The 121,896-nt window shown below is 52.8% G+C and overlaps 1 protein-coding gene across 1 annotated transcript; it reads right to left on the bottom strand.

Annotated features, from left to right (window-relative positions):
- Positions 1–376: 376 nt before the first annotated feature.
- CDH4 (cadherin 4) lies at positions 377–83,538 on the bottom strand. The gene is made up of 16 exons (XM_049776340.1): positions 83,449–83,538; positions 82,085–82,196; positions 28,467–28,696; positions 21,579–21,755; positions 16,505–16,660; positions 16,155–16,299; positions 12,010–12,182; positions 11,212–11,349; positions 8,834–9,019; positions 8,175–8,428; positions 7,906–8,048; positions 6,194–6,427; positions 4,963–5,196; positions 4,088–4,227; positions 2,777–2,941; positions 377–2,346 (listed from the first exon to the last, which is right to left on the bottom strand). The coding sequence occupies exons 1-16, from the start codon at positions 83,518–83,520 to the stop codon at positions 2,143–2,145; spliced, it is 2,763 nt and encodes a 920-aa protein (XP_049632297.1). The 5' UTR covers positions 83,521–83,538; the 3' UTR covers positions 377–2,142.
- Positions 83,539–121,896: the final 38,358 nt, after the last annotated feature.

The following is a 121,896-nucleotide window of genomic DNA, read 5'->3' as shown; positions in this document are numbered from 1 at the left end:
GTGGGGACTGGTGACCTGCCCTCGGGGTCTGGGGTGCAAATGCAGACTTGATCCCCAGAACCTGGGTCCTCAGCCCTAAGCAGTGCCGGTTGTGGGACTCCAAACCCCACCAGGAGTGACCCCTGAGTCCTGAGCACCGCCAGATGTGGGTCCCCAACAGCCCCTTGAGAAACCCATGCGGCCCCTCGTCTGGCAGCGCAGAGCAGAGGGGTCTGGGCCAGATGGTCTGGGCTCACTTAGGGGGCTGCGCTGTGGTCCTGTGCTGAGGCCCAACCATGGACCCCAATGCCCCCCAGTGCAAAGGAGCAAACCCAGTGCCACACCCAGATCCCCTCCAGCATGCCTGGCAGCCTCCAGATGGGGCAGAAAGAAGCAGTTGGATTCGAATGGGGACCTTTATTTAGGCCGAGTTGGGTGCTCGCTCTGAGCCGCTCCCGCCAGGACCAATTGGGCACCGAGGACGTGCGGACACTGTTGCCTGCTTTGCCCTTTTTTTTTCTTTTTTTCTTTTTTTTGATACAAAATGATACAAACAACAATACAAAATAGTTGTGCTGTTGACGATTACAAAAAAGGTGGGACCGTGTGTGTGCGTGTGGCTGCGTGGCAGCACAAATGCATCATTTTCCAGAACCATCCCAGGACAACCACGTACATGCGAGCTGCCACAGCGTGTCCAGTTCCAAACAGACATGCAGAAATGAACTCAGCGAACGACAACAGGAGGGAAGAAACCGGTGTTGCTCGTACCCGGGCCTGAACACCACAGTGATTCTGGACTGGGCGCCCGGCCCTTTCCTTGGAGAGACTTAATTCATTGGGTCCAGGCTTGGAGACCCACTAGGGTATGATGGGGACTTGTGGGGGCTGCAGGGCATGGAGCTCCTGGTACCATCCAGCACTGACCCAGCCCCTAAACGTGGGCACGTCCAGGGGGAGGCTTAGTATTGCCCACAACTGCCCAGGATGGAGACTGAGGCAGGCCCAGGCTCCATGGGATATCCTTTTTCTGTGCCTTCTGGGGGTTCCCTGGGTACCCACCCTAATGGCAGCCCTGGGGGGGCAAGGCCAGGCAGGGACATGGAGTAGGCAGGCCTAGGGAACACCAGAGTTCAGGCCTGGGCAGGTTTGACCTTCTTCAGGGGACCCAGTGAGAGGAACTGGGGGGGTCCCATGGGATCTGCCTCAACTGTCCACCTGATTCGCTGAAACTTATAGGAAGAGCTCTGCGGCAGAAGTGAGTGTGCTCCCCATCCCACACTCCTGCGCCCCTCACTCTGGTGCCCACATGGGCTAAGCTGGGCCATCTCTAGCCCAAGGGCGGAGATGGGGGTCAGAGTTCCCCTGATGCACAGCTATGTTAGAGCTTCAGAGAACAGAGGACCGGTCCCATCCTCTACAGACCTCACTCGCCCCATCCCCCTGGGACCCATCCCACCCGCCTCTCCTGAAGCCATGGTGGTCATGGGTGCCTAGCAACAGCTGTCAGTCTTGGGGTGCTGGGACACAGCTCCTGTGAGAGCTTCTTTGTCTGACCCTGATCACACCAATGTTGCCCCTACAAGGGGCAGGAGGGAGCAGAGGAAGACCTGGGGTCCCAGGGAGGCAGTGCCAGAGGAAGACTTGGGCCGCTCTCCCAGCACCCAGCTGGAGAGAGCAGGGGTCCTGTGTCTCAGTCTGGGGAGCAATTTGGCCCTATTGGGGGGGCTCTGTGGGGACAGTCTGTGCTAGAGGCTTCAGGCCTGCCCTGGGGAGCTGGGCTGGGCTGGGGTGGCCATGGCGGAGGGGGGAGGACCAGAGAGCCCTGAGGGTCCCTCGTCTACCATTAGCAGCGCAGACCCTGGCCACCATTTCTTCTGGGCATAGTCAAGACCCCCCACTTTCTCCTGGCCTGAGAGCCCCGAGACGTGTGTGCCCTGACCTGCCTCGCCCTGCCTGCCCTCAGCTGGCTCAAGGGGGGCATGGGCTGGGCCCCCCAGCAGTCTCTCCTGAGTTTGAGGGTCGGACGCGTGCGCCAAAGGCACTTTCGTTGCTCAGAGACGGCGCTTGGGCTCTGGGATCTGGGTCAGGCCGCGCCTCGTGCTCCAGGCAGCGCGGCCCAAGTTGCCCGTCCGTCGGTCCATCTGGCCGGCGCTTGAGCGTCTAGTCCTCGCCGCCCCCGTACATGTCTGCCAGCTTCTTGAAGCGAGGCCCCCACTCGCTCAGGTAGTCGTAGTCCTGGTCCCCAGAGCTGGACGAGTCCAGAGAGCTGACAGAGCCGGCAGTGGAGCCGCTGCCTTCGTAGTCGAACACCAGCAGCGAGTCGTAGGGAGGCGCCGTCGGGTCGTTGTCAGCTGCCCGCAGGCCCTGGGTGGCACAAGCGCGTCAGTCAGACGGATGGGGCCCGGGACAGCTCAGGGCTGATACTCTCGGGTCTCACCAACAGTGCTCCCAACTCACTGACAGTGCTCTGGACACATGCAGTGTCAGTGTTCCTGATATCTCATTGACAGGGGATCCAGCTCTCTTCTCACTGATAGAATTCACTGACAATGCTCCTGGGACTCATTAACAGTGCTCCTGACACAGAGTGCTCCTAACTCTCACTGACAGTGCTCCTGGCTCTCATTGTGACCTGGGGGGACACAGGGCAGCCTGGAGGATCCACCTTGCTGATGCAGGGGACACGGGAAAGTCAGGGGCACCCACTTCACTGATGAAGGGGACATGGGGAAGATCTGGGGGGACCCACCTTGCTGTGACTTAGAGGACATGGAGCAATTGGGGGGGTACCCACCTCACTGATGAAGTCTCCGATGTCTCCTGGATGGGGCACCACAGGCCGGGCAGGGTACTGAGGCTCTGCGCCCACTGGCCTCTCGTCCACGCGCCGCACCCCGGGGCCCTTGCTCAGTACATGCTCCACGGCCTCCGGCTGCTGTAGTTGGCTGAGGTCATAGTCCTGGGCAAGGAGGGGGCATGGTGGGCATATGGGCAGGTGCTAGAAGCTACTGGGCATGTTCTGGGTCAGAGAAGACTGGACTGGCTCAGCTGGCTGCAACCTTCTCTGACCTTGTGCACATGGCCTGTCCTATCCCCTGTGCACACTGCTTTCCCTTGCACTGCCTCAGCGATAGGGTCTGGGCAGACCCCACATGCCCCCGGTGCTCCAAAGGACAGGCCTAAGCCTCTCACACCCACATACATCCATGGAGTTTACTTAGGACTCCACGCTCAGAACCCTTCCCTCACTCCTCAGGGTGACTAAGGGCTGCTCCACTGTTCCTCTATCTGATGTGGCCTCTGAGGTCTCTTGGCAGGGCTCTTGCTTCAGACCCATCACTCAATGGTGGACGTGGGGTCCTGGGGGTATCCCCTCCCAAACTTCCTGGTTACCCACCTGGATGGTCAGACCCACCCACACTTGGGAAGGGTCTGAGGTTTGGAATAAAAGTGACCTGGGGGGGCCTGGAGAGATAGCACAGCGGCTTTTGCCTTGCAAGCAGCCAATCCAGGACCAAAGGTGGTTGGTTCGAATCCTGGTGTCCCATAGGGTCCCCCGTGCCTGCCAGGAGCTATTTCTGAGCAGACAGCCAGGAGTAACCCCTGAGCACCGCCGGGTGTGACACAAAAACCAAAAAAAAAAAAAAAAAAAAAAAATTATGACCTGGGGGAGGGGAAGGGGAGGCAGACAAAGGAACAAGGGATCATGGAGGGCAGCAGGAAAGAGGCTGCATGAAAAAAATTAGCTTAGAAGCCATGTGGAGAAATGCACATGGTGGTTAGGGTTGTGTAATAAAGCTGGCTGTCTCCGGAAACTTCATCTGACTGCTTTGGGAGTCTCTCCGCCATTATCCTGCAACCTTCAGACTCACCGGCCAAGGGATTACAGGTGTCATGCCGAGAAGGCCTCACCCCAACTCTAGGACTTTATATTTTAAATACAACAGGGTCCCACCAATGTGGCCCCCGAGTGTACCTGCTTGGTACTTGCCAGTCTCTGGGTGTTCCAGACCCTCTGCAAACACTCAGCCAGGTGCTGGGGCAGAGTCGTCGCATAGGCCAGTCTGGGTGGGCAGGGAGAGCAAGTTGGGTGCCCGAGGCTCACCTGGTCCTCTTCGCCGCCGCCCTCCTCATCATACTTGAGGATGTTGTCACGCACGTCGTCCTCGGGGTCGATGAGCAGCTGCTTCGTGTGACGCTCCTTCTCCCGTCGCTTTATCCAGGCCACGAACATTAGCACCAGGACTAGGGACAGGACCAGTGTGAGCTCAGTGCCAGTGTGGCTGCACAGACATGAGCATGCGTCCCTGTACAGGAGTCATAGCCACACAGACGTAGGACCACACACACACAGGAGCCATGGTCTTGAGCACAGCCCTTATCGCACAGACACGGGAGCCCTGTCCAAGTGCAGAAGCTGCTGCAGTCTGTGCACACCCCATTTACAGCTGTGAGCATATGACTTGGGACCGTGTTTCTTCCAGCAAGTATTCATGTATACATTCATGTGTTCATTGGCATGTGTGTGCCCACATGCTTATTTGAATGTGTGTGAACCCACATGTGCCATGTATACCACATATGCCCCACCTGCATATGCATCCGCGTATGAGCCCATTCCAGGCACAGATATCTGCCTGCGTGCCCCTCTGTGTCTGTGCCTCACATGACCAAGGTTGAAGCTGAAGTGTTGGAGTGTGGCCCGGAGGAGGGTCTGGGGAGTCCCCCAGCTGTGGGGTAGCTGGCCAGGACACATCAGGGGAGGAGAAAATATGAGGGGCAGGAGAGCAGCATTTCCCCACTGGTGGGTTCCCAGACATGCAAGCAAGCAGGCGGCACTGCTGGGGCCTCTGTGGGGTGAAAGCACTGGAAGTGGGCAGGCAGAGCTGAGCTAGTGTCTGCCTAACCCGGGGTCCCGGGGTCACCACACCAGGCAGCAGCTCCTGGCCTGGCAGGTTCTGGGAAAGTTCCGGCACTCACCGAGCAGGATGACGATGCACAGGAGGATGGCCACGATGGCCCCGGTGCCCAGCCCTGCCGCGGCCACGGCCCCCGCCGACGTGCAGTCCCCATTGTCGTCGCATGGGCACACCTTGACCTTGATGACGGACGTGTTGGACAGTGGGGGGTTCCCGGAGTCAGTGACAGCGATGGGCACGTCGTACACGCCAGCCTCCAGGAAGAGTGCGCGCAGGCGCAGCTGGGCTGAGTCACCTGGGCAGGCCGGGCCGTGGGTCCCGCCAGTGCCACCAAGATGCCCGGCCCGTCCTCTGCCCACACGTTTGCGCACAACACACACACGTGCAGCCATACACACATATACAGATCACACATATAACCACACACTAGACACACACAGGTATACAACCATGCATGTTTGTGCATGCCACACACAATACCATATGCATGTAACAAACAATGCGTGCATACGCACACATGAAACAGGTACACGCCACACACCTGTGCACCTCATAACATGCCACGCACAATTCATACCACACACACACATGAACAAAATGCATGTGTTTGTACACACAAGGCTGCAGAAGGCGCACACCTGCATGCGACATAGATACACAATCCACGGACACCCAATACAGGCTGAGTTCAAACCACACAGCGCACAGACGCAATGTCTGAGCACACACGCAAACACATGTATGCGCACAATGCGTAGGTGCAGACATATCACAAGCACAGTGACAGAGCCCAAACCCAAGGTACACTTGGCGCACAAAACATACAGCATAGGACTAGTCAAAAGCGCATGTGTCCACACAGGACACACAATCAACACATGCCTCTGTATTTACATTACAATAACACACTTGCACCTCGGCATACATGGAGCATTCACAAGCTCATAGCACACACACACATCAGCTAACAGGTGCCCAGAAAATCACATGCCACCAGGCACAGGTGCCCGCCCGTGCCCCCCAGCATTAGACATGGGTGGCTTAAGGGGACAATTTCGGGCCACGTTGGCCGGCACGAGTTTCCTATTAGAGCAGTTGGAACCTTAATGGCCTTGCAGGCATGCCAGGACAACCAAATCACAGGGAAGGGCCCTGGGCCATAGGGACAGGTCATACCCTTCAGCACCACCCTTGGTGAAGCTCGAACCATCCAAACCAGCACCCACAGGTGCTACCAGCTGCCCCATGCAGGGTCTTTCCCTGGACAGCCCCTGGGTTGCCCACATACTAACCGTTCAGGCGGGTGACGGTCCAGTTCCTGCGCACGGTGGCCGGGACAAAGGGCAGCTCGAAAACGTAGGGCCCGACGTTGGGGTCCATGTCAGCGTCGGCCGCGGTGATGTTGACGGAGCTCAGGCCTGGCTTCTCACACACCTGGGCCTCCTTGGGCAGCAGCTCTGGGGCATTGTCATTGATGTCGATGAGATAGATTTGGAGGGTCCCGGTGCCACTGGCCGGGGGGACTCCTGCGGGGCACGGGGGGTGGTGGACATGGATATCACCCCATGTTCACAGGCACCACTGAGGACAGCAACGAGGACAGACCGCCCACAGGAGAGACCTCAGACCATAGGACAGACCACAGGAGAGATCTCAGACCATGGGAGCGTCCCCCAGGAAAGACCCCAGACCTCAGGACAGATGACAGGAGAAGCAACAGGAGAGACTGAAGACCTCAGGACAGACCACAGACCACAGGAGAGACTAGAGGAGACCACAGCCCACAGGACAGCCCCTATACAACTGTTGCCTACACTCTGAATGCATCTATAAACTCCACATCCCTGTGCACACACAAGACACTCACGCATATACGCACATGCACACACTGTGGGGTCTCCCTGTGCACCCCAACACACACTTCTACACCCCCTGCACGCACGCTCACATCTGCACACACTGCTGCACACCTGCACAGAACCACCCAACACGGCCTAGGCTAGAGCTAGGCTCAGAGCTGCCCCAGAGACCCCTCGGTGTCTGAGACAGAGCCAGGGGTTCTCTCACGGCCTTATGGGGTGGAGACACCTGAGCCCCTTCCCCTCGAACCTGAGGAGGAGTGGGACCTTTGACGTGCTTTCTCCTCCTGTGGCGGGCCCACCTCCCCATCACCCCAGGACCCTCAGAGACAGTAGCCAGGCCGTCATCACCTTCATTCCCTCTTGTTCTCTTCTATCTCATCTCCCTCCCAGGAACATTGGGCTTTGATGGGTCACCCCCATCCCTCCCAAACTGGGAACTGGCTGTTTGTCTGCATAGTGGGGCTGCTGCCTCTCCCGGCTCTGCAACATCAGCATGTGTCTGCCCGGCCAAGACTGGGCCTTCCTGAGCTCTCCCAGGCCTTAGAAGGCAGATGGGCCCTGGCACTCCTCAGCCTTATTTGCTGGAATATGGCTGTGAGAGCCAGAACTCAGGCTATTACGTTTTTTTTTTTTTTTTTTTTTTGCTGATGTTGTTGTTTTTGGGCCACACCTGGTGGCGCTCAGGGGCTACTCCCAGTTCTGCACTCAGAAATTGCTCCTTGCAGACTTGGGGGACCTTATAGGATGCCGGGAATCAAACTTGGGTCCATCCTGGGTCTGCAGCGTACAAGACAAACGACCTACTGCTGTGCTATCACTCCAGCCCACCAGCTGGTGTTCTGGAACTTGCTCTGGCTCACCAAGGGCAGGAAGCTGGAAGTAGAAGCCCCCGTGCCAGCACAGGAAGCTCAAGGCCGTGGGACTGGGGACTGAGGACTGGGGACTAGGGGACTGGGGACGAGTTGTGGGGTCCAGTTTCCGATGACACAGCCCGGCAGGAATATGCTTGATTACCATCAGCCCAGGTGTGTGTGTGAGTGTTCGATACATGTATGTATGCATGTGTCTGTGTGCATGTGTATTTGAATGTGTGTGCATTACACTTGGAGGCATCAAACCCCCAAACTTGGGAGGGCCCGCACCGTTGTCAGCTGCGAGGAAAGTGGCTTCGTAGACGTTGTCTGTGACGTAGAGGGACTCGCGGTCCAGGATGGAGGCCGTGGTCACCTGCCCATTGGTCGTGTTGATGTGCAGCCAGCCGGCTGGGTCCGACAGTTTGGAGTACCTGTGGGGAGTGGGGGAATTGAGGCGCCGGAGATGGACAGGTCTAGGCAGCAGGGTCTGCGGGGCTGTGGGCCAAGCTGGGCCAACCCTCACGGTGATCTGGGTGTGAGCTATGCTCCCAACCCACCTTACGGCCTGCTGCAGGAAGCGGTCAGGGTCCACGGCAGAGAAGGTGGTGAGCACCGTGCCCGGGCGTGCGCCCTCCTCCAGGCGGACCAGCTTGTGGTTGGATGGGAATGACGGCGCCTCGTTGATGTCCAGCACAGAGATGGTGACTCCCGCTGTGGACTGGAAGGACATCTGGATGCCGCTGGCTAGGGGCGCCTGATTGGACACCATCACTGTCAGCATGAACGCACGGTTCAGCTCATAGTCCACAGCCTGAGAGAGAGAGGGAGAGAGAGAGGTGGAAAAGGAAGAGAGAGAGGAGAAAGAGCGAGAGAGGAGAGAGGGAGGGAAGAAGATGAGGGAGAGAGAGGGAGAGAAGAAGAGAGAAAGGGAGAGACAATGAGAGGGAGAGGAAGGGAGGGAAAGGAGAGAGAAGACGGAGAGAGAGGGGGAAAGAGAGAAGAGAGGAGAAGTCACTTCTGCTCACATGCAACCATCCACGTCAGCAGGCAGCCCCAGGGGCCCAAACTCAAATGCCCCAGCCCTGCTCAGTGTGTTGTGAGAGTGAGTTTCTGCAAGCTGCCTGCAGATTGGCTTGCCCTGGGGGTGCGCCCATGAGCTCACTTGTGCTCATTGTGCTGTGGGGCACATGGCAGGTTGGCGCATGGCGGCACCCACCTTCGCCACGGTGACCAAGCCCTCATTGGTGACGGGGTCGGTGCGGACGCTGAAGTGGCCGGCGGGATCCCCACTGATGATGCGGTACACGGCGTTCCAGTTGGGTGAGTGCGGCTGGTCCCGGTCCATCACGGTCAGGTTGGCCACTATAGTCTCCACGCGGTTCTCGGGGACTTCTCCAGCATACTGTGGGGTGGTCAGGAGACAGGGCATTGGCTGGTGCCCTGGCGCCACTATGGGGGGGCACTGACAAGATTTCCAGGGCCTTCCACGGAGCCCTAGCAACAGGCTTGTCTCTGTTCACAGACCTCGAGGTCAATCTCATCCCCCCTGGGCATGAACACGCCACGCACATAGCACTCACACACACACATGCACACAAATACTTACACACATGCATGAAACATACAACCCACCATCCATGTATTTACACACACATGGTCGCACAAACACCACCACACACCAGACTATATCCCCCATATGTGCTCCCATACAGTGTAGATACTAGGCATCACATGTACACACATCATATACACCACACAGTATTGATTACATGTGAACAACATGCAAACACAATACACACATGTCAACAGCATGCACACACACGTGTGAATATAACAACGCACACCCATGTACATAGCACAATGTACACATAACACACTCATGCGCCATATATACTTCATACATAATACACATCAGGGGCTATGCAAACAAATACACAGTCACTTGCACACACAAGGGCACACACCACACACATACATACAAAATACACACACTACATGCATGTAAAGTCCTGCACACATCATACACACACTCTCTGGCTTTCCCCTCAATTTCCTCAGGCACTCCCAGGTCTGGCAGCTGAGATGGATGGAGCAGCCCACCTGAGGGTGTCTTGCGGGTGGGCACTGAGAAAGTGGCCTAGGGCTGGGCTCAATGGCTCTGGGCAGGGGCAGGACGATGGGCATCGCCTCCCAGAGTTTCCAGGGCTCAGACCAGGCATCAGGTGGGCTGGCTGGGGCATCCACTACCCCTGCCTGGCACAATGCCAGCTACTGGGGCTCATTACCCAGCACAACCATACCTGGGCATGCAAAGCTGGGCCTGCCCTACCTGCCTCTCTCATGGCCCTGGGAGAAGCGATGGAGCCTGTTGAATGCTCTAAAGAAGGGTCTGGGGCTGGTTAGGATCCGCCCTGGGATGAGTTTTTAATCTTATTGATCCAGCCTCAGGTGCTTCACCTAGTTCTTTTGTTTGTTTGATTTTGGGTCACACCCAGCAGCACTCAGGGGTTACTTCTGGCTCTATGCTCAGAAATCGCTCCTTGCAGGCTGGGGGGGGGGCATATGGGACGCCGGGATTCGAACCACCGTCCTTCTGCATGCAAGGCAAACCCCCTACCTCCATGCTATCTCTCCGGCCTCAGTTTCACCCAGTTTTACCCCTGCCCTGAGGCTGCATATTTGGGAAAGGAGGAAGATGTGCTGCTGGGTGTTGTCCCCCCATTATTATTTTTATATATATATTATTTATTTATTTTTATTTTGTTTATTTATTATTTTATTTATTTATTTATTTATTTATTTATTTATTTATTATTTAGCCACACTCAGGGATGTCCAGGGGTTACTCCTTGCTCTGCACTCAGGAATCACTCCCGGTGGTGCTCGGGGGATCCTATGGAATGCTGAGGACTCAACATGAATTGGCCATGTGCAAGGCAAGTGCCTTCTTTTCAGGAGGACTGAAAGTGGCTGATCAGCAGCCTTGCCTGACGGGCAGGGCTGGTGCTCTCCTCAGCAGCCTCTCTTCTATCAAGGCCAGGCAGCACCATCTGGACCCACAGCCCCTGCACAAGTCGCCAGCTCATTCCTGAAGGGAAAGGGCACCTGTGACTCCACCCTCTGCTCCCCCATTCAGTCCTGCTGGCTTTATCCCCAGTGTTATCTTTGATCATATCCCCACTCCCAATACCCAGGTCCCCCCAACCAACCTAAACTTCACCCAAACCATCCAGGTCCCACCCCAACTACCAGACTCCAGACTCCACTCCAAACATATAAGGCCTGTCCTCAAACAACAAAATTCACCCTGGCATCTCATTACCCTGAGCCTGCCAGGAGCGATTTCTGAGCACAGAGCCAGGAGTAACCCCTGAGTGCCCCTGGGTATGACTCAAACATTCAAAAGTCACCTTCAACCATCCCAGGCTCGCCTTGAATACCTGGGCCCCACCCTCAACCACCAGGCCCTGTCCTTAAACACCAGGCCCGCCCCCAACTATCCTAGGCCTTGCCCAGTCCTTCCCTGAGCCACAGAAGCCCACGAGGGCTCCTGTGACCATGCCCATTGGTGCCACCCTGCTGCTGGGCACTCACCGTGCTGGCTGTGAACTCGGGCGGGTTGTCGTTGACGTCGGTCACGGAGATGATGGCCGTGGCGGTGTTGGAGAGACCGTAGTTCAGGTTTCCCTCCATGTCTGTGGCCTGGATGACGACTGTGTACTGCTGAACTTTCTAGAAGGGACGTGGGGGGTGTGTGTCAGATTGTCAGCTGGGATGCACCTACAGTCTCCTTCCTTCCTCCAGCTGGGCAGAGGCCTCTAAGGTGCAGCTGCCCTTCCCTCTCGAGCTCTGGTCACAACCCTCATGGGCTCAGATGGTCCCAGCTCTGGATGGAGTGACGGAAGGTGAGGGACGGAGGGATGGAGGGTGAGGGGTGATGGGCACTGGTGGTCCCAGGGTGGTCACTGCACCCCAGATGTGCAGCTGTAAGTTAATTCTTTTTTTTTGGTTTTTGGGCCACACCCGGCGGTGCTCAGGGGTTACTCCTGGTTGTCTGCTCAGAAATAGCTCCTGTCAGGCACGGGGGACCATATGGGACACTGGGATTCGAACCAACCACCTTAGGTCCTGGATTGGCTGCTTGCAAGGTAAACGCCGTTGTGCTATCTCTCCGGGCCCTATAAGTTAGTTCTGAGGGCCTCCTGACATGCATCCTCAGCTGCACTGTGGTGGGGAGGAGCCTGAGGAGCCAAGTAAGCTGCTAGTCTGTGGTACTAGGGCCCTGTGTGTCCTTCTCCACTCACTGGGTTCCTCAGGTACCCCACGCTGCTCACCGGATCCTCACATACCCCACATTGCTCACGGGGCCCCAGGATGCCCCTCAGCACTCACCTCGCGGTCCAGGCCGGCGGCCACGGTCACAATGTCCCCGGTCTCACTGTTGATGGTGAACATGTTCTGGGACGGGCTCTGCGGGCTCTGGGTCACGATGCGGTACCGCACCATCCCGTTGGCTGTGGTCGCGTCGTCTGCATCGTTGGCCGTGACTGTCATCACGTAGGTGCCTGTGGAGACACTTGCTCAGGGGCTTCCTGCACGGGACCCATACATGCTGCATATGTGTATATCTACACATAAAACATACAACATATGTACACACTGCACACTAACAAACCACAAATGTGCGCAGCAACACAAACACTATACACGCCACACAGCTGACATATACAACACACATGACATACATTGCAACAGACATATGGCATATATAATGTTGCAGAGACACACTACAGGCATGCACATGCCAGGCACAATTGGTCCCCCAAGCCCAGCACTGACACCCTAGTAGGGAGGCACCTGAAGGACAGAGGCAGGTGGGCAGGGAGGCTGCATAGTCTCAGAGCCAAGCCATGCCCCCCGAGTGCCTGTTTCCCCATCCACAATGGGCTGCCACAGGTCTCAGTGGCTTCTCTATGAGGAACAGACGTGTAGCTGGACAGACATAGGATGGTTGGGGGAGGGGGAATGACGGGGTGAGGCCATGGTCAGTCAGTAGGGACCCCCAGCACCTTGGACACAACTGAACTGGGTGAGTCCATGGGTGTCTTCCCAGAGCACAGGCTTACACGGTGGACCCTGGGGTGCCCATGGCCATCTGCCCCCATATCTGCCTGGCAGCCGTGGGGTGTGGGTAGGAGCCCCAGTAACCCTGTCTTGCGCACAGAGAAAAAGTGGAGCTTGTACTGGGAGGAGACAGTCCCTCAGGGTCTATGGAGTGTGGGGTGTGGCCATGACTGCAGGTTTCAGGGCCTGGGAGGGTGCAAGAAACTTGCCCTTTCCATGCCACCCTCCAAGGAGATGTCACACACTCATGTCGCTTTTTGGGGCGCCTGGGAAATATCCAGACAAAAGGGAACTTCTGTGCTCTCAGAAACCCTCAGCTTCATGTCCTGCTTGCCAGAAAGTCTGATCCCTCAAGCCCTCAGTGTCTCAGAATAGCAGGAGAGGCTGACACTGACACAATGTGGTTTGGAGCTGAGGAGGCGGGAAGATAGGAGTGAGCCCTGAGTGCATAGCCAGGAAATGGCCCAAGCCTCCATCCTCCCCAAAAGAAATAAAACGTTTTGGGTTCTGTTTTTGGGCCACACTCAGTGGTGCTCAGGGGTTATTCCTGGCTCTTCATTCAGAATTTACTCCTTTGGGGCCAAAGAGATAGTATGGAAGTAGGGTGTTTGCCTTACATACAGAAGAATGGTGGTTCAAATCCCGGCATCCCATATGGTCTCCTGAGCCTGCCAGGGGCGATTTCTCAGCATAGAGCCAGGAGTAATGCCTAAGCACTGCCGGGTATGACCAATATAAATAAATAAATAAATAAAAATAAAATCAGAAATTACTCCTGGCAGTGATCAGCAAACCATATGGGATGCTGAGGATTGAACCTGGGTTGTGACATGCAAGGCAAGCGCCCTTCCCACTACGCTCTAGCCCCCGGGCTCACTATATGAGCTTTTATCCACACCTCCCCAGTACCCCTGAGCATTCCTGGATGTTGGGGAGGTGGTAGCATATTTTGAAAGAACAAGCAACAGCTCCTGAGGGTGGATGGACCATACGCCTGGGCATCACAGAGGAGGTAGGAATGCCTGCTGGGTGCACAGCCCTTTGCCAGCCCTGGGGACCCCCAGGAAAAGACACATAGAGAACAAGAAGGATTCTGGGAATCTAGCAAGTGATCCCATCTGTGTAACAGAACCAGAGGGGGCGCTGCTGGGTTGGGGTGTGTGGAGAATGCACCCCTGTCTTGCTTGGACTGGGGTCCTTCTCTGCTCGCCTTTCTGAGCTTTGGAAGGCCCCTTCTCCAAACCCTTGGGCTCCAGGGCATGTGGCCAACAACCTCCTGCAGACCCAGAAATCCTGACCATGAACCCAGAAAATGCCCTGGAGGCATAGGTGATGTGGAAGCTAAAGAAACTCCAAAGATGCATAGATGATGGGGCCAGAGTGATAGCACAGCTGTAGGGCGCTTGCCTTGCATGAGCCAGGGGTAACCCCTGAGCACTGCTGGGCGTGGCCCCCAAACCAACAACAAACAAATAAAACAGGTGTGGAGACAAGGAAAGGGTCTTTGGAAGGCCCCTCAACCCCTAGAGAAGGGAGATAGGGTTTTCCCAGCAACCAAAACCATGCTTGGGACTTCCTTTGTCCAGTTCAGCTGCTGTGGGTGACATGCCTTCATGCCCCAGAGGGGACTCTGCACTGCACCCCTCTTGGCTGCACAACAGGTGAAAGGGAGCAAGGTGGAGCTGGGCAGGATTTGTGTCCACACGTGGCCCAGTGGGCGCCTTCCAGGATTAATTTCACAAGCCTTAAATTGCAGCTTAACTTGAAAACTAATTCAGCCCCATAATTGGCTTTCTGCGCTAGTCACTGAGGCTAAAGATTTAAATTCTTAATATTCAGAGGACGCCCGAGTATCTGGCGCCATCTGTGCATTAGTCCTCAACATTAATCTGGGGGCGCCTCAGCCAGCACCCAGATAAAATAAATAAATACATGGGCCCACTAATAGAATAATTCGCTTCAGCAAAAACGCGGCGCACAGATGGTCTTTTGGACTTCATGTGCAGCTTGGAGATGTTTCCACTGTGAAAGTGATGCCCGCACAGGGAGTTGCGGAACTCAACATGGTCTACACCAGAAGCCTTTGTCGGGAGCCTGGGGCTGTTCTTCCCCTTGGGTGGGAGTTTGTGCTTGGAACCCTGTGAGTCTGCAGGGGAGTTCACTGCCACCACGGGGCTGAGCCACCCCTGCACCAGTCTAGGAGACAATGCCTAAAAGCCTGAGCCCCTTCATTCCACAGGAGGTCCAGGGGTCACTCAGGGACAGGGTAGGCCCAGCCTCAAGGGTTCCTATGCCCTCCCAGCTGCCCAGGGACTGAAGCTCCATGCAGCAGGGCCAGGTCTGGCTGCGGTGTAGACCGTTTGCCCACAGCGGCCATGAGATCGGTTAGGGCCTCAGCATGGAAGGACAGACATGAAATATGCATGTATGCATGTGGGCAGCTGCTCCGTGCCCACCAGCCAGTGAAATTGTCACCTATGTGCCCAGCTGGGCAAGCGATGTCACAACACTCATGTGCCTCACTGACAGAGTGATATCACAGTCACCCATTGAGTGATGTGGCCTGTCTGGAACAAGGCTTCCCTCCTGTGCTCTGGAGTTTTCGGGGCATGTTCCCAGTGGGCCCCACTTTTCAGCATCCCTGAATTTAAGGGCTCTGTTCCTGCCCATCTACTCCCCGGAGATGAGACTCTCCTGCACCTTAATTTTTTATTTTTTTTTAAAACTTTATTTATTGATTGATTGGTTGTCGGGCCACACCCAGTGGTGCTCAGAGGTTACTCCTGGCTCTTCACTCAAAACTCACCCCTGGCAGACTGGGGGACCATATGGGATGCTGGGAATCGAACCTGGTCCTTCCTGGGTCGGCTACATGTAAGGCAAATGCCCTAACACTGTGCTATCTCTCTGGCCCCTTTATTTTATTTTTTCGGGTCATACCTGCTGCACTCAGAGGTTACTCCTGGCTCTGCCCTCAGAAATCACTCCTGGAAGGCTTGGGGGACTACACGGGAAGCTGGGAATCGAACCACCATCTATCTATACTGGGTCAGCCATGTGCAAGGCAAACACCCTACTGCCATACTATCTTTCCAGCCCTCCCCTGCACCTTTAGAGGACAGTGTGGTGGGCAAAAGGCCTGTTTCCCTGTCCGAGCCCTAGGGGATCGACTTCTTGTTTTTCCGATACGTTCCTGGGGGTCTCAGCCTGGGAGCCCTCAACACAACATGGGATGTCAGAGGAGAGTCTCCTCCAGGCCAGGCAGGATGTGGAGGGTAAAAATGCAGAGGTCAGACATCACCTGCTTGGGGTGGGTGGGTCACAGCATGCACTTGGCAGTAGTGAGACAACTAATGACATCAGAGTGGGTGGCAGTGGGAGGAGGCCCGTACACACAGCTACAGCCCGCTCACCTGGCTTGGAGCCCTCATTCACGGAACCATTGTAGACGGGGCTGAGGAAGTCTGGCCGGTTGTCGTTCATGTCAATGACGTAGATATAGAGGTCAATGGGGTTCTCCACCTTGTTACCGTTCATGTCCACCGCATGGGCTCTGAGCTGGAAAGGCCCATGCCTGTCAGCGTTGGTGGGGTCCTCACACACCCGGGGGCAGGGAAAGCAGATAGCAGGGGAGCTGCAGCCTGGGTGGCCCCTCTCCTGCCCTCCAGGCAGCCTGAGCAGGCCCAGCAGCTATCAGAACCCAAGTTCCCAGGGTGGCTTCCTTTCCCGGGGATCCCACCTTCCCCTGGGCCCTGCGACTCACATGGTAGGATGCACGCTCCTCGCGGTCCATGGGCCTTGTCACATACATGCGGCCAGACATGGAGTCGATACTAAAGACCTCCATGGGTGGCTGGTCGGCGCCCACACCTGTGACACTGTAGCGGATGGGGATGTCGTTGTCCTTGTCTGACCGGATCTGAAAAGTGGGGAGCAGGCCAGGTCGCTGGAAGTCACCTATCATCCTGCTTCTCCTGCCCCATCTGCCCTTGGCCAATTGGGTCTCTGCCGGGCAGCTGGGGTGGGAGAATGTCTGCAGGTGACTGTGGGGAGTGGACACAGCAGCACCCCATCTGCTTTCCAACCGAGGGCCCTACAGTGGCTGATGTGGTGAGTGGGACACCCTCCTCCCTCTGGAGGACCCACGTAAGGTCTTCATGGGGAGCAGGGAATGGGGTGGGCAGACAGGCACTGATGTGTGAAGGGGAAAGGGAAGCCCCTGCTGATGGACCCAGGAAGAGGGAGAGGTGGGAATAGAAGGGCCATTTTTTGGGGGGGTCACATCCAGCAGCACTCAGGGGTTACTCCTGGCTCTATGCTCAGAAATCACTCCTGGCAGGCTTGGAGGACAATCTGGGATGCCGGGATTCGAACCACTGTCCTTCTGCATGCAAGACAAATGTCCTACCTCATGCTATCTCTCCAGCCCCTATTTTTATTTATTTTAATATTATTATTATTTTTGTTTTTGGGTCACACCCAGTAGTGCTCAGGGGTTACTCCTGGCTCTACACTCAGAAACCGCTCCTTGTAGGCTCGGGGGACCATACAGGATGTCAGGATTCGAACCACCATCCTTCTGCATGCAAGGCAAATGCCCTACCTCCATGCTATCTCTCCAGCCCCTAGAAGGGTCATTATAAAAAAACCAAACTAGAAGGAAGCCCAAGGCAGACGGTGACCTAGTTGTGCCTCGAGGGACAAGAAGGAAGGCTTGGATCAAGAGCAGGTCCTCTAGGGAGCTGGCCTGGGGTCCCATGGCCTCGGACACTCTCTGACTAAACTGGGGAACCTAGTTTAGCAGTCACCCCAATTTCAGAGGGAAGTCAGACCCCAATGCTGCTGGGAAGCAGCTACCTGGCATCAATGTGTTTTTTGTCTTTGCAAAGAGATAGATGCGTTTGCCCACAGCCACACCAGCCGGGTTCTGTGCTGTCTGCAATCTGTGCTCCCAGACAGCAAAGCAGGCCCCCAGTTTATCGTATCCATAAGAAAATACTGTGAGGAGGAGCCCCTGCCCAGGGGCTGGCTGTCCCCTTGATTTGTGTGTGTGGAGGGGCCATGCAGTCGAGTCCCCTCAGGAGCATGCCTTTGCATTAGTTATTAAAGGACAGAACAGATGGCAGAAGGTTGGTTCTAAACGATGCTGCATTAAAAGGACTTGCAGTGCCCATGGCAGGTACCTGTACTTGGGAAGATGGGAGAGAACTGGGGTGTGGGGAGTTCCCAAGAGGCAGCTCTGTCTTGTATCGTGTGAACTTGAGATGGGAGAATGGAAAGCATTTTGTTGTGGACATGCCCCTGGCTCGGACCCGTCTGAATCAGTGCTGGGGACCCCTAACCAGGTCACTCTCATACACTTGCACCCGAAATCTCAGAGGCAGCTGGGGCCAGCCAGGCTCTTGACATTCCTATAGCCCCCCAAGTCATTTTTTGCTGTCGGAATAGGGGGATAGTGCTTTGATCATCCATGACAACCAACAGTGGGGCCACTCCTGAAAGCAGGGAGGAGCCGTGGGGGTGCAGAGGCAGTGAGAGCTCAGGTCCCAGGGTCCAGGGTGGGCTCAGGGCTTTGGGATGTGTGTGCAAACTGGGAATGGGGTCCTGTGGGACCTCCTGGCAGAGGAGGGAGCAACGAGGCTCTCAGCCCACTCAGCCCAAGCCTTGCACAGCCTTCAGGCCAGATGGGTTCAAGGGATGCAGAGTGAGATTCGGGAGTTCCCTACAGTCCACCTACCCTGCAGCAGTCACACCAGCGAGGGGAGGAGAGGGGAACTCTGCCCATGCACTCCCACCACCCCTCGGTGGCTGACTGGTGCCATGGTTGGAGGGAGTGTGTGGTGCCCGTGGGTGCAGGTAGAGATGGAGGTGGATGTGGAAGTGGGGTTCAGGGCGACACATCCTTGGGAAGGGCTAGCAGGTCGAGCTCCCCTTGTGTCCCTGTCCCACCTTCCTCTCTCTTGCCTACCAGGCAACCTTTTCAGCAACTCAGGATTTGGATTCATTGGAGAGGAATAAAGATAAAGTCTCACAGCTCTGCTGCTCATTGAGAGGGAAGCCGAGGGGACACAGGGCCAGCCCAGAGGTGGGCAGAGGCTGCTATGACTTTCTGCTCGGGGCGGGTCCTGCTCCAGGAGTGGGAAAGTGTGTGTTGGCCTTCATGGGTCCTTCCTTGCTTCTCGGCACTTCACTAACAAGAGCCTGTGGACTCTCCCATGGGAGCTCAACTGCTGTGGGGAGCCAGAGCCCCCGAACTTGGAACCCCTCACAAGTCCCTAACTCAGTCATCGGGCTTTTTTTTGTTTGTTTGTCTTTGGGTCACACTCAGTGGTTCTCAGGGGTTACTCCTGGTTCTGCACTTAGAAATCATTCCTGTCAGGCTTGGAGGACCATATGGGATGCTGGGAATCGAACTTGGGTTTGTCCCGGGTCAGCTGTATATGCTATCTCTCCAGCCCCTCACAGGGCTTCTCAGGAAGGACACTGTGTTTACTTCTGCCTCTCATTCACTCATTTTCTTTCTTTTTTTTTTTCTTTTTTGGTTTTGGGGTCTCACTCAGCAATGCTTAGGTGTTACTCCTGGCTCTGTGCTCAGAAATTACTCCTGGTAGGCTTGGGGGACCATATGGGTGCTGGAGATCAAACCTGGGTCTGCCACATGCAAGGCAAATGCCCTCCCTGCTGTGCTATCAGTCCAGCCCACATTTCACTCATTTCTGAGTCAAACGCCTTCCTGAGCAGAGAGCCCCACTGCACCTGAGACTCAAAACTCACAGACGCTCCTGGATTTCCTGTGGCTAGAAACATGCCCTGCAGTCCTGGGCAGAGAGTCAGCCAAGGGGATCTATGTGGGCATGTGTGTGTGTGTGTGTGTGTGTGTAACAGTGCAGTCATACATGTGTATTTACAGTGCAGTGTCATACAGTTCAGTCATATACGTGTATTTACAGTGCAATTCATGCCCACACATGTCTGTGCTATGCACACAGAAGAACGTGCCCATGTGTGCTCATTCATGCATGGAGAGGGAGTCTTATGCATGTACAGGTGGGTTAATCTGTGTGTATGATGTGCTCATAGGCATTATTACACATATACATAGGAGGGCTGCATCTGTGTACAAAGACACGTCTTCACAGGAGGTTGGGCGATCCACTCACAACCCAGCTCCTTGTGGGGTTCAGGATTCACCCATCATCATCTGAGAACTGGGGCAGTGGGTGATGGTGGGCACAGCATCATGTCCCGCTGGGCAGCTGCTTTGGTTTGGATAGGACAGCCGGTGGGTCCTGCCCACGTGGTCCTAGGGGCCGACGGCAGGGGCAAGGAGCCAATGCCTGGAACAGGCAAGGCCAGAGTCTGGCTGGCAGAGGGCTAGGCCACAGGCCAGAAGGGGCACCCAGAGGCCCTGCTCAAAGCCTTCGCCACAAACCACACACAATGCTGCTCCCTCCTGGAGGCGAGGTGTGGACCCTGAGATGGGGGCTTGTTGCATCGCCAACACTTGAGCCCCTCTTGCCATACCCTACCACCTCCCAGTCTGCTCCTTCCTGTGGCTTCCTGAACACTTTGGGGTACCAAGAAAGCAGGTTATAAGTTTGCTTCCCATCACAGGGAAGCTGCCGGCTGGAGACCACCCCTACATTCTGTCACTGCTGGGCATTGGCGTGTCCCAGTGTTCAGGGCATGGCCCTGGCTTTCATCCCTGGGCTCTCCTGTTCTGAGGAATGTGAATGTGTGTGTGTGTGTGTGTGTGTGTGTGTGTGTTTGTGTGTGTGTGTGTGTGTGTGAGACAGGACATGCAGCACATCTCCACCAGATCATGTGCAGCCTTTGACATCAGGGTACAGGCCACAAGCTGGCCTTAAGATCTCCTTCGGGATGTTTGCACCAGCCCAGCCTATGCTGTCAGGGACCAGGACGCTGGGAATAGATCCAGGACCCTGGGAGTTCAGACAGGTGCAGATCCAGGACCCTATGGGAGCAGGACCCTGCGACTCAGGTGTTCCCCAGAAGACGCTCAGGTAAGTGCCCCATTATTATGCCTATGACCCTTGGACACAGAGCAGTGAAGAGCCGTGTGTCCATCCTGGATTGATAGCCAGCAGAGAGCACCAGCACTTAGTACCCAAGCACCACAGTACTTAGTAACCTGGCACAGAGGAATTTATACAGTGTTCAACACTAGTGCATCACAGGATCTAGCACTCAGCACTCAGCACAGAGGACCTAGCATTCAGTACCCAACAGAAGACCTAGCATTCAGCAGCTAGCCATGCACCAGCAGAGCACCTGTGTGATCACATGGCACTCAGACTCCCTCCCGGGTCTGTCCCGTACTCTGGGTGACTCGGGGTCCTGAGGCTGGCCCCTCTTCTCTCTGCAGGGCTGACACCCCACTCTGTGTAGGGTTGCAGAGTGTGTGGGTCCTGGGAACAGGAAGACAGACAGCGGCTCTGGGCGATGGCTGTGGGTGCTGAGATGGCAGTGGTGCTGGGTAATGGTCGTGGGTGTGGGGGGTGCCGGGTAGGGGCTGCCTGGGCATAGGAAACACTTGGGAGACTTTCACCCCTTAAGAGAGGCCCCAGCAGTCTTCTCAGTGGGGCCCCAGCAGGAAGAAGAGGGGCTGAGCTCCTCTCACCTCCTCTCCAGACCCTACTCCAGCAGGACCACAGAGGTTCCATGCAACCACCAGACAGGAGGTTAAAGTTCACAACCTGCGTGCCCCCACCCATGCCTTGATATGTTTGGAAGTGCATGGCAGCCCCCATCACCTGGACCCTGAAGTCCCAACCCTCCTCAATACCCCAGGGCTGGCGTATGGGGGTGACACTTACCCGCACCAACTGTTGAGGGAAGGGTCCCCGTGAATTCTCGGGCACGTTGATGGGGGGGATGACCCAGTCCCGCTTCTGTCGCCGGAGTCCACTGGGGCTGTGTTGGGGGGGCCAGGGCAGCAGAGTGTCCCCAGGCGGCTGGGCGACACCAGCTGGCAGCTTCTTTGCTCTTGGGGACTGCGTGGGAACAGATAAGAGGGGACAGTGGGGCCCAGCTGGCGAAGGGAAGGGGTGTCTGTCCATCTGCCCGGCCCGGCCCGGCCCGGGTACAGGCTGCAGAAACAGCCCATGCATGTCAAGGGAAGCCACATAAGGGAGGGAGAGAGGGCTGTGGGGCCCAAGGTCAGTGCAGCAGGGAGGCCTGACTATGCAGGACCCAAGGTACAAGCAAATCAGTCCAAAAGGACCTGCCAGGGGTGGGGGATGGAGTGATATCACATCAGTAGAGTGTTTGCCTTGCACATGGCTGACTCAGGTTCAATTCCCGGCATCTCATATGGCTCCCTGAGCCTGCCAGGAGCGATTTCTGAGTGCAGAGCCAGTAGTAACCCCTATGTGCCGCTGGGTGTGGCCCAGAAACCAAAACCAAAACCAAACCAAACCAAAACAAAAGGACCTGCTGGGGGCCTTCTATGAACACTGGGGACTGTAGCAAGCCAGCCTGTATTCCTGTGGGGGGGGGGCAGTGGCTTCTCAGTTCAGGCCATGGGGGCCAGCTAGCCTATCTCTCAAGTCCCACCTCGAGTGTCCAGGGGCCCTAGGGTCAGCAAAGCTGGAGTCTGTCCCCCTCACACCAGTTGCTCTGGAGATGTGTTTCATCTGGCTGTGTGGTCCTTGAAAGAAATCGCACAGTTGACAGTTGCTGCTGTTCTCAAGCTAGGACACAGATGTGTGTGTGTGTGTGTGTGTGTGTGTGTGTGTGTGTGTGTGTGTGTGTGTGTGTGTAGTTTTTCAGGGCTGCAAGGTGGCACAGTGGTCAGGGTGACAGCCACACTTGGGAAGTTCCCCCTGAGATGCCCCTCACTGCCTCGAGGCCAGCCTCGGCATCCTGGGCACTGGGCTGGAAGCACCCTGCCAGCTCCGTATGAGTCCTCAGTTCAGGTTACTGCCTGCTGCCATCCCCCATATCTGCCCTGGGCCCACCCACACGTGTTTCCTTCATGCCTCCCTGCACCCCCGGTAGGAACCCCTGAGGAACATGAGAGGCAACCTCTGACCCTTTTGGCTTGATTTATCCTTTCCTTTCCTTTTTGTTTTGTTTTGTTTTGGGGCCACATCTGATGGTGCTCACAGATTTCTCCTGGCTCTGTGCTCAGAAATCATTCTTGGAGGCTCGGGGGACCATATGGGATGCTGGGAATCGAACTGACCACTTGCAAGGTAAACATCCTTCCCCCCTGTACTATCATTCCGGCCCTCAAGGCTTATTTTTTTTTTTTTTTTTTGGTTTTTGGGTCACACCCTGTGACGCTCAGGGGTTACTCCTGGCTATGCACTCAGAAGTTGCTCCTGGCTTCTTGGGGGACCATATGGGACGCCGGGGGATCGAACCGCGGTCCATCCTAGGCTAGCGCAGGCAAGGCAGGCACCTTACCTCCAGCGCCACCGCCCGGCCCCAACTTATTTTTTTCTTAAAGGCTACATACAGGTTGGGGCCAGAGAGAGCACAGTGGTAGGGCATTTGCTGTTCATGAGCCCAACCCAAGAGGACTCGGTTTGATTCCTGGCATTCCATATGGTCCCCCGAGCCTGCCAGGGGCGATTTCTGAGTCCAGAGCCAGGAGTAACCCCTGAGCACCATTGGGTGTGGCTCAAAAACCAATCAATCAATCAATAAAGTTTACGGAAAAAAAGGCTACAGGGGTGCGCCTGGCTTCCTCACCAGACAGGCCTAAATCTAGCCTAGTGGTGACCCACCTTGGTGCTCTCTCAGCTGCTTTGCCGAATACAGTCCACCTTGGCCCCCATTTTCCTTAGCATGTGGCCCCATAGTGTGGGGTTTCCACCAGAAGCCAGTAGGATTAAGTCCCCCCAGTGCTAGACATGAGTCCAGTGGGGATCAGGAGCTCTCCTCAAAATCTCCAAACGGTAGATCTGGTGCAAGCTACAAGGGAGGGCCTTGGCTGCCACTCTTTTCCAATGGCTGCAGCCAGGGCAGAGGGTGCTGCCTGCACATATCCTGAAGAGCTAGCTATACACACATCTTGAGCAGCCACGCAGACACCTTGAACATCTGTGCACACATCTTGAACAGGCATATACGCATGTAAAATAGTCACACACACCTCAAACATTCATGCATACACTTCGAACAGCTTCTCACACACCTTGAGCAGCTGCACACGCACACCTTGCAAAGTCATGTACAAATCTCCAACAGCTATATACACCCCTCAGACAGGGCTGCACACACATTTTAAGCAGCCACACACACACCTCAAATATTGGTGCACACACCTCAAATATCTTCACATATCTTGAACAGCCACACACACACACACACACACACACACACACACACACACCTTGAACAATGAACACACCAAAAAACCTGTGCATACATCTTGAACAGCCAAGTACACACCTGGAACAGTCATGTACACACTTTGAAAATCTGTGCACACACCTGAAACAGAACCCATCAGCGAGCTCATAGGGTTGGTTCTAAGATGCACTTCGTGGGCATGGCTTGTGCCCGAATCACACCCCGTTGTGGGCTTCCTACTTCTGATCTCTCCAGAGAGCGGGGCACCTCTTGGAACTTCCCTAGAAACCTCACAAGGGACACCAGGGCCAGGCAGGGAGAGTGGGGCTGGGGGCTGAGTTGGGACTGACCCTTGGAAGGGATCCACCCTGCCCCATCCCCACCAACTACCAGGAAAACGGGACTCAGAGTTGCTCAGGCAGTGCTTGGGTCACCTCTTCTTGTTGTTTGTTGTGGTGCTCAGGGATCACACCTGGCAGGCTCTAGGATCTAAATGGGATGCTAGGAATTGAACCTGGGTTGGCTGTGTGCAAGGCCAGCACCCCACCCACTGTCTCTGCCCATCCTATGATCATTTCTTGGGGAAGACTTGGGGAGAGGCTTTCTGACACCCCTAATAGTGCCAGGCTCAGTTTCTCGGTGAATAAATTTTTTTATTTGGGTCACACCCGGCAGCGCTCAGGGGTTACTCCTGGCTCTATGCTCAGAAATCGCTCCTGACAGGCTCGGGGGACCAGGGGATCATATGAGATGCCACCGTCCTTCTGCGTCTAAGGCAAACGCCTTACTGATGTGCTATCTCTCCAGCCCCAATGCATGCATATTCATGGGTCTCCACATGTGGTTCCATGTGCATGTTTGCACATGTATGTTTGTGTGTTGCATGTATATCCACGTGCCTCTCTGTGCGTGCGTGTACTTCGTGGGCGTGACTTGTGCCTGTGTGTCAGTGTAATGAATACGCACCCATGTGTTTTGGCATGTATGCGTATGCCTATCCATGTATATTCATGTGTCTATGTGTACATGCATATCCCTGTATTTGCATGCATGCATACTTATGTGTCTGTGTGCATTTTTTTTTGTTGTTGTTTTGTTTTAGGGTCAAACCCTTCAGTACTGAAGGGTTACTCCTGGCTGTGTGCTCAGAAATTGCACCTGGCAGGTTCGGGGAACTATGTGGGATGCTGGAACTCAAACCCAGGTCTGTCCTGGTTGGCCCACATGCAAGGCAAATGCCCTGCCACTGTGCTATTTCTTCGATCCCATCTGTCTGGGTGCATATAAACATGTCTGTGCATGGATTCTCATGTCTATTGTGTATGTGTATACGGCTCTGCATACACGCATTCATGTGTCTCTGTGTACAATGTATAGCCATGTATCTCAGTGTGCATTCATATTTTGTGCATATGTGTATATTTATGTGCCTCTGCATTCACTTGTGTCTGTGTACACGTGTGTCTGCGTGTACATGTTTCACCACTCACCAAACATATAGCTAGCTAGTGGCTCACCTTCCTTACCTCCCAGTGCACTGAAGACCACTACACCACTAGCTTTACATGTGGCTTTGGTTTAGGGCCTGGCACTGCCATTTGGGGGGGGTCAGTATCTGGGGAGGGCTCTGTGAACAGCCCCTACTGCTTCCCCCAACCCGGAGCACCCAGCCCCGATGCAGGCAGCCCCTGATATCTCCCAGAACTCTCCAAGTACCCTGATTTAGAAGTTTCTCTAGAGAATCCAGAATTATGTTTAGTTAAGAATATCTTAAAACAAAATCACCCTGCGGTTTTTAGGGAAAAATACAACCACAGTTAAAAAAATAAAATAAACTTAGCAAGTCGGGCTCAAACGTGATTTTTTTCCAGGAGCCGTTAGCAGAGGCATGGAGTGGGGCTCCTCATGGGAAAGGATCATAGGTACTGTGGTGCCAGGGGCAGGGAGGGTCAGCCAGTCAACTGTGACCATGCTGTGGCCAAGACACACTACAGGGCCAAGCTGTTTGATGAGACGTGAATCATTCTCAGAGGTTGGTGTCTGGTCTCTGCAGTCGCTGCTGACTCCCAGTACTGTGCCAAGACCACACATGGCAGTTCTCTTGGCCCGGTGGATGCCACTAAGCCAGCTACCAATGCTGCCACTCCACATAACCCCGCAATGCGTCGGCTGGATTTTCGGGTCCCTGCTCTGTGCCTTACATGGAGGGCGAGAATCTGGCTGGTGTTGGAGGTCAGGGACCCTGGCAGGGTAGTCGGATACCAGAGAGAAGCGTTGCCCTTTCTGGGCCTGATGTGCTGAATATTTCAGTCTCCGATCAAGTGTGGGTTTTAACAGATGGTCCTGTGATTTCTGTCCTTTATTCTGTGCTGAATTACATAGTTAACCTCCCAGCCTTTAGCCAATCCTGCATTCTTAGAACAAACCAAACTGGCCTCGGTTGATTCTGTGCAAACACAGCGGGATTCTGGTTTTGAATGCTTTGCTGAGGGCAGTAAAAACCTGTGATAGGGAGAGGTAGCCAGCCCGGTCACTGCCTCGCTCTGTGTCCTTCTACGCTGCCATTTCTGTAGAGCAGGGCTGGCACGGAGGATCTCTGCCCTCTGGCACGGCACCTGCGGGGCTGTTTCCAGCAACTTTACTGGATGGAAAATGCTGCTAGTGGCCAAGGATGGACGGGGGGGGGGGGGGGTAGGCATGTGTTGAGGACTCTGATCAGCGCCTTTTTGTAGTCACAGCACAGTCCACACTGAGTCCCATTCCTGGAGGGAAACTGCATATTGCAGAATGTTGTCTGCTTACATGACAATTCACGTGATTGGGGTCCCTAGTTTCCTGGAGCCCGTGACACTGACCACTTTGTGACCCTACCCTCTGGCCCTCATGGGCACATTGGCACTTTTTCTCCTCAGGAGGAAGCATTTGTTTCTGCCAGGCCTGAGTTCTCTGCCTGGCTCTGCTTCCTCCTCCCTGCTCTGTGTCCTTGCTTTTGCAATTTCCAGAGATGTGTCTGGGCATGGACCCCCGAGCTACCCTCAGGCACCCATGTGAAGCCCAATGTCCCGCTCAGCATCAACTTTGACTTAAGTGTGATTTTTTCCACCTTTGGGTTGTAAGAAGGAATATCCTGGGCGGGCTGAGTGTATGTACGGGGTGTGTGTGTGTGTGTGTGTGTGTGTGTGTGTGTGTGTGTGTGTGTGTGTGTGTGTGTGTGTGTGTATGGCAGAGTGTGGAGCGTTCTCAGAGAGTGGTTTGGGAAATTTCTCCCCTTGGACCAACAAAACCCCTCAGTAATGGGACTCTTGGGATGTTAGATTATGATCCCCTGAGCCTGCCAGAAGTGATTTTTTTCTTTTTCTTTTTTTTTTTTTTTGGTCTTTGGGTCACACCCGGCGGTGCTCAGGGGTTACTCCTGGCTGTCTGCTCAGAAATAGCTCCTGGCAGGCACAGGGGACCATATGGGACACTGGGATTCGAACCAACCACCTTTGGTCCTGGATCGGCTGCTTGCAAGGCAAACCCGCTGTGCTATCTCTCCAGGCCCCAGGAGTGATTTCTAAGGGCAGAGCTAGGAGTAACCCCTCAGCGCCGCTGGGTGTGGCCCCAAAAAGCAAACAAAATAAAACAAAGCAAAACTTTGTTTTACCCAAAACAAAGATTGTCTTCCTTGTAAACCTGAGTGGGACATGCTCAGGATAGCCTGAGCTATCTGCCCTTACTATGTCCTTACTGCCCCACCTGGAGGTGGTCTCTGTCCTCAATAAAGAACAGATCTGGCAGGCAGCTTGAGGAGATACGAGGTAGAATATTGCCAGACTATATGTGTTTTACCCTCAGCCTGGTCTGGATTATTTCATGTGAGACCCCGATTCAGACTTGTTCACCTAGGCGTGGAGATAGGGTGCGTGGGGTGATTTTACACTGGGGATTAGTGGAGTTTAACCCTTCAGTGGTGCAACCTCTGGGGACTGGTGAGGGTTTAATTCCTTACGACCTGGGTCCTTTTCCAAGGGGCCCCTGGAACACGCCTGCACCTGCTCAGGCCTGTCACCAATGTCATGTGTGACAGCACTGAGGGTCCCCTGCCAGCCCTCTAGAGTCTGAGCAGGCTCCTCCCCCTGTAAGACCCTCAGGCTGTAGTAATCCACATCAAAGATGCTCATGCCCCCCTCTGCTTTCCGAGCTGGCTGAGGTTGAAGTTTGGGGAGCACAAAGCCCATACCCTCTTAGCCAACACCCACCCAGCTCACTCACTGCTCATCCTTCATGCAGGGGCTGTGGGTCCAGAGCCAGGTAAGACCAGCTGGAGGTCCAGGGCTCAGTGATGTCTTGGAGGGCCAAAGGCACACCCTGCTGGGACTCAGCCCTGCCTCGCCCGGGGTCCCGTGTGTGGCTAAGCCTACCCTGTGCCCGGAGTGCACCGTTGTCGAGGGAGTGGCCACTAGCAGCCGCACCATCGTGTCCCAGTGTTCTGCTGTCTGTGCATCCCAGGCCGTCACCGTGAAAACCACTGGTGCAGAGGGGACCCGCATGGCCCGTGTGGCGAAGACCGTCCCGTCGTCCCTGACCTTGAAGTCCACATTGCTGGTCTCATACTGCATGCCGCTGGCACCCGAGCAGCTACTGAAATGCACTGCAGAGAAGAAGCAGAGGGTCAGGAATGGGTGTCGTCATCCGGGTACCCCCTCGCATGCTTCAAGGACGAGCTATAGAGATGGAAGAGCAAAGTGTTGCTTGGCCCATGACTCCATCTCATAAATCATTGCTCGCTCTGGGCTGTGGCTGTGGCTTGGGCATGACCTGACGCACCCCATAAGCACCAGGCCTGGCACTGCAAAGCAGACAAGACTGTCCCAGAGTCCTTGTGAGCTTGGGGTGGCCAGGACATGTGCCATGGCATGTGGGCTACCTGGCTTTGGCCTCTGGAGCCGTAAGATCCTCAGAGTACAGAGCCAGGACTAACCCCTCAAACAAGCACTGCAGCGTATGGCCCCACCAAAATAGAACAAACCCAAACCCAAACCCATAGCTGGCTGGGATTGGCTCTAGCCTGGGGCTGTGTGAACTGGGATGGCAGTGGGGACTGGCCCAGCAGTGAAGATATCCCCTCACAGGGCAGCAGCTCCTGTTCACTGCAGAGACATTCAAGGCAGTGTCTGGGGGTGATCCTTGAATTCTGCTCTGGTCTCAGCAATGCAAACCCAATGCTTGCAAACTCTGGAAGAGACCAGGCAGACATTAAAGTGGTTTCTGGGAGACTGGGTTAGCCCTGGGCCCAGTAGACTGCAGACCCCACAGGCAAGCAGCAGACCTTGCTGCTGGAACATTCTGCAGGCATTCAGCACCTCTGAGGCCTCTCTGGTCTCAGCCATTTGTAACTGCCACAGACACTGGCTCCTCGAAGGAGCGTTTTGGCCAGGCCCACCTGGAGTCAGTGTGTGGGATGTGCACATCAGCCACTGCCGAAGGCTCTGTGAATTATGAGCCCCGAAGGCCAAGCCACGCTGCGCTGATAGAAACGATGGATGAAGTTACTTCATGTTTATAAAAATGTGGGGATCTCAGCAATTATGGTGGGAGGGTTGGTTTCTTAAGCAATTTCACTGTCAAAGCTTATGTGATTTAATTACTATTTATCCTGGAAGCTAAAAAAAAAAAAAGCCTCTCACTGTTAGGTCGGATAAAACGATTCCCCCACTTACCTGTTATTGCTGCTCAGGAGACAAACAGATGGCCCGTGAGCCTCCTCGGAGCATGAAGATGCTGTGAAATGGGACCAGCCCAGCCCTCTGCCCTGTCAGTCCCCAGAGATGCTGAGCACTGAAAGCTCAACTGATGGGGGCAGCCCTGATTCCCAGGGGGTAGGAAAAAATCCCCAAACTGCTTTGGAAGTCTCTTGGTATTTCCAAGGGAAAGAGATAAGAGGCACCAAGGAGGGGCCGGAGAGATAGCATGAAGGTAGAGCATGCAGAAGTATGGTGGTTCGAATCTCGACATCCCATATGGTCCCCTGTGCCTGCCAGGGGTGATTGATTTCTGAGCATAGAGCCCGGAGTAACTCCTGAGCTCTGTGGGGTGTGACCCAAAAACAAAAACAAACAAACAAAAAAAGAGACCAAGAACTGTAGAACCTCTGACACTGCACTTTGCCGACCAAGAAAAAATAGCCATGAGTGGAAAGGACATTTGATCTGCATGTGGCCAACCCAGGCTCTATCCCTAGCACCCGAATATGGCCCCCGAAGCCTGCCAGAAGTGATCCCAGAGATAATCAGAGCCAGAAGTCAGCCCTGAGCATGCTGGGTGTGGCCCCACACCCCAAAACAAACACAAAGAAAGCAACCGGTAACCTGAGTCTTGGGCCCGTGGTGGTGGGCACAGAACACACAGGAGGCTTCCCATGTCAGGGAAAACTCCCACATCTGAGGGGGCCTCATGTGTTCAGATTGCCCTTGGCACTGTGCCCTGTCTGACACACAGGTACTGGTCTCAGGAGAGATGCCCCAGGACCAACCTTTAGAGGATAGTCCAGTGACTAGCGGGGGTGACGTTGACACAGAGACTGTGAGGGTGTCCCTGAGAAGGAGTTAGTACAGGGGTGTGTGTACAGGAGTGCGTGTGTAGCAATGTTAGATGCAGGGGTGCATGTTCAGGGGTTAATGCAAGGACTGTGTAAATACAGGATAAATATAGGGCTGTGTGTGGCGGGGAATGTGTGCAACGGCGTATGGGGAGAGGTATGGGTTGTAATGTGTGGGCAGTTGTGTTATACAGGGGTGTATACATAGGGCTGTGTGTAGAGGGGAGTGAACAGGTGTGTGTGTGCAGAGGTGTGTGTGCAGGGGTGTATATACAGGATTGTGTGATCAGGGGTGCATAGCAGGGCAGGAGAATGTGCAGGGATGAGTGTACATAGCAAATCTGTGCCTGTATATTCCTGCTGACATGTCCCCAGGATCACACTGGTGACAGGGCTGGGCCGGAGCCCTGGGCCACATATGACTTCAATGTGTCTCAGCACTGGAGCCTCGTGTCCTGCAGATGACTGAGCAAACATTTTTATCACAGACAAACTGCATGTATCCATTCTCACAAACAGCCCAGATGGGGCGCAGGGCCACAGGATGGCGCCAGCGTTCTGACAAAGCCACTAGTCTTTTTCAGAATGGCTGCAATCATCCACTCACAACCCCTTGGTGGACCGCAAGGTGCCTGTTTTCCGCTTCTTTGTGGGCGCATGGTGCTGCCTGTGGATTCCCAAAGATCCACCATCCATCTGGTCTCACCCAGGCTGGCCCCTTCCTGTCTACACAGGCTGGACACGTAGCTGGAATGGCTTGTTGCATCCCCAAGAGGCAAGGGGCACGTACCCTGAGAAGGACATAGGTCCTTCCTGCAGATGGGGCAATGTTCTGACCACAGTGCTGGGGCACACACCACAGTGCAGTGGGAGGGCAGGATGCAGACACTCTCACATCCACCCAAGGATGCCGAGCCAAGACGGAAAAGGACCGACAGCCTCGGCCGTGCAAAGCTGCTATTTTTAGAGGGGATCGTGTTCATCAGCGCCCCTGCCTCGTGGGGCTAATGAGATCATTCGTAATCAAGGCCAGGAGGGGTGCCTACCGCGTCTCCTTCTTCTTCCACTCATGTGGCCTTGTGGGGGTCTGGGAGAGCCTGGGCTTGGGCTGCGGGGGTGTGTGTGTCCAGGAGCAAGTCTGGTCACTCTGGTTCTGTCACCTGGGTCTGCCCAGAACCTCAGATTCCTTACTGAGGGAGGTGAAGAAAAAGTTCTGGGGGGCCTGAGCCACTCTGACACCAGCCACCTTGTATGAACTTGAGCTGTGCTGGCGCATACTTGGGGGACAGGCATAGTTCCATCCCCAGGGAGACTGTGCTGGGGGGTCCTCTGAGAGGGCTGGGAAGGTCAGTGCCTGGTGGAAGGTTCCACAGTGATTCTGCAAGTTGCTTTGCAGTCTTTCATGGGTCCTGCACCTTCCACACTTGGATGTGTTTGTCAAAAAGGAACCAAGAAGCTAACAGACCTCAGGGGCCTTGGCTGCAGGCCCCACCCAGCAGCCCTGTTCTGCTTTGTCAGGGACACCCCAAGATGGGATGGAGTGGCATCCACCAGCCTGGGCCTTCCTGAGTATGCAAGTGGCACCACAAAACCAGGGGTCTCAAACTCGAGGCCCGTGGGCCGTTTGCGGCCCTCCGTACAACATTTTGTGGCCCTGCCCTAGAGGAATCTTTTTTTGTTTTGTTTTGTTTTAGTCGCTTGGGTCACACACCCCCAATGTTCAAGGCTTACTACTGACTTTGCACTCAAGGATCACCCCGACTTTGCCTCCTGTGGCCCCCAGGTAAATTGAGTTTGAGACCCCTAAACCCTTCCCCCAATGTACTTTCATCTACACTTTCTTTTGAGATGTTAATCCCACTTGGATGAATAGGTCTGCCCATACCTGGGATGGGGTGAGCTGTTTTATTTTATTTTATTTTATTTTATTTTATTTATTTATTTATTTATTTTTGTGGTTTTTGGGTCACACCCGGCTGTGCTTAGGGGTTATTCCTAGCTCCAGGCTCAGAAATTGCTCCTGGCAGGCACGGGGGACCATATGGGGCGCCGGGATTCGAACCGATGACCTCCTGCACGAAAGGCAAAGGCCTTACCTCCATGCTATCTCTCCAGCCCCTGTTTTATTTTATTTTATCTTTTTGGTTTTTGGGTCACACTCAGTGGCACTCAGGGGTTACTCTCAGCTCAAATTATTCCTGGCAGGCTGGGGGGACCATGTGTGATGCTGGGAGGGATTCGATTGGAATCCCATCTTGGATTGGCTGCATGCAAAGCAAATGCCCTACCACTGTGCAATCTCTTTTGCGGGGGTGGGGGGGGGAGCGGTTGTTTAAAATTAAAAAATATTGTCTGGCTGGAGAAAGCGAGAAGAGAGAAGCAAAAGGGAGAGATGGGGCAGTGAAGAGCTCATGAGAGAAAGACATGGGATAAACAGGACAGGGAGAACTTGGCAAAAACGAGCACATGGCAGAAAGACTCATGAAGGACAGGGCCATAGAATAAAGGCAAGCTGACTCTGATGAAACTTTAACTGACTGCTTGTGAATTATTTCTCCACCATTACCCTGCATCTTCAGACCCACCAGCCGAAGGGGTTAGAAGGGCCTGGAGAGACCTCACCCAACACATGGACTTTATATTTTTAATCAACAAACCCTTAGGGGCTACTGAACTAGGACATTGAGCTCCCCTATATTGGTTTTTTGTTTTTAGGTCACACCCCACAGCGCTCAGGGATTACTCCTGGCTCTATGCTCAGAAATCGCCTCTGGCAGGCACAGGGGACCGTGTGGGATGCCGGGATTCGAACCACCGTCCTCCTGCATGAAAGGCAAACGCCTTATCTCTATGTTATCTCTTCGGCCCCCAGAGCTCCCCTATATTGGGACCATGGGGCAGGATACACTGGGCCCAGGCAGCTGTGTGGGACCCCTGAATGCTGCAGGGTCCCATGCTGACAGGTCAGCGCTGGACTCTGGGAGATGGGGGACTCCACTCAGTGCTGGGATGACTGTCAGGATGTGTCCATTCAGACATAACTGGGATGACAGTTCCCTGAGTCCAGTGTCCGGATAGTGGACTGAGTGGCTGAGACAGCCGGCCTCCCCTCACATTGCTGCTCTCAGTGCCCTGAAACCCGGTCTAATGAAAAACATGAAAGCCTGGTGTTACCCCTCCCCAAATCTAAATGCTAATCTTACCTGATGGTCAGACCAGCCCACATCTGGGAGGGGTCTATGGAAGGTAATAAAGGGGTTGTCTGAGGGGTATAAAAGGGATTGAGAGAGTCAGAGAAGCATTCAAGAAGGGATTCAGCAAGAGAAGCCTCAGCTGGAAAGGGCAGAGAGGGAGAGAGAGAGATCAGGAATTAGATCAGATGCAGGGCAGATGAAGGGGCTGCTTAAAAGTTAGCTTAGAAGCACACATGGTGGGGCCGGAGAGATAGCATGGAGGTAAGGCGTTTGCCTTTCATGCAGGAGGTCATCGGTTCAAATCCCGGCACCCCATATGGTCCCCTGTGCCTGCCAGGAGCAATTTCTGAGCCTGGAGCCAGAAATGGCCCCTGAGCGCTGCCGGGTGTGACCCAAAAACCACAAAAAAAAAAAAAAAAAAGAAGCACACATGGTGGCTTCTAAGTATTTTAATAAAGTGTATTATTAATAAAGTTTCATGTCTCCTGACTTCTACTGACTGCTCGTGGATCATTTTCTTACTGCTACCCTGAACCTGCAGACCCACTGGCTGGAAGGAGATGCAGATGCCCAGACTGGTCGAGAAAGGTCTTACCATCCATCCACCACCATCCAGGACTCTTTTATTAATTTAATTAATTCAACACCCTGGTACTTGAAAGATCAAGAGAAAGATCCAGAAAAGACTTGCACACTTGCAAAACTGGGAGCGTCAGTGCAGGGCCAGACCCCCTGGGCTGCCACCCTCCTTTCCCTGTGGACATGGAGGGTCTCATTGTCTGAGGGATCTTCAGGGCTTGTTCAAGACAACTCACAGACCATGTCTCCCCTGGGAAAAACCCTGGCCCATCTCTGTTCCCCTCTTCATCCCTCGGAGATCAGCCACAGGCTCCCCCAGGGCATTCCCACCTCAATTGCGGCTTCATCCTCGTGGAAATGACCAATGCGGGGGTGTAGGGGACCCCCATGTACCTGCCACCTACCAGGGCAGGACATGTTGGAAAGAATGATGCCCCACCAGTGGTGTCCCTCTCTTCACCCCACCCTTCGTAACATAGCACAGGGGCTGAGAGATATCCCTAACGGTCCCCATGGCTAGAGATCTCTAAAGAGCAGGAAGCACATTTCAGCTATGGGTGCAGGGGCCGGAGCAATAGAACAGCGGTGGGGCATTTGCCTTGCATAAAGCTGACCCTAATTGGACGCGGGTTGGATTTCCAGCATCCCATATGATTCCCTGAACCTGCCAGGAGCGACTTCTGAGCACAGAGCCAGGAGTAACCCTTGAGCGCCGCTGGGTGTGGCCTAAATATAAAACAACAACAAATAACCCCCCCCCCACCAAATCAACTCTGGGTGCAGTCATTGTCATGCATGGCCCATAATCTGAACATTTTAGGGAGGGACTTGTGCGTGTTGGATGGGAAAGAATTGCTCAGGGAAAGAGTCCTGGGCAGAATTCTCTGTGGAGAAAGCCTGTGTCCAGAATGACTTCATGGCCAAGAGTGCAGGTGGGTTGTGCCAGATTGCAAGGGGCTGTGCGTGAGATTGTGACATGGCGTGGCCATGTGTCTCAGTGGATATCCCCCTCGCCTGTCCATGCATCATTTCACCTATACAAGATTCAGACCCTGTGGTGTGTGTGCGAACAGCTGCACACACAGGCTTGGCGTCCTCTCCAGGCCTGGTGGCGTCCAGGGGGAGCAACCCCAACTATTCTCTCAGAGAGCATGTCCCACAGCATGAGGGTACTTCCTTTTGGTCTAAAACCCAGCCTGGACACCAGGGCTAAACTCCAATATCTCTGAAGGCCCAGTCCCACACCTCAGACCTGCCATTTATCTGCACCTGAGACCCTCCATCATCCCTACCTCACACCCTCTGTCCATGCTCCACTCCTCCCAGGCCTGGTCTATACTCCTAAACCACACAGCCACACAACTAACTGTCTTGTCATCACACAACTCATCACACTCACACTTCACCTCCTGTCACTGGGAAGGTGAAGTAGGGGGAACCTCCCAACTAATATTTCAGAGACCCCCAGGGGTGCTAACTGCTAAGACACACCTTCATCACAATAGAACACAGCAGTCACCCAGGAAAGACAGGAGGAAACCCCCAGCTCAGTAAGTGAAAATAATAGCCAGATGCTCCAGAAGTACTGGAACCTCTGGTTCTAGAATATCAGGATAAGCCTGAGGCTGTGGTGAGGGCATTTGAAGTCACCATGGTACAGACAGTCAGCAAAGCACAAGAGTGTGTGAGAGCTGGAAGGAGAAAAGGACAGTCAGAAGTGACAGAACCAAGTACATGGTGGGTGATGTAAAATAAATTGGCAGGAGACGCTGGAGCTATGGGACAGTGGGCGGGGGGCATTTGCCTTGCACACTGCCAACCAGGTTTGATCCCTGGCATTCCCTATGGTTCCCCGAGCCTGCAAGGAGTAAATTCTGAGCTCGGAGTCAGGAGGAACCGCTGAGTGCCACCGGGTATGATCACCTCCCCAAAAAGAGTCAGCAAAAGAGCTGAGTTTCAGAGTAAGTATCGGGCAAAGATGGCAGAGCTCTGAGATGAGATACAGCCATCCAACCATCACAAGAGGAGGAAACATAAAATGTCTAAAAAGAAACGAGCAGCATATTAGCAAACCCGGACTGAAGTCCAGAGGAACAGGGCAGAATCCTCTGCATCCCTGAAGAAGAGCCAACAAAGATGAATGCAATGAAAAACCATGAATAAGAATTTCACAGAGCTGAGGAACATGGGCCACTAGAGGTACCCAGCAAAAATGAACTCATGTGGAAAAAATCTCAGTCACGTTGTACTCAAAATGACAGAAGTCAGAGACAGGACAGAGAAAGCAAGGAGAGAGGAGACGCCGTCGGATCTACACCACCACCAGAGATTCTGGTCTCTGTACTTAATAAAAATGGCAGTTCTGGCAGGCAGCTAGGTGGAGCTATGAGGAAGAAGACTGCCAGACTACACATTTCGCCCTCAGCCTGGTCTGGTTATTTCCTGCAAGACCCTGGTTCAGATTTGTTCACTTGAGAGTGATTATAGTGTAACGGATATGGCGACTGCCTCGAATGCAGCTAACCCGGGACAAACCACAGTTCGAATCCCGACCTCCCACACCAGGAGGAACCCCAAGGAGTTGCCCTGTGAGACTCCTAAACAAAACAGATTCGTTCACTTGGGGTTGGAGATACGGTGCATGGGGTGATTTTACACAGGACAAAACCCCAAAGGAGGGCTGGAGCGATAGCACAGTGGTAAGGCGTTTGCCTTGCATGCAACCAACACAGGACAGACGGTGGTTCGAATCCTAGCATCCCATATGGTCCCCCGAGCCTTCTGGGGGTGGCTTCTGAGCACAGAGCCAGGAGTAACCCCTGAGCACTGCTCAGTGTGACCCAAAAACAACAACAACAACAACAACAACAAAACCCCCCAAAAAACACCAAACCCAAAGGAATGAATGTCTGGTCAATCCTGGGTTAGCTGCGTGCAAGGCAACTGCCCTACTGCTGTGCCCTCGCTCCAGCCCCTGAAATCATTCTTGAAAGGAGGTTTATAGGAGCGGCAAGACGTGCTTTTCAGCATTTGGCCGAGTCTGGCACGCACACCTGGAGCTCACGCAGCTCGACTCGATGAAGGAAGGACTGTTTATTCTGAGCCAGCTGAGATTTTAGTCTTTTTTCAATAATGAATTAACATTTCATTTCTATTGATTGTTCTGTATCTATTCAGGCAATGTTTTTATATCCATAGAGAATTTTATTATAATCTTTTACTTATTAATGCAGGTACTTAAACATTATCTATAATATACTATTATACCTAGCCTAGAACCACTGTTCCCTTTTAAGGCAAAGATACACATTTAAGCTTTTATAGGCCTATTCAGATGTTCCTTTAAATTTTTAAAATTCACAGCCATTGTACAGCGGGTAAGGCGCTGGTCTTGCATGCGGCTGACCTGGGTTCAATCCTTGGCATTTCATAGGATTTCTTGAACTCACCAGAAGTGATTTTTGAGCACAGAGCCAGGAGTAACCACGCCACCACCTGGCTCTGTGCTCAGGAATCACTCCTGGCAGGCTTGAGGGATCCTATGGCATCCCAGAATTGAATCTGGGTCGGCCATGTGCAAGGCAAATACTCTCCCACTGTGCTACTGCTCCAGCCTCAATATGGTGTTTTTTTTTGGGCCACAACCGGTGACGCTCAGGGGTTACTCCTGGCTATGCGCTCAGAAGTCGCTCCTGGCTTGGGGGACCATATGGGACACCGGGGGATCGAACTGAGGTCCGTCCTAGGCTAGCGCAGGCAAGGCAGACACCTTACCTCTAGCGCCACTGCAACAGCCCCCTCAATATGGTTTTTGAAAAACATTTTTTCCTCTTTCTTTCTTTTCCTTTTTTTTTTTTTTTTTTTTGGGCCACAGCTAGCAGCGCTCAGGGGTTACTCTTGACTCTGCACTCAGAAATCACCCCTGGCAGGCTCGGGGGACCATATGGGATGCTGGGGATTGAACTTGGGTCTGTCCGAGGTCTGCTGTGTGCAAGGCAAACACCCTACCACTGTGCTATTGCTCTGTCCTCTGAAAAACATTTTTATCAACTTATCACTGATTTACAGTTTTGTGGAGTGTCAGGAGTTTAGATTTACTCACGAACTGTAGAGCCATGTCTGAAGGTCTTTCATACATGAGACATAATGAGGGAACAAGTTGCAAGATAAATAGAAAAGGAGGGAGGGAATCAGCAGAACTGAGCTTGTCTTGGACAAAGTGGTCTGGAGAGGCTGGGAATAGTGTATGTGTGGGTCTGGGAACATAATGAGTATGGGGGGGGAAGCAGGCTCTGTGGTTTGGGTGTGGTTACTGGGCCAAAGTGAGCATGAAAAGTGTGATTAACAGTGTTGGAAATCAGGCACCTCGACAGAAATGGCAAAGAAAAGCCCCAGCTATAGTCAGTACAGAATTGCCCAGGGAAGGTGCAGAGCAGCTAGAGAAGAAAGGGTGGGTGGGAGAGGGAAGGAAGTGTGTACACACGTGTTCTTGCATGTATGTATGTGTGTGCATGCGTGTACAAGCACTCAAGACAAATGAAAAGTCAGGGAGAGGTAAAACCGAGTGGTTTTTCATGCCCCTGGGCCCTCTCTTGGGCATAGCTCCACTTGGCACCTTCTTATACCCCAGAATCCCTGCAGTCGAGACCGAGTGAAGCAAGGACAGCCCCATGTAATCCAACACCCTGAAGCAGAGAGGCACAAGGACCATCCGTACTGCCACCGCCCCTGCCCCCCGAAGTTTGCTCTAAGCAGCCCTGCACCCCCATGATGCCCACTTTCTGTCTCTACAAGCCCTTTTCTGGGCCCCACTGCTGATTTTCCTCTACCCCTTGGCACTCGGGGTGTCTCAGGAATATGGGGAGCACCCACCAGTGCCTTGGTGAGCCACAGCGGCCACAACCAGGCGTGAAGGGCAATGAGACAAAGCAGGGGGAGAAGGGGTGCTCCCAGGACTCTGTGCCCTCCCTCAGGCCAAGGGGTCCCAGGACCGAACCTGAAGTGGGCGCAGAGTGAATCTCCCGAGCCGAGAAGAAGCCAGGAAGTGGTTTCAGCATCCACGGACCAAGCGCTTCCTGCCCTCCTCCAGCTGAGGGTGCAGCTGCTAAACTCCCCAGATAGGCCTCATGCATGAACATGTGTGCGTGCTGTGCACATAGGAGCACATGGCTCATGCATCTCTTTGGTGCTCCCCAGGAAGGAGCAGAGAGGACAGCCCTCCTAAGAAAGGTGGTTGAGCCCCAGGGCTGTGTTGTCTACATTGTTGTTGCTGGGGAAATGTGGCCCAGATGCAGAAGGCAGTGGGCCATCAGGAACCTTCTATTCCCACCCAGAAATACAAAGGGGGTGAGGGGTGGGCTGCTGAGAGGGGCCGACTGGCTGGAGCATGAAGCCCCCACAACAGCACATGGCCTGAGAGGGGAAAGGGCTGGGGAGCTGAGTGCCTGGAAGCAAAGCGGTTCCACACTAGCCCCCTTGGGGCCCACCTATTTCTGTGGCCCCTGCAGCCACTGGGTACTGGGTGATGGTCCATCTGGAGGGATGCATGGGCAGGGCAACCTTTTTGAGTCCCCTTTGGAGGATGACACAGCACCTGACCGTGAGTTGGAGATATGGGGGGACACAGTTCACAGATGAAAGGGTCAGGGGTTTGTGATTCCAGGGGGATGAGGGGTTCATGACCATGTGAGGGGCCTCTGGTCATTGTGAAATTTCACCCAACATGGAAACAGAATGAAAGACTGGCTGGGGGTGGGAGTGGGCAGAACAATAGATAGCACAGTGCGGAGGGCATTTGTTTTGCATGTGACCGGCTTGGGTTTGACCCCTGGCATCTCATAGCGTCCTCTGAGCCTGCCAGGAGTAACCCCTGAGTGTCACTGGGTGTGGCCTCAAAACAAAACAAAATATGCAGGCTCAGGGGATGTGTGTAAATGTGCGTGGCTCTGTAGAAATGCTTGTACATGGGAGTGAGCATCTAGATGCGTGAGGGAGTCCATGCACCGTCACGCACACAAGCTCAAGCACACATGTGTGTGAGTTTAATGGGAAGAGCTTATAGATATCTGCATGTGCAGATGTGTTCATGTATGATCGAGTGCAAGTATGAGCCATGTATAACTGCATGTGACATGTGACTTATGAGAATGTGCATGAAGGTAACATGCGACCTTGGAGAAAACACATGCAGGTTATGTGATTTATGAGAATGCACATGCTCTTTATGAACAGGTGCATGCATGAGGCATGTTCCAGGCATGTTCCACTTGTGTGTGCTTGTGTGTGTGTGCATGTAGCAAGGGAAATGTGAAAAATAGGGTGAGAGTCCTAGCAAGCAGGGGCTTACTTTGGGTGAACAGAAGGTCCTAAATTTATGTCACAGCCATTACTGCCCACATCTGTGACTTAGAGCCAAAAAATCTCCAAATTTCACATGTGAAAGGAGGAATGTTGTAGTGTGCTCATTGATTTTCACTAAATCCAAGGATACAAAAGCAAGCTGCCTTTTCTGCAGTACTGACTTCTGTCTGCTGCTAAGGGTGTCAGGGTGCTAAGCACTTGGGCTGCATGTGGCAGAGTCCAGAGACCTCAGCCTGGAGCAGGAATGAATTCCAGAGCATTGCCTCTCTGCCCACCTCTTGCTCATTCCATGGGGGTAGAAGGAGCCTTTAAGTGCTCACCGAGAAGAGCAGAGCCTGCCAGACAGGAGATGCTTTGCCACAGAAAATCATCGAAGCCCAGGCTGGTGTTTCAGTCACTTCTGGCACCTTGTCTGCCAGCGGGGATCTCTGATGGGCACTGACATCCGGGAGGGCCAGTCTCCATGGCCCACAGTCTGCCCAGGCCTGTCCCCTCTTCTTTCACGCTAGTCAGAGGCCCCAGCTGTTGCCTTGTGAACCTCTGGGGCTGGGCATGACGGCGGGATGAGGCTGGAGGGGAGGAGATTTAATGAGGACCTCAGCATCCCAAGACCAAGGGGCTCCCATGTGTGTAAGGGAGGGGACAAGGTACCATGCCAGACCTTCATCCTTTTGTCCCGGCACGACCAGTTCCACCTTGAGATGCCCTGGACAAGTTCAGTTGCACCCTACACTCAGGACCCGCACACACACAGAGAACTCAGCACCCGGATCATGCGGGGTATATCCAGCTCACATCCCCCAATCATGTGGGGTGACAGAATCAGCCCCCACTCCCTGATCATGCGGCGCACGGATTTATGGAAGCACCGTGAGAAGTCCCTCCGGTGAGTCATTATTCATCTCTGATCCAGATTTTAATCAGGATTATATAATCGTAATGAGACTGTAATAAAACAGCATTACCCGAGTAATCCATTTCATTACTGGTTTTATTACGATTCCCATTGATTCGAACCCACTGCCTGTCTGATGAGTGTGGGAGCGACGCTGGAAGGTCTGTGTGGGTTCATCTCCTTGACACAGTGGTGGCTCTCAGACCCTATCACCTGGTAATGAAGGTTCGTGTGGACAAGCAGACTATCCCCCAACAGCCTAGCCTGATGCTGTTCCCTCATACCCAGAATAGGGACCTCCAGGCCATGATGCCGCTTCTGCAGAGGCATTGCATAGTGAAGTCGGGGGGAGCTGCTCCCCGGAAACCCTGGGCCTGGGGCTGTGCATTCTAAGCTACGATAGGCACAGATTCAGGGCTACAGACCCCACATGGCTCATGTCCCACATGGCTCAGAAGAGAACCAAAGTGCCAGACGTACTGTGAAGACAGCGGCATCTCGGGGTGCTGGGTCCAGCTTAGTCCCCAGCTTCTGGCTGCTTCGAGATGGGGGGTGCAGATGGTTGCGGGGTGAGGCACTAGGGAGGGAGCTGGGCAGGTTGGGGGGAGCTTGCCTGCGCTAGTTTCTCAGCTGTCATTTCGTTTTGATAGGGACCTCTCCCCATGATGCCAGGCTGCTGCAGTTTTCCAAATAAAGTCGAATTTTGGAGGCCCTGAAACACGCCCACTGCAGTATGAAAACGGAAATTCTCTGTCCTCCAAGAACCCCAAAATATCAGCGAGCTCTAGAACATTCCTGAAGGGCCCCAAGAGCCACTGCCTTTAAGTTTTGGGGGGGGGGGCTAGTTAATGGGCTGGAAGTCTTTGCATGGTGGGGAGCACGATGGGTACATGGACAGCCCCCCTACAGATCTGCAGGGTAAGGGGGTCTGACACCCTCCACGGACCTGCAGAGTTAGGGAGTGTGACCCCTTCACATGCACCCATAGGGTTTGGGGCTGAGAGCCCACACAGACCCTCTAGGGTGATACCCACAGGGCAGAGGACACACGAAGGAAGGGAGGGAAGTTTCTAGAAGTGCCTGACTCCAGGCCTGAGCAAGCGCATCAGTGCAGGATCCAGAGTGTCTGTGACAATCACTTTCTCATTTATAAAGTGGAGCCAGAGCTGGTGATTATTTGGATAATTAACTTTCAAATGGTTTCTACAGCACCATGTCTGCCCTCGAGGAGGGTTGGCATGTGGGGCATGATCTGGGTGGCTTTGAATGGGGGGGCAAGGACATGTAAGACCCCCAAGGGCAGCTCAGAATGGGTGAGGGGGAAGGGTGCATGAGACCCTTTGGATAGCTCAAAACAGGGGGGTAAGGGTGGAGGAGACCCCTCAGGGGACGTGCAAGACAGGTCTGGGTGAGGGTAAGTGTGTGGGAGACCCCTCTGGTCTAGAAGCTGAAGGGTTGGAGCCTGAGAGATAGCATGGAGGTAGGGTGCTTGCCTTGCATGCAGAAAGACAGTGGTTCGAATCCCGGCATCCCATATGGTCCCCCGAGCCTGCCAGGAGCGATTTCTGAGCCCAGAGCTAGAAGGAACCCCTGGGGTTCTTCAGGCAGCAGCCCATGGGGAGGCCAAGAGCCCCTCCCACTTCTAGGGTGTCCAGGACCCATGGATCATGTGCTGCCTCCAAGGGAGGGGAGACATCCAACAACCGTTCTCTGCTATCACTCTCTACCTTATGGACCTGACCTCCACCCTCAGACCAGAGCTTCCACCCTCAGACTGGGCCCTCCAACCTCAAAACAGGCCCCTCCACCCTCAAACTGGGCCCTTCATCAGGTCTTCCACCTTCAGACAGAGCTCTCCATCCTCAGAACATATCCTCTGCCCTCCACCACTGGACTAGGTCCTTCTACCCTCAGACAGACCCTCTACTTTTAGAGACTGAGGAGCCCCATGGTAGTGCCCGAGGGTGCCCAGTGTGGGGACCGTTAGAGTCAGCCCCTCTTTCTGGGTCCAGACTAGTTGCCCAACCTCAGCCACCAGCTCTGGATCTTCCTGGCTTCTCTCAGCTCCCACTTCTGGTGTCTCCATCTCCCACCGTCTCACAATTGCTGCCCTTGAAATGCACCAACATCTTTCCAAAGCCAGCGTTTACTTTCCCAAAATATATCACAGGGGGTCGGAGCAATAGCACAGCAGTAGGGCCTTTGCCTTGCATGCTGCCGGCCTGGAAAAGACTCAAGTTCGATCCCCAGCATCCCATGTGGTCCCTCGAGCCTGCCAGGAGTGATTTCTGAGTGCAGAGCCAGGAATAACACCTGAGCACTGCCAGGCGTGGCCCCAAAACCAAACCAAACAAACAAACCAACAAAAAACAATCACAAAAACCCCAAACATCACAGAGAGTCTGGGGTGCCCAGGTGAGATCCATGTGCACGGTGAAAACACGAAAATCTACACTCCACTTAGAAATGTGCCCACCCATCCACAAGTGACGTCCTGTTGATCAGTTCAGCTCTGGGAGACCCAGGGCACTTCTTGTCTTCACACTGGCTAGGGAGAACCACGCTGGCACAATAACCGCTGGCTGAAGCCAGGAGCCCACTGCATCCCCAGTTGGGCTGAGCCTCCACCAGCGGGGTGGGGACTGATGAGGGGATCTGTGCGTGAGGCACCAGGGGGCTCGCTCCATGCTCCTGCACCTCTGTGACAGGCAGCAGCACTGGGAGCAGCCAGTATGTTTGGACCGTTTTGACAAAAAGTCAAATTATTTTCCAGTGGGAGACAAGTCTTTGAAAGTTAAAAATACACTCTGTCAGCGCAGCCAACACACGGCATGCATATCTCATACAGAGCTTCCACCTGCCACTGCGCCCCAAACTCGGGACTCGGGGCTCAGGGCTGGTGGGAGCATGTGGTTAATTTCTACTGGATTTTGTCCCAGCAGGGACAGGATTGGGCTTGGTGCTCTGGGCTTCGGACAGTGGGTTCTTCCTGGGCATTTGGAGAAAACAGGAACAATTCATCTGCAAGGACTCCAGGCAACGTCCCACTCCAGGGGGCCCAGGAACATAGCACCAGGACAGACCTGGGTCTGGGAGCCCTCAAAGTTAGCCCACAACCTTTCTTATTGGTTGCTGCTGCTGGAGGAGAGACAGAGAATCTTGCCTCTTGAAGCGCCCCAGATGGAGGTGAACAGAGTTGGGGTCTGCTGGCATGGTGCTCCATGGGACACCCAGTGATTTCCTATAGACTGGGCATGTATTGTAGGTCAGAAAATCGAGTAAGGGGAGCTGAGAGATAACACAGCAATAGGGTGTTTGCTCTTCATTCTGCCAAACCCAGGATGAATGGAGGCTCAATTCCTGGTATCCCAATGGTTCCAAGTGCCTGCCACGGAGCAATTTCTGAGCAAACAGTCAGGAGTATCACCTGAGCGTCACCGGTTGTGGCCCAAAACAAACAAACAAAATAAACAAAAAATTATAGTAAGGAGAGGAAAGTGACTGGCCCTATGGTGTCCTTTAGGCCCTGGAGCTGGCCAGCAGCACAATGACTCAGGCAGCTCGGTGGAAGAAGACATTTGGGGTCACTCTGGGATCCTATCAAAATGGGAGATGCTGAGAGGCATCAGCTGTATTGGGTTTAGCATAATTACCTGTTTTCTCTGGCTTTTGGGGAGCCAAACAGACCCACCACCCTGGACCCTTGGCATTGGGTCCCTCCAAAGACCAGCAGAGACTCCCAGGATTAGAGGTTTGCATGGGCTTGACCCCTCTCGAAGCCCTAGTCACTTGTGCCTACCCCTGTGGCCTGGCCAGTCCTGAGCCACACCCAAGGCAGCGTCCACACAGAGGGCCTGGCCTGCCAGGGAGGACATTACAGACCCAAGCATGAGGTTGTCACAGGGACATCGGAGGGGTGAAATGCTCCCATTCACAGAGGGGAAATGGAATACTACAAGGAGACCTGTGATGGGAAGGAGAGAAGAGAATCAGGGGCTGGAGACCCAATGGAGCAATAGCAAGTTAAAGAGCTGAGGAGAGGGGCCGGAGCGATAGCACAGTGGTAAGTAAGGCATTTTTCTTGCAAGCAGCCAACCAAGGACGGACTCCGGTTTGAATCCTGGCACCCCATATGGTCCCCTAAGCCTGCCAGGGACGTCTTCTGAATGCAGGGGAGGAGTAACTTCTGAGCACTGCCAGGTGTGACCCAAAAACCTTAAAAAAAAAAAAAAAGACCTGAGGAAAGGGGCGTCACCTTAGAACCCAGCCCTGCCTGGCAGCACAGTATTGGGGAGCGGGTCTAAAACCCCCCACAGCCAGTCCCCAGGCTCATAGCCAGGCTTTCCAGCACCAAGCTGAATCCTGGAACCACCCCAACCACCTTGCCTTCTGGGACCAAAGCAGGTGTGAGGCCCTGCAGAAGAAATCGGGTGTTGTGGTTGGGAGCATGATGGCTCTTGGTAGCCATGGGAGAATGGTGACTCCTGCAGAGTGTGGCACCTTGCAGGGCACAGAAGGAACAGTGAGTGGCCTGGTGGAGAGAAGGGCTGGCCTGATGTGGCTCATGGCTTCCCAGGAATTGGCTCTGGCACTGTGCACGCATCTAGGCCCCTCTGACCAAGCCAGAACCATGCCTAGTTTTGAAACCACTGTGTGTGTGTCCACAAGGTCTGGGAGAGTCTTGAGTCAATTTGTTTGAACTTTTCAAATTGGGACCTGCCACTCCCTGCACAGTTTCCATGCAGCCTGATCCACACTGAGCTTGTGGGCACTTTGCAAGAAGCAGGTTGGAGGTGGGCACCGTGGCGCAGGGGATGCAACACCTGCTTTTGTGGACAGCGCTGAGCCACTGAAACCCCACTTCTGTATGGCCCTTGGCCAGCCAGCATGATGCCATCTTTCCCAGTGTCTGAACCCCGGGGAAAATAGAGAAGCATCTCAGAAGGGGAACACAGGGCGCTATCGGTTCTACACACGCCGCCAAGTAAGATTCAATTTTCAGGAGATGTGAAGCTGCTTTGCATATCACTCCCGACAGCAGGTAATCAGGCGGGAGGGAGGACTCGTGACTGATCAGTCCCAGGGATGGTGATTGTTCCCCCCCACACCCCCTCTAATCTCTCGGCTGCAGCGCGATTCTGAGCACGGCGGCACATGAGAAATGTCCTCGCGCAGTCTCCGGTGCTGATCTGCCGACAGTCAGCGGTGCCTGAGTACAGAGCATGATAAGACACTCGGGCCTGCCATGCTCAGCGACTTCCTCATCTCCTGCTGCAATTACACATCATGCTGGTCCAGTCACATGTCGGCAGCCGGCATGTCGGCAGGCGAAGCATGTGGGAACTGAAGGGCTGCACAGTTGGATGACCAAGACTTGAGCCTGGGGACCCCGTGAAGATCCCCCCTCCCCAAGACTACCCCTCCACGCAGATTCCCAAACACAGACCACCTCAACTCATTCTTTCATTCTCTCTGCTCAGTCTAATTTATGCTGCCTTGTGGGTGGGGGACTGGCAGACAGCCACATCCATGGGAGTGGTTAGAGTCAGGATCCCCACCCCCTACAAAGATCCCTCTGGCACAGGATACTGTCATCTGTTTTAACAGTGATTTCCAGTGAGTAGCATACTCCAAGCCACACCTGGGCATCTAGTACTTTCTTCTGCAATGACAGCTGCAAAATCCAACACCGGATGGGTTCAGAGAGGCTGCACAGGTCAGATCTTTGGAATCCACCCAGCCACCATCTATCACCCACCCATTACTGACCCATCACCCACCCAACCTCCATGCATCCACTCATCATACACCCCTCACTCACCCATCACCCACCCAATCACCAACCATCCACCTATCACCTACCCAATCACTATCCATCCACCACCACTCACCCATCGCCACCCAACCACCATCCATCCACCCATCACCAATCCAACCATTCCATCCACCAGGGCTGGAGTGACAGCACAGTGGTAGGGCATTTGCCTTGCATGCTGCCAACCTGGGACGGACCCAGGTTCCATCCTCGGCATCCCATATAGTCCCCTGAGTCTGTCAGGAGCAATTTCTGAGTGCAGAGTGAGGAGTAAACCCTGAGAACAGATGGGTGTGGCCCCAAAACAAAACTAAACATAAAAGACACACAAAAAAACCCATCCACCATCACTCACCCATCACCACCATTCATCCACTCATCGCCCACCCAACCACCATCTATTCAATCGTTACCCACCCATGGATCACATTCCCAACTGTCATCCATCTATCACCCACCCAGTCATCACTCACCAAATCATCATTTGCCCATCCACCCACCCATCATCTGTTTGTTCATCTAATTGCCTACCTATCCTTTTCCTGCCCACCCAACCACACCATCTTTTGATGAATCATCCACCATCACATCCATTCGTCCACTCCTTCACCAACCTTCCCATCAACCACCTGCCCATCTACCCACTCTACCTTCCATCACCCTTCCCTCACCCGTTCCCCATAGCTCATCCACTTACTCCTTTGCCCATCCATTCATCTATCTCTCTACTCCTCCACCCTTAGAGTAAGCAGAGACTAGGCACTGCTTGGTCATAGGCACCAGGGTGAGAAGGCTCACTGGGTGCTGAGCTGCCCATGCGCCTGGCAGGGGTAGCCATTAACAAAGTGCTGCCTCTTGGGGAGAGATGCCAAGGGAGCCTATTGGTTGGTGCGTGCGTGGCTGGCAGAGACGATGCCAGCCTGGACCCCTGTGCCTTGTGCAGCTGACCTTGAATGAGCTGAGTGCTCTCCCCAGCTTCGGGATGTTGAGTCTGTGAGATGACGGAATAAGAGTCTTTGCCTCTGGGGCTGTTTGTAAAGATTAAGCGCGTTAATAAATGGAGAACCGCAGGCTGAGTGAGCAGTCAGACATAAGCCGTTATTATCGCCGTTTGATCATCCTCCTTGTGAACGAGGCGCCTGCAAAGTGCAAAGGAGCATGTGGGGAGATGGTTCTGCCTGGGTCCAAGAGCAGGACCCAGTGGTGCTGGCCAGTGCAAGGGGAAGGGGCCAACGCTCATCCTGTGGGCCACCTCCAGTCTGCCCCACTGTGCCAATACTGCTCAGGGATAGGCTCCCCCCTTCCTGGTGGGTTCCTTTCTGCTATCAGCCTCCAGACAGACACACACACTGGGATCACATTGTCCCCCTACAGGGCTGCACAGTAAAGGGGCATGAGTGGGGAGTTTCCCTCCTCTCAGGTTCCCCCAGGGCTGAGGGTGGTCAGGACAGTTTCACTGAGGGTCTCAGGCTCTGTCCTGCCACCAATGGGCACTCTCCCGGCTGGTGTGCACCATACACTGAGTTTGAGGGACACCAGCATGTTTGATGGTACAGCCCTGTGACTGTGGGACATGAGGGCTCAACCCCGAGCCCCCAGACACACCAGCTCAGCTCCATACCCATGGACAACTGGTATAGCCTCACACTCACAGACACACAGGCTCAGCTCAGTACTCCCCCTCCTTTTCATTTAGGTGGCCCCTGTCCCCCAGAACTATCACAAGAGCAAGGCCAGAACCACAGATGTCCCTGGTAAGGGAGAGAGGGGACAAACACTGAAGCACCAGCTTGTCAGGAAAAAGGGTTAGAGGCAGATTGAGGGCTCAGTAGAGGGGAATGGCCTGGAATTGGGGGTCCAAACAGCTACAGGATCCCGAGAAAGAAAGGCTGGAAGGAGCCAGCTTCAGGTGGAGTGAAATGGGTGGTCCACAGCTCCCCAGCACACACCCATGCAGACCAAGACCCCTGCATAGGGTTGGGATCTGGAACCCAGCTGGACCTGATAGATCTGAAGGACCATGAGGACCCAGGTCCCAGACCCCTGACATCTACTTCAACAATGCCTCTATGGGCTGGACATGGGAACCAAAGGCCATCATGGCTGAGCCAGGCCAAGGGGCATCTGTGAATGAACTGGCCAGCTCCTGCTTGGTGCAGGGACCCAACTATCTATCTACCGATCTACATAGTTGGCAACAGACTCACAGGGAGGAGCAGAGAATGTGGCCACAAGACAGAGGGTGAGGGACAAGGGCCCAGAACCCCTCCTACAGGGGCCAACTGGGACAGCCCTGATGGTAGAAGCCCTCTGTCCCTCTGTCCCCAGATCTTTGGGCCCTGGCCAGGGGTGTCTTAAAGGGGACAGGCTCTAAGGGCTGCAGTGCCAGAGACTGAGGCTCCTGGCCCGCTGCTGAGGCACCTGGTTGTCAGCTGTACCATGTCTGGTAGCTGCCTGGCTGCCCCAGGCTCTGGCTCTGGCTCATTTACTTTCTCATCCAACTTTGGTTGATTCTAGATCTACAAGCTTTTGGAGTCCTGGTTCAGTGCCAAGCAGATGGCGTCCAGGCCCATATGACTCAGGGACAGGCCAGGTGGGCAGTTGGACTCCATGGGAAGGAGGATAAGACTGTCACTTGAGGTAGTCCCAAGGCAACACTCTGGGTACCACATCCATCAATGGGGCAGAACTACTGTCTTAGAAAGGGGTGCCTGCTGTTTAGACATCCAGCACATCAGAGGGGCCTGGGCATGGAGTCCAGAGAGAGTCACACAGGACACAACCATGTCACATTTTGTGGGAGTGCAGCACCATGAAGAGAGTCTCAGACAGCAAGAGATTAGAGACATTAAGGGCCTCGGTGGCTTCAGTGTTAAAAGGACCACCAATATTGGGGCTGGTTGGGTGGGTGGGTATATGGAATGGTGGATAGAAGGTGGAGGGATGGATGGGTTGATATGTGGTGGGTGGATAGATGGTGAGTGGACGGATGATAAGTAGATGGATAGTTGGGTGGATGGTTAGTTGAGTGGATGGACAGGTGAGTGGGTGGACAGATGAGTGGATAGATGGTGAGTGGGTGAGTAGATGAGTAGATGGATGGATAGTTGAGTGGATGGACAGGTGAGTGAATAGACAGATGAGTGGATGGATGATGAGTGGATAGATGGTGAGGGGTGGGTAGATGAGTAGATGGATAGTTGAGTGGACAGTTGGCTGAGTGGATGGACAGATGAGTAGATGGATGGTTGAGTGGATGGATGATGAATAGATGGATAGTTGAGTTGATGGTTGGTTGAGTGGATGGATGATGAGTAGATAGATGAGTGGATAAATGGTTTAATGGATGGATGATGAGTAGATGGACAGATAAACAGATGAGTGGAAAGATGGTGAGTGGATACATAGATGAATGGATGTATGGTGAGTAGATGGATAGATGAGTGGACAGGTAGAGAGTGGATGGATGGTTAAATGAATGGATAGATGAATGATAGCCGATAAATGGCTGCTGGACAGATGCCTATAAGAGGGGGCAGGAGAGCAGCACAAAATTTCAAGTGGGAATTTCCCAGTTGAGCCCCAGTTCTGGTCCTTGGGAAGTTGGGCCAATTTTGCTCTCAACTGGAGGCTGTGAAAAGAACAAGGCAGGGTGGTGGTGGTGGGTGGCAGGCCGTTCCGTCACGCTCCGCTCTTCTTCTCAAACGTCAAAGATCCCCCTGCTAAGTGGGTGTTTTTGTTTGTTGTAAACTGCTGGGCTGTGTGAACTGGACCAATTATTTCCACAGTCTAAAACAAGCCCAGAATAATTGTCTACAATTTTCTGCATTTGCTTTTCCCAAAGAATGAATTTTTCTCCCTTAAATGCCCAAGTTCCTGATTGGGCTCTGGTGACTCATCTGGGCAGTGAGCAGGAGTGAGTAGAGTGGTGTATGGTTCCTGTGACCTTCTTGGGGGGGCAGGCAGTGGCACCAGGACCCCCCCTCTGGTTTTCTTCCTATTTTCCCCATTTTTAATGCCGAATTCAGCAGAAATGAGAAGAGGAAGGGGAAGGGAGGAATTTCCTCTTTGATGCCTTTCTCTAAGATGTGGACAAGCACTTTGCATGGGTGGTGGTGGTGGTGGTGGTGGTGGTGGTTGTGGTGACAGGAAAGGGCTGGAGGGAAGCTCCCACCCCAGTCTGGAAGCCATGTTTCTTCACAAAACCCGAATGCACATTCTGGTCCCCAAACAGTGGCCCCCAGCCTCCAAGCCTACCTGGTGGTTTCAGGGATGTTTTATAAACACAGGTGAGAGCAACAGCACTTGAGAATGACACGAGAGTGGGACATTATCTTTCTTCATTGTCACTTGCTACCAGCATCTCGAAAAGCCAAACCCTGAAGGGTGGCAGGGATGGGGGAAGCAGGAAGGAAGAAATAGGGGAGGGTCTGAAATGGGCACCCCAGGAATAGGACTTTGTTCAAAAGAACAGCACAGACCCTGGTGCCCTTCTTGGAATGGGAGGAGGCATCCAGGATTGATGGCCTGAAAACACATGATGGACAGTGGCTGTGCACAGCCCACTACCAGAATAAAGAGATTAACAGGATGAAATACTTCCTGGTCCTTTGCTGGGCGTGGATGGGTGGGTGTAGGGCCCAAGGACAATTTAAGGTCCCCTTAGTCCCCCTTCTTTCTCGTCAAGTCCACCCTCCACACTCAGGCTATGCAGTGGGGACAGAAGAAGGGATGGGCAGAAACTAACTGTGACTAGGGCTGTGTTGTCTTCACAGTTGAGACCCACAGTCCATTGCCCCATACAGAGCCATGCCCAGCATTCTCCCAGGAAGCTCCAGTCCCCATAGGTGTGACGCCTCACATGGAGTCACCAAGCCCCATCATAATTGCAGAACGATGCTGGAGAAATATGTCAGCCCCATCCCTTGCAGATTCCAGTTCCCCTGGCAACACAGCTGCTAATGCCTCCTGAGCCTGTGGTGGGCACAGGGCTGCCACTCCAGTCTGTGTCCTGTATCCACTTGTCCCATGGGCCAAGGGAGGCCAATGGACACCCATACTGGGTGTGTCCATCTGTCTCTACCTGGAGTGAGGTGAACACTGGCCAGTCATGTGCAGTGCCACACCTGTTCCCCAGGGCCCTCCAGGATCAGCCCTTGCTCTCAGGGTGTGGCCCCTCCAGGATGCTGCCCTCCTGGTCGTCACGTGGCTGCTCTGACCTCAGCTCTCCCAGTCTATTTCCTAGAGCAGGAGTAGCCCCTTGTGGCCACTTTCTCATGCTTTCTGGTTTATGAACTGTACCATGGATGGAACCACAGACAGAACCATGGATAGAGCCACAGAGCATGGACAGAACCATAGACAGCCACAGAGAGAATCACGTTCAGTACCACGGACAGAATCATGGACAGAGCTGTTGGGTTAACCAGTTTCGTCCTATTCAGGAGATACTTGATACTCATTGGTTGGAAGCAGCTTTGATGGAAGCCTTCTTTGAATTGGTCCCTTACTCGACCTGATCTCCACCCCAGGGTGTGGTCTTTGGGTTCCCAATAAAGACCCCAGGGTCCCAGGGAAAAAACGCTGAAGGTCTCGGTTTTCCATGATTGAACTTTCCTCTTGCTGGTCTTAGTGCTAGGACCTGAAGGCTTATGGTGGAAGTTCCTGAACCTGTTTTATTTCCTTAACCATGTGTGGATTATTTCCTGTGTCAGCATTTGCTTCCAGACCAGTGTCCCTTCAATCCTCTGGGATTGGGGCATGGAGGTTTCCACTACACCAAGTTATAGACAGAACCACAAACAAAGCCACGAACAGAACCATGGACAGAGCCAAGGAGTTAACCAAGGACAGACCTATGGACAGAACCTAGGAGTTATCTAAGAACAGACCTATGGACAGAACTACAGGCAGAACCATGGACAGAACCTTGGATAGAACCACAGAGCAAGCCACAGACAGAACCATGGACAGATCCTTCTCCATAGCACCAGAACTGCATCACTCCATCTCCACTATCACTAACATGGCATCATCCCCATCCTCCCATACTACATCATCCCTATCTCCCTCCTCCCTCTCCTCACCTTCACCTGCATTCTGGTCTCAGCACCTCTACCCGTTACAGTCCCAGTACCATGAGCCCTCAGCACTCAACATGCTCCGACACTTGCTGCCTATGATGTGCATCCATGGGGTCATCCAACTGTCCCGCATGACCCAAGAACTACTGACCCTGCTCCTGGCCCGGGGGGAACCCCAACCTGGCAGGGATGGCGGGACACTCCAGGCACAGCGGGGCTTCCTGGTTGCTCTGTCTCTATAAATGCAAATCGTCCTGAGCACTGAATGATCTCCCTGGATCCAGAAGGTGCTGAGGAAGGGGGGCACTGTCTAGCATGTCCTGCAGTGTGGGGATGGTCCCACCACAGGCACTGGGGATGATTGTCCTGGCTTGGGGTTGGGGTGTGTGAAAAGGCGCAAGGTTGCCAGGGCTACAGGGTTGCACACTGTAGAGGCCCAAGGCTGCCAGGGCCCAGTGCTGCAAGGCTCACACGGGACCATGGGGCACGACTGCTGGGTGGGGCCTCATGCCCATCCAGTGATGCCAGCATGTAGTGACTTCCTTCCTGGGACTGAGAGAGAAATAGAGAGAGAAGAGAGAAAGAGAAACCAAGTATACTTTTTATTCCTCTTGGAGTCTGAGGCCTGCAGCCACTGCTCAGGGGTTTCTGAGAGAGAGAGAGAGAGGGGGGGGTATGGAAATTCACCAGCCAGCGATGACCAGGGAGGCCAGGTTAAAAAAAAAAAGGGATAGTTACAAAGCAGGCAGCATCTCTCCAATGCTTTATCTGTCACTCCCTGTGGTCCAGCAGGCACTGCTCTGGTCACTATCCTGGGTCTCTCTCACTGTCCAAATTTTCCCTTTTTTAACCTGGTATGACAAGGGGCGTGTCCAAGGAGTGTGTCCAGATCAACTGTCATTATAGTGGGGGTATCCAAGGAGCATGTCCAAGTCCAACTGCCATACATCAACAGGGTGGACAAGTGTCCCACAGGGCAGTGGGCACAGAACCTCCTGGCTTGGGCTCTACTGTCTGTGGAGTCAGATGTTCCAATGCTGTGTGGCTGGGCTGCCAAATTCTCTAATGTTACAAAACAAGCCAAGGCCCAGATGTTTGAGAGAAATGCATAGAGCAATACTTACATTAACAACTACCATGGAAATGATAGTATGAGAAAAAAATAGAATGCCTATCTCAAAGGCAGGCAGAGGATGGAGGAGGAGGGAAACTGGGGACATTGGTGGTGGGAAAGTCACACGGTGAAGGTGGGATGTACACTTTATGGACCCCACCATGGACATGTTTGTAGCCATGGTGCTTAAATAAAGATATCATTTAAAAATAAATAAATATAAAAAAGAAAAAAATAAGAGAAATGTGATTAAGTGCTGGTACCCCAGTAGGAAAAAAAAAAAAACCCAAATGCGCTGCACATCTGCAAATAGAGGCCAGATGTGGATGAGCAGAGCTGGGTGTCCACCTTTGCTCATTCCTACAGGGCTTTCTCTGCATCCCAGGACTGGCCCAGCTGGCGGGGATTGTCCCTCCTTATCCTGCATGCTGCACGGTCATGGGCTGACCAGTGGCAGTGGCAGCTCAGCAGCAGGCATTGATCAGGAGCACGACTTAGGTGAAGACGGGGCCACAGGTGATGGGAAAGTGACATGTTGTGGTGTGGGGGAGAGCTGGCAGACCTATGGGGGATCTTGGCTAATCTGTCCCCAGTCCTGCTCGAGCACTTCTGTGAGGTCACTAAGCCCAGACAGCTGAAACATGGGCTATTAGGCCTGCAGGATGTGACTCCCTCATTCAGCCACCCCAATCCTGCGCTGGGGTGTGGCTGAGCAGAAGCTGAGCCAGGGATACGCTAGCAGTCCTGGGAGTGGGGACACCAGGCAGTGGAGGCTGCAAAGGTGTATTGAGATGTATTGCTCCTGGGATGGAGTGCAGCCCACACCCCTTCCAAAAGTGGGGTTACAAATGCAGAGTGCAGGGAGGGTCTTGTCTCCCAAACAAGGCACAGAGACACCCCCATGCCCAGAGTGCTTTCTCTCCCTGTCTCCCTGCCCCTTGCAATGCTGACAAGCCTGGTGCAGCCGGGGTCCATCGGGCAGCTGGAACCTTCCTCGGTGCAGAGCTGGGCACGCTCAAAGCCATGCTCCAGTGCCCACACCCCACTGCCAGCTGAGCAGATCTGTTCATTAGCGCTGAGGCCAATTAAAATGCAGAAATTCCTGCCATGGGGCTGAGCCCTTTCCCAGGGAAGTGGTGGGGGTGAGGCAGGCTGAGAGTGGGGGGCCCCTCTTCAAGGAAGAGGCCTGTAGCTGTGCTCCAGCCCCTGGTGGGGCTGCCTGTGACACCTCAGGACAGACAGAACCACTGAGTCACAGCAGAGCAGGGTGCACAGAGCATGAAGGCCCAGGGAGAATAGCCCTTCCTGAGCCACTAAAGAAAGCCTGGGGGCTTGGGGTTAGGGGTGTCTTCCAGGCTGTAGAACCCCAGATTCTGAGGGCAGAAGCCAACAGGACAGACTCAGTGTCTGGTGGAGTGCTCAGTTTTCCACATCTCTCTAGCATCCTGTCTGCATCTAGCTTGAGGACGACACCCCATAATCTTTCTTTTTTTTTTTTTGGGTCACACCCGGCTGTGCTCAGGAGTTACTCCTGGCTGTCTGCTCAGAAATAGCTCCTGGCAGGCACGGGGGACCATATGGGACACCGGGATTCGAACCAACTACCTTTGGTCCTGGATGGGCTGCTTGCAAGGCAAACACCGCTGTGCTATCTCTCCGGGCCCACCCTATAATCTTTCATGGGGCCTGAGGAGTTCACAGTTCAGAGGCCTCCTCTCAGTTACTGGCCCTAGGGGGATCCATGTCATCCCTCTATGTCCCTCCAGAAGTCCATCTGCTGCCACCGCCCCACCTTATCCTCTCACCCCTAACCAGCCTCGGAATATCAGAAGGTCCCTGTTCATGAGGCCTTCCTTTTCTTCCTGGCTTGGCATTGGGGGTCCCCAGGACTCACCTCAGGCCCACCCTGGACCCCAAGGACCTAAAAGGTGGGATTAGGTACATGGTCCTTCTCAGCATCCCCCAATTTCTCTAAGGCTAGTGGGCAGAGGGCCTGGGGAGCAATGGGAACAGCATGGGGCCAAAGGACCCTCCATCACCAGCAAGGTTCTCCACCTTAGAAAGACTCGGGGGTGCAGGCTGGGAGCTGGGGTGGGGCATTGGTGTTAGACTTGGCCCTACCTGGGGTTTTCACTTCCTTTAAGTTTCAGGGACATGGTCAGATGCTGAGGTATAGGAAGGGGTATGAGTCAGAGACAACCCTCATGGAACCTTCCAGAAGCAATGGGAGTGTCCCTCTTATCATGGACATGGGACCTGACTCTGGGTACCCCAAAACCAGCTGGAGGGTCCCCTGTGGAGGGTCCAAGAGAGCACTTACTTGTACCCGGCTTTCAGATCTCTGGCTGGGCGTCACCACACATACTGCACGGCAGTGCCACTCGACTTGTTTTTTAAGGGCCATTTTCTGATAGGTGACAAAAACTCCCTTTCACGCTTCACTAATGCGAAAACAGCTGAGCCAATTTAGTTCAAACTTTCCCAGTCGCTGGTTTCCATCCTAATTAAAATGTGCCCGCACAGCAGGAGCTCTGGGGAACACGCACCACCCGTCAGTCAAACCCAGATGCACTGCCAGCAGCAAACAACAGACGTTATGAGGGCAGGCCGGCATCTCCCCGACATGGGTGAGAGAGGGGCCTGTGAACGCCAGGGACTCCATTGGCCTGGAGTGTTGAGGCAATGGTGGTTCTGGGTTGGGAGGGTCACTGGGTACAGAGATCTGAGACCAGGAATTTGCAACAACTCGAATGCATCCCGACACAGGTTGGCAAAGAGGGTGAAGCAATGGAGTTGGTCTCAGGGAAACCTTCAGGACCCAGACAGCTCGCAGTGAGGAAGCTTGAGATAATCAAGGACAGAGAAAGGAAGACAAATATCTTGATCTTCATGGGGTAGCACTACACCTCCTTCTGAAACTTGCTCATTTCCAGAACTATCTACCAGCTCTGTGTTCCATCAACATCCGGGGTCTTAAAACTCAGGGAGAATTTTCCGAGTTTCTCCAAGTTACTCAGCACGGTGCTAAGGAGGCATACACACATGTCCATGTGAATGCATTTACAGGAAAATGAGAGAGCTAGACAGAGAATATACACCATAAGGGAAAGAGGGATGACAGGCATGGGGACAGAAAACACATACATACATGAGTGGACAGATGCCAAAGCTATGGACATTGATGGGCAGACTGCAGAATGACTGGGTAAATGCATCCAGACATGGGAAGAGGTGATGAGTTACATGATGACCCACTGGGTGTCAGAGGACGCTTGACTAGTAGATGAACCTGTGAATGGACAGATGGATGGACAGATGGTGTGGGGTGGATGGATGGAAGGAAAGATGGATCTAGGGTGGATAGAGAGAAGAATATTGGAAGGATGGATGGGTGGGAGGATGAGTGCATGGATGAATGGATGGAAGGGTGGGGGATGGATGAGTGGGTGAGTGGGTTGATGGATGGATAGATGGATGGATGGACAAATGGATGGATGGTTGGCTGGCTGGACAGGTGGATGGATGGATAGATAAATAGTTGGTAGATAATGGAAGGTGACTGTTGTGGTGTGGCTGGATGAATAGTGGGGGATAGGAGGAAGACTGTATGGACAGAAGGATTAATAGTGTGGGGTGAATGGATGCTAGATGGATGGAAGGATGGGTGGGTGGGGGTGTGAATGGTTAGATAGATGAATGGATGGACAATGAATGGATGAATGAACAGATGGACAGATGGGTGGGTGGGAGGATGGACTGACAGGACAGAGGGGTTAATGATTGGAGGGACAGGTGGGAGATAAGGAATGGGCAGGCTGACTAGAGACTACTCTGCACACAGGTGCACAACACACCTCCCTGCCTACCTGATAGCCCACTGCTCGGCACTCTTGGGATGACTGTTCAGCAGCCTCCATGAGTTGGGCTCATGGAGTTCTGGGTTCCCAGTGGCTGATGTGCAGGGGTCACTTGTGCTGAACCGAGACGGGCACAGGGACAGTTCTGTGCTTGCTCAAAAATGCCTCTACCCTGCAAGAGCAGCAAATGGGGTCCTCTGAATTAGGCCTCTGAATTAGTCCTGTCAGGAGACAGGACACAGGGGGCCGGGCGGTGGCGCTGGAGGTAAGGTGCCTGCCTTACCTGCGCTAGCCTTGGAAGGACCGCGGTTCGATCCCCCGGCATCCCATATGGTCCCCCAAGCCAGGAGCGACTTCTGAGCGCATGGCCAGGAGTAACCCCTGAGCGTCACCGGGTGTGGCCCAAAAACAAAAAAACAAAAACAAAAACAGGAGACAGGACACAGGCATGAGGCCTTGCAGGGACACACTCCCCAAACCAGGCACGAACACCCCGAGATGCAGGGTTGAGGGTGTTTGGATGGAGCCCTGAGCCTTATGCCCATAACTTGTTTCCTCAGGACTCAGATGCCTCTTCTTGTGTGCCACAGATAGATGCCCCACACATTGGAAAATAGGACTATGTCCATTCCAGACCAGGGCCCAAACCCCAGTGTGCATCACCCACAGCTGCTGAGCCACCCACCCTCATGGCAGCAGTAGATTGTGGGTTTTGCCTCTGAAACTAAAGCAGAAGCAGTGTGGATGAGCTGGAATTTTGCAGTCGAGCTACCTGGAACAGCCTCTGAGGGGGTGAGAGGTGTGAGTCCCAGGCACTGACTGACAGCTGCACCGAGGCGTTTTCTGCTCCAGTCAGCACCACACCGTCACATTCAGGGCCAGTGGGCACAGGAAGAGCTATGGCCGCACTGTGAGGTGTTTGGGAGTTTGCTTCCCTTCAAGTAGGGTCAGAAGAACCTCCTGAGAAGGTCTTTCCTTCAGTCGAGTTTCTAGAATCTTCTAGACTTTCTAGAAACTTCCCCATGGTGAGATTAGGCCTGTGGGCAGTTCTAGAGATGGGACATCGGTAGTAGGGGCAGGTGGGCCCATGGCAGGGTAGAGGAGGGGCACATTTGCTGGAAACCTCAGCCCCATCGTCTGCTCTGGTAGTTTCCACAAAACATAGCCTCTCCTGGGGGCTCCAGCTGCCAGCCCGCTCTTAGGGGAGCTGCCTGAGGGATTTGTCTCTTCAGCAGGAAGGGGGCAGCTGACAGGGACCCAGGGTGAAAGGCCTACAAAGGTTCAATGCCTCAGAGCAGCTCAGGGACCTGTCCTGTAGCTGAGGAGGCCTTCAGGTGGGGTCTTCAGATCTCTCCTCATACACACGACTCCTCAAAAGGTCTCTGACACTCAGAACTCTCCACAAGATCCCTGAGACACATTTCCCACAAATGATCCCTGAAACTCAGGGCTCCCCACCAAGAATCCTCTTAGAACCCTTTAAGACAATGGAGCTCGGTAATAGATCCCAGAGGCACAGGGCTACTCATTGAATCCTCTAGGCCTGAGGCCTCCCAGATCCCCAAGACACAGGATTCTCCACAAGATTCCTGATATCCAGGACTCCCCCTCGATCCCTGAGACATAGAGATTCACACTCATCCTCTAAAACATGTTGCAAGTCAGCCCTTGATGGGGTTGACTGATGGAGGGATGGAGGATGAGGCCTTTCTCCTCCAGCTTGGACCACACATCTGTTACCCTGTTCAGCCGGCGGTTCTGAGGTGAATGCGGCGGGAAGAAAGCCAACAGGCAGTCAGGCTTCCGAAGAAAACAGCTCTTTATTCTGTGAAGAGGCCGAAGCCAAAAGGCCCCAGAATAGGTTCCAGGAAAAAAGTCCTTTGCCTTTCACAGACCCTTGTTTTATACCCCAGAATCAGGTACCACCCAATGGTGGGATCAAGTACCACCCAATGGTGGGAGCAGAATCAGGTGCTACCCTAGGGTGGGAGCAGAATGCCAGATCACACCCTAGGGTAGGGCACAATCACTGATCAGGGTAGGGTCAGTAACATAATAATCCCATTGAAATGTTTACATACACAAGTCACCCCCTCCCCCAGCTCCATGAAGCACCCACACACATACATAAGGAGCCCAGAAATAGACAGGTAGTATTTGTTCCCCTGTGAGAACAAGTAGGGAGCCTGCACCCCAGGCTGGATTGGGGTCACACTGCCTGTCCTTCCCATGCTACAGATCCTGACACATGTTTGGTCTTGGTGCTGTGTGGCTCAGCCTCACTCTCCTCAGTGTGCAAAGGTGCAGTGGCACCAGAAGTGGGTATTGGGCATAGTGGGGCCTGGCAGCTTATGGGGTCAGGAGACCCGGGCCTGCCAAGGTCCCCAGGGGAAAGTCCTGCTTCAGCACTGAGTGACAGGCAGCCATCATCAGGGATGTGTCCGCCATTTTGTTCACATGCCATGGGAAGGGAGGAGGTCCCACCTCGCCCATCTATCCCCTGACACCATCTCTTTGGCCCCTCCAGGCCCAGAATGAGCCCCCCAAACAGCTGGTCACCTCCCCTCATGTCCTCAGCTTCAGAGTGTCTCCAGGTCTCATTCAAATCTGGGTTTAAACGATGGGATTACACTACCTGGGTCTTTAATTACATCGGAGAGGCTTTCTGGGAATTAGGGTTTCTTAATTAACTCATCCTCTTAAACAGCCTAAGACTTTTATCTTCCCAAACGAACTGGAGACGCCGGGTGGCATCTGCTTAGCAGGCAAGGCCAGAGCACCCTGGTTCCAGGAGCTTCTCCCCGACTCGCTCCATCATGTTACTATCAGCGGAGGCACATGGTGCAGGCCCGGGAGGGGGCTGGAGGAGACGGGATGGCCATGCTCAGGTCTGGCGGCACAAAGCCTCTGCACACACATGCCGTTTTCTTTGGACCCCCGAGCCCCCTTCTGAGAGAGCTAAGGCTTGAGTCTCTGTTACACCCACAACACTGTGGGGTGGGATTGGTTTAAATTTTGTGACAGATCCAGGAAAAGTGCCCAGGACCCTACCATACTTCCAAGGCCATGCTGGTAGGGTGCAGTCCAGCCTTTCCTTGGATCCCCATGGATACGTCAAGACTATGATGGGTCATACCCAATGCTCCTCTCCACACACTACTGGGACATGACTCACACACTTCCCCATCACCTGCTTCTGATCCATGACCACAAGGATCATGAGACTCAACTGGGCAGGCCCAGTTGCTATCCACCAAGGGTCCTTCCAGCCACCAACACTGCCCAAGAGTCTGTATCATGAGATCATGCTTGTGCATATCTCAGGAGTTTTTGCACCACAGGGTCATGGCTCTTGTGAATGTGTGGTGCCATCTTTGTTATGGAGAATGGGGACTGACACGCTCTCATTTGCATAAGGAATCCAATTGGCCTTACTGCAGACCTTACCTGCATAGGGGCAATGAGCTCATCTTCCAAAACCATATAAAGACAGGTGTTCTCTGACTGGCTAGCGCACAGATATGCTCATTTGTAATCATAATGGTGACAACATAGGGTGTGACCATTCAGAGAGTCAAAACATCAAAGGGGTGGGCATATGCCTATTTGTGTAATTGCAAGCCTGAGACTCAGTGTAGAATGGCTGGTGCTGCTAACAACTACTACTGGTGCTGTGGGGGAAAGAAAAGGTTAAGATGGGGCCGGCAAGGTGGCGCTAGAGGTAAGGTGTCTGCCTTACAAGCGCTAGCCAAGGAAAGGACCACGGTTCGATCCCCCGGTGTCCCATATGGTCCCCCCAAGCCAGGGGCAATTTCTGAGCGCGTAGCCAGGAGTAACCCCTGAGCATCTAATGGGTGTGGCCCAAAAAACCAAAAAAAAAAAAAAAAGGTTAAGTTACACTTTATTTTACCTAAAACAAAGATGATCCCTGGTTCCTTTGATGTTTGTTTACAACTTGGGTTCATTCAAAACAAAAATCTTATATGTAAATCTGGGCTCAGGATAGCCTGAACTATCTGCCCATACTATGTCCTTATTGCCTCACCTGGGGGTGGTCTCTGGACTCAATAAAAACAAAGTTCTGGGGTCAGAGTGGTGGCGCAGTGGTAGGGCATTTGCCTTGCATGCGGCTGACTCAGGACAGATCTGGGTTCAATCCCTGGCATCCCATATGGTCCCCCAAGCCAGGAGTGGTTTCTGAGAGCATAGCCAGGAACAACCCCTGAGCATCACTGGGTACGGCCCAAAAACCAAAAAAAAAAAAAAAACCAAAAAAAAAACCAAAAAACAAACAAACCCCAACCCCCCCAAAAAAAACCCCCCACAACAACCAAAAACAATCCCCAAAAGAACCCACCAAAAACCCCAAACTTCTGGCAGGCAGTTGGGTGAAGGTAAGAGGTAGAAGACTGCCAGACTCTAAGTGTTTTACCCTCAGCCTGGTTTGGATTTCTTTATGAGTGATCCTGATTCAGTCTCATTCACCATGGGTTGGAGATATGGCATGTGGAGTGATCTTACCCATGATGACAGTGCAACAAGTGGTGAAGGGAGAGCAGAGGAGTGGGGAGGATGAGGCGCTGAGGCCCTGCTCAGGGTACTGGTGGGGCAGTAGGACGCTATTTCTGCACCTGCTGCAGCCCACATAAATTGTTAGGAGCTGCAGCACTAGGACGGGGTATCGTGTGTCCAGAATCCAGAAGAGTTGCTGCCTGCCCCAACTCCATCACTTCATGTGCCCAAATCAAGATGACATCACTATACACTGTGCTATGATGTCACCACTGCCTATGCATGTACAATGACATCACCACTGCCCAAGGTGCATCATGATGTCATCACTTCCTGTACCTGCATTATGACATAACCATTGCCCATGGTTGAACCACGACGCCATATTGCCTACATAGTGTCTACACTATGAAACCATCACTGCCAGTGCCTGTACAATGACATCAACACTACCTACAGCTGTTTCATGATGTCCTCATGGCCTATGCCTGTGAAGGCAGGAGTCTGGTCACAGGATTTTTTGCATGTTGGTCATAGACTCTGGCCTTACCACCACAATTTACGATGCATTTTCATGTTTGCTTTCACCCTTAGGAACCATTGATCCCTTCCTCTGTGTCTCCCAGGGCACAGGGAGGGGTGCCTGGGAGCTTCCCGGGGGCCCTACCCACCCTGATATGAGTTGGGCCTTCTCCCAGATTCTCCACCTTCCAGATGACAAGATCTTGCTCTAAGGAGAATTTGATGATCCCAAAGAGAACTTTCTGGAAACCATTCATGCAACCTAGAACTTTCCTCAGGTGCCATGTCGGCTTAGAGCTAATATGTTCTGGAGTCAAGGAGGTCCCTTGACTTGATGGAGGGGAGACCCTGTGGGAGGATGGGGGTGTGTGCCCAGGGTTTGTGGAAAGGTGGCAAAAGAATAGCTCCACCCTCCCTCCCCAGAGCAGACCCACTGAAAATGCCCCTGCTGCTAACCTTGCCTCAAGGCAGAAATGCCCCCCACTTCAGGTGCTAGGAAGGCCTCCCTGATTGTTTCTCCTCTGTCTTCTCCAGTTTTTACAGATGCATCTGAGTAACCCAAAATACGCATATTTCTGGGCAAATCTTAGGAATAAATAGGGAGAAGAAAGTTGGTATTTCCTTTTTTGGGGGAAATCCCAAAAGGTGAACTGTGCCCAGAAGGTTCTTGGGACCACTTTATATGGCCTCCGTCTTTCCTGTCCCCTCCCTCCAGCTGGGGACTGTGCCAGGAGCAGGGTTTGGTCCCCTGCCAGCTAATAAGGAAACTGAAAATGTTCTTGTCAAAGCACCAAACTAATTAACCCCCTGCAGTCAGAGAAAACAGGAAAAAAAAAAAAACACAAAAAACCCAGGGCAGAAACTCAGCCATGTTGCCCCGGAGGGAGGGAGAGGAATGAGCAGGGAGGGAAGAGGGAGAAGGAGTGGGAACAGGGAGATGGAAGCAGAGAAGGGAGAGGGAGAGAGAGGGGAGTGGGAAGAGGAAGGGGAGAAGGAAGTGGGAGGGATGTGGGGAGGGAAGAAAGGAGAGGGTGGGAGGAGGGAGAGGGTAGAGGAAGGGAAAAGGTGAGAAGGGAGAGGAAGGCAGGAGGGAGAGAAGGGGAGAGGATGGAAGGGAGGAGGCAGGGAGGAGCCGAATGAGGAGGAGAGGGAAGATAAAGGAGAGAGGGAGGGAGGAAAGGGAGGAGGGAAAGGGAAGGAGGAGGGAGGAGAGAGAGAGAGAGAGAGAGAGAGAGAGAGAGAGAGAGAGAGAGAGAGAGAGAGAGAGAGAGAGAGAGAGAGAGAGAGAGAGAGAGAAGTCACACATGGACTCAGCCAGGCCATGTGGGCAGAGACACAATGGGGTTGATGGGCCCCCTGGACAGTCGAGACCTGGGTCTCCTGAAGGGCAGCAGGAGAGGCTGCAGTCTGACAGCCAGTGGGGACTCAGGGGTACTCAATGGGGAGGTCTCTCACCATAAGCACTCCAGGGCCGAAGACCCCTCAGTGATGGACACATCCAGAGCGTGGGACACCCTCTGGCATGCCCAGCTTACAGTGGGAGCCTTCTTGAGGGTATGGAGGGCTTAGTCCCCTGAAGAGAATGAATCCCGCTATCTCCAACTCCCTGACACCAACACAAAAGACAATGCTGGGTGCAAGATGGATACTGGTTACTCCCGCCAGGTGTGGTCCGGGAGGGGGTCCGGGCAACTGATGGCCCTGCCCTGGACTCATGCCCTGTTTCCAGACACTGAGGGGGCAGTCAATGTGCCCAGTCCCTTTGACCTGTTACAGTACATTGCAGCTCCTGGGGCTGACCCAGGTCCCAGTTCCAGGGTTTAGAACTCTGTCCCAGTTTATTAGAAGTCTCCTGGGGTTCCCGATGCTAACAGAGTGTTTCCTGCTTGACTTTCCCACCAAGACCAGCAGCTTTGAGGCTCACTGCTGGGCTGGGAGGGGACCAGCTGCTCCTGGGTGCAAATTGGGGGGCCCTTCCTTGCCCAACGGTTTCAACTACTTTCCTATAGTGCACATTCATTCTCCTACCTGATCATGAGACGTTGGGGTACATGCTGACTCCGTCAGCCCCTCCCTCACTCAGAAGTGTTTCAGAGAAAGTTGGGGGGACATACCCAGTTTTACCTGATCTGGCAGAGTACACAGAACTCTTAGAGTTAGTGCAAAGGAGAAGAAACACCACTAAGCAAGGCTGGTGCTTCCACAGGCCTCAGCCAGAGGCCATTCTTTCTTTAACAACACTCCTGTTGGGCGGCTTGAACTTGATTTTGGGGGGATAAGTGGACTTTTAAGACTCATCAGTGCCCTCAAATCCTTAGTGACATTCAGCCACACTCTATCTGGAGGGCCTGCGCCTTCCCATCTGCAGCATTCCAGAAAATCCATTTTCTTTTTCTTAACATCTCCCTGCAGGCGGCCCCCGAAATGTAAATTCATCAAAACAAGGACTGTGGCAGCCACTCACCCCATCATGTACGCTGTGGCCTTGCTGGATGGTCCCCCACAAGGCAGAAGTGAGTGGTGAGAGGGAGGAAGTGGGGGACCTGGCATAGGAACACCACATGACAGCTGGAGGTTGGGGTGTGAGGTGTGAGATAAAGATCCATCCTGCCCTCTGGGCTGAAATGGTCATGTATTGTCATACATGCAGATTCCCATCCTGGGGCTTGTCCATGAGGCTCATGGCTGTGGTCATGCCCATTTCTGAAATCAATTCCTGGGCTGGAGGGTCTTGGTTGGGGCAGGGGGAGCAGAACAGGACACAGATCTAGCAGGGCCCCTGCCCAGGACACAGGGAGAACTGTAGCTCCCACACCATAGGGCACATGAGTGGGGTCCCAGAATGGCACAAAGATGTGTCCCTATTGCAGGCCAGATATCCACGTCTTCCAGGGACCCAGTGGAACAAACACCCAAGTGACATGACCCAGGGGTGCCCCCGGAGAGCGCTGTGCCTGGCTCAGAGCTGGTGAAACCTCCAGCTTAAGGTTTGTCCTGGGGGGCAGGGCAGAGGGAAGGAAGGACCTTTGCAACTTGTGTGGGAATAACCATTTATGGGGTGTCTCAGGAGTGCACTAGCATGAGGTGACAGCTCTGAAAACGTGGGCACCCCCTATCTCAGGGGATCGGGAGAGATCACATGGGTGTCCCCCGTATCTCAGGGGCCTGGAGGGATCTTGTGAGCAAATATCAGAGTTATGGAGTGGCCATGTGGGCATCCCTTAGTGGCCATGTGGGCATCAATTAGATGAGTGGGGTTGCTGCTTGCTGGGTACAGATTTCCACCCCAAGGTTGTCCCTGGCTCTCAGGATGATCACAGGACCCCAGGAGGCTAAAGTGTCCCTTTACCCCCATGCTTTGAGTGGGTAGAGCATGTGAATATTCCTGTCCTCTGACCCCTCTATCTAGACAAACTCCAGGAGTCTCCCTACTCAAGTTGAGATCTGCCCTCTGATCCCAGTACCAGTTCCAAGGTGAGGAAATGAACAAAACAGAGGTGCTGGCTGTAGTTCCTGCACCCCAATGCCATGATTATGGGACCCCCCCATGAGAGTACCACATATCTCATGGGGCAATGGGACCCCTGCCTGAGAGCATCACATATCTCATGAGGGCTGGAAGTGCTGGGCCCATGAGAGATGCAGGTTCCAGAACAGGAAGTGCTGGGCTCATAAATAATTTAGATTCCCAGATAGGAAGTGGTGGGTCCATTAGAGATGCAAATCCCCAGATAAGAAGTGGTGGGCCCATGAGAGATGCAGATTCCTGAACAGGAAGTGGCAGGTTCATGAAATAGACTGGGTTCCAGACAGGAAGTGATAGGCCCATGAGATAGATTCTCGGACAGGAAGTAGGTGCCCATGATGCAGATTCCTAGTCCCTACTTCCAGAAAAGCTGTGGATCAATTCTAAGGTCTAGGTGAATGAAAGTTTATAGTGTTATCTAGGGTACAGGGCCCAGGGCCTATGTCCAGGGTTTAGGGTCTGGGGTCTGGGGCCGCAGGTCTGAGGTCCAGTGTCTAAGGTTTGAGGTCCAGGACCTGGTGTTTAGGTTTGGGTCCAGGGTCTGGTATCCAGGGCCAGATCTGGGGTCCAGGGTCTGGGGTCTTGATCTGGTCTGCAGCTGCCCATGTGACTGACTGGCCACTTCTGAGTTCATTTTAGAAAGACCTCCCTGGGTAGTTTGGGAGAACATGCCAAAGCACAGATATGCCTGCCCTGCATTTGGGAGCCCCCAGCCTTTGCCGTTGGAGCACCATGGGATGTAAGTGGGGTGTCCCTGGCACCCCTATCTCAGGTCTCAGGGCACTTTGCTCACCTGGCTCTCATCTGCAGAGGCACAGCTTTGACTCAGAAAGACACACACACAGGGAGCCTTCCCAGGGCATTCGGGTGAGCACGCATGTCATTTCCAGCCCCCTGGTTGTTAATAAAATCCACGACGTTCAGATTTTAATTGAACCAAATTGAGATTAGGAGGTTTCTGGCAGTAGCCTCAGCTGTTCTACGCTGGACTCTAAATCACTGCTTTTGTGACCCTCCTGAACAGGCCTTTATCTCACCGACACAGGGCCTGCGCTACGGCTGCCCCAACTATTATGATGTGTAAAATCTTAATGGTAGTTTTAATAATATGGAGGATCTAGACGTATGATGTATATTCAATCAATCCTTACACTAATTAAAAAAAAAGCCACAGTTCTGCATGACCTATTTGGGGCCATGAAATTTATTGCCTGAGAATTGCTCTGCGGTGTGCCAGGCCAGACCAGGATAGAGGCAGAAGTCCAGAGGTAGAGAGATGGAGCCAGGGTCCGGGTTTTGGATGCGGCCGCGTCTCCCTGGGACAGAGAGTGTCATATGCCTCCAGGCCCCCTCAACACATGCAGGCCTCCTAAACTCACAGAAAGAAGCCTGGGGGGGGGGACAGGATAGGGGCCACATACTCCCTTCAGAGTGCAGCCAAGCCTGTCCCCATCCCAGTCTACCATAGGGCACACACAGCGCTAGGATTGCTGCTGCCCCCCACCATGGTCTCCTGCTCCTGAGCAACTGCTGGGGGGCTCTGAGATGGGCATCCTTAGAGATAAGAGTTTTGGGGAACAGGAGGTTGCTAGGTTCTGACCAGGAGCCCAGAGTTTTCCTGCTTCTGTGAAGTGGACTGGGGGTCATGTGAAGCATCAGAGGTTGTGAGGATGAAGCGGACATCACTTGGGGCTGAACTGCTGGTTCTTCAAAGTCTGCTGTCCCAGGGGACCCCTACTGACAGCAACCCCATCTGCCTCTGGGGCAGCTCATACACGTGGACCCCCAGCATGCAGGGGCATCTGTGGAGTCAGTGATAGGCCAAGGCACACATCAAGATTAAACGTGCCCCTCAGATCGAATTTCCCCAAATAAACCATCTTCAAAACATTCTCTTAGATAGTGTCAGGATGATGGTGGGAACAACACCCCAAATTTGCTAGGACACATCACCCCAGCCAGTTGGGGGCAGCATAAATGATACTGGGGACCCCCATACTGTCCCAGACAGATCCTCCTGGGGTTCATTTCCTCCCCACTCACATGTGGGCCTCATTGCATGTAGATCCCAGGCCTGTCCCCACTGTCTCAGCCTCATCCCTGCCTATCCCCACACTTCCCTACCCTGGGTGCCTTTACTCTTCCAACTCCCTTGTGGTCTTTATGGGTACTATATCTCCACACATTCATTTATCATTAATTTACCAACCCACTATCCATTCATCTATCCATCAATATATCAAACCATTCACATATCATCCACTCATCTATCCTTCTATACCTACATGTCTGCCACATATCCATCTATCTACCTATGAATACATATACCATCTAACCACCTATCCATCCCTCACCCATCCATCCACCCACCCACCTACTCATCCATCCATCTACCCACCCACCTACCCATCCATCCATCTACCCACCTACCTACCATTTCATCCATCCATCCATCCACCCATCCATTCATCTATCATCCACCCACCCATCCACCCATCCACCCACCCACCCATCCATCCATCCATCCATCCATCCATCCATCCATCCATCCACCCATCCACCCACCCACTCGACTGTTGTGTATGTAAATATTTTGGGGGATTACTATGTTGCTCACCCTAAACTAATTAGGTGATTGTGCCCTACCCTAGGGTGTGACCTGGCATTCTGCCCCCACCCTAGGGTAGGACCTGATTCTGCTTCCACCATTGGTTAGTATCTGATCCCACCATTGGGTGGTACCTGACTCTGGGGTATAAGAGCAAGGGTCTGTGGAAGGTGGGGGCTTTTGCTGGCTGGAACTGAAGCTGAGTCTTTGGACTTCAGTTTTGTCCTCCGAATAAAGTGAATATTTCTATGAGCCTGACTGTCTGCGAGCTGTTTACTCGCCGTTTCACCTCAGAACCGTGGGCTAGACAGGGTGGCAGACGCGTGCTCCGAGCTGGAAGAAAAAGGCCTCATTCTCCATCCCACCATCAGTCAACTTCTTCAGGGGCTGACTTGCTACACCCGACCATCCATCCATCCATCCATCCATCCATCCATCCATCCATCCATCCATCCATCCACTCACCTATTCATCCATCCATCCTTCCACTCACCTACCCATCCATCCCATTAACACCCATTCATCCACTCATCTGCCACCCATCAATCTCTCTTTCACAGTCACCCCTGATGCCAGAGGTGGCATCTGTGAATTTGTGGAAAGGAGCCAGAGACTGAATTGCAGGGAAGGAAACATCACATTTTGAGGTCAGAGGGGGACTGGCCCCCAGAGAGGGTTATTGCTGGGCTTAAGGATCCCCAGTGCCTGCACCTGACTTGGAGAAACAAGTGTCAGGAGAATAAAGCTGCCACTAGTCTGTCTAGCCAAGTGTAATTCTTTAAAGGCAGTTCACTCATCCCATCCCATCCCATTGGGGTGTGATTCAGTCCCCAGGAGCTCCATTTCATTGGATGACCAGGACGGCAGACCTGGGATTGGCCTGCAGGGGGCAATACAGCTGCCACTTCCCAACACATGCTGCAAGCAGCATCTTCCCAGCTTGTGGGCTCTGGGTGCCTTTCTGCTGCTTTCCTGGCCTTGACACTCCCCCCCTTCCCAGGGGCCCTGAGAGTAAGCCCTGAGCAAATGTCACTCTCTTCAAATCAAACCCCAGATGGCCCCAAATCTGCCGGCAAACAGGGCCAGAACTGGCCGCAGTGCAAATGCGGTGTCCAGGGAGCCCAGGAAGCAGGCAAACTGCTCAGATCGCTGAGCTCCAGGATCCATCTGAGTTCTGGGGCCCAGTCCCAGGCCTGAATCCAACTCAAACTATGACTGGCATGGAACATGCAGACAACATGCTTGCTCCTGCATGCAGGGAACATGCTTGCTCTTGTTGCATAGAACAAGCCTGTTCCCTATCTGCACAGGACACACATGCTCCCATTCACACATACCACGCCTGATCCCTGTCTACACGGGACATGCCTGATGTCTCTATCACCTACTCAGACACATTCCTGGCTACTATTGACCCGGTACCTTAGCTGGGTGGCTCTAGCTGGTGGTGGCCTGTAGCCCTTCTAAGTGTCATGTGGTCCCTATTCTCCCCTGCCTTCAGTAGCATGTGCATATGGGGTCATGCTTGGGTTGGGGTTTGGCTGCTTCTGCCTAGAAGCCAGTGCGGGGAATCTCACACATCAACCCTTCTGGTATGGTATCCTCGACACCCCCTGGATCATCCTGACATCTCTAGCCAGTGTACTCGCTAAGCCAGGGTGACCACATCGACCAGCTCTGAGAAAGCCTTGATCCACCCAACCATCCTGCAGGGACAGAGCTGACCACAGCTGTCTGGAGTGCAAAGGGTACACAGGTCTGTCCTGTTAGCAGCAGAGGAGAGAGGGGGGAGTCAGTGACCTGACAGGAGAGGGACAGTCATTGACCGTATTGGCACCGGGACCCAGCACATGTGTGGACTGGGATCTGGCTGCACCAATGACTCAGCACACATGTGGTCCGGGCTCATCCCTGCAGGGACTCAGCACATGTGTGGGCCAGGCTCAACCCTATGGTACTCAGCACAAACATCATCCATTCCTGGTACCTGGGGGTGCTTTGTGAAGATGTCACCTGCCACCCTCCCTGAGCCCTGGACCACATTATCCCTTGGACATGGTCAGAGGCTGATGGATGAAGTTGAGGAATATGAAATAGTAGGTTGAGTACCACAAACCCCAATGAGGGAGAGAGATTCCCATGGCCCCAATCTGGGTAGGACAAGAGATGCAAGCCCAGGAGCTCTTCCGATGCAGGAAATAATCCACACATGATTGGGAAAGAATAACAGGCCAGGAACCCACACCAAAAGCTGTTTACCTACAAGCCAGCCACTTACTTCACCAAGTGAAACAGTGAGCCAAGAAAGCAGCTTCCCGGGGCCGGCAAGGTGGCGCTAGAGGTAAGGTGTCTGCCTTGCAAGCGCTAGCCAAGGAAAGGACCACGGTTCGATCCCCCGGCATCCCATATGGTCCCCCCAAGCCAGGGGCAATTTCTGAGAGCGTAGCTAGGAGTAACCCCTGAGCATCAAACGGGTGTGGCCCGAAAAACCAAAAAAAAAAAAAAAAAAAAAAGAAAGCAGCTTCCCCTCCCAGCTTTTTCTGCAGCCTTAATTGGGAAAACAAAGCCCACCTCCAAGAGCGGGAACTAGGCCAAGTGAAAACTGGTTAATACCAACAGGGAGATACCCTAACTTGACACATGACTGGCCTTAATATGTGACTGTCCCCATCAGACATATGGAAAGGAACTCCTGTTCCATCATGTTTTCAAGGTGGGTCCCAGTCCCCCACATGCATGGACACACAAGCACACAGCCCCAACAGTGCCACGTAACACTGACAGGCCGGCAAGCTGGTTGGCATGCGTGCCAACTCCTTACCCATGCCATGAGCACACATGCATAGTTACATGGCATGCAAGGTTCACACATTCACATCTGCACACACATGTTCCAACACACACCTGAACACAACTGTCCCAGCAAGGTTCACACTTGCACACATATCAACATACCTGCTCCAGCAAGGCTCACACAGGCATGTATCTGTCTCAGCACAGAGCCACACATGTGCGCGCACACACACACATCTGCCTCTGTATGCACACAATCAAATTCTCACATTTACTCAGCTTCTGACACTAGCATCCAGGCTCTCAGATCCACACCACGTTCTCACTCGTGTTCTCACACTTACAACACTCATGTTCTCATAGTCATAGTCACACTCAGGTTGTCACACTCACATTGCCACACCCAGGTTTTCTATCACTCTCACATTTTTGTTCTACGCTCACACTAACATTCTCCTGCTCAGGGTACATGCCGTGCGTGAGGCCACACTGGTGAGAGGTAGACAGCACTGCTGGCCGCCATGAGGGAGAAGAGAACTCAGTGGAAACTGGTCACAGGGCTGAGAAGTCCTGGATGGGGGCAGGAATCCTATTGGGGCTGGCTGGGGAAGAGACCTTATGGTGGCTGTCCACCTATAATGGTGGACAAGGAGACCCTATGGAGGGCTGACAGAGAAGAGTACCTATAGGGTAGGTAGACAGGAGGGTAGACCCTATAGGGTACCTTATGTGGTGCCTGCTACGGGAGGGGACCCTGTGAGATCTAGGACTTGGACCTGAGCTGCACAAAGGTTCGACTTTTTGGGGATGGGGAACCAGAAACATGCAGGCACAGAGGGTGCCAGGTCGGGGACTTACGGGACCCTAGGGAAGTGGAACCTCTCCCTGAACAATGACTGGGAGGGGTTGGGTCTGGTCTACCCCTGGGTCCTGAGTAGACAGAGAAAGAGGGCCCAGGGTTCCCCAACCCTGTCTGGCTCCTGGGAGTGTTTGGCCCTGCAGCCCAGCAGGGCAGCCGCTGAGGGAGTCTCACTGACAAGGGGGTATCTGTGAGGCAGCCCAATGCACCTTCCATACCCCAATCCCCCCATGTACATCACCCCCCCACATTACACATTTCACACACCCCGTGTGTCTCAGGCACCTCCCAATGTACCTCACATACCCCACGCTTGCACAGAAATAAGACCTTAGCTCTGCTCCAGAAAATAAAAATAGACCCGCGGCTTCAGAGCTGAGCCCTTGAGAGGCTTTTTGTGGGGACAGACCCACGTTTCTTGGCTAGATTATGGCTTTGCCAGACTCACTGTTTCAAAAGGAAAAGTGCAATTACCTTTGTGGGCCTGGATCTGGGCCGCGCGGTCAGTGATGTGAGGCGATGGCGGTGAAGAGTGAACCCCTGGGGCCTTATCACACCCGCCTCAGACCCGAATCCCTTCTGAGAGTCTCACGGAACTGCGGGGCGGACAGAAAGACCAGCCAATGGGTCAGGCCCGTCAGTACCTTGAATTCTCCTGGGACAGAATTCAGGCAGAGGTAGAGAGTACTGGAGACCAGAGGTTCAGGCTGGAATAGCAGCTATGGAAGTGAGGGGTACTCTGCTGAATGCAGAGGAGAGCATGGGGGAGAGCCCTGTTCTCAGCACCCCTGCACAGCCTTGCCATTCCAGGGGGACAGAATCCTTGGCTCTGACCCTCTTAGTGGCCACTGGGGTGGCAACAGAGTGCAGCCTCTGGGCACTGCCTCAGTGAAGGGGTGAAGGGAGGAAGAGGGTACAAGGTGGCTGGCTGTGTCTGAGGCCAGTCAGACCCCTGGCAAACTGTCCCCCTCTGCCAGAAGACCAGCCACCCACAGATCTGCCTTCCCAGGGGCAGGTGCTTGAGGGATTGACTCTGTGATGTTGACCACCAGGTCCTGGGTGCTCATACAGGATGAGGTAGGAGGAGGGCCCCCCCCCCCCGAGAAACAGGGAGGGGATTCTGGGATCCCCTGGCAGTCGGCATACCTCCCGCACTGCCAGCCTGTGTCTCCTTATATCAGCAAACCCCCCACCCCATGTGATCCATTCAGCCCTTCTCAGCTTTCTTCTGGCCCCTGTAGATGAGGTGGGGACCCCAGTGGAGGGAAATGGTCATTCCAGACCCCCTAAGATGGGTTTTGCTCACCACAGCTGCTCATAATGGTCCAGGGCAGTGTCTGCAGGTGCATAGGCCTGTCCGTGGGCCCCTCATGGCTTCCAGTGCCTCCGCCATGAAAGTAGAGTGTAGCCCCCACTATGCTCTGGAGTCTGGAAGGTGCTGGCACCACCTCCGCCCTCTGTCCTGGGTTTGCTCAGGATTGTCCAAATGACACCAGCAGGCACAGGCATGCAGGGGCCACAGGGTCCCTGGGCTGGCTCAGGAGCAGAGAGCTCACCCCAAAACAAAAGCCCAAGTCTCTGCTCAGGGGAAATTGCAAGTCAGGATGGCAGAGGTGTGAGTGACTGTGACCCCCCCAACCCCCTCATCTCAGGCGTGGGCTGACTGTGATACCCGACATCTCATATCTGATCCCTGACACCCGCACATCTCAGATGTGGGGTGATTATGGCCTCTCTCCCCCTTATCTGCTCTGGATCAAGATCTAGGTAAGTCAGAGCACATGGTATGAACCCTGAAAGATGCTAATGGGAGGGGTAGAGTGGGAGAGAAGGAAACACTACTAGGGATTGGAGCACTGACTCAGAAGAAGGGAACTTTTACAGGGAAAGCAACATTAACTGGGAGAAGGGAGAACTAACAGGAAGAAAATATTACTTTGGGGGGGGAGGAGCAATAACTTGGGGGAAGGGAGCATTGACTGGGGAAGGGAACACTAAGTAGAGGAAGCACTAACCAGAGAAAAGAGCACCAGATGAGGGGAATGGGGCATAAAATCAGGCAACTTCTGGGCATGGGAAGAGCAGTAGAGAGGCCACAATGCCCACCTCTATCTGCGGGACTCACTCACCACAGCACAGTCAGGCCACGCTCCAGGAATAACTCCAGAACGGGGTAGGCTTGACTCGGGCCCGTGGGCTTCACAGAGTTGTCCCATCATCGATTTACTCCATTTTGTTTGTTTGTTTTTGGGTCACACCTGATGATGCTCAGGGGATACTCCTGGCTCTATGCTCAGAAATTGCTGCTGGTAGGCTCGGTGGACCATATGGAATGCTGGGGATCGAACCCAGGTCCTTCCCTGGTTTGCCATGTGCAAGATAAATGCCCTACTGCTATGCTATTGCTTTGGCACTGATTTACTCAGTGAATTTTAAAAGTGAATCTTTGTCATAAGGTCTCTAGTTACACAGAAAAGGCCAGGAAGGAAGATGGCCCCTAGCCTAGGAACTTCTGCCCAAGCTCAGGATGGTCCCCACCCAGCTGTGCTCATAGAGCCTCCCATCCAGCTGTGCCCATAGTCTCTACCCAGTTGTACCAATAGAAGGTCTTCACCCACCTGTTCCTACAGACAATCCCCACCCAGTGGTGCTCAGGACGGTTCCCACTCAGCTATGCCCATATGGTCCCTACCCAGATGTGCCTGGGAGATGTGTCTTCTAGGGCAAGATGCCAACTGTAAGTTCGGCTATGGAGGGGTGGCAGGTCCGCCCCACGACCATGCTGGGAGCAGGGTGTGCACCTGCCTCGGAGGTGTCCTCTGTCCTTGGTCCTGGGTGCTGTTCCCTTGTTGCTGAATCGACTCTCAGGAGCGAGCCAGGTGCTCAGGAGGGAGTGCAGGGATCCTGCATCAGCACTACCCAGTGTCTGTGGCTAGGAGCCCCCAGTGTGGGGAGCAGCAGCTGGATCACTGTCCACTACACCACACTGTGTGGAGCTGAAGGCTGGGCACTGGCCTGGCACCAGGGGCCTGTTAGCAATGGGCAGGGGCTACTAGAAGCAGTTCAGGCTGGGGTGCCAGACCCACGCATGACCCATAGGGGTCCTCACATTTGGCATCTCACTGGCTGAGATGGGGTCCTTGCATCTGGGGAAGTCACAGGCCACTTAGGGTGTAGAGGGATGCAACCCTGCCCCCAATTTCCTGTTTCCCTAACATCTTTTTTTTTTGGGGGGGGAACACATGGCAGCACTGAGGACTTATTTCTACACTCAGAAATCACTTCTGGGGCCCGGAGAGATAGCACAGCAGCGTTTGCCTTGCAAGCAGCCGATCCAGGACCAAAGGTGGTTGGTTCGAATCCCGGTGTCCCATATGGTCCCCCGTGCCTGCCAGGAGCTATTTCTGAGCAGACAGCCAGGAGTAACCCCTGAGCACCGCCGAGTATGACCCAAAAACCGAAAAGCAAAACAAAAACAAAAAAAGAAATCACTTCTGGCTTAGGGGATCAAACCCTGGTCCATCCTGGGTGAGCTGTGTGCGAGGCACTGCTATGCTACCACCCCACCCCCACAACCTCTTTTTTTCTTTGTTTTTGGGCCACACCCAGCAGCTTTAGGGGTTACTCCTGGCTTTGTACTCAGAAATTGCTCCTGGCAGGCGACTTCTGAGTTTGGGGACTATATAGGATGCTGGGGATTGAAACCTTGTCCATCCTGGATCAGCTGCGTGCAAGGCAAGTGCTCTACCGCTAAGCTACCACTCCAGCCCCCCTAACCTCTTCTTTTGAGATGTTAATCCCACCTGGATGATCAGACCCACCCCATACCTGGGATGGGCAGACTATTTTAAATAATAAATAATAAAGGGACTACAGGTGCAGCCTCATCTAACATGTGGACTTTCTTCTTTATATCTTATATTTTAAATCAACAGAGGGGGAAGAGGGGTAGGGGCAGTGGCCAGGGATAAGAAGGGCAGGAAAGAGGCAGGGACTGAACATGAGGGAGCCAGCCCAGCCGGTACAGGCTCCAGAAGGCCACATATAGCTGAACAGGCCTACCCTTGTGACTTTTAAACAGACACAGCCCTGTGACCCCAGAAAGGCACCTATCTGATAACTCCTACACGGAGGATGTGTAGCGCTTGGGTCCTCGGGAGAGCCTCTATGGGCAGGTCCCTGCACCCTCCCAATCTCATCCCGCCAGTCTGGACATCAAAGGTCCTGGGGCCCGGCTCTGTCAGTGGACACACACAGGGACCAGTGCTCCTATCTGCTAATCTGCTATCTGCTATCTGGCCGGGGCCTGACTGCTGGTTTCCCCAGGCTGCCAAGAGGGGGCAGCCTGACACGGGCCCGTAGTTGGGCAGTCAGGGGGTCCAGGCCCAGAGAGGCTCAAGAAGAAAGACAGGTCTGGTTCCAGGTGCCAGAAGCAGGGGTGCATGGCTGGTTCCGGGGTCTGGTCAACCCCACTAGGCTGGGCCCCACATCCTGCCCTTGCGATAGCATGAGGTCAGCAGCAAACGCTCCTTAAAGGCCGAACTAACAGGAGGGATCTCTTTTCCTCCCAACTAATCCACACTGGAGCCAATGGGGGAGCAATAAGAAAAGGAGAGGGGCACAGACAGCCCCATTCATGAATCCCTTCATTTGAATTCACCTCCGAGGACTCAACACATTTCCACATTTGCAACCAACATCCCCAGACTGTGAGAACACACGTCTGAAACAGGGGCGGGCGGGTGGGTGGGCAGGTCAGACCCTTATCCCTGTCCCAAGTACCACATGCAAGTGCCCGGGTCAGCAAGTATCCATCCAGGTACTATCAAGATACCTGTCTCAGCTTCTTCGCCCCATTCCTGGAAGGAAAGGACAACACCACCCACCACTCAGGCCCCTGAGAGCATGGAGTGTCTGTCCTGCTGCTGCTGGCACTGCCCTTGGGCCTTTGGGAGGCAGCAGGCAGGTACAGGCTTGGCAGTTCCTGCAGCTCTGGGGGCTGATCCAAGTCCTGAACTAGCTGGGAACCTGGACTCCCCCGTCCCCAAGGAGTGTCCATCTTGCCACATGGTCCCCCACACCTGCACACAGGGGGCACCAGTGAGCACTAACTCCAAGCAAACCTCCAGGCCAGGAAGGCTCTTTCTCCAGGTTCCTGATCCCCCAGGTGAGAGGCCACAGCACAGGGCAAGGGACACACAGCCCATTCCCAGGGGATGGTACAGCATGTCCAGGTCTGTCCCTCCTGGGCCCATTCCCACACTCCCAGGGTGCAGCCCCTCAAGGAGAGGGTGTGTCAACAACAGAGACAACTCCCTTCCAGCCCACAAGGCCCAGGGCCCTGCCTTCCCATCGCTCCGGTCCCATGTGACACCAACTCTTGGCCAGGGTCCCATGGAGAGTGACAAGCTGAGACCAGAACTGGTGGGTGGCCCCACAGGTACTCCCTACACCAAAGGCTGCTGTGGAGCTTTACCTGCTCATACTCAGTTGGCAGGTGTCAGGGCCAGGGGTCAAGTGTCAAGTGTCAGGGGTCAAGGGTCAAGGGTTAGGTGAAGAGCGCTCAGCACTGGTCACTCAGCCTCTTGGCTGACCCAGAGTACTTTGCAAACACAGCAAGACTGGACAAAGCCTGGATGGCCTGGGGTCCCTGAGGGCATGGGGAAGTTGGGGCAGAGTCCCCAGATAACAGGCCGGATGGCGAGGGGTGGAGAAGTGAGCGTCCAGCTGTAGAGCATTGCCAAACCCTGCCTGGACATTGAGCACTGACCTAGGAGTCCCAATTTTAAGCAGAGAGGATGAGTGTCCCTTTACAGGGCAGGAGACAGAGAGTCCGACATGGAGCTACCGGGACCCCCAGCACTGGTCCTGCCTCCATGTTCAGCACATAGTCCCAAGAAGCAAAGGACAGGAAGAGGCTGAGCCCAAGGGAACAGGAGGCAGACGACTCCGGGTGAGGCAGAGCAATCTCTGAATGGCACAGTCAGACTGGGATGCACCAATGCCTACCACCCCTTCCATTCCCCAGCACAAGAAGGCTGCTCTGGCCCAGACATCACATCTAAGTTCTTAGTTAGAGGAAATGGTAAGGTGGATGCAGAGTCAGTCCATGTGGTTTTTGCTTGTATATCAGGGAAATTGTGGTTTCTTCAGGCTTCCTCTGGTGGGACCCCAGAAAACAGCCTGACTCAGCCTTCTAGGAAGTGGGTGGTGAGCGGCTGGAGGTGTGAGTGTGGAAGAAGAGTGCTGGTCTGAGGGTTCATGGGAGGGTTAGGGGACAGAGCTCCAGGCCATGGGAGGTTCGTGGGAAAGTGCTCGAAGGGCTGCGGGAAAGCTTAGGGTGGGTCAGCTCCCACCCAGACATGAGCCCCCCTCCCACCTGCACATGCCACCAGGCACTCGGGAACACAGAGTGAGGGTCTGACTCAGGCCTCTGCACTGTGGCCACAAGGGCTAGACTAAGAAAGGCCGGTCCTAACCCACCTGGTGATAGCTGGTGTCACTTCAGCCCCGGGGGATCACCAGAGCTGCTGGCCACACATGGGGGAGGCAAGGGCCCCCCACTGACACATAATGGAAAGGGCAGCAGCTGAGGGCCACACTCCACCATGGTCCCTAGAGAGGCCGTCCCCCACACTGGGTCCCCTTCTTTCAGTCTCCCACACTGGGCCCCTCTCCTGCCCGAGGACAGCAGGCTGCTGGCTCTCTGCTTTGCTGGGCTGGGGGAGATGCTTCCCCTCCCCTTTCCTTCCTCCTTCCACAGGCCCCCCGAGTCCCCGCACAGACAGAGCAGAATGCTGCCAGCCCGCTCCTAGACTCCCTTTCCTCCTCCTCCTGCTTGGAACTCAGACATAATACCCCGATCCACAGCAGCTGCTTTGCGAGGTAAGTCCCAAAGCAGAGTGAGCACAGAGGACCGAGGGTGGGAGCCAAGATTTGAGGGAAGGAAGGAGAGTACGAACCCCCAAGTCCTGGCTACAATCCTTGCCAGAGATTCCAGTTGAAGGAGCAGGTGACGCCCCTTCTCCACTCAGGGCCCCGCACTGCATCTGACCCCTGACCCTCTCCGAGTTTGCTGCAGCCCCCTCTAGGAGGTGCCTCTCTGCCTGTACCAGACAGAGCCAGGCGGGGGTTCTAGGCCCTGCGCAGGCAGCCAACAGTTAATTATTAAAGCAGAGAGAGGCTGAGGGAAGCTGAGAGAGGCCGCGCTTGGGTGCTAGGCAGCGCTCGCTTGGCTTTAGACATGCAACGGCCCATCACAAAGCTCTGAGCTCGCAGGCAAGGGCTGTGCGGGCATCTGAACCTGGATCTGCAGCCTTGGGAACATGGGGCTCCAGGACACGGGGACACTGGGAAGGCCTGAGTTCTGGGCACAGGGCAAAGCCAGGCTGGGGTTGCTGAAGGGCCCAGACCCACAGTTGAGCTCTCTATGTGGCGGAAAAACTATTTGAAGTCTAATGAGCATGAGATTTTGAGAATGCAAATGCTTTTCATTCAGACGTCAAACAAAATGCCAAAACGACATTCCTGCCATCCATTTCTCACCAACCACTTCATGACGGGAACAGGCCTTCCCTGCCAGAACCTCAGTGTGGGAACTGCGGGAACTGAATCCAGAGCCAGTTTTTCACATGTGGGCAGAGTGTAGGCTCCCTGGGCAATACCTTAGCTGTAAGGAGTCATGTACCCCTGAACTGGGTTCAGGACCCTTCCATGCGCCCCTCATAGGCATGTCTTGCAGAGAGGGGGACCCTCCCCCAGTCTGTGGGCACATCCGGGGGGCTGAACCAGTCCGGTGGGCGAAACAGTGCCACCTCCAGAGAAGAGGGCAGGAGCAAAGGAGCCCCCACCCGAGGAAGCGAGGGTGCCAAGGTGCTTTATTCCACCAGCCTCCACAGCTGGCCTGAGTCCCCATGGGAATGAGCTTATCACAGCCAATCAATAACCACCCAGAGGGTGCGGCACCCCTTGCCCACAAGTGCAGGCCAGCTGGGGTCCATTCACCCCAACACTTAGCACACACACTCACCATCTCCAAACACTGCAGCCTTTAGGCTGGAAACCCTGAGCCGGGCTGCTGCTCCAAGACCCTGTCATTCTGGTCTCCATGCAGGGGAAATGCAAGGACTCAATTCCTCTAAGAAGTCAGGGGTCACACTTTTCCCAGGGGCTGCAGAACTCTGTCACCCTCCCATGAAGCCTCCAGTCCCGGCTCAGGCCAACGGGGAGTGAAAAAAGTCAGGTAGGGCCACGGCCTACCAGGGTCTACCTGTGGCCAGGGCTGGGACAGAGAAAAGAAAGTGGTTTTGTGTGCAGTAGCAAGTGAGGCTGGTCAGCTCAGTGGCCTCAGGGCCAGGCTCGGGACAGCCCCAACCTCTGCTGATACAGCAGTCCTTTCCCTGCCCTCTCTCCATCAAGAAAAGGGCTGCATCCTATGGTCCCTCCCACAGCCACACCATGTCCCGGGGATCCTTGACAGTGTGGAGCACCCCCGGAACACGGAAAGCACACTTGTGCTGTGCCTGCTCCGCCTTTGGTGGTGCTCCCAGCAGTTTGAAATGCTGGAGCCCCAGGCAAGCACAGAAACCCCAAGACAAATCCTGATGGACGCCCAGGAACAGGTCTGGGGTTCCCTGTGACCTGATGGGGCTGGTACCCTGACAGAGCAGCAGGCCTGTGTGGGGACCCAGGCAGTCATCGGGTGGGTCGGGGGCCCCGCCCTACCTTTGAGCAGCTTCTCTCCTTCCAGAAGGTTTGGGGAGACGAAAGCCGTGTAATCGGGCGCCGTGAAGGCCGTCTTGCAGCTGGCCCCTTCGGGAAGGTCCCCTGGGTGTGCCTGAAGAGGGGAGAGGGGAGCTCAGAGGCAAAGGGACACTCCGAACGAAAGCAGCGTCCAGCCCACTCACCCCAGGAAGGAATGGGGGGAGAGCAAGAGATCCCAGGACATCGAATTGTGTGTGTGTGTGTGTGTGTGTGTGTGTGTGTGTGTGTGTGGGCAGGACCGCCTCCCTTGGACCCTGGCTGGGAAGCAAGCAGGGAGGTCGGTCCGGTCGTTTAGGTTGGTCGGAGGTGTGGACTGAGTGAAGTCCAGCAGAGGAGCCCGCGTCCATGCATCCATGCGTCCATCTGCTGAGCGGCACACGTGGTCCCCGGGGCTTGGCTGCATGTAGCCCGCAGATCAGGGGTGCTGGACTGCATCCCCGGAAGGGTGAGGACTTGGGGGTGCAGAGGCAATGGGCAGAAGACTCCGTCCAGGCTGCCAGCAGGGTGACAAAGGGTTTAACAGCGGGGCAGCTTGGCAGAAGGAGCACTGCCTCTCCTAGTGCTCCAGGAGCTCAGCCTGCATAACTGCCGCTCTTCCTCCTCCTCCACCTCCTCCTCTTCCATCTCCTCCTCCTCCTCCTCCTCCTCCTCCTCCTCCTCCTCCTCCTCCTCCTCCTCCTCCTCCTCGGGCCACCGGAGCGGAACGCCCGCGCCTCTCCACCCGTCCATCAGCCGAGCCGAGCCCAGCCCAGCCCATGCCCAGAGGGGCTCCGGGCACCGCACTCGGCCGGCGCTTCATCCCCGGGAAAAAGCTCGCTCCAAGGCGGCACCGGCGGGGACCGAGGCTCCTGGCAGCCGCGAAAGTTTCCACCAGCCCCGGGGCGAGCGCACGAGCGTGGCGGGTCCCCGACACCCGGGGCCGAATCCTGCGCTCCTCCCCGGGCGGGCGCCTGCCTCTCCAAGCGGGTGCCCGCAAGTCCCGCGCGCCCCGCGGCCAGGCCGCGTTTGGAGAGGCCGGGCAGGGCGCACGGCGCGCGGGGCTCCGGGGACCCCGCAGCGCCGCCGGTCCCCGCGCTAGCACGAGCTCCGGGGACCCCCTACCCTGGGGGTGGTGGCCACGCAGCGCCCACACCCGGGGCGCCCCGGCCAGGCGGTGCCACCCGTGCGCTACGCTGCGCTGCGCCAGGGCGCGCGTCTCCAGCGCCTCGGCCGGCCGTGCCCAATTGCGCGCAGACCGGCAGGGCAGGGCAGGGCAGGGAGGCTGGTGGGACGGTCCCGCTGCGGGCCTGGGGGACCCCCCGAGGCGCCGACACCCCGCAACTTACCCGGAGCGCGCCCAGGAGCGCGAAGGGCACGAACCGCGCCAGCCACAGCCACGCGCCGGAGCCCGCGCGCATCTTCCCGCAGCCCGCGCGCCCCGCACCGGCCGCCCAGCAGCCAGGCCCGCCCGCCCGCCCGGCCCCGGAGACTCTCCCCGGCCCCGCAGCCACCCGCGCCAACGCCGTCCCGCGCGCCAACTGCAGGTGCCGCCGCCTTCGCCTTCGCCTGCGCCGCGCGCCCCGCACCCCGCACCGGCCCGCCCCCGGCCCGCCCCTGCCCGCCTGACGCGGCCCTTAAAGGCGCCGAGGCCCGCCCTAGCGCACCCCCTCTTCCCGCGCCCCGGCGCCCACCGCCTCCCACGCCAGAGGTGGTTCCCAGAGGCGTGGGGGCGAGAGAAACCCAGAGCACAGCGGGGCTGCCCCGGGTGCAAATTCTTGGGGTGGGGTGGGAGAGAGTGGGATAAGAAAAGGGGGTCCTCTGTTGGGCTCAGACTCAGCCTTTCTGCCCCTCTCAGGCTTTTGCTAGCCTTGGCTCCCTGTTTGGGGGACCTTCTGGGGTTTCCTTCAGGTTGGCCAAGGGAGGTTAGTCAGGGGTGTGTGCAGAGTGTCTCCTCCTGTTCCTCTTGAAAGGTACCTGGAAAGTGGGGTTCCCACCTTTAGGGAGCGTTGGGAATTGCCTAGCATGAAGCTTCAGGAGGACACCACAGGGTTAGGCGGGCAGGTAGAGACCCCCCTAGGCCCCCAGCCCCCTAGACTCCTGATGGACCTCTGGGCATCCCGGTCCCGAATTGGTTTTGAATTGGGAAGCTCGCTGCAGGTCCATCTGTCAAGATGGGAATCAAGTTGATGTTTCTGAACGTTTCCCTTTTCTTGGCTGGAAGATTTAAAGAAAAGTGATTTTGTTTGCACACATATTTCACATTTTCTTTGTCTTGGCTAGGAGGAGGTCTGTGTCCGGAATACATTAGTTCGGGTGTAGAAGGATGTGCTTGCTGCCTGGGAGGGGGAGGGAAGGGAAGGGAAATGGGGGCTCCCAGGCTATCTTCCTCCTTGAGCCCCTCCTCCTCCGAGCTGCACAGGCCACTGGCCAGCGTGGGGAGAAGCACTCCAGGGTCCAGGGGCAGGAGAGACCTCTCACATCTCTCCTTATGTTGAGACTGGGAAGAAAACACAGCAAGACTGCCCACTAGCCTCTCTCCCCACCCTCACCTCGACAGGGACAGGTCGGCCCTTCTAACCGCCGCTGGGGTGTCAGGATAAACACACCCAAAACCCACATGGGGGCTCTTTTTTTGGGGCGGGATTTGGGCCACACCCGATGATGCTCAGGGGTTACTCCTGGCTACGCACTCAGAAATCGCTCCTGGCTTGGGGGGCCAGAGGATCGAACCGCAGTCCGTTCTATGTCATCCTAGTGCAAGGCAAATGCCCTACTGCTGTGCCACTGCTCCAGCCCTGAGGGCTCTTTCTTTGAGCTTAGTGCTTACCCCTGGGTCCAAGCCAATACCTTCCCCCCTTTTATATTCCTGATGCAACTCTCAGATTTGACCCCCCCCCCAAGAGCCGAGTCTGGCACTATGGAACTGTTCTGAATGCCACATGACTGTCATCGAGACATGCCCACACCCTGTGCCCGCATGTCCAGCTACACTGAACCATGCTCCACCGAGGTGCCCCATTATGCCCCCTAAATGCTCCAGGATGTCTCCTGTGTCCCCTGTCCCCTCTGAGTCCCCATCCCCATCTCTGTCCTCTGCACCCCTGTGTCCCCTGTTCCCCGTCCCTTCATGCTGGCTCCTGGCAGCATCTCACTGCATCAGCCCATCTGGAGGTCAGTGAGTGCCACAGTGACTCTCGACTTTTGTCCTGGGGCTGCGTGGGAGATGTGTGACCTTCCCTGAGTTCTCAGCTTAGGCGACCCATTGGGGCAGAGAACTCCTGTGTGACCCAGAGGTAGGAGCCATCCAGACTCTGGAGGTGATAAGGGGTGTGGAGTCCATTCAAGCCCTGATACCCCAAGCATTCAGTCCTCCTAGCCCTGGCAGGAGGCTGCGCCTGCCTGCCACAGGTTGCTCAGGCTGCACGAAGGACCAGGGTGTAGCCACAGAAACTGGCACAGGCCCAGTGGTGTATTGCCCTCCAAGAGGGTGTTGCATCTGGGACAGCCAGAGAGGGTTTCTCACAGCACCCCGAATCACCATAGAGCACCCAGATTTTCCATAATGCCCTGCCCCTAACAGCACCTGAAATCTTGTGATCATCCCTCACAGCAGCCCAGAGTCCCTTGATGCCTCAGTATCTCATATTCCAAGGTGGAATGACTCCAGGGAATGACTGGAGATATCAGGTGCCAGGAGAGGAGTTGGATGAGTGAGGTGCTCCTTCCAGTGGTGGGGAGGATGCAGATGCTCCTTCCAGGGTAGGACAGAGTGCTCCTTCCTGGGGAGGAGTGATCCGGGTGCTCCTTCTGAGTGGAGGCAGTGTTCCCTGCCTTCTGGGGCTGCAGGCTGGAGTAGACCAGGCAGCTCCCTGGGTCACCAGCAGAGGGAGCAGCTGCATCCTCCACAGGCCAGAACAGGGAGCCTTTCAGAGAGCCCTGTGGGTGCAGATGTAGGAACCCCAGGAAGTGGGGGATCCTATTCTGTTTCCGATCCTGTTGGCTTTAGATCCCAACACCCAGAAGCTTGGCTTCCCTTTGACCCTAGGTGCTCAGTACTGTGGACCCGGGTCCCTTCCGTAGCCCAATCAGCTTCCTCGTGGAGCGAACCTGACATTGCCCTTGGTCCCGGGACTGAGTCCCTCTTTGCTATCTCAGGCCCCTGTTGGGCCTCTTGGCCCCATCCCCACAGCCCTCATCACAAGGTTCCCAGAGGCTTTCTGGTTAGCTGCACAGCTGAAATGCAGAGTTGTTTGTTTTTCTGGAACATTCCAGGTATAAGGAAACAGAGATGCTGGCTAGGGGTTAATAAGACTATAACTACTTCCAGAGCAGAGGGGCCCCCTGGACCCTCAAACCTCTCTCCTCTTTGCAGGCTCTGCCCAGAACCCCTGGAGAAATGATGAGGGGAGAGATCAGCATGGCTAGGAGGAGCCCCAGGACCAGAGCACAGACACACCAGCCATGAGTCTTGTGGGCCCCGTGCCAGCCATCTGGGAGTGAACAGGGGCTGCTAGCAGGGAGAGCAGGTCCTTCTCCATTTCTAAGGGGCCTGGTGCATGCTCTTTATGCATGGAGCTGAGTGCAGGGAGGAGCCTGAAGTGTAGGGAGGAGTGCTGGTTGCTGGAGGCTCAGGGTATGAAGGACCAGCCATGTGAAACTTCTCTGATTTCTGCCATCATCCTTCTGAGATCTCTGCTCCCCAACACAGCTAGAAGGAATTAGCTCCTCCAGATTCATCCACCTCTGGGTATGTCCTCCTCTCATACCCAGCTCCCAGGGGGAGAATCTGGGATTCACTTTCTTCCATCCCAGGCAGAGGATGGAGGGGAGGGAGACACAGAAGGTTCGGGAAGCATTTCAAAGAGCCTGACTCTGCCTCCTGTCACCCCCATAGTGCTGACAGCCGGCCATGGCTCCTTGTGAGGATGTTGCTCTGCTCTGTTGCTCTGGGGGCCTTGAAGTACAAGAACGCCAGGACCAGCCCAGCTGTGCTTGGGGCTCCCAGATGTTGCACCGTCTGTGTGGTGCCAGGGATCAAACCTGGAATCTAAGCCGCATTTGTAACAAACCAGCAGGGCAGGAAATGAGCCAAAAAGGGATTTAGAAATTATCTTGAGACCAATGAAAAGAATAGCACAAGGCAGTGGAGATGTGGGGATGCAGACAAGGAAGGCCGGTGTTGGGGTATTGTCGAGGGGCACCTCACTGCATCGGTAGAACTTAAGAGAACTTCCTTAGGCACACAGGCTCCACAGGGGAGCTCAAACAGGAGCAGGTGTTGAAGGTGGGCGCTGAAGGGATGCACAGGACGGCTACAGATGTTAGAGACAAACCGAACTTCAGCCATAAACCGAACTTGGGGCTGTTTTTTATTTTATTTGAAAGGTAAGACTTTTGGGGCCAGAGAGATAGTACAGCAGTAGGGTGTTTGCTTGCATACAGCAGACCCGGCACGGACTCAGGTTTGATCCCCAGCATCCCATATAGTCTCCCGAGCCTGCCAGGAGTGATTTCTGAGAGCAAAGCCAGGAGTAACCTCTGTGTACTGCTGGGTGTGGCCTAAAAACCAAAAAATAAAATAAAATAAAATTCAAAGAAGATAAGACTCCAAGAACGTCAGAAGGGAGGGGGAGTTAATACAGTTCCATTAGAACCCCAAGGTGCGTGCAGAACATGACAGTCCCTACAGTCTTCTTAGCTGAGTCCAAAGCACTGAGGGAGCCAGCTCAGGGCACTGGATGGGATCCCCAACACAAAACAAACCGGGACTGATGGTGGCAGTCAATCAACAAAAATGCACACCTCAAAGTTCTCCCAAATCAGAGAGCAGGACATTTTCCATCATCTTTGATGAGGCAAAATGATCCTGATAACAAAGCGATAAAAAGACGGATGCGGAGAGAACATCCTTTTCTTCTCCCTCCAGGACATATGCCTGATGAACAGCCACGCAAAAGTCCTCCGTACAATACCATCAAACGCCACACAGGTTCCACTAACAGGCCCCCGTGGCTATGGGGCTGAGCAGCTTCTGGGACTGCTCAGAGCCAACAGCCATGGTGGGGCCTTGCTGCGGCAGCTCTGAGGGCAAAACATTAGCATCTCCACAGATGTGCCCACAGAACCTGCAGAAATAGAAGATTTCATGATACAAACATGCAACATAGGAAGGAAGGAATGCATGCAGAGAGGGCCCAGCTACAGGGCAACATACTTATGAAAAAAGAACTAGAGGCTTAAATATCAGCTCAGGTGATTAATCCAAAAATAGAGCCAGACAGCATTAGGTATGGCTGCACCCAGGTGCTCACTGAAAGCACGGTCCTCTCTGGACTGTCCTGGTCAGCTGCTTTTTTTATTTTTAAATTTTTGGGACACACTTGGTGATTCTCAGGGGGTGATGCTCTGGCTATGCGCTCAGAAATTGCTCCTGGCTTGGGGGACCATATGGGAGGCTGGGGGATCGAACCATGGCTCGTCTTGGGTCAGCCGTGTGCAAGGCAAATGCCCTACTACTGCGCCATTGGTCTGACCTGGTCAGCTGCTTTTAAGGGTCCTCCCTGGAAAACAAGATGTCACTCAGGTCTCAGCTGGTCCCATCCTCAGCAGCAGAAGAATTAGCCTTTCTGTATGTGTCAGGTGAAGTCCTAAACTCAAGCTCCAGGGACCAGCTGGTATAGGGATGGGTCTGTGCTATGATTGGCCCAGCTATGGTCAAATGACCACTCTCTATGAATCCTATGTAGGGTGTGCCCAGAAGTGGGTGTATCTTATGGAAGCAAACCCAAGGCTCCTAGGAAAAAGCTGTTCTGAGCTCCTCTGAACAGTGCTCACTGCTGACCTGAGCCATCAAAGTTAGGCCAGGGTGCGAGGCCTGAGTCCCCCAGGGCCACTGGCCTTTCTCAGGGCAGAATCCTGGTGCCAACATCTGGACACACACTCATCCCCAGGAACTTCTTGCGACTTTAATCACTTGGGGGTTCAAAAGGGCCAAGATGGGCTAATGTTAGGAGACAACACTGCAGGACTGGTGCCCATGGTGGCCACACACATAGGCCAGCAAGACCATGAAGGGCAGCTCTGCAAAGTGCAGAGCTGGTGGGTTCTTTTTTTTTTTTTTTTTCCAGTTTTTTTGGGCCACACCAGCGTTGCTCAGGGGTTACTCCTGGCTGTCTGCTCAGAAATAGCTCCTGGCAGGCACAGGGGACCATATGGGACACCGGGATTCGAACCAACCACCTTTGGTCCTGGGTCGGCTGCTTGCAAGGCAAACGCCGCTGTGCTATCTCTCCGGGCCCAAGCTGGTGGGTTCTGAGCAGAGAAAGGTGGGTTGGGTCCCAGGTCGACTATCTCTCAGGGATTCGGTCCATTCTTGAGCCTTCTGAGGACGATCCCGTCTCCAGCAACCCGTATTTGGCCGCACCCGTATTTTCCCAGCAGCCTATTTCAGCAAACGGTCAGTTTGTGCTTACAGTTGTGCTCCACAGGCTGCCTGCCACGAGTGGGTGTGTTCTTGGTTCTGCTATAAATGACATTAATATGATGAGGCGGAGGAATAACAACTCGGCAGCAGCCCAGACGCCAAGATCAGGTTTCAAGTGAGGGTTCTTTTGAGCCTGCTGCTGTCTGAGCTTTGCCAGGCTCCTCTGGCATCTCCGGGGAGCAAAGACGCCGTCTGCTCTGGAGAGGAGGAGGGCAGGAGTCTGGGTTGTGCAGGCCTGGCTGGCTAAGAGCTACAGCGTGGATCTGGAGACAAAGGAGGAAAGTTCGAGACAGGAGCCTTGTCTGCTGCGTCTCCACCTGAACCTGAACTGAGTTCACACAGATTCTGCTGGACCAGGACCATGCATCTGCCCTGAGGACACACCACCGCTGTTTTCATCTTTTCCTGGGCCTTTAGCATGAATCACAAGGTGCTCCTTGCAGGTCATGCAGTGGTGAGGTTGGGGTTCCACTGAACACCTACTTGCTCTGTGCTCAGAGGCTCCCCACTCGCTGTCACCTGTAGCAGCCCCAAGAGTTCCCGGATGCTTGGCGAGTGTCACCGGCAACTGGACTGTGGCTGCTGTCACGCCTGAGAAGGCTGAATTCTGCATGTGTGTCCAAGGCTAGTGGACTCCAGCTCTCCAGGGAACGTGCTTGTTGTTTGCCCTAGAAATTGTGGAAATTCTCTCAGGAGGTGGAGGGGGTGTTGTAGATAAGATTAGGGGTTCTGGGTTGGCACAGTGGTAGGATATTTACCTTGTATGCGGCCAACCTGGGAAGGACTTGGTTCAATTCTCAGCATCCCATATGGTCCCCCACCCTGCCAGGGGTGATTTCTGAGTGAAAAGTCAGGAGTAGCCCCATGAGCACCACTGGGTGAGGCCCCCAAACCAATCAATTAATCAAAAAATAAAGTTAAAAAAAGAGTAGGCTGTGTGTGATTTTGAAACACACACACACACACACACACACACACAATTCCGTGTTCTGTGTTCTTCCCATCATCCAAATAAGCTGGAAGAATCCCTCTTGCAGACTCACATTTAGCAATGACCAGATGGTGACCAGGTAGAAAGGGGTGGATAGAGCATGTTGCCTGTTGGGCTGGGCTCTGGGCAGACACCCACATGGAGGGTGGGCTTGAAGGGGCATGAGTGTTGGGGAGGCAACTAGTTGTCTAGAGGATAGTAGCCTACATCCTGTGGGAGCTCACAGGTGTAAAGGTGGGGACCAGCAGACTGGGATGCTGGGCTCATCCACTGTCCTGCTTGAGTCTGTTAGAAGGTGTGGAGAGACCTCTATCGCCATAGCATGGAACACAGATAAACATGACAATACCCGGATACATATGGAAACACATGAATTTGCACAGATACACAAGAAGCACAAGGGTATACTCAGAAATACGCATACACAGAAACACATGGTTGCACGCAGATACGGGTACACATTGGGACTGTCATTGATTCTGTGGAGCAGGACACCCCTCTTGGTGGGTGTTGTCCTGGGCTGGCTACGGGGGACAGCAGAGTGGGGAAGCTCCATCTCTGGGGGCCCTCAAGACTTGGTAGTGAGATGGCAAGGAGCTGTTGGAGCTGGGCAACAGAATGTCCCTGACACAGCGTATTTTTTCTTGTTTGTGTCCACAAAGGTAATGCCAAGCTCCTAATACCATCTTGAAGCCAATACAAAGGTTGAGACCTGGGGACCCAGCTTTGTCCTCGTTGGGTTTCAGCTCTCATCATTCTTTACTTGAAAATATGCACCATGTCTCAACCGGTCTCTTAGTATGGAAACTTCGATGACAGTGACATCATGGCCAATGACAAGCTATGTTTGTTTAATGATGCTAGTTTTCCTGTAGAGAGTTTAGGAAATGATTTCACGAAGCCAAGTTTGACGTTTGTCAACACCACGGCATTATTGAATAAAGCGAATTTTAAAGCTGTACTGGGAATCAAGTGGATAACTTGTCTGCGTGTCCCTCGGACCCCCAGTGCACAGCTCCTTGGCTCGGCTCCTCGATGGACCAAGTTTTGGATCTAGGCTTGAAACTCTGTCACTGTGCCCTTGCATTGAGCTGTCCCAGTGGTGGAGGCTGCCAGCCTGCCAGTCTAGGCCCACAGGGTCATCACTGAGAAAATGAGAAAAACATTTCATTTGTTTTTATGAACTCACATTAGGATATAAATCTGAGCACAGAGGAGACTTGCCCGGTCTTGGGTGGGGAACTCTGTGGGGTGTCAGGGCCAATAAAAATCCCAATGAGATAAAGTAGAAATAGGGTTTAATTAAGAGAGAGGCAAAGCAGAGAGGCCAGTGGCCTTACAGCCAGCCCCCTAGCCCAAGAGACAGAGAGAGCGAGAGAGTGACAGAGAGACAAAGAAATAGACCTCTAGAGATATACAGAGAGAGAACAAGAGAGAGAGAGAGAGAGAGGAGGGAGGGAGAGAGAGAGAGAGGAAGGAAGGAGGGAGAGAAAGAGAGAGAGTAAGAGTGAGAGCGAGAGAGTGAGAGAGCAAGAGAGAGAGAGAGAAAGAGAGAGAGAACTCCAAGGCTGGACCAAGGACAAAAACTCAGCCACAGAAAGTAGCAGAAGCAGCAAAAGGCAGCAGGAGCAGGGAATCCAGCAGTTTCTCCAGCAATTCAGCATTGACCTCACCCATCAGGAGCTATCTTGCAGGGGTCCCCCAATTGTGCCCCCTCCCCAGCTGCAATTACGAGGGGCACCTCAAAACTGACATCTTAACCCTTAAAGGGATGGGAGTATGTTATAACTGGCCAGGGGCCTTAAGAGTCTCTGTTTCCTTATGTTTCTTCCCTTTTTCGTAGTTTGAAAAACATTTTTTTGGGGGGTAGAAATAAATAAGAGTATCCCAGTATTGTTCTGCACTGCCAATCAAGTTTTACATAGGTCAGATCTGAAGGGTTTTAGCTGATGATGTAATCTTTCAGCACAGGGCAGTCTATTTTTTTGGTTTTACGGTCACACCCAGCAGCGCTCAGGGGTTACTCCTGGCTCTACACTCAGAAATTGCTCCTGACAGGCTCAGGGGACCATATGGGATACCTGAATTCAAATCACCATCCTTCTGCATGCAAGGCAAACACCTTACCTCCGTGCTATCTCTCTGGCCCCAGCAGTCTTGAGGTCAATGGTCCTCTTCAGGTCCACTGGCAGATTACTTCATCAGCTGAGGTAATCCTCAAGATCAGACTTACCTGGAACTTGATTAGCAGTGGAGATAGCACCCAGCCTACATCAATTCCCCAGAAGGCAATACAGTTATTATTCTTACCCCATTCAAGGATCTTCTTAAAATACAGAAAATGGGGAAATGTAGGAATTTAGCCCCATGACCTTCTGCCATCGCCTCTATTTCTCCTTTAACTGAGGTCTGGCAGTTGACAGACTTTCCCTAACTGTGAGCTGCTGCCTCGGGGCAGTCAGATCAAGATTTTATAAGGCTTGGGAAAAAGTTTTAAGGAGAGCCTGCCTGCTGGTCTGGGGGAGTCTGCTGGCCTGGGGGTCCAGGGCGCCCAGTAGGCCTACCTGTCTACCTGCCAGCCTGATGATGCAGCCTGATGAGCTGCCTCCGTGCTTGCCTGTCTGTCTGCTCAGCTGTGCTTAGCAGCTAACCCTGGGATTGTGTGGAGTTTCATTTGCTCTCTCTGGCTGTGTGTGTGTGTGTGTGTGTGTGTGTGTGTGTGTGTGTGTGTGTCTTGCTCCAGACTCTCTCTCCTCTCTCATCAAATGTTTAGATGTGGTCAATCTTGCTTCTGACCCTTTTACCTAGGAATTGCTTAGTCCCAACATTTATTTGGGGTGGATTCATCCCCCTGACAGGGGGCCCCAGGTGTGAGAGAGATCCTGGGCTCTTTCCCAGGTAATAAATATATTGATAAATATTAATTAATTGACAAACAAACAAACATGATTAAAAACAATAAACAAATATCAATTGATTAAATATTATAAGGCTAATAATACAATTTATAGAGATAATGCTCAGGGGCTCCAGGCAGCACCTGAAGGTGGCATCTTGAGGAAGATGTCTGAGGGAGGAGTCTGGACAGCTGTGCTTGAGGAATGCTTCTGAGGGAGCGCCTGAGGACACCCCACTCACTCTCCTTTGCCATGGGTACCCTTGTGGCAGCTGTTCCTGTTGCTTGTCCCATACCTAGACCCTGAGCTGGCTCCAGCTTCTCTCACCCACAGCCAGGAACGGCTCTCAGCCTGGCATGGAGGATTATTTCCCTTCACAAGCTTGGCCCCAGAGCACCTCATCCTTCTGTAGGGCCTGTGGTATGAAGCCTCACACCTTCATCTCTGGGCTCCTTCTGCCCCTGGCATCAGCACTGCTCTCCATGCTTCCCCTGCCCTGTGCTCTTTCTTCCTCAGACACTGCCCTCAGACTCCTCCTTCAGAAGTCTCCTTCAGAGAAAACTCTCATTCACTGCTGGTGGGAATGTGGTCTAGTCCAACCTTTATGGAAAACAGTATGTAGATTCTTCAAGAAACTGGAAATTGAAATATCATCGAGCTATACCACTCTTAGGGTTATACCCTAGGAACACAAAACCACAATACAAAAATGCCTCTGCACACCTATATTCATCATAGCACTATTTACTATTATAAATAGTAAATATGGAATCTGGAAGCAACCCAGATACCTGACAACAGTTGAGTGGCTAAAGAAACTGTGGTACATATACACAATGGAATACTATGCAGCCACCAGGAAAAAATGAAGTCATGAAATTTTCCTATACATGGATAGACATGAGAAATATTATGCTGAATGAAATAAATCAGAGGGAGAGAAAGACACAGAATAGTCTCACTCATCTGTGGAATTGAAGAAAATTAAAGATAGTATTGTAATATGCCCAGAGACACAAGGGCTGGAAGGACTGGCTCATGATATGAAGCTCACCACAAAGAGTGGTGAGTGCAGTTAGAGAAATAACTACACTGACAACTCTCATGGTGATGATAGTGAGCAAGAGAAGTAGAATGCCTCTCTCGAATACAGGCAGAAGTGGGGAGAAGGGAGATGGGCGACATTGGTGGCGGGAAGGTTGCACGGGTAAAGGGGGTGTTCTTTATGACTGAAACCCAACTACAAACATGTTTGTAATCATGGTGTCTAAATAAAGATATTATAAAAAAAGAAATAAAAAAGAGGGCCCGGAGAGATAGCACAGTGGCGTTTGCCTTGCAAATGGCTGATCCAGGACCAAAGGTGGTTGGTTTGAATCCCGGTGTCCCATATGGTCCCCCGTGCCTGCCAGGAGCTATTTCTGAGCAGACAGCCAGGAGTAACCCCTGAGCAATGCCGGGTGTGACCCAAAAACCAAAAAAAATAAAATAAAATAAAAAAAAAAATAAAAAAGTAAAAAAAAAGAAATAAAAAAGAATAGACTAATAATTCTCTTAAAAAAAAAGAAGGTGGGGTCGGAGAGATAGCATGGAGGTAAGGCATTTGCCTTGCATGCAGGACAGTGGTTTGAATCCCGGCATCCCATATGGTTCCTCGAGCCTACCAGGAGCAATTTCTGAGCTTAGAGCCAGAAATAACCCCTGAGTGCTGCTGGGTGTGACCCCAAAACCAAAAAAAAGAAGTCTCCTTCAGCCTTTGCCCTCAGACACCAGAGGAGGGAGGATCAAAGGTGCTGCTTTTTCCTTTGGGAACCGTTGGGCTGAAGATCTGGGGCCTCTTGGCAGGGCTGGTGGTCCCCACAGGAAGAGTTTTACAGTCTGGCACACAGAACATTTCTTTTCAAAGCTTTGCTTTTTGAGAGGCTCTAGAGGCAGAGCTACAGAGTTGTTAATGGTTGGTTGAGTGTCCTTTGTAAAACGTTTCAACACACATAAGAGCCTGTTGGTTGGTCCTTTGGTTTGTTTGTCTTTGGGCCACACTCAGTCAGGCCTCCTGGCTCTGTTCTCAGGGGTCACTTATGGCAGGGATCAGGAGACAGAACCTGGGTCAGCTGCAAGGCAGGTGCTTCCCTCTGTACTATCAGCCCCAAGAAAGCTTTTAATTTATTTTAGTTTTTGGGTCACGACCGGTGGTGCTCAGGGATTAATCCTGGCTCTTCACTCAGAAAACGCCCCTGGCAGGCTTAGGGACCATATGGGATGCCGGGATTCGAACTTTCATCTCTCCTGAATTGTCTGCGTGCAAGGCAATCATCCTACTGCTGTGCTATCTCTCCGGCCCCCCAAGGAAGCTTTTCAACAGGAAAACACTACTTGGTGGGGTACATGAAGATCACAGGAAGTCTCAGCATCACAGTGAACCCTCAGGAGAAGCAGCTCTGTGCAGAGGACACAGAATGGCCACAGACACAAAGACCACAGATACAAAGCACTGGGATCCCCAGTCCAGGCTGAGAACAAAAACCAGCGGATGAGTGGCTGATGATTCCTTAGCAGATGCTCAGTTGCATTGAGGCTGCTGGGCCAGACTAGTTTCTCGCTAGCCTTGGGCAGGGACTTGTCTCCAGGGCAAACTGGCGCAGACCCAAGGTGCACCTGGGCCCTGGGGCTTGTGAAAGTCTGGGACAGACAACAGTTCACCACAGTTGGGACAGCCCATCCCCACCTAGAGATCGGTACTGACAAGCAATGATAGGAACACTTTTGGATTAAAAAGGGATTAAGGGAATTTGCAATTAAAGGCGATGTGTGATCCTTAGCTAATCCTGGAATTTCCCTAAATTAAAAAATAAAATGGGTCTGAAATGAGATAATATAACGGGTGAGGCACTTGTCTTGCATGCAGCCAACCGGGTTTTACCCTTGGTACGTCAAAGGATCCGAAAACGTATGAAGAGTGATCCCTGAACGCAGAGCCCTAAGCATTACCAAGTAGGGGCCTCTAAACCACTAAATCCATAAGAGGTAACAGAGGCTAGAAAATGGCTTCTGCTTTCCCTGTAAAAGCCCCAGGTTCTGTCTCAGCTCTTCATAGTCCTCTGAGCGCTTCCTTCATGTGGTCACTAAGAACAATTGGGCACGTCCCCCAAATAAAGAAATGAATGTCCTAAGAGATGGATCTGGACAGGCTTTTCAGTCAGTTCTTATCTCTTTCCTGATCATGGCTCCTTTCAGTGGGCCCCTCTCCTACCAACTGGCCCCCTAAACTTACGCTGTGCCCCCCTGTTGCTTTAAAATATAAAGTATAATGTCCACGTGTTGGGTGAGGTCACCTTAGGCACCGTGTTTCTAACCCCTTAGGTGGATGGGTCTGATGAAGGAGGGTAATGGCGGAGAAATAATTCACAAAGTCAGTTAAAGTTTCATTGGAGACAGATTGCTTTTATTCCATGGCCCTGTCTCTGCCATGTGCAGCTTCTGTGCCATGTCTGCCTGACTCATGTCTTTCAGGAGTTCTGCCGGTCTCCCTTGCTGCTTCTTCTCATGTCTCTCCTCCCTCCCGCAAGGCAAACACCTTTTATTCTTTAATTAAAACAGCCCAATCCCAGGTGTGGGCAGGTCTGATCATCTAGGTGGGATTAACATCTCAAAAGAAAACCTTAGGGAAACAGGAAGTAGGGGGCAGGGTTACACCCCCCCCTTTACACAATTTTGGTCTGTGGCCCCCCCACCCCAGGAGGCCAGATGCTGTGTGAATACGGTAGCCACTCCACGTGCATGTCTTGTGAGGTTGTGACCATGGGGCAACTGGATATGGTCAGGAAGCATGTGTTGATATGGGGAATCACCATAGGCCCACATTGAAGGGTCAGATGGCTCAAAATAATATGTACCATGAGGCTAGGAAATGTGCGTGTGCTCATATGTGTGCATATGTTTATGTGCGCATCACTGGAGTCTTGGCGATTTTATCTTCCAAAATACAAAGGTAGTGAAAAACAGGGTGGACATTGTGCATTGGGAGGTATAAGGCAAACCTCCCCTAATGCCTTACGCTTTCTTTTGAGATGTTAATCCCACCTGGATGGTCAGACCTGCCCACACCTGGGATGGGCAGGCTATTTTGAATAAAGAATAAAAGGTACTGGCTTGGGTGGAGGAGAAGGAGAAGAGAGAAAGACACATGAAGGAGGACGCAGCAAAAGCCTGAGAGAGTTGGGCAGCATAAAGCTTAGCAGAGAAGCCAATGTGAGGAAATGCACATGGTGGATAGAGCCATGAATCAAAGCAAGCTGAGTCCAATAAAACTTTAACCGGCTGCTTGTGAATTATTTCTTCTCCATCGTTATTCTGCTTCTTCGGACTTGACTGCCCAAGGGGCTAAAGGTGCTGTGCCGAGGAGGCCTCACCCAACACGTGGACTTTACACTTTATATTTTATATTTTAATTCATCGAGGGGGGGTTGTCTTGTGGGACTGTGTGATCTATGTAGAAAATGCAGAGATAGGCACAAAAGTGAACATATAGACACATGCACACAAGGGAAACATACAGATAGGCACACAAACTTGTATGCAATACACATATGTCAGGTGTCCTGACGTGGTGCACTGGTTGGGAGGAGTGACTGCACTTCCTGAAGATGCTCTGGACATAAGAATATCAAAGTAAACTGAGCTTGTCCCCTGTCACACGTGTGAGAAAGTGGGGCATTGATAATGCGGGATTTAATGCAGCTACGGAAAGAATGCCTTCTGGCAGAATGGTGAGCTGGAAATGGCAAACTTCAAGGAAACCAAATGAAAATGTTGGATTACCCACACCCACACCCACACACCCCCACCCCCCTCACCCCCCACACCCTCCCACACATACACACACACACACACACACACACACACACACACACACACACACACACACACGAGGGCAAAACCTTTCAAAGGTCTGATGTGCTTGCAAGAAAGTAAATTATGTTCAGGAGGCAGGTAGAAGACAAGAAGAGGGAGCTGGCTATACCTGGAGAATCCGACAGCCAAGGACATGGGAGCTGAAATTAGAGCCTTGGAGGACTAGAACAGGAAGACCATGCAAAGGACTGTAATTCACTATCAGAAAAACACCCACCTTCTGGACCCTGAGGCTGGATTGTGTGTGTGTGTGTGTGTGTGTGTGTGTGTGTGTGTGTGTGTGTGTGAATGCAGGGAAGATGCGGCCTGAAATGGACACTCTGAGCTCTGAGCTCTGCAGCTGAATTTATATTTCTGCTGCAAATTCCTGCAATTTCTCAGGCGGAGAGTGGGGTCTAGAGCAATTGCCACGGCAGGGTCTTCCTTAGCCGCCTGCAGTGACAGAGGAAAGAACCAGAGTGCTGAGAGTTCCCAGAGACAAAGGTCCCAGGAAATAGAAGAGGTTTTGAAAGTTGTGAACTTGCAGTGGGGGCTGAGAGCAAGATGCAGCCCCAAGCAGCTGGAATATCACTCGGGGAATCAGTCTAGAGAATATCAAACAGCTACATTGACTTCGGATGGAAACAGAACACAATTGGAGGCTGAGCATATGATATGGCCAAGCCAATTGGAGGAAAAAACAACTATCTCAAAAGTAAGAAAAATGGGTCCGGAGAGATAGCACAGCGGCATTTGCCTTGCAAGCAGCCGATCCAGGACCTAAGGTGGTTGGTTCGAATCCCGGTGTCCCATAGGGTCCCCCGTGCCTGCCAGGAGCTATTTCTGAGCAGATAGCCAGGAGTAACCCCTGAGCAACGCCGAGTGTGACCCAAAAACAAACAAACAAAAAAACAAAACAAACAAACAAAAAAAAAGTAAGAAAAATGACAAAGATTAGAAAACAAATCTAACAGATGACATACCACCAAAGGTTAAATAGTTTCCTAAAATATTCCCATAAACTTGATAGAAATGTAGCTAGAGAAGCCAAGAAATGGAAGCATAGGGGCCAGGGAAAGGGATGTGAAATGAAGCTTAAAGATTTTTGAGTGGACGAGTCTGAATTGATTGTAACACAGGGACCATACGGAGATGCAATGGCTGAAACTTCCCAGGGCTGAAAAAAGTTGGCATCTCACTTACTCAGAAAAGGTAGGATAATAGGGAGCATGATAAAGAGGTCACAGCATCAAAACTAGGAAAACTGAAGACAAGAGGCTCGCAGAAGGCACCCAGAGAGAGAAGGCGGAGGTGTGGGTGTCCAGGTCACCACAGGCAATTATGTGACTCATCGACTGTGACTGGCTCCTTCTCCTTCCACTCCACAGCAGAAATAATTTTGTACCTCGGTTGCCTTGACCCACTGGGAGTTGGTTGCTCTGGGGGATGGGAGGAGAGATATTTTTTCTTGCATTTTTTTCCCCTCTAAATTCTTTGCTCACTAGCATCAACCAGCACTGACCTCTCCACCCACCTGGCTTCCCAGCCCGCCTCTCACCCCTACTCTGAATTTGAACTTATAACCTGTGGGGGCTATTATCCTGTGTGCTCGCTGTCTCTCTTCCTGTGCCTGGAGGGGACTTTCTCCCACCGACTTTCTTCTGTCCCTTGGATTGTCACTGAAATGATCCCCCTGCCCTGTCTGCTGAGATGCGGACACACATCCAATGCATGAGGTACTTACTGGAGTTTCTGCAATTTGCCCTCAATTCAGAGAGAGCAGGCTTATTTTTAAACACTGACTCTTTAGCTGGAGAGGTAGAAGAGGGGTGAAGATGCTTAGCTTGCACGTGGCCAATCCCAGTCTAACCACTGGCCCTGCATACTAACCCTTGAGCCCTATCAAGAATAACTCTGGAGCCCAGAGCCAGGAATAAGGACTGGGCACTGATGGGTGTAACCCATTTTTTAAAAATATATTATTGGGGGAGCCAGTTAGTACAAGGAGCAAGTCACTTGCCCTGTACCCTCTGGCACCTGTTTGATTTCCAATACCCCATTGGGTTCCCTGAACGCCACCAGGAATCAGTCCTGAGCACCTCTGGGTATGAACTTACTCCCACTTCAAGAATAAGACAGTGAGCCACCAGGCCCTGTGGTATAAGGTGACTTTTTTGAGTCCCTTTTATGCTTCAGTAAAATGTAATATTTTTGTCTCCCATGGCTGTGACAGAGCTTCTGCGGACTAGTCATGGATATTTAGCATTTTGGCACCTTTGTAATTAATGTGCATTCAATTTTCATTTCTGTTTGCTGCTGGTAGAGTGCTACAAAATTAATTTTGTGTTAATATTTTTTTCCTGATACCTTAATAAACTTTTAAAAAACATCTTCTGGGAATTCTGGTTCACAGTTGTTGACATTTTTGTTTTCCAGTCCTGTAGATGATTTCTTCTTGTGTTCGTTGTTTCAGCTACATGATAGTTTCCTATTTTTGGGTTTCATTAACCTTTTGCATACCTGTCACTTCTTAGGATGCAACGGAATTCTGGCTGAATTTGAAATCTGTGGGTAATGTGTACATATTCATTTGGTTCCCATCTTGCCTTCTTTTTGAATCTGAGAATTTAAGATTTTACTCTGTCTTCAGAGAGACCCATTTTAGACACCTGAAACCAGGTGAGGCCTGATAAAATACCCTTTTAGCAGGAGTTGGAGAGGATTTCTCAGGGCTGTTCCTCTGTTACAGTCAGAGGCCTTGTTGGAGAGGGGGAACAAGAGGGGAGCCCATGTCGAACTGAGGGTCATGACCCTGAAGGAAGGGCATGTCTTGGCAATGCCAGGCTGACTGCTATGGCGGTATAGATGAGGCCTGACAATTCAGTGACTGATGAGTAGGCCTGTCTCTTCCAAACACAGAAGAGACTCAGTTCATCATCCCTTCTCCATTTTAATGGCCCACATCATTTTGGGGGGGCACATTGAATTATGTGCTTATTCAAGGCTTACTCCTTGCCCAGTGCTCAAGGATCACTCCTGGCACTCGGGACCATATATGGTGTTGGGAATTGAACCCAAGTGAGGGGCATGCAAGACAAGCACCCTTCCTGCTATCTTATTGCTCTGGCCTTAGCCCACATTTATGGAACATTATACAGAAATGCTCATTCATCTGCCTTTGTTAAAGAAATGCAAAGGAGAAAGATTCCTGCCTTTCTCTGGATTCCTTAAGGGAATCCTATCCCATCCTTCTGTTCCTTTCCTGTCCTTTCCCCTACGGTCTTATAAAAATTTAGAAAAAAAAAAAAAGAAGGAAATTATGTTTTCCTTTCTCTTTGCAGGGCTTAAAGATTTGCATAGGCCAGGTGGGTTCCCCTGAGCTACATTTTCCATTTTCCCAAGGCTAAGATTTTACTTTCCATGTTGCATATTCCATGTTGCATCTCTCATGCACCCTACCCAGAGTCTCCTGGACCAGCAGGGATGGAGCCCAGTTTATCGGAAACACACACACAAGTTCTCTGCCACCCGAGCCAGCTCCGAACCCATTGCCCAAGTCCTAAAAACTCATTCAGACTCTTACAACCATTCAGCTTGAAATCTTGTCTAATTTTTACTCTGAATAATTCTTGGACACAGAGGGAGTCACCAATATGCTTTAAAAATTAGAAGCACTTGAAGCTTTCTAGCTCACGTCTACATTGTTGGTTTCTATTTTAGCTTCAGCCAGACCATTTGATCTCTGTAATAAGCATCTTCTGAAACACGTTAAGGATATTTCATGCTGAAATATGCCCATCCAAGCTCCCGGCTCTTCATAGAGTCATTTTTATGAGTTGCCCTGTGCTTGCTCTCAGCCGTGGTCAGTGAGCCCACTGTGTGCAGAGAAAGGGGTCGCATCCTCTGGGGTTAGCTGCTTGCCAGACCCTTACCTCAGCCTCAGAGTGGGAGCAGACACTGGAGACAGAAACATGGAGATGTAGCGAGAGAGAATCCACCACCTGAACATGCATTTCAGTAAACCAAGACAACTGAGGAGAAAGCATGGGGTGGAGGCAACTCCCAAGTGCTCAAGGGTGCAGAGAGGATGCTGGGAAACTGGAGGGCTTTGTGGGCCATCACCATCTTGGGGGCTGACTTTCTGCACTCCAATTACACAAGCGGCTTCTCTATGGGGCAGATTAAAAATGATGTTTGGTCTTTCCCCAATAGAATTTCTCTTTTAGCCAGGAGTGATGATTGAATTAAGTGGAATAAACTCGGAGTGAATTTTCCAGAAGGATCTGAGTCCAACTATCCCCCCTGATATCCCTAATGCCTCCTGATGCCCATACTGTCTCCTCTGCCCAGGGGTTGGGGTTAATGAAACACAGGAAGACACCTGCTCTCTCATTCCTCTTACAGACAAAGCCCTCAACCAACAACCCAGCAGGTTGCTCTCTTTCCAGCCTGGATCCACACATTTTCAGCTCCCCTGTGGCTTCTCAAACTTTTCACAAAAGTACCCCAGGCTTCAAGCTTCTCACTGACCCATCCCCTCATTTCCACGGTCCCTGAGGTGTGCCTCTGCTGTAGTATGGGTACAAGGACATGGCGTTTCAGCCCCATGTTTGTCCCTAATGCGATTTGTTCCTATGGACAGAGAACAATACCCTGGCCAAGGAATGGTCCAGATCACAAATTCCCTTTGTGGAATCAGGCCTTTTAGCTGGCTATGCCCTTCAGATTTCTTTTCTTTTTTCTTCTTTTTTTTTGGGAGGGGGGGACACACCCAGTTTGCTCAGGGGTTGCTACTGGCTATGCTATCAGAAATCGATCCTGGCTTGGGGGACCATATGGGACACCAGGGGATCGAATCACATTCCGTCCTAGGTTAGCCACATGCAAGGCAAATGCCCTACCGCTTGCACCACCACTCCCGCCCCCCCACTTCAGATTTCCTTCTGCTTTAGGAAGAAGGGGGCTTGTGCATGGCATTACTTTCTGCTGTCTTAGCCAAATAAATGGTTGCCGCCACTCAGCACTGTTCTCAAGTGGCATTTGGAGACCAGCTGCCAGGCTGTGCCGCCCTGCTGCTGGGCAGCTCCTGGATGTCTGTTACTATATACACACACACATTTATTTATTTTTGAGCCACTCAGGAGGTACCTCTGGCTTGGAGCTCAGAAATTACTCCTGGCAGACTCTAGGGACCACATGGGATGCTGGGGATAGAATCCTGGTCTGCTATATACGAGGCAAATGCCTTCCCTGCTGTGCTATTGCTTTGGCCCCAGGAAATATTTTTTTTAATAATTTCATTATTTAAACACCATGGTTACAAAATTGTTTATGATTGAGTTTCAGTCATACAATGTCCAACATCCTTCACCAATGCACATTTCCCACCACCAATGTACCCAATTTCCCTCCCATTCTCTCCTCTACCTGCCTTTAGAACAGACATTTTCCTTTTCTTTCTCTCTCCTTTTTTTTTTAGACACTGTGGTTTGCACTATTGTTACTGAAGAGGCATCATGCATTTCACTTTCCTTCCTTTCAGCATTCAGTTCTTGTCCAGACTGATCATTTCCAACTTCCATTGTCCTAGCGATCCCTTCTCTGCCCTCACTGCACTCCCTGCTCTTTGTGGCATCAGGAGAGATTTTCTTTTCCATTGGGGTGCCCTGTCCCCAGTCCCCATCCTGCCTGGGGCCTCCTGGCTCCCTTCCCTGGAACCATTTCCTTAAGAATGTTCTGGAAGTCAGACCAGCAGATGTATGTGCATGTCCCTAGATAAAATCCAGATGGCAGCTGGGCCTTCTGAGTGATAGACCCTGGATGTGTGGAGATGGCAGGGACTGTACAGGTTATGCTGGGGGCCTGGCCTTTTCTGGGATGCAAGCCTTGCCTGTGCATGCAGTATCTTTGGGGCCCTGGACAGTACAGGGTCAAGGAACTTGCTGGGCATGTGACTGATCCTGGTTTGATTCCCAATATTCCAAAGGATTCCCCAGACACTGAGAGAATTCCCCCTGAGTACAGAGCTAGGAGCAGCCTTTAAGCACCACAGTGTGGTCTTATCCTCATTCCACCCCTCAATTCCTGAGAGACTGAAGCTTTGCCTTGTTTCATTCCAAATCACACCTGGGATTTTAGAGAGTTAATGAACTGAGGTTTAAATTGTGCAGGGTTTGACCCCTGGCATTGCTGAGAGTGGTTCTATAAAAGTACCCCATGTGCCTTATTTCCAACCCCAAGTTGAATCAGGGTCATGCATAAAATATTCCAAACCAGGTTTAGGATGAAATACATATAGTCTGGCAGTCTTCTACCACCAAGCTGCCTGCCAGAAAGGCCATTTTTATTGAGTCCAGAGACCACCTCTGGGTGGGGCAGTAAGGACATACATAGGAAGGGCAGATAGCTCAAGCTATCTTGAGCTAGTCCCACCCAGGTTGACAAGTAAGATAATCTCTGTGTTGGGGTAAATTCCAGTTGTAGGGCCCGGAGAGATAGCACAGCGGCGTTTGCCTTGCAAGCAGCCGATCCAGGACCAAAGGTGGTTGGTTCGAATCCCAGTGTTCCATAGGGTCCCCCGTGCCTGCCAGGAGCTATTTCTGAGCAGACAGCCAGGAGTAACCCCTGAGCAATGCTGGATGTGGCCCAAAAACCAAAACCAAAACAAAACAAAAAATTCCAATTGTAAACAAACATAAAAAGAAACCAGGAATGGTCTTTGCTTTGGGTAAAATAAGGTAACCTAACATGTTCCAACACCCTAAATAAACCAAGACCAACCCACAAACTGTCTGTGACTGTCTTATTTAATGTTGATGAACCACTGTGACTCCTTCCTGCAACCAAGAATGGGCTGCTCAGAACCAGACCTGGGGAGAGGGAACCAGAACCCACAGGCCACAGATGGGAGGAGACCAGGATGGAGCATGCACAGCTATACTCGATTTGCTAGACCAGTGACTCCCAAACAACTGGTTGCTGGAGAATTGGCCCCAAAGCATCATCAGGAAGAAACAATTGCTTCCTAGGGTGGGGGTGGCCCCTGTGAATCACTCAGATGCTGCAGAAAATAGGGAGGGTCCCCCACAATCATATAAACCCTGAATCCTGGGCTCCTCCAGCTTGCAATGGAGCCTCAGTAATGTGAGGGTTCATGCTCTGGGGCAGGGGTGACGAACACGCGGCTCCCGGCCAAAATGAATGTGGCTCTTTGCCTCTTCTCATTATTTTGTATACTGTGGCTCTTTGCCAAGTTTGGATTTTGTTCTGCTGCTTCTGAGGAAGGACCTCTGAGGAGAGCTCTCCGAGCAAGGAGTCCCGCCCCCAGGCTGTGTCCTCCCATCTCCCATCCCTGGAAACAACTGCACGGGCCAGCGAGCGGGGGACCCGTGTGTCACATGTTGGGTCACATCTTGCCTACCTGACATTAGTTCTGAGTGTGGAGGACACAACACACCCTCATCATCACTGCAGGATTTTGACCCTCACTCAAGATGGCAAAATGCAGTATGTGTTTAATAGATTACTGTTAAATTTATATGCTCTTGTGTGTGTTTGTCTGTTTTGGCAGGTCACTGCATGGTGTGCCGCTCTGACTCTCACAGTTTAAAATTTTGGCTCTTTGTGTCGAACTTGTTCGCCACCCCTGCTCTGGGGCATCTCCAAGGGGCAGGATGTGCCTCTCAGGAGTCCCCGTGTTTCCACAATTTGAAAAGTGGGGTCCCCCTTGAGTGCATCCTGCTCAGGTCTAAGGTGATCTTAAAATTCCATTTTCTGCTTTTGTGCAATAGGCTTGGAACTGCCCAGCCTGAGTGTGGGGAGCCCAATGTCCATGCAAAGACCCCCCCCTTTTTTGTTGTTGTTGTTTTGGGCCACACCTGGTGGCATTCAGTGGTTATTCCTGGCTCTGCACTCAGAAATCGCCCCTGGCTTGAGGGACCATATGCGATTCCAGATATTGAACCTGGGTCCGTCCTCAATCAGCTGCCTGTAAGGCAAACACCCTACCACTGAGCTACCACTCTGGCCCCAGGACCCTGGTTTTTATTGTGGACCCAGGATGCCTGGCATTTCTCACTTCATTTACACCTGAACCTTTGCTCTGTACTTCTGGGGTGAGGGAGGGATGGACAAAGCCAGATTCAGCTCAGAGCTTGGGGTTGGGGTTGGGGATGGAGTCTGGGCTTAGAGTTGAAGGTTAGGGATACAGTCCGGGTTGGGAGCTGGCCAGTTGGGGATGAAGTTGAGGGCCCAACCAGCCTCACTCCCACCAGCCTCGTGGGCTCACTCCCAGCCAAGGCTCATTGTGGGTGCTGGTACACTGTGGGGTTCAGCTTGTATTTCTCTTCACCTTATACTCCTGAGCTGCCCCATTCCCCCCCAGGGTGCAGTGACCTACAGACCTCTGCCTGGCATCTTCAGGAGGATTGGGCTGGGAGATGGGGCCTGCATGGGGGTGCAGTGTCCTGCTCTCTGATTCTGAACTAGAATCTGGAAGATTCTCTTTCAGCAAAGCACCAGCTTCCTATTCTGGCCTCACCCTGCCAGTCCCCACAGTGGGGTCCTTAGACTGTCCCAGGGTCTCACAGGTTCTTGAGGTGTTTGTACAGAGCAGAAAAGAAGCAGAACAATGAACTGCAAGTCTGGGAAAGAAGAACAGATAACGGAAAAGTCTCACCTGCCCTCCCCACCCAATCTGCCTGTCCCAATCTATCTCCTTTGTCCGCTCCTATCCCCTCCCATCCCTGTTGTCCCCACTGCTGGCCTGTTGGCTCCTATTCTTGGGCCAGTGGTGGGAGCTGCCCTCTCGCCTGTTTATGAAGCTGAGATGAGATGTGGACCTGGTCTCCGGTTCTCCAGACACGGGAGATGGGGCCCGTCTAAGAGGACTTGGGGACCAGGACAGATTCCCCGCTCAGTTTCACCCCCTGCCTGGTCGGGGAGGGTGCAGGCTCCGGACAGCCGTCTTGGCACTGGGCCAAGAAGTTAATTGGCAGCAGGTCACCATGGCAACCGTCTTCACTCTTGAGTGAGTCGCTCTGGTGTGTTCTCCAGACTGGACTAAAAACCAGGAAGGTACCGACGATTCTGTCCACTCCCCAGAACTGCAGCGTTTTATTCTGCCCAGTTCTGGGGACAGAGTCTCCTCCCTGTGCACTGCCCTGTGCTCACTTCCTGGCTTCATGCATCATCATGGGGGTGCCTAGAGGGGGAAGCCATGACAGTGTGGCACAGAGGAGAGGAACTGAGCAGGGGGGAGTGGGTGCAGGGAACATGGCCAGTGATGCTGAACCCCCCACAACCATCTCCTGGTGGGAAGAGGTCATGTGCTGGAGGTGGGGAGTGCTGAGAGGCGCCTGTGATGGGCCAATGTCCACCCAATCTCCTGAGACTGTGGTAGGGGTCCAGGTGCATGTGAACACTGTCCCCCTTGTGAGCTTTTGCAGGGACTTTGTCCATCCCTCAGTCTCAGTTTCCCACTGGGGTTGCTTCCCAAAATAGAGGCCAGGGCACTCAGCCACGCGCTGCCCTCCAAGGAGCTGCCTTTGCTTGTGGGCAAGCCTTAGGCCATGTGCAGGAATTTTGGTTGGCTCTGCACACACCCAACCCCTGGAACTGTAGGTAAAGTGGTGAGAAGATCCTGAGACAAGAAGCTCTTAGAAATGTTTGTGAAACACACAAATCTTGTAGTGCAAAGGGACCTTACACCCTGAACATTGACATAACGATCTGGCACAGGCCTCAGAAGAAAGGGCATTTTCCATTCACCCCTAAACCAGGGAAGCCATCCACAAAACATCCAGGTTTGTCTAACATCACCTGGAAGCAATCCTCTACCACGGAAGACCCTACCACTGGTCAGACATCGACCTGCTCAAAAGAGACTTCCTTTAACACTAAGAAGACTTAACAACAACGACCTGCTTACAGGACAGGGCTCTCTGCATTGCCCTGTAATGGTGAGGTGAAACAAGAGGACGCTCCACATCCTGACTTCAATGTAGGATATGCAGATTCCAGGATATTTAATACAGAAACATGATACCAACAACAGAGACTGTGTGAAAAATAAAAGTGTGTTGGCACTACAGACAATGTCTTGGATTGGACGATCTAGCTTGCCTGGAGCCTAGAGTTGGTCTTATGCCAGGAAACTTCAGGGGTCGGGTCTCTTTGTATTTAGGCCAAGGTTATTCCTTTCCATCCCCCTCATATTTTGGTGGGCCTATGCAAACAACAATTGCCACTCTAACACTTTTTTACTGTGCTCCTTTGACTCTAATCCTTAAAAAAACCCATTTAAAATTTGAGGTTAACATAAGCTAATATGCATGTGTATGGAAATCTAAAAAATACTATGCCTCTAATGTTTAAGGAGTTACGTAAGTTTTATGGCTTTAGATTGCCTTGTGTACTGTTAAGAAATATTATAATGTGTTACAATCTGGGGACTTGAGGGACAAAGTAATTGTACATGGATTCTGTTTTATTTATCTTAATGTTCTTTGGCTGAAAGTTCAGATATCAGCAAGGGGACTTCTGAGAATTATGTTATGGGTGATTGTCCTTCCACTGCAACTTTATCTTGTCCTCTTTCTTTGCATCTTTGTTCTCATTATTTAAAAAAAAAAAAAAGAAATGTTTGTGAGGCTTTTCTGGATTGGGGGTCCAGGACTCCCAGGTTGTCCAGCAACTCTTAAGCTTCACCAAACACTGGGATCCGAGTCATGGCGCATCTTGCTCTCATGTCCAATTGCTTCTATTTCCACTTATCTTTTCATATAGGATGTGCGATGAGTTTTTAATTCTTTTGTTTGTTTTTGGGCCCCACCTGGCAGTGCTCAGGCATTTCTCCAGCCTCAGGGTTTACTCCTGGCAGGCTTGGGAGACCCTACAGGATGCTGGGGATCAAACCTGGATCAGCAGAGTACAAAGCAAATGCTCTATTCACTGTACTATCACTCTGCTCCCAAGGTTTTAAATTCTTAATATTGATAGTTCTTGCGCCATTTCTCTGCCTGGATAAAGGGCTAGAAATGTTCCTGAGCTTTTTGTTCTTGCATGTTCTCTTCTGGCGTTTCTATTTTGTTTGGGGCCACACCCGTTGGTACTCAGAGCTGATTCCTGGCTTTGTGCTTAGGGATCACTCCTGGAGGACTCAGGTGACCCTTTGGGGTGCCAGGGCTCAGATCTGGGCCTGCTCACACCATCTAAGCTCCCTCCCTGCCATCCTAGTGCTCTGGCTCTGTTCTTGCTTTCCTGGATGTTATTGATGCCCGAATCCCATTATTTCTGGCCTTCTGCTTCTTCTAGGACTATTGTCAGTTCTTTCCCATTGCTGATGAAGGGTTCGAGCATTTTGTGCCCATGGGGTAAGTGGTCTTCTGGGCACTATTCCATACCTCACCACCTCTTGCACTCTCCCTTTCACACCAGAAGAATTCTAACATACCTGGAGAATTCCCTATTATCCTTATTGAGGCCTATTTTGGAGGGATTTTCCAACCCTTTGGAATCTCCAGGTTTCCCATTTTTCCTATTATGTGTGGTTTGATTCTATCTCTGAACCCCGACTTCGTGGCTTTCAGACTGAGAGCTAGGGAAGGCATGCGTGCAGCCAGAGACTTTCTCCCGGTTCTCTGGTTCTCTGCCTCATGAGCTACTCGGGTGGATGTGGGCTGGGAAGGCCCGTCTCCCCACCCGCACCACCTTCTGCCCGCTTGTTATATCCATTTCTAACAGAAATGTGTAGACGTTTCTAGCTATAATTATAGATTTTTCTGTCTCTTTTCATATTGATCAGCCTTTGGCTTTCAGGTTTTTTGAAGCCGAGGCGTTGGTTGCATGCATATTTACGAGCATTATCTCTTGATCATGATGCAATCTCCCTCCTTATCTCTGATGATGTTCCTGGCTGGAAAGCTTGCCTGGTATGAAGTGTGGAGAGAGACTGCCGTGTTCTGTCGGTTTATATTTGGGTGGTATGTCATTCTCATCTTCTTCCTTCAATGCAGCCATGCTATTAATTTTAAATGCGCTTCCCTACAGCTTAGCTGAGCCTTCCTTTGGAAAAATCCAATCTGAAAATGTATTCTTTAAAAAAAAAAAAGGCCATTGCATTTAATCCATTCATATTAGAAATGATTATTGACAAATTGCATTCACCAATCTGAAAATGTATTTTTTTAAAAAATAAAAACCTGTTGTGTTTAATCCATTCACATTAGAAATGATTATTGACAAACTGCATTCAAAGCTACCGTTTTAAAGATGTTTTTAATTTGTTCTCTTTATGTTTTCTCCTTGCCTTCTCTCGGCTTAACTGATCACTCCGCAATTGTTAATTATGTGGAGATCTTAATTTAAAAGAAAAAAGAGTTTTCTCTAGTGTTTACAGCATGCATAAGAGTGAGACTGAAATTTGAGGGCACATAGAAGTACAGGAGTGATGCAGGGTGGGTGGGGTGGGGGATGTTGAGTGGGGGAGGGCACATGGGTGATGTGATGTGATTTCCACTTCCCTTCCATTCCTCTGCCTGTTTTCTCTCTCTCTCTTTCTCCCCTCTCTCTCCTCCCTCTCTTTCCTCTCTCCTCTCTTTCTTCCCCCTTCTTTCTCTTCTCTGTCTCTGTCTCTCTCTGTCTCTCTGTCTCTCTGTCTCTCTGTCTCTCTGTCTCTCTCTCTCTCTCTCTCTCTCTCTCTCTCTCTCTCTCTCTTCCCACTCTCGCTCTCTCATCTGTGGTCCATGCTGGAAGGGTTTTAGCTCTCCACCATGTCAGCCACATGCTTGAGCCTGCCCTCACCCAGGTGTATCAAATTGTTGGGATTTCCAACCTGGATTTGGATGGACTCACCTGGCAGTACTCAGGGCTGACTCGTGGCAATATTATGATGGAACTTTATGATACGTAGCTTTGATTTTTATCACTGATTTATAACATGTGCTCTAAAGACATGATTTTCTGTGTGGGTGGAAAATATTCAAATATACTCATCCTGTTTGCCCTCAGGATGCACTTCCTGCTCCATCCAAGCTGAGAAATGGCTGATTTTAGGAACTCCCTCTTGCAATGCTGATAAAATACCATGATGTGCAGGTACCCAGTACTGTTCTGGCTAGACTCAACTTCCCTCCATTGAATTATGTGCACCCTTATCTGATGATGTCTTCACGGTACTGTTGCCCCAATGTCCTTGTTTATTGATGCCAAGGTGCCTCTGTGCCTTGACAATACTTATACTTCCCACTGGGGAGAAACCGGAGGATGCCTTGCAGAAATTCCCTGTCAAAGGGCCTGATGCACACTGCCCTATGCTGATGTGCACAGACAGACAACTGTGCTGGCTGGATCTAACCGCCAGGGCATCAACCTCCTTGTTCTCCTGCTGTGGATGGTCTCACTCTTTGTGATGGGCAGACAGGGGCTTAGGAGTGGTGCTGAGATGGAGCTTGGGCTAGCCGAGTGCAAGGCCAGTGCCTCCCTGTGCTCTCTGGTGCACCAATTGGGCCTGTTGCCCACATGCCTGCACCCCACCCTTGGCCCCCACCAATATGCATCTTTTTTTCTCCCCCAGGTGCTGCCTCTCCTCAGGATTTTTTTTCCTGATGATTTTGGGACTCCAGGTCTTTGAAAAGCATTTGTGGTGTGTCACTGCGACCTTAGTGACATATGCCCATAAAATACAGCTGTTGGGGATGGGGCAGCCGCACAAGCGGTAGGGCATTTGCCTTGCATGCGCTAATCTAGGACAGACCACAGCTTGATCCCCCGGCTTCCCATATGGTTCCCCAAGCCTGGAGCAATTTTTGAGCACATAGCCAGGAGTAACCCCTGAGTATCACTGGGTGTGCCCCCCCAAAAAAACCCCCAAAACCAACCTTCCTAAAAAACCCACAGCTGTTTTATGAGGCTTCCATGTCCAGAATGCTGCTGTGCATGCAAGCTTCAGGGGGTCCCACCTGCTCAATGGGCTGCTTTATCCCCACCACACCCTCCTTGGACACACACTGCCTTGGAAACAGGAAAGTGAACCATGAAATCACTCTATGGGGAAGCTCCACAATGCTCCGTCAGCAGCAGCCAGAGAGGCTGGGCGACCACCAAGATTTAGCAGGCATCCTGCTGTGGCTGCTGAGACCCCCCCCACCCCGGAGCCCAGTCCTGATCTTACCCACAGTGCCAGCATAAGAGGCAAGGGTGGGTGGAGACTGAAAGTGGTTCCACAGGGCATGGGAGCATCCTCCTGCCCTGACCCCCAAGTCCACCCTCCTACTCCTCAGCCCCGATTCCATCTTCCTCTGTTAGGTGTGGAGGACCCCTTGAGGACCATGTGAGCATATGTACCCCTGAGCTGTCTGCCAGCCCTGTGGCCAGGCTGCAGGGGGTGCTGGCCTGTGCCCATAAACTCCTTCTTGTGGGGGCTCCTGGCCAGTTTCCCCCATGGGTCCTGCTGCATGTGTGACTAGTGTCTGACTCTGAGAAGAGTTTCACTGTGGCAATGAGATGGTGCCAGGACTGAAGCCCTGACCTTGGAGAAAAGGACTCGAAGGTCCTAACCAGAGAGGGGATTGCAGAGGTGGGACCTGGGCACCCCAAAAGCCAGGCCTGCTCTGGACCTTTACGGGGGTCCTCATGAAAACAGCAGGAGCCAGTGACCCCACCTCCCTTCCCTCTCCATCTGAATTTGCAGCTTGTTCTTGGAGATACGCTATGGACAAGACCTGCTCCCTGTGCTCACGGTTTAGATTTTCTGAAATGCAAATGAAAAGACTTATCTGCCCTACAAAGGCTCGGCGTGTTTAAAATAAACCTTTATCCCCTCCATGTATTCCGGGGACGTGAGTCCATTATCTCTCAGAGATGAAACAGGCCCCGGGTCTCGCGGGAACCCTGGGAGAGGTTATTCACCCGGCCGACGTGGTGGCTGGAATGTATTTATTCAGGATTTAGGAAATGGAATTCAATTAGGAGTGAAACGGTCTTAATTAGGGTAATTCCTGTTGGATTTGCCAGGCTGAATGGGGTGCCCAGGCCTGGGAGGGGTCCTCCCTGCTGCTGCTGACCCATGTCACTGTGGGCCAGGATACCCTCCTATCTAGTACAACACCCACTTAATTCTGATAGCCACTCAATGGAGCTAATCTGGTGCCTTAGATGTGGGTGAGGGTTATGGGTACTGGGTGTGGGTGTAGATAGGACCCCCCACCTGGTTCCACCCTCACTCTCCAGCCTCAGGCTATCAGGGGGGCTGCAGGGAAAGAACACAAATCTGCATTCTATTTTCTCACATTCACCTGCACTGGACAGTTTGTGATTTGGGGTGCAGGACCTGATGATTTGAGGTGATGCCCAGAAGGAACTCCTTTCCTGCCTTGCTGGGGTTCAAGTTGATTACACTGGCCAGGTGAGCTGAAGGCGCCATCTGATGGCAGGTGCTAGCTAGTTGATAGCCACAAGCCACACCTAACAGAGGAAGACGGAAGGGTGGTGAGGGGGTAGGAGGGTGGACTTGGGGGATCAGGGGAGGAGGATGGATTCAGGTAGTGGGGGGAGGAGGGTGGGCTCAGGTCGGGGAAAGACAGTTAGTCAGTGCACAGGTCCCTGCAGGAAACCTGCACAGAGCAGCTGGGCCCTGATTCCACCGAGCAGGGTGTATGTAGGAGATGGGGGATTGGGAGCACAGACATTACTTCACATGCATTAATGCCCAAATGATGCCCATGAATAGAGATTCCCTTTCACTTCTGACCTTGCTTGGCAGTGTCTGCCTGTGGGAGACCAAGGTCCTCGTCCCACTTGATAGCTGCACTCCTGCAACTGGGCCAGGGTGGATGCCCTCCCTGGGCCTGGGCTCTGCTGGGATATGCTCGCTCTGGGTGAGTCTCACTGTCTGTGGTCAGGAGCTCAAACCCTCCTGCTGGGACCATGTATGAGTCCTGCACCCGAGCCCAGCACAATGTAGGAGCCCCTGGCCTAGCCTGCACAAGCAGAAAGTACCGACCTGCTGGCCTTGGCTATCTCAGGGTGGCCTGATACTAGTTGGGAATCACCAATGCAAAGACCCCTCCAGCAGGCCTTGTCATGCTGGCCTTGGACCCTCGAAAACACACCCACAGGTCTGATGTGCTGTTAAGGTGACCCAGAAAACAGTCTTTTGGGGTCTGCATGGGGTCACTGAAAGGTGAGTTGCTTCTTGTCTGGAAGTGGCCTTGGGGGACGGTGGTTCTGGGTCTACAGACTAGGTTGGTCTACAGGGCAGGAGGATCAACAAGATCCTGTGTGTACAGGCAAACACACGTTTACAGCATGAAGCAGATCATGAAGGCCTGTCCGACTACCAAGGAGCCTCGGCCAGAATTCTGAGGTGCAGGTGGCCCCAAGATGCAGGCTTTGGGGTTATTCGGGTAGGAGTCTTCAGTCCTCTCTATGGACTCTGTCTTGCTCTGGGGGCCAGTGTGTTCATCAGGGCTGTCCTTATCCTGCCCTGCTGAGCAATTCCTAAAAGTTGGTTCTGGGGAAACTTAAGAGAATTGAAAGAAGAAGAATCAAATCATCATCACCTCTTGTTTGCCACTGTGGCCTCTCCTGGCTCTCTAGGGCTCCTCCACAGAACTGGCTCAGTCTGGCGAGGTTCTGGGATACCTGTGTGTGTGTGTGTGTGTGTGTGAGGTGCTGGCCTTGATTGCAAATCATCCTCTGAGCACAGAGCCAGGAGTCAACCCCAAGCACTGCTAGGGTGCTGCTGGAGCGTTGTCTTTAAGTATGGGGGCAACATGCTCAGCATTGCTCCTCTGCTCAGAGCAGATTCCAAGGCCTGGTTATCCTGGGCACAGAGACAGGCTAGCGGGTTGTGTGTGCATGTGTGTGTGTGTGTCTGTGTGTGTGAAGGTGACAATGTCCCAGTCTGTGTGTATGAAGAAGGTGTGTTTGAGAATGTATGTATGTTTGTGCAGACATGTGTGAGCAAGTGCTGAGAGTGTGGGTGAGATGCCCTGCAAAGTGCGGGATCTTGCGGCAGGAGCTCCCCCTTCGAGACCACCTCAGTGTGAGGCTCCTGGACCTGGGATATGGACACTTGCCATTAGGACATTGGCTCGAGGGGGGCTGCCAGTGGCTCCTGTGACTCAGTCAGGACAGTGTTGGCTATGCTCCATTCATGTGTCCTGGAAGATAAACAGCCAAGATGCACCCCCACTCCAGGGCTGCTCACACCTCACACCCCACTTATCACACCAGCCCTGAAAATTATTAGAAACCCAGACGCGAAGCCACATCAGGGTTCAGGGTTCATCTCCAAGGTGCCCCGGATGATTTCATCCTGGATAAATCCGTTCAGCGTAGGCAGTAATAGACATGATGGAAATAGAACCATCAGAACTTTTCTCACACTCCTTTTCTCCGTTCGAGTTCGATGACAATTTTGTTTACTTGGTTCAGGTGAAAATTCCAGTCGCATTGTGAGCTTTGGAGGAGGATGAGAAATTGATTTTCTCCCCGCTCCGCACACAAACTCTTATCATCTTTATAAAATCTTTACAGTGATATATAAAGAAACCCTCGGCTGCATAGGAATGCAGGGGGCCAGCAACGGGGCCCCTGCCAGAGGACACTGACCGTCCGTCCCCTCATCTTCGGGAGCTGCAGGCTGACTTGCAACCACTACTGGCATCATTCAAGGGTTCAGCAGTCTGTGGGAATCAGTCCACTCTACTGGGGACCAGCAAACACTTCTCCCTTCCCTCCTAGGAGTTCCAGCAAATTCTCTTTCATTTTTGTTTGTTTGTTTGTTTTTGTTTTTAGGCCCCATCCAGTGGTGCTCAGGGATTACTCCGGGTTCTACACTCAGAAATCGCTCCTGGCTTGGGAGACCATATTGGATGCCATGGATCGAACCCAGATCCGTCCTGGGTCAGCTGCATGCAAGGCAAACGCCCTACTGCTGTGCTACCACTCTGGTCCCTCCAACAAATTTTGTTGATGCGGGAAGGGTTTTTCAAGTTTACCCCAATGAATTGGGTGAAATCTTAGAGGCAGGGGGTTGCCTCTAAGATGCAAAGGCAAAAAAAAAAAAAAAAAAAAAAAAAAGACAGAGTTGGCACTGCTGGATGGGTGGATGATCACCATGAATCCTAAGCAGGGCTCTGCCCAGATGCCTGCATTTCCTGTGCCCACACTTCCCTCCACCTTCTGATAATCATCACTCACAGCGTGATTTGACAGGTGACCCGAACTGTTGGCAATGACACTTGTGTTTCCGCCTCAATCCTTCCGGGAAGTTTCATAGGCACAAAAAGGTGCCGAGCTGCCAGGCATTGGCTCTAATAGAGTGATTGCTCCCTGCCCTCTGGAGCAGTTGCATTTCAAATGTTTCGTGCCTTTATTTACTGCTCTGGCCTCACCCTCCTTGACATTATCATTGCTTGACTTATCATCCGATCAATAATTCCAGACAACAATTCACTTTCCCCTCCTGAAACTTCCTAGCAGTGCCCTTAATTTCTTCACTGGAGTCCCCGAAGCCCCTCCTATTAACTTCCTCACCTTGAGAGGGCCCGTGCAAAATGCTAAAGCGATTCCGGCTTTTCTGAAAAAAAAAAAAAAAAAAAATCAACAGCATTTTATTTTCCCAATCCTTCCTCTCCTACTCCCATGCTATTTAATATATGCACCCCGAAGGAACTTTATTTCCAATTCATATGGGTTGTCATTTGCAAAAAAAAAAAAAATCATCAAGTCACATATGTATCTAAATAGATGATAAATACCCAGGCAATATCGGGCGTGAGAGAAACTTTGGCAATATTTCCTATAAATTTTCTATGAAGATGCATGCTGGAGCTAGACACAGTGCCGGTGGCAATTGCTTTTGCTACCAATTTGCTTTTACAAATAAAAGATGTGCTCTCAAAATTGGATATTAACAGTGGTACCCTGAAAATTGACACACGCGATGTTTTCACACAGGGCTGTTGGCTTCCTGATGCCAGTGAGAAGCCGACTGGGGGAAAATCGATGATTTTATTAATATATACAGGACCCAGATCTTCATCCAGCTTAGAGGCTTTTTAATGAGGTCGATGCTGCAAACACAGGGGTGTGGGGGGAAAAAAAGTGGAATAAATGGCATGTCAGTTCTGTTAAGTCAGGGCTGGTTACATATTTTTTTTTCTTTCCTTTTGACTTCCCAGATGTAGCCAGGGAAATAACAAGCACGCGCAAACCCAGGTGGTCTGATGGATTGGACAACTAACCTCTGAATTAAGAGGCAAGAATGAATATGGGACCTTATGCTGTGCCCTACGATGTTCGCTGCCCAGCTTCGAGGGCCTGTGCCAGCCCAAGTGTCTTCTAAGCATCCCCAGTGGTGTGTGCTTATGGCTTTCAGAGCTTCTAAGAGATGCAATCAGACAGAAAGGGTGATTTTTCCACACTAGCCTGTGGAAGATACTTAGCTTTGCCAAATGAATCAAGTTTCCGTGGAGCTCGCGGGGCAAGGGCGGACAGGCAAGAAATGCAGCCGTGCCCTTGCTGGCCTTCTGGGTGGGTTAAAGCGCATTTGGTCTCTGACAAGAGTGAAGGAACATTCTTGAATTGTGGTGAGTTCCTGAGGCCACGCAGACCACTTAGTTCCTTTATAGTAATTGGAATATTTTATTTTTGGAAGAGAGAAGGAAAGCAAGGGCCTTGCGTGGAGCCTGGCCCCTCTCTCTTGATTTCTAATTAGATGTTTCAAAGGCAGAGCATGTCAGATCCTCTTAAAAAATTCAGCAAGGTGGGAAGGAACATGATTTTATGTCTTCCTGGTGGGCTCGTGGGCCTGGTCCATCTCAGGGGGTGAGGCTGTGTATGGGGCTCGATGCATGACCTTTGCTACCTGCAGCATCATGGATCTGGTTCTGTGTTATGTCACCTCCTCCCCGTGGTCCGAAAGCCAGGAAAATGGGGCTCAGCAGACCACAGAGGTGAGGACACTGGTGATTGGAGGCAGGCTCTGTGCTGGCCCAGAGTTGGGGCAGATGGTGAGGTCCAGGTTGCGGGCCCTGGACTGGGCAGCCCCTTATATAGGGCTGGATGGAGGGACCACGCCCCAGACCTGGGCTATGCTTCCATAGTCACATTCCAACAGGCTGGTGAGTTGGCGGTTCTAGGCTGTTGTGGATGGAACTGGCACTGCCGGCCCAATTTCCCAGTCATTGCCTACTCCAGCTTGCCTGCAGAGCCCCCAAGACTTCCACTGAGGCCGGAGGTATCCTCAGTCCCCAGGGAGGGGGCAAGGAAGGCATAGGTGCGTGAGCTGAATCCTGCAGAGTGGCTGTGCAGTTTCTAGCACTTTCTACAAATGTCAGCCATCTGTGCCCTTGTCTGTACTATGCATGGCATCTGCCAGTGTCAACAGAGCCGCCTTCCAGCCCCCATGTCTGAGACACAGCCACTGGGGACACCGAGGAAGCATCTAACACTCATAACCCCTCCCAATGCCCCTGTCCTCGGGAGCCCTCCTTCTGTTGACTCTTTTTTTGGGGGTGGGGTGGGGTGGTCTTTCCTAGGAATCTAAAGGCCTTAGTGCCAGTGTGTGGATGGTCACTTCCCAGGGAGGAAGGCTCTAGAAATAAGTTATGGGAAGTGCTGACTGGCTGAGGTGGGAGTGGGGTTTAGTCCCAGAGTACCCCTTTATATGTTTGCTCTTAAATTATTAAAAATAATTTAAAATTACTTTATTTAAGTACTGTGAATACAAGGTAGTTCATAATAGCTTTTTTTTTTACCCAGATTCAAAGCTGTTCATGATTGTGTTTCAATTATACAATGTCCAACACCCTTCACCATTGCACTTTTCCCACTACCAATGTCCCCAGTTTCCCTCATGCCCTCCCCATGCCTGCCTCTGTGGCAGATCTTCTCTTTCTCCTCCTCCTCTTCCTCCTCCTCCTCTTCCTCCTCCTCCTCCTCTTCCTCCTCCTCTTCTCCTCCTCCTCCTCTTCCTCCTCCTCCTCCTCCTCCTCCTCCTCCTCCTCCTCCTCCTCCTCCTTCCTTCTTCTCTTCTTCTCTTCTTCTTCTTTTTTCTTCTTCTTCTTCTTCTTCTCCTCCTCCTCCTCCTCCTCCTCCTCCTCCTTCTTCTCCTTACCCTCCTCTTCCTCCTCCTCCTCTTTCTATTTCTCTCTCACACACACTTCCTCCACCCTTTAGACACTGTGGTTTGCAAATCGCTACTGAGGGGGTATCATGCCTATCACTTTCTCTCCTTTTAGTGCTCAGCTTGTTCTCAAGTATAAACTGAATCCTTGTTGGCTCTGCACCCCGACGTTTGCATAGCCCAGTCCAGACGGCGGGAAGCAGCCTATGTATTGAGGCCCATGACCCTCCAAGCAGCCACAGTGTGAGGGGCCACCCAACTCTGGGCTGGTTCTGGCTACAGGGAGGCTGGTTCCACTGGAGTAGGACCTGGCCCACTTTCTGCCTGGCGCCATGTGTTGGTCTAGGTCCCCTGGTGCAGTGGGGTCCGTGAGTCTGTGACAGTGGCCCTGGGTTGCACTGATTCACAGAAGTAAAGGATGGTCTAATTTATCACAGTAGCACATGTGCTTTCTCTGTGACAGCATAATTAGACATTCTTTCAGCAGACACATTAAATATATACTTATGCATTAAAGCTCTGTGCCTCATGTCGTCTCTGTTGATTTATTCTTTACGCTCGGATCCCTGCCTGTTGATAGCCATATAAAACTCAACTTCCATGCCAAAGAAGAGGACTGACAGGAAGGAAGAAATGGTTTCCGTATGTTAAGTGAGTTAAGGAGGGAGGAGGGAGGGACTCACGTATGCACATGCATGTACATAGGTGTGAGTCCACACTCGTGAGTGCCTTTGCGTGTGCCCTGGGGTTCTCCTCGTGGACTAGGAGTCTTACCCCTTGGCTACCCTCCCTCCAGTAAACATGAATTATTCAGGGATTAAAAGAATTTTGCATAATGCTGACCTGCCTTTCCAGAAGGCAACACAGCCCATCTCCGGCCCCAGCATCCTCAGCCTCCCGCCCACATCAAGAATCTTGGAAGACACTGTCCGGGTGTGTTATGAACAGACTATTAATTGTACAGCAGTGGGAAGTTGCTTTTGGAAATCCAGGTCTGCTCCTGAATATACAAGTGTTGACCTTCCCGCAGCTACCACAAACCTGCACCCCAACAGGCCCCGACTCAGCAGTGCTTGCTTTTGGGCGTTCTTGGAAAGAGGAAGCCGCTCTGCAGATTGTCCTTCTATCCCACCAGGGTTCTGGGCCCATAACATCCCCAGGATACTGTGCTGAACTACAGATTCAGCGGTCCCTGAGCTTCATGGGCCCCACAGCATAGCCTGGCACTGAGTTGTGCCATTTTGGCTATCTGCCTGCTTGGGGCAGGGTCTGAGTCTGAGCAAAGCCTTGAGATGTGTCTGGCTCCCTTGTGGAATTCTCAGAGTGGCCTGGAAAGACCAAAGCTGGGCCTTATCTCTGCTCTCATTTCTGCTCTATTCTCTGTCCTGTCTCTGCCTCCATCCCTGCCCCTGCCCCATCTTGCCCTTCACCCATCTTTAGCAGAAATATTGGCTGTTTAGCATTCCCTGTTCAGCCTCTCAGTCGAGGTGAATTCTCCTTCCAAGTGAGCCACGTTTACGGCAGTGGGTGCCAGGCTCAGGTTCAGTGTAAAAATATATTTTTTAATTAATTTATTTAATTTGGGGGGCGGGTTGGCTATACTCCTGGCTCTGTGCTCAGACATTTCTCCTGGCAGGCTCGGGGGACCATATGGGATGCTGGGAATCGAACCCAGGTCCGCTCAGGCTAGGCTGCATACAAGGCAAATGCTCTACCACTGTGCAACTCTCTGGCCCCTCAGTGGGAAAATCTTTAAAAAATTCCCTGAGAAATAGATGATTCAGATCCAGCCAGTTGGAAGCTCATTTGATGACTCCATCCTCTGCTCCAAAAGATGCAAAGAATCTCAGAGATCGGGGGCCCGGAGAGATAGCACAGCGGCGTTTGCCTTGCAAGCAGCCAATCCAGGACCAAAGGTGGTTGGTTCGAATCCTGGTGTCCCATATGGTCCCCCGTGCCTGCCAGGAGCTATTTCTGAGCAGACAGCCAGGAGTAACCCCTGAGCACCGCCGGATGTGACCCAAAAAACAAACAAAAAACAAACAAAAAAAAAAGAATCTCAGAGATCTTCAGAAAAAGGAATTAAGGCTCATGCTCAGGAAACTCAACGCAGCCCAGGACACCTGGGGTGGGGTGTCCCATTGTAAAATCACCCCATGTGCCGTATCTCCAAGCCCAGGTGAGCGAGTCTGAATCAGGGTCGCACATGAAATAATCCAAACTAGGCTGAGGGTGAAACACGTGGAGTCTGGCAGTCTTCTACCAGGTATCTCCCCAAGCTGCCTGCCAGAACTGTTTTTATTGAGTCCAGAGACCACCCCCGAGTGGGGCAGTAAGGACATGGTAAGGACAGATAGCTCAAGCTATCTTGAGCCTCTTCTGCCCAGGTTTCCAAGGAAG

The sequence above is a fragment of the Suncus etruscus genome, chromosome 7 (assembly GCF_024139225.1).
Source record: "Suncus etruscus isolate mSunEtr1 chromosome 7, mSunEtr1.pri.cur, whole genome shotgun sequence".
NCBI lineage: Eukaryota > Metazoa > Chordata > Mammalia > Eulipotyphla > Soricidae > Suncus > Suncus etruscus.
This window is presented reverse-complemented; position numbering and strand designations above follow the sequence as displayed.

Excerpts from the sequence above, each read along its gene's own strand:
- CDH4 (XM_049776340.1), bottom strand. The coding sequence starts at position 83,520 with ATGCGCGCGGGCTCCGGCGCGTGGCTGTGGCTGGCGCGGTTCGTGCCC. Across the intron at positions 12,183-16,154 it reads GAATGAGGGCTCCAAGCCAG|GCACCTACGTGATGACAGTC; the intron begins GTGAGCGGGCTG and ends GTGTCTCCACAG. Across the intron at positions 11,350-12,009 it reads CCGCCGGCCTGGACCGCGAG|AAAGTTCAGCAGTACACAGT; the intron begins GTGAGTGCTGAG and ends CGTCCCTTCTAG.